Raw genomic sequence first — 141170 nt, forward strand, 5'->3', positions numbered from 1 at the left:
CTTAAGATTTTAGATATTTTTTAGACACATGTCTAAGAATTTAAAATCAACAGTAATGAAAACCAACAACCACTTTAGAATCTTTTAAAAATTTCTAGGTGGGTAATTTTGAGGGAAATGTCAGAAAACCATAACCGGCTAGCTCAGCTTTTAATTTTTGTTTTAATACATGGTGCTTCGGATGGTTTTTTTTTTATTTAAAAACAATTGTTAATGTTTATTTATTTCTGAGAGAGAAAGAATGAGCAGGGGAGGGGCAGAGAGAGAGGGAGACACAGAATCCGATGCAGGCTCCAGCCTCTGAGCTGTCAGCACAGAGCCCAACGCGGGGTTCGAACCCACGAAATGTGAGATCATGACCTGAGCCAGTTAGACACTTAACCGACTGAGTCACCCAGGTGCCCCTCTGATGGTTTTAATACGGTGATGATGGTGGATGTTAAAAACCCAAATCACTTTAAAGGCCTTCATGGCTTGTCAGGTACTTGGCTGAAGTCATACCAGTTGGGACCGGTTTGAAGTGAATGAAGTCCTTGGGAGAGGAAGGATTGCCCTTCCACTATCCACCCCTTCCCCCTCCCCCCGCCCCCACCTGGCACGTGTGCAGTGAGTTTATGGCAGCAGGATTTTGTTCATTTTTTTGCAAACCTTGTGCAACACAGCCAGAAGTCTGTCTTCAAATACTGCCTAGAAATAAAAAATTTTAAACAAATAAAATAATATGTAATTGAATAATATTTAAGTTAATTGAAATTTAAAATGTATTCCCCCAACTGCTCAAATTGTTTTTAGTTGGAGTGAGTGTTTGGAGCCCTTCACTTGAGCTCCTACAGTTGTTCCTGACCTCATGTGGCTCTGAGGTGGCCGCCAGGGCTCTTGCACTGAGAAATGGAGATTTGGGGTCCAGGGATTCAATTTTGGAAAGATGAATTAAAAAATGTTTTCTCTAACCAATAAGAATTTGTAAGAAATCAAGATGTTTGGAACTATGTTTGAAGCCATTGTTTTGCCATGCATTTTTATGAAGTATATTTTACGCACAATAAAATGTCCCCAGTTTCAGTATAGAGTTCAATGAGTTTTAACAAATGCGTACTGAATAGTCCAGTCACCTCCCAAAGTTCCTTCATGCCCTTCCCAGTTATTCTCCCCCATACAACTAGCCTGAATTCCCTCATTATAGATTAGTTTCACCTTAGAATTTCTTACAAATGGAGTAACAAACAGTATTTCTCCTTCGAGTCTGGATTCTTTCGCTCAACCCTATGTCTATGAGATTCCCTTTCATTGCTGAGTAGTATTCCACGATCCCATTGTTGTGTTTCTTGTCAATTCTTCTGTTATGGGACACCTGGGCTGTTTCCATTTTTTTGGTTATTATGAATAAAACTAATGTGAACATCTGAGTGCAAGTTTTTGTGTGGACATATTTCAATAGCATGCTGTGGACGGCTCACTAGAGCCGATTTTGTAAATCTCTTCTCAACTCTTGTTCCGTGAGGCCATATTAGTAGCTTGAAATAAACCATGGTGGGATTATTTACACCATAGTTGGCAATGCTACAAATTAGAGATTTTTTTTTCTTTTCCTGGAAAGCTGGTTGTTAAACATTTACCAGCACATCACTGGACATATGTTTTTATTTCTTTGGAGTAAATACCTAGGAGTGAGATTGCTAGACTGCATGGTATGTCTATGTTTGACGTTATAGGAAGCTTCGAATAAACATTAAAGCAGGCTGCGATGCGCAGTTCCAGCGATGCGCTAAAGAGCTTGCGAAGACAGAAAGTAACCTCATCCTTTTATACAGCCAGGCAGATATAACCCGTTACATACATGTTCCCCAAAACGACAATAACTTGTCCTCAAGTAAGAGAACTGACAGCACCATTTGCTACACATAGTTCATCTCAAATTCATGTGGAATTTGGGGTAGCCATCTGCCTTCACCCAAAGGAAAAATAAAACACAGATCTCTTTGACAAGCAGGTAACAAGTTTGAGCCAGGAGCCTAGGTCAAATTCCTATGGAGACGTGGAGATAAGGGTGCTAGACTCATTGATGTTTACATTTCAAAGAGATGGCTCCAAGGCCCTCAAGAACAACATTCATGGGTAGTAAAGTTGGCAAGAGGCCTAAGTGGCTTTTTTTAAAAATTTTTTTTTTCAAAGTTTATTTTATTTTTTGGGACAGAGAGAGACAGAGCATGAATGGGGGAGGGGCAGAGAGAGAGGGAGACACAGAATCGGAAACAGGCTCCAGGCTCTGAGCCATCAGCCCAGAGCCCGACGCGGGGCTCGAACTCACGGACCGCGAGATCGTGACCTGGCTGAAGTCGGACGCTTAACCCACTGCGCCACCCAGGCGCCCCCTAAGTGGCTTTTTAAAAGATTTACATACATTTGGAAGAGACGGAGAAACAATTTTACAACCTTTCTAAAGGAAATGCTCTAAGAAAGGGAAAATTCAACTCTGAAACATTTTTTTACCCTACAATACCTTCACGTGTCTCTGCTCTGTACCCCATTCCAGGTCCACACTTCCTTCGCCTCTACACCTGGCTATCTATGACTAATCTCTCAAAATCCTTACCAACTCCATTTCTACAGTAAGCCGCCCAAAACAGCAGGCCGCTCCTCCTAGGGCCAGACCCTGCAGCCCCGGCCACACTAGAGCCCCGCCGTTATCAAAAGGTGTGACTACAAGTGTCAGAATTGGAAAAAGTTGCAGTTAAGTGGTCTGATTCCAACTCATTTCAAAGACGGCAACACTGAGACACAGGAAAATCCCAAATGGGTACCAAGGACTCCAGTCACTGGCTAAAAAAAGGCACTTAAGGATTGCCCGGCCAGATTCAGGAACCCTCAAAGCAGAAAAAAAAGTTCCTGCTTTATTCCACCACGGCACTACTGGGGTTAAAGTACACAGCACGCAGGTCTCCACCCGACTGCGCCTGCGCGAGCCCAGACCTGCGAATTTGCCCCAGACCCTGACGTTTCAGGCAGCCCCTCCTAATCCGGAACAGGACCCACATTCCGCCGGTCCTGCCTTGACAGGCGTGATCCAATAAGAGTTGAGGGCTGAATCCTGTGGAGCCAATGGCCAAAGTCTGAGGGGCCGTGGAGGCGGACTCTTCGAGGAAACAAGAAGACAGGCCCAAGATGGAGGCGGCGGTGGCCGTAGCAGCGTGACAGGTGAGGGCGGGCCCGGTGGGGTTAGGTTTCTGGAGCGACCGCCGGGCACGGGCAGGGAGCCGGGACCGAAGGCTCAGCTCCAGGATGGCTTCGCCTGGGCCCCGGCGCCCCACGCCCGGAACCGGAGGAGTGGTTTGACCCGGGGCGAGACCATCGTCGACAGCGGGGGGGGGGGTGGGGTAGACAGGAATAGGGGTGTGTGGCTGCGGGGGATGGTTTCGCCCGTCGCGTGTGGCAGCGCGCCTGCGCAGAGCTGGAAAGCCCTTGGTAGGCGGGGCCGGGCTGAATGGGCCCTGGGTTGTGGCGTGGTGTCCGGACTCCCTCTAAACCTCCTTGAGGTCTCTTGGTGACCCTTCCTTGCAGACAACGGGGTGTACTTGGAGATGTCGTTCACTAGTCGCTCCCCTTATTCCGGATCAATGTCTGACCCACTGGAAGAATGTTTGAGGATTCCCCCTTTACTCTTGAAACCCACCGCAGCCTTCTTCCATTATCACCAGTAATATGTCTGCGACCCCTTCATTAATTAGGGGGGATTTTAGAGCCCCCACCCCTGTTTTACCCCTGTTTATCTCACCTTAACCGTGTTTAGTAACGCACCATTACCCTCCATTCACCCCATGACAATGTCCGGTGACCTCCATTTCCGTTCTTCTCCCCCTTACCGTCCCTGCAGCATAGTGTCTGCTGAGCCCCTATGAACTCCCCATCACAGTCTGGTGACTTCCATTAGCCACATAATACAGTGTTTGAGAGCCTACCTTCCGTTACAGCCCGGGGCTTAGGGATTCCTGCAGTGCCCTTACGAACACTCTTTTGGTGCAGTTCCCATTGCCCCTAAGCTAAGGGCAGTATCTGATCTTCTGTTTGTTTCCTTTGTCACCACAGTATCTGGTAACCACCCTTTGTCCATTAAAAAGCCAGGACAGCCTGTTCAAGTCCTTTATGTACCTGACACGCCCCATTGCTGTGTGGTTTGACTTGATTGTTGGCCCCCAGCAGAGACTGGGTACTCCTGTGCCCTCCAGGACTGAGTGTGCTGCCTCTCATTGTGTCCTTACTGTCCCCTCCTCTCCACCCTCGGCCCTTAATTGTGAGACAAACAACAGGAGAGGCTGAGCAGAGGAGGGACTGGATGAGTTCAGGGTGTTTAATAGGATCCCTTGGGCTGTTGTGTGATTAGGCGACAGGGGGTGATGTGGAGCCTGGAGATTGAATTTTTTTTTCCTCCCCTGCCACTTTGCTTCCAGACTGTCATTACTGGACCTCTGAATCCCTCCTGTGTTCTAGGAGCCCCATGGCACCTGCCCAGCCCCGCCTCAGTCCGTCTTGACAAAGTCTTAGGCTCCATGGAGCCACCACGGGGCCCCCCTGCCAACGGGGCCGAGCCGTCCCGGGCAGTGGGCACTGTCAAAGTGTACCTGCCCAACAAGCAACGCACGGTGGTGAGTGTGGCAGGGGCAAAGCTGGCAGGGGGTGGGGATGGACCCCGTTGTAAGTCTTGGTTCAGAAGGGTGACTCGGGATGGGAGGAGGCTTTAACAGAGGCGTGGGGGAAAGTTGGCTGGGGCCGGTGTTGGGCACTGACCCGCCCATCTGCACACACAAACACACACACAGGTGACTGTCCGGGATGGCATGAGTGTCTACGACTCTCTAGACAAGGCCCTCAAGGTACGGGGTCTTAATCAGGATTGCTGTGTGGTCTACCGGCTGATTGAGGGGTAAGTGTGCCACCCCCACTTCACCTCCCTCTGCTGGGCGCCCAGCCTCCCATTTCTGAGAGCCGCCTGACTCCTTCCCTCGGTCCTGCAGTTCCCATTAGTCTTCCCTTAGCTCAGTGAGTCCACTAAGAGTGCCTCCAGCTTCAGTTTCATACCTTCATTAGTTCATTGGCCTTTAAGGTCAGAGCAGCTCCTCTCGACTTAGCCTCCAAGTCCTCACCCTGCTCCCATGCCTCCTCCCAGAATTCATCTGTTTTGTTCTTTCACCATTTCATCCATTTGTCAGCTCTCTGCTGCCTCCGTTTCCCTGTTCTCTGTCTGCCGCGAGGGGCCGTGCTGGCCTTCTGTTTATCCCTGTGTCCTGGGGTGCCTTAATTTTTTTTTTTATTTGACTCACACATGGCTTTTCATTTGTTGTTTCAGTGCCTCATCAGTCACTTTTTCAGGGGCTTGCTGAGCACTTCTGAGATTTGCTGTTTATTCACTGTCTTATTTGCTCCTCACCTTGTGGTTAAGAGCATGGACTCTTCTGGGGCACCTGGGTGGCTCAGTCAGTTGAGCGTCCCGACTCTTGATTTTGGCTCGGGTCGTGATTTCAGGGCTGTGGGATCGAGCCCCGCGTTGGGCTCCATGCTGAGCATGGAGACTGCTTAAGATCCTCTCTCTCTTCCTCTGCCCCTCTCCCCCACTCATGCACACACTCTCTCTAAAAAAAAAATCTTTAAAGAGCATGGACTCTTCACACTGTCCTGCCACTCACAATCCTTTGTGGCCTGGGGCAAGTCACTTTTTCCTCTCAGTCTCAGTTTCCTCATATGTAAAATGGGGACTAGGAGAGTAACTACTTCCTAGAGTTGCCACGATGAAATTTAAACATGTCATCTATTACTCTAGGATGGTAGGCTTGGAGGGACTTTTGGGGGTTCCCTGCCTTCCACCATCCCTGTCCACCCTCTCACTCCCTTCCATGCCCCCTGCAGGCGAAAGACAGTCACTGCCTGGGACACAGCCATTGCCCCCCTGGATGGAGAGGAGCTCATCGTAGAGGTCCTTGAAGATGTGCCACTGACCATGCACAATTTTGTGAGTGTGGAGTGGATGGTGGGGGAAGACTGTGGGCATGGGGCAGGGAGAGTCCTTGACCAGGCCTCAACCTTCCCTGCTCTGTGGCAGCAGGTACGGAAGACGTTCTTCAGCCTGGCATTCTGTGACTTCTGCCTTAAGTTTCTGTTCCATGGCTTCCGCTGCCAAACCTGTGGCTACAAGTTCCACCAGCACTGTTCCTCCAAGGTCCCCACAGTCTGTGTTGACATGAGTACCAACCGCCGACAGTGAGCCTGGCCTGGGTTGGGCTGGGGAATGGGGAGGACAGAGGCCACAAGCTCTTATAGACATTTGACCCTTGTCCTCTTGCTGTACACCCTTAATGCCCTCAAGGGTCTACCACAGTGTCCAGGATTTGTCCGGAGGCTCCAGACAGCACGAGGCTCCCTCGAACCGCCCCCTGAATGAGCCGCTAACCCCTCAGGGTCCCAGGTAGGGATGCCTATAGCTGAACGCCTGTTGTCAGGAGAAAAAGATCTGGAGGCCTTTGTAGACCACAAGCCATGCTTCCTTCATTTGTTTATTTGACAAACATTTATTGAATACCTACAACTGTGAGTAAGGGCATGGACCTTGGGCAAGTTACCCAATCTCTCTGGGCCTTAGTTTTCTCATCTACAAAGAGGAGATAATAATACTTTTTACCACATAGGGTTCTGGTGAGGATTTAAATGTGTTAAGACACATCCACTGCTTAGGACAAGATCTGCTACAGAATAAGGAGTCCTTATTAATTATAAATACATATATGAAGCATCTAACTATTTTGTTAATTCTTGGAGTATAACCATTCTCAAGCCTTTCCATTTTGAAATACATATTATTTTACCATAAATTCCATTTTATTTCTCCTTTATGTTAAGTATTATAATACTGTAGTATTTCTATATTAAAGTATATTATTATTCTAAGATAGTGTAAGTTTATAAAACATGCATTTTATCTGTTTGATTATGTATTTTAGAATGTCTATATTTGTACGGTATGCTATAAATACATCATCATGTGTTCTACTTACACTACCTTCATATAATGTAAAATACACATTTTTACATAATATAAAATAGTAAAGTTAGGGCATTGTGTTATTTTTAATTATGGGTATATGTGGATTAATTGCCTATAAATTTCATTTCAGGATAGTGAAAGGAGCATTTTAAAATGTGTTTGTAATGTTTCAATATATATATATATAACATACATCTTTATGTATTGACACACATGTATGTATAACATATACAGCTGACCCTTGAACAACATGGGTTTGAACTGTGTGGGTCCACTTGTGGATTTTTTACATACAGTACTATAAATGCATTTCTCTTTCTTGTGATTTTTTCTTTTCTTTTTCTTTTTTTTAAAGAGAGAGAGGGGTACAAGTGAGTGAGGGGCAGAGAGAGAGAGAATCCCAGAAGGGGCAGAGTGAGAGAAAGAGAGAAGCGGGGCTCACCCGAAGTGGGGCTCAAGCTCACCCGACATGGGGCTCGAACTCACAAACCGTGAGATCATGACCTGAGTCGAAGTCAGATGCTTAATGAATGACTGAGCCACCCAGGCACCCTTCTTATGATTTTCTTAAAAACGTTTTCTTTCTCTCCTTTTTTTAAAAAATGTTGATTTACTTATTTTGAGAGAGAGAGTGCAGGAGGGGCAGAGAGAGAACCCTCAGCAGGCTCTGCGCTGTCAGTGCAGAGCCTGATGCAGGGCTCCATCTCACAAATCGTGAGACTGTGACCCGAGCCCGAGTCAGGCACTTAACCCGCTGAGCCACCCAGGTGCCCCCAAAACACTTTGTTTTCTTTAGCTTACTTTGCTCTGTAAATCTATTGTAAGACTACAGGATATACTATATAGAACATACACACTTTGTGTTAATTGACTGTTTATGTTATCGGTAAGGCTTCTGGTCAAAGGTAGGCTCTCAGTAATTAAGTTTTGGGGGAGTCAGAAGTTATACGTGGGTGTTCACCTGGGCAGGGATCTGGTGCCTCTAACCTCTGCATTGTCCAAGGGTCAACTGTATGACGTTATTATAATATATATATTTGGAAACATTGGCATTTTGAATACAGCTAATGTGTTGTGCATTATGTAATGATATATTTGAATAGTACGCATGGTTATAAAATATTATATATTGCTCTTTCCCCCACTGTCTGTGTGGCTTGCTGTCTCTCCTTAGGTCTTTACTCAGATGTTACGTCAGAGAAGCCTTTCCAGACCCTACTAGGGCCACTTTCTGTCTCCTCATGTTGCTTTATTTTTCTCTTTTTTGCCCCTGTCAGCAGTGGGCATATTAAATATTCTTGGGTTGTTACGGCGCTCTGTCCGTACTGGAACATCAGTCTCACGAGGGCAAGAACTTTTACGTGCTGTGCCCACAGTTTTCCTTCCACCAGCTCTAATGGTATCTGGCACAGGGCAGGCATTCAACAAGTGTTTCTTGAAGTGAAACGTGATCACGTTGACTTACTCTGAGCTAGACCTACCTTTACCGGGGTGGGGGGCGGCTTTACTTGTTCCCTTGTTGGGCCGACAGTGATTTCACAGGCTTTCCCCTGCCAGCTCCCGCACCCAGCACCGCGACCCTGAGCACTTTCCCTTCCCCGCCCCTGCCAACGCCCCACTCCAGCGCATCCGCTCCACATCCACTCCCAACGTGCACATGGTCAGCACCACGGCCCCCATGGACTCCAGCCTCCTCCAGGTTGGTGGTGCGAGTGTCAGTCACGGAGGGCACCGGGCGGAGGGGAGAGCCGTTCCGGTTGGCTCCCCTGTCCCCTCACTGAGTCCCGTCCCTCTTCTTCCAGCTCACTGCCCAGAGTTTCAGCACCGATGGTGAGTCTGCCCCCCCACAGCCCTTCCGCCTGTGCCCCCCCCAACCACACTCCACGTGCCTCCACTCACGTCCCTTCCACAACCGCAGCTGCTGGTAGTAGAGGCGGTGGCGGCGACGGAGCCCCCCGGGGGAGCCCCAGCCCCAGCGTGCCCTCGGGGAGGAAGTCCCCACATTCCAAATCCCCGTCGGAGCAGCGGGAGCAGCGGGAGCAGCGGGAGCAGCGGGAGCGGAAGTCCTTGGCTGATGACAAGAAGAAAGTGGTAAGCTCCCGGGAACCTTTGGTGGGGGCGCCACAGGCTGAGTGATGAGGGAAGCGGGCAGGCCCCTGAGATGCCGCCGTGTGGCCCACAGAAGAATCTGGGGTACCGGGACTCGGGCTATTACTGGGAGGTGCCGCCCAGCGAGGTGCAGCTGCTGAAGAGGATCGGGACGGGCTCGTTTGGCACCGTGTTTCGCGGGCGGTGGCATGGCGACGTGGCCGTGAAGGTGCTCAAGGTGGCTCAACCCACAGCGGAGCAGGCGCAGGCCTTCAAGAACGAGATGCAGGTGCTCAGGTGAGATTGCACTCGTGTGGGGGTGGCGGGGCAGCTCTGGCCCCTCCCTGGGGAAAGGCCGGGCTCGGGGCACTTCCCGCACAGCACCCGTGTTTGTGTTGTGTTATAACCATAATCGGAAGTTGTTTCTCAGCCGGGCCGTCCCTTTCCCCTCTGGGAAGTGGGTATGGGTAGAGCACAGCTGACGATAGTATTGTTTGTGTTGGGGTTGATACTGATATTAATTAACGTCTCTGCCTGCAAACCGTGGGTCTTGTCATTCGCCTGCTGTGAAATGGGTGTGGCGGCAGGCCAGGACCTCAGCCTTACTGTGTGCCCTTCCATTAATAGCATAGTGTCAACCACATTGCCAGGAAGGCTTGCGTCCCTCCTTCCCCTCTGTGTCTGCTGTATCATTTGTGGGACGCTTACCGTGTTGCGTTCCTGTTATTAATTACAGCAATGCCGTAATTGAAAGAGCAGTATTATTTAACTGTAATGGTGACCGTAATTTAATCGTGGTGTAATTAACGATTGTAGTTGCTCTCCTTAATCTGTCTTTAATGTGATATTAATTAATTGGCACTGAGAAACCCCGGGGTTCCTTTTCTGCCTCTCTAGTTGCTACCCCTCCTGGGGTTGCTGGCGTGGACTTTCCCTCTGACAAATGGGCACAACTGTGTCACAGTTGATGTTATCAGAATTTCTTGTGCTATCTTAATAGTTATCCTCATTACGGATGCCGCAGTAAGAAAACTTTTATTCTCTGTTCCTCCCTGTGAAATTACTTGAGCACGCTCTAAATTTGCATTATATCAATATTTTAACCATAATCCGCCCACTGTGAGGAATGCTCACGTCCTCTATCGTCCACTGTGACGTGAGCAAAATGGCAGAGCATCGTTGATGTTGTGTGCGTTTGTGTTACTGTTACTACTGTGGTTACTACTTACTTCTATAAGGAGTGATGGTTTTTCTTCTAAATCAGAGGGGATCTGTTCATCTGTGACAGAGCTTCTGTGAGGTAGACTCAGGTACCCAGTAGCAATAACAACAAGGACAGTGACATTTTCAGGGTGCTTACGCGTTAGGTGCTCTTCTAAGTGCCTTACAGATTATTTACTAATTACTCTTCCCAGCTTCCCTATAAGGCAGCTAATCTAATTATCACAGTTTGGAAGTTGAGGAAAATGAGGCACAGAGAGGTTAAGTGTCCTCCCTGAGGTTGCACAGTGAGTACCTGGGGGAGCCTGGATTGGAACACAGACTCTGATCTGAGTCCTAACCCAAAGCTCTTTACCTCGAAGCCTCTCGTGGTGATTAACAGGACATAGTCACACGTCACTGGTATTTTTACCGGCATTTATCGGTATTACAACGATACATCGATGAAGAAGGTTGGCATTCCCCTTTCTTGTCTGTAGAGTGGTCACAGGCCCAGGTCATGGTCAAGGTCAGAGGTTGGCAGGTGTTGGTGATGGAGAGCCACTGGTCGGCAGAGGGGCGGAGTCAGTAATTGCTCCCTCCTGCTTTTGTTGGGAGACTCGGATGAGGAAGCTTGGGATGTAAGCCTCCGGGGTGGGATCATAGCCCATGAAACATATGTCACAAAGGCACTGAAGCTGGCCACAGCCTGGCCCTGAGCCTCCCGAAAGACAGGGTGGAAATGATGACAGAAGGCAGCAGTGAACAGCACCACTCCTGATGCTCAGAAAGTGAGTGACAGTTGCTCTTTTTTCCTTCCTGTCCTGGTACCACCTTCCCTGCCTGCAGGAAGACACGCCATGTCAACATCTTGCTATTCATGGGCTTCATGACCCGGCCGGGATTTGCCATCATCACACAGTGGTGTGAGGGCTCCAGCCTGTACCACCACCTACATGTGGCCGACACACGCTTCGACATGGTCCAGCTCATCGACGTGGCCCGGCAGACTGCCCAGGGCATGGAGTGAGCCTCTTGGCCTGGGGACAAAGGGAGGGGGCTGGCAGGCTTGGGGTGGGGAGATGAGGTCACCCCCAGTAAATTTGCCGCCTGCTTCCATCCCTACAGCTACCTCCATGCCAAGAACATCATCCACCGAGATCTCAAGTCTAACAGTATCTGCCTGTCCCTGTCGAAGGGCTTGGGTGGAGTGGGGGCTTAGAGGGATGGCTCTTGTTGGGGAGCCTTCTGGAGATGCATAGGGAGGGGCATGTGTCATGTGGCTTAATAGGGGCTTTAATAGGGCTCTCTTGGTCAGGGTTCAAAGTTGCGACTGGTTCGGGTGCTGTTCCTGGGGACTTTGGTCAGGGTCTAAAGTATGGCAGCTGTGGAGGACATTACAGGGAGTTCTGATCAGGGTCATGGGAGTGGCAGTTATGGGTGCCACTCGAGGGGCTTCCTGGCCGGGAGTCACAGGGGGGCCAAGGTAGGGAGCACTAATTGGAGTTCCCAGCCCGAGTCAAGATTGTGGCTAGTTTGTGTGATATTGGGGGGCTTCTGGTCAGGGTCAGAGGCATGAGTGTGGAGGCATCAGTGGGAACCTCCCAGTCAGGATGAGAGATATGGCTATTGGTAGCTCCTGTAGTGGCCCTTGACCCTGGTGGACATCTTCCTACACGAGGGGCTCACAGTGAAGATCGGTGACTTTGGCCTGGCCACGGTGAAGACACGGTGGAGCGGGGCCCAGCCCTTGGAACAGCCCTCGGGCTCTGTGCTATGGATGGTGAGTTGGGCCAGGCTGGACTGGGGCCATATAGGGACATGGGGTGCTGGGCCACGATGTGAGGAGCTGAGTGGGAACGGAGATACTTGTGCTAGATGTGGTGTCTAGACTGCTCATGTTTTTACCTTGTGAGGGTGTTCCCAGTTGTACCCAGTGTGGCTAGTGGGATTTGGGACTCTGGCCAGCCATTTTCTGGCCTCCATGATCCCCCTGCCTGGTCTGGTCTGCCCTATCGAAGGCGGCTGAGGTGATCCGTATGCAGGACCCGAACCCCTACAGCTTCCAGTCGGATGTCTACGCCTACGGGGTTGTGCTCTATGAGCTCATGACCGGCTCGCTGCCTTACAGCCACATTGGCAGCCGTGACCAGGTAAGCCCCACACCTTACCCATAATCTCTCAGGGAAGGGAGTCCCCTCAGCCTCCAAACCTTAGACTTCCTCCTTGTAAAGACCAAGAACGCCACACTTCCCCCAGAAACCCAAAGTCTTCTGGGCTGAGAACTCCCAGAATTCTCTGGTCTTCCCTAGTCAGAATCCTCTCCTCCCCTATACATCTATCAGCCTCTGGGTCCTTGAAGTCCAGAATCTCTTGAATCCCCTATATCCAGGATCCCACAGGGCCCCCGAGTACCCAGAAGCCCTCTGGAACTCTAGATACCTACAGTCCTCTGGCCTCAGTGCTCAAAATACCCCAAGTCCCAAAAAGCCCAGAATTCGGTTTCTGCCCATCACAGAAGCCATCTGTGCTTCTGGAATACTCACAGATACCCACAGTCATTCAGGCCTTAGGCATCTAGCAGGCCTTTGGGGCCCTGGAACCCATGATGTTTTAGGCCTGGACTGTCACAGTTTTCCCAGGTCTAAAGTGTGGAATCTTCCAGGACCTCTGAAATTGGGGATCCTCTAGGCTCCAAGCCCTGAGCACTCACAGTCCTACAGGATGCATGGACCCATAGTCCTCTAGCACCCAGACACCTAGAGAAATACGAACTCCTGAGATTTAGAGTCACTTAGCTCCCTCCAGACCCAGAACTTTATGTTTCCCCTGACTCAGTACTTTCTGGGCTTCTAAGCCCCCTAGAAACCTGTGAGCCAAGGGATACCTATAATTCTTGACTTCTCCTGAGCTGAAATTCTGTTCTGCAAGCAGAGAATCCTTGTCTTCAGAGACCCAGTCCCAAGTCCTCAGAGACCCAGAATCCTTGCATCTACAAGATACCCACAGTCCTCAGACCCGAATACCCAGAGCACCCTAGTTTCCCAAAAAGGAGCCTCCAAAGCCCCTTGAGACCCAGAATTCCCTCAGCCTCTCAGCTCAGACCCCCAGATCACCGCATTCCTGCCCCCCCCCCCCCAGATTATCTTCATGGTGGGCCGTGGCTATCTGTCCCCGGACCTCAGCAAAATCTCCAGCAACTGCCCCAAGGCCATGCGGCGCCTGCTGTCTGACTGCCTCAAGTTCCAGCGAGAGGAACGTCCCCTCTTCCCCCAGGTGGGCCGGGTAGGCGGGCCGGACACACTGGGGAGGGCAAGTCTGAGGAGGAGGAAGACTCCGAGGTGTCAGTGGGAACAGTGCACCTTCAAGGGTCAGGAGTGTATGATGTGTGTACTTCCCATTAGGCCGGGGTTTGCGGGTGTCGGGGTGCCCGTGTGGCTCTGGACACCTCCTCTAACCTGCCCCTGCCCCCAGATCCTGGCCACGATTGAGCTGCTGCAGCGGTCACTCCCCAAGATTGAGCGGAGTGCCTCCGAACCCTCCTTGCACCGCACCCAGGCTGATGAGTTGCCTGCCTGCCTCCTCAGCGCGGCCCGCCTTGTGCCTTAGGCCCTGCCCCCAGCCGCCAGGGAACCAATCTCAGCCTGCCACACCAAGGAGCTCTGCCCACCAGCCAATCAATGTTTCTGCCCTGATACTGCCTCAGGATCCCCCATCCCCGTCCTGGGAGAGGAGAGGGTCCCATGTGCTTTTCCAGTTCCTCTGGAATTGGGCCCCCCCCAAAGACCGAGACCCCTGCTTCCTCCATAATTTGGTTTCCTCTTGGCTTTGGGGATACTTCTAAATTTGGGAGCTCTTCTGTATCCAATGGCTGGGATTTGTGGCAGGGATTCCGCTCAGAACCTCTGGAATTTGTGCCTGATGTGCCTTCCACTGGATTTTGGGGTCCCCAGCACCCCATGTGGATTTGGGGGGGTCCCCTCTGTGTCTTCCCCACCATTCAAGGACTCCCCTATTCACCAAGAAGCACAGAATTCTGCTGGGCCTTTGCTTGTTTATTTTGCTTCCCGACTCTTCTCATGGGGTTCAGAGCCGCTGAAGGGTGGGGGTGAGTCCAGGCAAGGAGTGGTTGGGGGAATTGCGGACCACACAAACAGCGCCACTGCACGCATCACCACAGGCGGCACGATGAACGAGGACCACATATGCCAAGCACGGCACAAGAGGAGGCCACGTCAGTCACAGACACAGACATCACGGCAAAGGTGGGGAAGCAGAGGACCACTGGCCCTCCATGTGCAAAGGATTCTGGGAAGATGGGTGGAGTTTGCATATTTAGAGATAGCTGTCAGAGGCAGGAAAGTGGGAGTGTGGGTCCCTGGGGAACAGAAGGGTCCTAGCAGTGGGAGGACCTCCCGATGTGATCAGTGGGGTTGAGGGGTGGTTAAGAGATATCCTTGCAGGGCTGGAGAATGGCATCTGAAGAGGTGGAACTCCAGAGATGTGAGATCCCTGAAAAGGGGCTCCAAGGTAGGGGTTTCTTTGGGATCTAGGAAATCTTGATGGGGAACAAGGTGTCCTTGAGAGATCTGGGACCAGGAGTATGGTTTCCCAGGAATTTCAGGGTTCCAGGAGGGGACTCAGTAGCGTTAGGGCCAGAACGTGTTCCCTGGTGTTTGGGAGCTTCTGGGAAGGAAAGTGCACTCGGGGGGGGGGGGGGGGAGGTCAGGAGTAGAGGTTTTCAGGAATTTGGAGGTTCTAAAACTGAAAAAAAAGTCTTGAGGTGGCCGAGAGTGGCCTTTTATAGGGACTCAGGAATTCCAAAGTGAGAATTGGATGTAGGACCAGGAGTGCGGTCTCCCCAGGGACTTGGGCATTCTGCAGAGTGAGAAGAGGGGTCTGGGCAGACCAGGAGAGGACTTCTCAAGGGATCTGGAGATTCCAAAAGTGAGAAATGGATTCAGGGCCCAGAGAGGGGTTGCCCAGGAGGAATTAAGGGTTCTCAGGGTGGGGTGTCAGTCGGAGAAGAGGCTGGCGAAAGACTTCCTCAGGCTGCGGATGGTCTCAGCTTTCACCTCGTCCTGGCTAAGGCTGGGCCTGGGCGGGGCTGGCTCTGGAAGGTTGAAGGCATTGGTCAGAGACTGGGATTTGCTAGAGAGAGACAAGGTGGAGGCATGGGAGGAAGGGGGTGGGGAGGAAGGGAGGAAGGGGAGAGAAACACAATGTTACCCCAGGCCCGGCCCAGCCCTGCCCCTCTAGTCCTGGGGCTGTGCCTGTGACCCTCCCACCCACCAGCACAGGCCTGGACCCTGATGGATTCTCAGGTGGAGTGGGGGAGCCCTGGGCCAGACTGGGAGGACTTGGATCCAAGGTGAAGTCTGGGATTAGCGGGAGGAGTCTTGGGCTGCACCTTCTCCAAATTGTAGACTAGACTGGGGGGATGTAAAGCTGAAGATTGGCAGGGAGCCTCCCAGTCTGCGTGAGGAGGCGGGGAGGGAGTGCGGTGGGGTTTGCACCGAGGACAGGCTAGTGTGGGTGGAGGGCAATCTAAGGGGGAGCATTTGGATGTGGTGGGGAGGACTTCTGAGCTCAGGCTGGGGTGGGGGGAGTCTGGAGTGGGCCAGAAGAGGCAGAGAGCACCATGTGATGATTTGGGAGGAGACTGAAATGGCCCAGAAGGGAGGCTAGACCGTAGGAAAAGCATGAGGACAAGCTGGAAAGAGCGGGAAGTGATAGAGCGGGGCTGTGAGTTGGCCAGGAAGAGTCTGGGGGTTCGGCTGGGAGGAGTCCAGTTGGGTAGGCGAAGGGTGCGTTTTGCTGCGAAGGCTCCAGTGGAGTGCAGGCTCCAGTGGAGTGCGGCTGGGTGGAGGATTTGATGGGCAGGGTCAGTCAGCAAGGTGCCTGGGGGGCTGGGGGAGGGGGCTTTCCCAGGGGCCTAGTGGGAAGACTGAGCTGAAAAGGGGTTTTTCTGGGGTTCTGCCACAAATGTCTAGGATGGAGGGCAGGAGCCTCCGTGAAGTGGGGCGGCGGGGTGTGTGTGTGTGTATAGGTTGGATGAGGGTTCTGTGCAGACTGAAGATCGAACTCTTGGGACTCCTGTATAGGACCTGGGTCCGAGGAGCCTGGGAGCTGGGGCCACTCTTCTGGTGCAGGAGCCTGTTTTGTGAGCAGCAAGGCGAGGGCTGCCGTGGGGTCCTCTTACTTGAGCTGGGGGTGCGGAGGTCCCCCGGCAGTGGCGGTGGCGGGTGGCGGCACGTCCTGGCTGGGTTTCTGGGCCAGCTGTGGCTTGGTGGGTCGTCCAGCAGGGCCCGGGCCACTGGGCCGCGGCTGCTGCGTGGTGGGTGGCCCGGTGCGGGGCATGGGACCCGCCTGGCTGGCCTGGCGTGTGGGGCCGGCAGGGCCTGGGGGTTTCTGGGGTGGGCCCTGGCGCTGCTGACCACTCGGTGGGGCCCCCGAGGCCTTTGGTGGAGCCTGACCGGAGACAGATGTCTGACGCGTAGCCTGTGGGGGGCCCGCCTGGCGCTGGGGAGATGGGGAGGCGGGTGGGCGGGCTGCTGGAGGCGCCCCGGGTCCTCCTGCCACTGGCCGGGATTGGCGGCCTTGACCCTGGGTCAGTGGTGGGGCCTGGGACACAGGCTGCTGGGGTGCTGATGTGGGACTTGGTAGGCGCTGGGGCAGGGGACTGCCAGCTGGGGGTCCGAGGCCCGAAAGGTGCTGCTGGCCCTGCGGGGGCGGGCGCTGCTGCAACGGGGGTCCCTGGCGTTGGGGGCCCGGGCCGGGCTGTGGAGGGCCACCTGCGGGACAGAAAGAGTGCACATGTGAGAGGTGGGGGGTGGGGGTTGCCAGTACAGTCAGAGCCCAGGAAGCCGGCCCCTCACTTACCCTGTGGTGGGGGTCGTTGCTGAGCTGGAGGTCCTGAGGGCTGCTGGGAGGTCTGGCGGCCCAAGGGCGGGGCCCCTGGGGACGGAGTCTGCGGCAGAGGAGTGGAGCAGGAGAGGTTAAAAATAGTTACCGGCCAGCCAGAGCATCAGCCAATCAAAATGACACGGGCTCCCAGTGTGCTGGGTGTTGACGTGTCTGTGGCTGAGCTGAGGGGATATCAAGCTGGGGAGGGGGGAGCTCGTTGCGGGGGAGGGTTGGGAGGCACTCGGGGAAGTCAGGGTAGCAGCCATTTTATCAATTTTTACGAGCAATTGGTAATTGCCGCCGCACATGCGCACTGGCAGTGCCCTTTGCCTGCTGATTATCAGCTCTGCGGCAGCATGACCGAGGGTTGGCCTGGCAGCCACTAGCCCCCCTCTGGCCAGCTCCGCCCTCGCTCAGCACCAGGGGCCTGACCTGGCCGTGGGAGCCCCTGCCGGGGGAGGCATCCCGCTGCCGCTGCCTGGGCAGGGCCTGGGCCATCTTGTTGACCACAAGCTCTACGATGAGCTGCTTGTCTTCATCTTGGTGGTCCCCGATGAGTGGCATGGAGGAGCCCACCACCTGGGGGAGGGAAACGGATCCGGTGAGGAGAGCGGCAGGAAGTGCATGGGAGGGTGACAGCCACCGAGCACCCTTAAGCTGGGGAAAGGCGCGGGCTGGTGCCAAGGAAAGATTCAGTTTGAGAAGCACCAGCTTTGCAGTGCCACGAAAGCTTGTCTTTTACAAGGTACCGGACAGCTCCTGAAGGGAGCCTACAGCTTAGAGCACAGCTCCACAAATTAGGGCCCGCGGGCCAAATCCAGCCCAGACGCCTGTCTTTGTATGGCCCCTAGAGCCAAGGATGGGTTTTACGTTTTTTGATGGTAGGTAAGAGAACAAAAGAAGATTTTGTGATATGTGAAAATATACATTTCAATTTTTATATCCCGACAGTTTTAGGGGAACGTTTGTTTTGTATGTATTGTCTTCGGCTGCTTTTGCAGAGAAGCTGCAACAGAGACTGTATGGCCCACACAGCCTAAAATGTGCACTGTCTGGACCTTGACCGAAAACATTTGCCAATCCCTGCTTTACAGTTTGCTAGGTGTTCTGTCATTTACAAAGAACTTCATGGTGGCTATAGTACTTTATAGTTTACAAAGCTCCTTGTCCTTTTCAAGGGACTAGGGGATATATGGTATGTTTAGACTTTAGAAAAGTGCTTTGCATGGGCGCCACTGTTTACAAAATGCCTCACCGTGTAGAAAGCGCTCCAATTTTCAAGGCATTTTATGGTTTCCAAATTGCCTTACCGTTTGCCAGGGGCACTGCTGTGTACAAACAGATTTAGAATTTTGCGAGTGCTTTGCTTTAGTAACGAGGACCTCCCAGTTTACAGAGCTCCTTTCTTATAGTTTTATTTTTTTTTTAACGTTTATTCTTGTTTTTGAGAGACAGAGCAGGAGGAAGGGAGGGGCAGAGAGAGAGGGATACAGAATCGGAAGCACGCTCCAGGCTCTTAGCTGTCAGCACAGAGTCCGACGCGGGGTTCGAACTCAACAGACTGCAAGATCATGACCCAAGCCGAAGTTGGACACTTAACCGACTGAGTCACGTGGGCGCCCCAATATAGTTTTGTAAAGCACTCGGCTGTTCCTCAAGCACCTCCTAATTTATGAGGTACTTTACAGTTCACAGAGTGCCTTTATAGCAACCTGGGCCATGGAGAGCTTCATGGCTTATGGAACGATGCTGCCATGCACCTGCCCCACCCCGTACCCCTACCAGTTCCTGGGTGCTCCCACCTCAATGATGTGATCCCTTCCATCCTTGCCATGCAGTGCTTCCACTGCGCAGATGTCCAGTCCCCCAAAAATCTCGGAGCACGTATCCACCCACAGCTTGTACCTGCCGAGATGTGGGGCAAGGAAGCCTGTCAGTGCCCGGCCGGCCTGCGTAGCCATGCTTCCCCCCTGGCGTCCCCTCCCTCTGAGTCCAGGCCACCCCCACCTGTCAGACATGGCGATCTGCTCGAGCATGGCAGAGCCGGTGTTGGTCTTCCAGTTTCCTGACACTGACGTCCTCCTGGGGGGACAAGTCGAGAGAGGACAGAAGCTCAGGGGAGCCCAGGTTGCACAGGGCAGGGGACCCCTACCCAGGCCTCGGCCTCTCCACTCACATGTAGGCTTTGTAGTTCTGCCCAATTTTCTGGACGCGCACGTCATATTTGGCGTCAATAAAGGGCTCGGCAGTGGCATATGTCTTGGTCAGTGCCACGACGCTCGCGATGTCCTGGAAGTCGTGCTGGTTGTCCACTTTGACCTGTAGGAGTGGGGCGGGGATCAGGACCTGATTAGGACAAGGTGGCAGCGGGCGGCGGGGGGGGGGGGTGTCCCGGGGCGGGGGCATGCATGTAAATGACACGGGTGAGCCAAGTACGTACAAATTCAGTGGATACGCCAAGACACTCGGGCGTGCATAATTCTGGAGGTCCTAGTTTTTACACGTACACAGCAGACACACAGGTGGGGATATGCAACTTTGAGCATACTAAAAACAATTGAGTTGTCCACTTTAAATGGGTAAGTTGTATGGTAGGTGGGTTATATCCCAGTAAATCTGTGGAAAAACTGTGTGTATATATGGTCTATGTGTACGGGTACCGCGACATCGGTTGTATACACGATATACAAGCATACACATTACAAGTCTGCTTTCTACGCACACAGAGACAAAATCAGGTGGACGGAATGCACGCAGGACCCCAAGACGCTTGAACATAAAAGATTATATAGCGTGTGTTCAACACAGGGGCATGTGTATACACAAACACAATGCTGGCTACACGAACAAAGTAACAGGACGCATACACCTGGTTGAATGTATGACAAACTCTAAGAATGTGAGGGAAAAAAATCCAAAGAGACAAAGACACCCCAGGACACACAATCACACAGAATTACCAGAGTGCTTTGAATACGCAATATACGTATGCACCATGCCAGGAGCATGCACCATTTCCAAACACACACACCTACACACCCCATCTGGGGACTCACCTTGCCCATCCCGGAGTGTGCGTGCCCCATCTTCACAACCACAGGGTACGTCGTGCTGCTGAGCTGGTAGGGCGGAAAGGCAGAGCAGGGTCAGGGCAGGAGGGCCATCACAGGGGTGGTGGTGGGGGGCTGAGGGAAGCCCGTTCTGTGGGAGCCACATTAGAAGCCATTTCCCAGAAGAGGCAAGTCAGGGACAGTCAGCAGCGGGGGTCACACACACACACACATACACACACACACGTTTCTGTGCCCAGAATCGAACTCAGAGCCCTGCCTGCCTGTCCCTCCCTCCACTACCCTCAAGTCCCAGACATCCCGCCTCTGCTTTCCCGGGCAGAGGCATGGGATAGGGGTGGGGGTGGGGGACTTTTCCGGAAAAGGGAAAGTTTGTTTTTATAATGAGTGGATGATAGAGAAGTGAGTGTGTGCATGTGCATGCACGGGGGTGTGGTGGCAAGCATGCAGTAACCGGATCCCTCAGCCAGGCCTCGTGTGTAAGCATCGTCCATGCACAGACGCGACCCAGAGGCACGCACACAAACCCTCAGAACTCAGATCTACACAACCAAGCCCAGAGATTGCCAAGTAGGTTGAGAGCCACGAGATGGAAAGACGCACAACCAACGCAGGCTCACACCTTGCTCTCCGGCTGCAGAGGTCCACACATTCAGCCAGCCAGGCGCTTCTGGCCGGCCTCTGCCCAGCAGCACACGCTTTGGGGCACACACACACAGCCCCTTTCCTGTGGCCCAAAGCCACGTCAGGGACCCACATAGCATGAAGGATTGCCCATGAAGTACAGAGACCACCCTCAGAGGCACGGCCACGGAGCGCACAGGCACACACAACCCCGACAAGCACACACGACAGAACTGGGCACGTACTCACACCCAACACTCACAGACACACCCGCGACACTCCCGGGCACACGCACGAGGAAGACCCATGCCACATATAGAGGTACACACTCCTAGGTCGTCACATAACCACCAAGACTCAGCACAGAGAACCGCACCAGACGGGGAGGGGGGGGCACACCCAAAGTACATCTAGGGACGCGCACACACAACGCGCCTTGCCACCCATACAAACGGAGAGGCGCACACACAGCCAGGTTCCTAAGTGTAGGCACTTCCGGGTGTGTGCGTGCACACGCACACTCACACGTCCAGGTGTGGGGATGCCTCAGGCCTCCCGCGACCCCGGGGGCGGGCAGAGGGGCTCGGGTTGGGCGAGCTGCGCGCGCACGGCCGCGCCGCCCCCTCCGCTGTCCCGCGGGGTAGAGAGAAGGCATTCCCGGAGGGGCTGCCGGGGCGGCGGCGGTTCCCGGTTCCCGACAGGCACAGGAAGCCCGCAGGCTCAGGGTGACCGATTGACCTTCAGGCCTCACCCTCTCTCCGCACCCCCACCTTCCTCATTTCCCAAATGACTGGCGTCATCACGGGTCCCCCGAGAGGCACCGCGTTGGGAAGGGGACTGCGGGGATCCTCTCGTTAGCGTTCCGGGGCAGCAGCGCAGAGGCAGCGCTTGACGTTAACACTCGGGCACACACACAACTCAGGAACACCGCCTCCACAATTACATGCGCAACTTAGACCCGCTCTGCAGAAGCAGAGGTACAACTCCCAGGAGCGACACAAAACACACAGGTGCGCAACACTAGGGGCGCACACACAGTTCTCAGAGGCAGACACAGAGCAGAGCTGCGTGCAAGTGCACACGCGCGCACAGGCCCCCACCTCGAGGTCTCTAGGCCCCTCTTTTCTTGTTTTTAAATTTTATTAAATTTTTTAATGTTTATTTTTCAGAGAGTGTGTGTGAGCAAAGGAGGGGCAGAGAGAGAGGGAGACACAGAATCCAAAGCAGACTCCAGGCTCCGAGCTGTCAGCACAGAGCCCCACACGGGGCTCGAACTCACGAACCCAGGGATCATGACCTGAGTGGAAGTCGAATGCTTCATCGACTGAGCCACCCAGGCCAGGCCCCTCTTTTCACAAACCCTCCTTGTTTCCTCTGGACTTGAGTCTGAACGCAACCCCATGTGTAGGTATGTGCGCGACTATGCCCGCACACGTGTGCATGCTGGGAGTTTTGCACTCCAGGATCCCCTGGAGAGCCCTAGGTTTGCATCTTGGTCTCGCCTCTTTCTAAAGCCATGTGGAAGCCCGGGTCAGGTCGCCTAACCTTCTCTGGGCCTCAGTTTCCTGATCTGCACAAAGGGCACCACGAGGCCCAAGTGCTTGGCATGTGGTGGAGACGGCCGGGCATCCTCACTGCACACCCAGCCGGCCCCACGGCCCCCACACCCATGCAATGTCCCTCAGGGGCTGCACATCCGTATACATCTCCGCGAAACCCCACTGGTTTCAAAACCCGCACTATGACCCGGATGCACAGAACCCCTCACGTGTAGACAGTTGGCCACACTCGCTGCTGACTCAGGCTTGAGAGAGCTGGCATCCGAAGCAGGGTCAGTGAGGGGCTGCAGCAGGGTTTTCCCTTCCTGCGCGGCTCCCACTGGCCGAGCTCTGACTTAGCCCCTGCCTCGTTCACTCTCTCTCCCCACTTTCACAACCGGAGGCTCCAAATTCCTGATTTACTCCCCCTCCCCCCTCTGCCCCCGCCCCTGCCGGACGGGCCGTTTCTTCATTCTCATTCCTGGGTAGGTCACTCGACCCCTCAGCGTGTCTGGGTTTCCTCATCGGCATCAGGAGATACGCCAAGTCCCTAAGTCACAGGCAAATTGTGAGGAACAGATTACTTCAGGAAAAGCGCTGAGCGGGTTTTCTGGCACACAGGAAGCCGCCCTCCTCAAAAAGTGTTGGCTACTGCTATTGGTACTGGGTCAGCATCCCTTGGTCAGCCGACATGAATTACCAAGGTGGCAATCGGGCCTGACTGAGAGATGAAGTGCTCACAAAGGTTCCAGAACGCTGTTCGATACCCACAGTACTGGGGGGGGGGTGTCGTTTTTGTGGGGGTGGTGCTGGTGACTGGGCTAACCTCCCTGAGTTAAGCAAGCTTCATTACCAAGGGGGACATGAGGACTGAAAGAATTTACACAAGGAATATAGGACACAGCGCACAGCACCATCACTGTTATCATTGGTCTGCCTTCCCCAACCAACAAAGGATGTTAATTAGCCCTTAGAGCCCTTTCCCAGGACCCCAGGGAAGATTCAGGCAGCATCTGGAAGCTGGTGGGCAGGGATTGCCTCACCATCAACACCGCCCCCCCCCTCCCCGCCCCAGAGGTGTGGGAGGGCTGGTGGGGAAGGGGCAGGGCAGGATGGGAGGGGATCCGTTTTCTACTGACTCACAGCCCTCTTTCACCACCAGTGAACCGCCCCCCCCACCACCGTAATGCTAATTCACTGGCACTTTCCCCACAGGTCAGGGCCGTGCCACGGCTGGGGTGAGATCCTGGCACCAGTTAACCTAGGTTCAAATCCCAGCCATGCCCGGTGATCCTCGGAAGGTTCTTCAATCCCTCTATGCCTCATAGTTCCTCATCTGTAAAATGGGACTAATATCGGTACCCATCTCGGAGGTTTACTGTGAGCTCTAAGTGAGAAAAAATATGCTGAGTGCCTGGGACACAGTTGGTGCTGTATAAATGCTATTTATTTACCTATGTGTTTATTTTTTTCAAGGATTTTATTTTTAAGCAATCTCTACACCCAACGTGGGGCTTGAACTCACAACCCCGACCGAGATTAAGAGTTGCAGGCTCCACCAACTGAGCCAGCCAGGCGCCCCAAGTCTGTGTTTTTTGCGAGGGGTTAACATCCAGGCTCTGGCTCCAGGCCACCTGAGTTCAAATGCCAGTTCTGCTGCTTATTAACTGTGATCTTGGATACGTCACTTAACCTCTCAGTGCCTCAGTTGCCCCCCTTGTATTCCTCCTCCTCCTCCTCTCACTTGCCTTACTCTCTCCACTGCTTCTACCTAATTTGTTTCCTCTCTGCCTCCCTCACCCTTCACCAGACTGTCAGAACTACCAAGGAGAGGGATTTGTGTGTGTGCCTGGCACACAGTAGGTGCACAAGACATGCTTACTAAAAGGATGGACTAACTCAGGCTTCGGCCACGGGGATTTTGGGGGACGTGGGTGATGGGGTAGACCTTGGAGAGAGTTTGGAGACTTCAGGGAATTGCCCTGAGTGCTGGGGGGGGGGGTAGGGGGTAGTCCTGCCTCTAAGCCCTCCCCAGAGGCTGCCTGGAAGGACTAGTGTCGGAGGATGGATGGATTGACAGACGGACAAACGTGGAGATGGGGGCGGGTGGCCAGGGTGAGGCCCAGAGGGAGGGAGAGGAGGAGGGCGCATCTCCTTTTCGGCAGCCCTTGCTTGGCCCGCCCCTTGGCCTCCACGGAGGGTGGGCGGATGAGTAATGCATCCAGGAAGCCTGGAGGCCTGTGGTTTCCGCACCACTGCCACCCCCGCCCCTCGCGTGGACATTTATCCTCCGCTGCTCAGGCCCTGCCACTGTCGCCTCAGACCCAGCGCCTGGAGAGATCCACCAGAGGTAGGCAGGGGTCTGGGAGGCCTGCGGGGCCTGAAGCTTGGCCGGAGCTTTCCTGCCAGACGTCTGGCCGCTCAGCCTGGCCGGCGGGTACCAGGACTCTGGGCTGGTTCAGGGGAGGAGGGCGGGAGTGGGGGGGGTGGTGGTGGTGCTGGAACTTCTCCCCCAATTCCCACACTCCAGACTCCTTGGAACCCCGATCTCTATCCCCGACTCCTCCAAACCCATGAGCCCCCTAATATCACAGCTGCCTCCAAGGCTGCCAACTCCCCTAAATTCCCTCACTGCCCCTCCAACCCTCCCAAATCCCCAACTCCACGACTTTCCCTGCTCCCAAATCCCTCAGGCACCCCGACCCCTGAAGCTTCCAAACTCTCTGAACCCCCAACCTCCTCTGGACTCCTCAGCTTCTCTCCACTCCCCCCATCTCACTATGCACAACCCTGAAACCCCAAACTCCCCTGGCTCCCTGAACCCCAAATTCTTCACCCCCAGCTTCTCGACCTTCTGACTTCCCAACGTCCCTAAATCCTGCAAACCCTCTGCCCCCTTATTCTGCAAACACCACAGCCTTGTAGCCCGCACCCCCGCCCTCTCCCCCCCCCCACCCCCAACCCTCTGCCCTCTCGGCTCCTCTGGGCTCCAAGATCCCCACCCCCCTTAAAATCTCCACTGCCCCCCCAACCCCTCAAGCCCAGAGTGCGGAGGCTTAATCCCGTTCCAGGCTGGGGAGGGCACTGCCCACCTCGCAGAGGACCGCTGACCCCTCCTCCCCACCCCGCAGAACCCACCATGGCACCCTTGGCGCCCCTGGCCTCCTGCATCCTGTTGTTGCTGTGGCTGGCAGCCCCCAGCCGGGCCTGTACCTGTGCCCCACTCCACCCGCAGACCGCCTTCTGCAGCTCGGACTTCAGTAAGTGTGCCCCACTCTGCCCGCACACTCTGTGCATTTGCTTTTGGGGGGTTCACAGTGGTGCCAACCCCTGGAACAAGTCCACTCAGCCCTGCACTGACTCTGCTTTAGCCGCACCGGCATCCTTGTGCTTCCTTGATTACTCTGAGCCCAATCCCACCTCCGGGGGCCTTTGTACTGGCAGCTTCCTCTGCCTGGTACACCCTCCCCCCCCCCCCCCCCCCAGGTATGTACACTGGTGGCGGCCTCCGATGTCAGGATGGCCTTCCCTGTTCAAAATTTATATATATATGTATGTGTGTGTATATATATATATATATATACACACACACACACACATATATAAAGTTTATTTATTTATTTTGAGAGAGAGAGAGAAGGAGCAGGGGGAGGGCCAGAGAAAGAGGGAGAGAGAGAATCCCAGCACGGAGGCTGACTAGGGTTCGAACTCACCAATGGTGAGATCATGACCTTTGCAGAAACCAAGAGCCAGTCACGTAACCAACGGAGCCACCCGGGTGTCCCCCTCCCTGTTCAGGATTTTAACCCTTGTCCCCTAGTACTCCCTGATCGCCATGTCTGAAATTCCTCATCGCACTAAATACTTTGTAACATTCCATGTACATATTATTTCACTTGTGTTTAGCCTCCTTCTGGCTGGAATGTGAGCTCCACAAGGTGGGGGGGGTTCTGTGTTTTGTTCACTGTTGTGTTCCTAACACTCAGAACAGTGCCTGGCGCACAGCAGGCTCTGGAATATTTGTTGAGTGAATGAACACATGATGAATATATGAAAAAGGCTTAATTTTAAGCAGCGCCTGGCAAAGAGTAGTCGCTCGATATACCAATCAAATCAATTAACCGGTGTGTAAATAGCTTAGTGAGCTGACATCTAGCGATCCCTATTTAAGTATGTGCTTCGCCGGTATTAGTATTGTGATTATTTTATTTCATTGGCTCCTGCAGTCCATTTGACTCGTCTCTCCCCCCTCCTCTCCTGCAGTCATCAGGGCCAAGTTCGTGGGGACCGTAGAAGTCAACCAGACTGCCTTAAGCCAGCGTTATGAGATCAAGATGACCAAGGTATCCCTCCTGCCCTTTTCCCAGCAGTTCCTAACATCTTCCTTCCCGTCAAAGTAAAAGCCAAGGGCCACCGGTTTGTCGAGGAAGTTGGCTGTGATGTCAGGATGCTCTACGACTTCAGGGAAGAACGTGGAGGGGGAGGATTATAGCAGTAAAAGAGATTCTTCCCCTCACCTATCGACAGATGTTCAAAGGGTTCAGCGCCTTGGGGGATGCCTCTGACATCCGGTTCGTCTACACCCCCACCGCGGAGAGCGTCTGCGGATACTTCCACAGGTCCCAGAACCGCAGCGAGGAGTTTCTCATCGCCGGTGAGGCCCCGCCCCCTCGTCCTGTGCCACGCCGGCCCGTCCCTCTGACGCCGCCTGGCGCCGCGAGGGGGCGAGGCTCCGAGGGACTGGTCCCAGTTGAAATGGGAACCGCCCCAATTTCAGCCTATCGGAAGGCGGGGGGGGGGGGGGGCTTTTGCCCAGCGGGGGTCTGTGCGCCCGGGACGCCAATCAGGCGCCGCCCTACCCTCTCCCCCACCCCCACCCCCCCGACGCCGGCCCAGCTGATCAGCTGCTGCCTCTTGCCCCCTGCCCCCCAGGAAAACTGCGGAACGGACACCTGCACATCAATACCTGCAGTTACGTGGTTCCCTGGAACAGTCTGAGTTCCTCTCAGCGCCGGGGCTTCACCAAGACCTATGCTGCTGGCTGCGAAGAATGCACCGTGAGTACCTGGGCCCTGCCCGCCACCTGGAGAGGGGTCCTTGGGTTCTTACCCAAACCCTGGCTTCTTTCTTGCTCCTCCTGACCATTCCTTGTCCGTATGGCTGCTCCCCAAACCCTAGTGCTGTCCCTGATCTCTCTTGCTGGTCCCCCGAAACCTGAGACTGGAAATTCTGGTTCTTTGCTCTGTGTCTTGTACCTGGGGATTCGCTGTTCCCTGGACTTTCTGGCTGCTTCCTGTCCCTCTAAATCCCCCTTGGGACTATTTTCTAGTCCCTCTGTCTATTCTTGACCCCCCAGGGATTGTTTCTTGGTTCCCTAGAATGTTCTCCAGGAACCCAAAGCGCCGATCCCCCAACCCACTGACTCCTCCCCAGCACATCTGATTATTTCTCTGTAGCTCTGACTGCTCCATACACAAGGGTGTGTTACATTGCCCTTCCAGCCATTCCAAGACTATTTTCTGGTGGCCCTGAATGTCCTCTGATCCCAGTGACTGTGTGTCTGAGCCCCATGGCTCTATCCTATGCCTGTGCCCCACTGGCCAGCTGTTCCCCGCTACTACTGCCGCTTGTTCCCTATCCTATGGAATAGTTTCCCTGGAAAACTGTCTGACCGCCCCCCCCCCATGACTGTTCTCCAGCCGCCATTCCAGGAAACCGATCAGTTCCCTGGATTACCATCACCTTGCCAAGCCCAATGCCTGTTCCTCCAATGGGAGGGGCTGTTCTCAAGTCTCTCCCCAAGTGGGGCAACACCAGGTCTCCCTAGGCAGCTGAGTGTTGAAAACTGAGTAGGGGCGGGAGGCGAAGCCCTCAGAGATGTGCCTCCCTCCCCTTCTCTAGGTATTTTCCTGTTCATCCATCCCCTGCAAACTGCAGAATGACACTCACTGCTTGTGGACAGACCAGTTCCTCACAGGCACTGACAAGGGTTTCCAGAGCCGCCACCTTGCCTGCCTGCCAAGAGAGCCAGGGATATGCACCTGGCAGTCCCTGAGGACCCGGATGGCCTGAATCCGGCCCCCAGCGGAAGCTGAAGCCTGCACAGTGTTCACCCCATTTCCCACTCCTGTCTTTCTTTATCCCAAACAATGAAATAAACAACTACCATCCAGCAGGCAGTGTCCCCGTGTAATGTGTGGGAACAAAGCCATGTCACTGATGACCCGGTGGGAGCACCCTGGGACCAATGCTGAGGGAGTGGGGGATGCGAAATCGGCTTTGCATATTTGTACATAAAATTTGAAGTACTGATGGGGCGCCTGGGTGGCTCACTTAGTTTGGCATCCGGCTTCGATTCAGGTCACGATCGCACGGTTCGTGGGTTCGAGCCCTGTGTTGGGCTCTGTGCTGACAGCTCAGAGCCTGGAACCTGCTTCGGATTCTGGGTCTTCCTCTCTCTCTGCCCCTCCCCCACTCAGGCTCTGTCTCTCTCTCTCTCTCTCTCTCTCTCTTTCTCGAGAATAAAAAAACATTTAAAAAAATTGAGGTACTGGTAATAATCGTCTACCTTGGCATTAACATTGGCAATCTTTAACATCAGTACTGGCCATTCAACCTGCATCATCAACCACAATTCACTGGACAATCTCTCTGCTCGGTACTTTGGAACATTTTACTAGACTAATTTATACTTCCTATTTGCACAGGGCTCTCTAGAAAATTATCCCACTACTGACAGATCACCATCTCACTGGCAAATTCCTCTATTCACAAATCCCTTCCAGTTGACAAGCTCATTGACAAATGTCTTATCAATTGGCCAACGGAACGGCTCTCGTCCCTTGGGCACTGTCCTGATGTCATCGAGGAGGATGTCCTGTCCCATCCAGATCTGTAGGTGTTACTGTCCACACCTTTGGCTTTTTACTGTGAGTCTGACTTGAGTGAAAGAGGAAACCTCCAGGGGGGCTCAGGGCCCCCACAATACCCCTCCCAGCCAGGGACTCTGGAAGAAGGGGTAGCTCTGGCTTCCCCCGGCCACCCCATGGCCTGTGGGAGATTCCTTGGAAGTGGCTGTTTGCGGAATAGGAGGGATGAGGAGAAGGTGCGATCTGGAGATCCCCAAGCTCTGTCCTTCTCCCCCTTCCCCTACCTCTCCTCCCCTCACTCTGACCACCTCTGAAGGAAATACCGACCGCAGTGAAGTGCAGGTGGGGTTCAAAATGGGGACCAACCACATGTGTCAGCCCATCCCTCACCCCCCACGTACCTCCTCCTACACAGCTGTTCCCTCACCAAAGCTGGGGGCTCTAGACCCAAACCTCACCTTTCTGGTTCATCCTCCCCCATAAAAGCTGAGTGATGACTCTTCCCCAGCACATCTGATTATTGTTCTGCAGCTCTGCCCCCCACATGAGGCTGTGTTACGTTGCCCTTCTGACTATTCCAAGTCTTAGGCCTTCCTGTTCCATGCCTCCCTGGGGCCTTCCCCATCCCTGGCTCCTGTCCCCTCCACTCCAAAGATCCTCACTCGAGTGAGGCCCCTGGGAACCACAATTTCAGACTGGTGCAAACATTTAACAGAACACTCAAGTGTCCTGTCGGCCTCGATCTGCTTGAAAAAGATCCCAATGCATCTTTGGTGAAGGAGAGGACCCCCAAATTCCCTCCTGTCAGACTACACTCCGCTCCTAACGAGAAGAAGCCAGGTCTCCTCCAGGGAATTCTGGGTCAGCAAACTGGCCCCCCGGATCCTCTGGCCCTCCTGGGAGATTCCCCCAGGGCCCAAGTATGTCCTAGATCGGGATGGGTAGACTTTGGGGTGCCTGGGTGACTCAGTTGGTTAAGTGTCCGACTTCAGGTCAGGTCACAATCTCGTGGTTCGTGGGTTTGAGCCCCGCGTCAGGCTCTGTGCTGACAACTCGGAGCCTGGAACTTGTTTCAGATTCTGTGTCTCCCCTTCTCTCTGCCCCTCCCCCACTCACGCTCTGTCTCTCTCACTCTCAAATATGGAGAAATGTTTAAAAATTTTTTACAAAGGATGGGTAGATTTTGAGCACTCAGGGCCTATCTGCCTGTGCAGGGGACACCCACTGCAGTGACAATTTCTACCTGAACATCTACATCTTGGGTATGCCCTGGGAGGATCTAAACCCTGTCCGCTAAAAGGGGCAAATGGCAGCCTTCGCGGTTGGGTTTGACTGTAAGGGCCCCGGTGGCCCTTGTCGCTATTGGCTCAGCAGCTCCTACCAGTTTACCAAATCCTAGTATCAGCTCCCTGCATTGCTAGGCTGTTGTTCCCTGACCCCAGGACCCATTTCCTGAGCCCTCAGCTATTTTAATCCCTGGGAGGAAGGTGAAGCAGAAGGAGGCAGTGGAAAAGGATGGAGCCCAGTGTGGAGGCCGTTCTCCTGCCGACCTGCCCACCTGCAGGTGGTGCCCTCCTGGATAGAGACGTCAATGCTTCATGGACAGGGTTGACCACCAGGCCCTACTGAGGCCAGAACAGCATATGAGGCCTCCTCCCCCCAGACCCTGGCAGGAGCTCCTGGCAGGATATCTGTAGTCCTGGGGTCACTACATCCCCCCTTCACTCTTCTAGAAAATCCACTATGGGGCGCCTGGGTGGCTCAGTCGGTTAAGCATCCGGCTTCAGCTCAGGCCATGATCCCACGGTTCACGAGTTCAAGCCCCATGTCGCTCTCTGTGCTGACAGCTCAGAGCCTGGAGCCTGCTTCTGATTCTGTGTCTCCCTCTCTCTCTGCCCTTCCCCCATTCATTCTCTCTCTCTCAAAAATAAACATTAAAAAATTAAAAAAAAAAAGGATTTTAAAAAAGTTCACTAAAGTGAGTTACACCCCTCCCCCACACTCCAGCATTCCATGTATCTGGGTGTGGATTTCTGCTTGGGAGAGACTGATGGCTGAGAGAAAGCACACGGGGCAGTGTGATAGCCTTGTGACACGTGCAGCATGGGGGGGGGGCGGTACAGCTCAGTGGGTAGCCTGGGGGCCAGCCCTTCCCTCACCTGAGGCTCAATACTTCTCCGTAAAAAATGGGCCTCACAGTCCCTACCCAGAATCCTTCTGAGGTCTGTGCTAGGTTTGGAGGATGATTAAAGGGTGTGTTTGCCCCTTGGGTACTTTTTCAGGTCAAAACACGAAACTCTCATAATAACTTCATGTGAAATCTTTCTAACAGTGACTTCATTTCTAGCCGGGCCGCGTACAGTGGTTAAGAACATGAATGCTGGAGCCAGGTCATTTGCAATTCAGATCCTGCCCCTTCCATGCACTGGGTCTGTGTCTTTGGGGGAATCACATTACCCCTTTGTGCCTCAGTTTCCACATCTGTAAAACAGGGATAAAAAGAATGCCTAACTCGCAGGGACAATGTGAACGTTAAATGAGGGAGTACATGTAAAATGTACTGGGCACGTAGCACTTACAAGTATTAGTTAGTAGTAGTATGATAAATGTCATTTAATGTAAAGCTTTAGTAGTGATAATTTGTATCAGTATTGATTACTTACAATATTGGAAATAATGTATAATACCAGTAATACTAATTTAATGCACTCTGGAAACCTTAGTTTAACTCGTGATCCTGATAATCCCCCCAGAGATGTTACAAATATTTAATATGCTCATTTGTAATGTTTTTCTTTTTTTTTTTTAATTTTTTTTTCAACGTTTATTTATTTTTGGGACAGAGAGAGACAGAGCATGAATGGGGGAGGGGCAGAGAGAGAGGGAGACTCAGAATTGGAAACAGGCTCCAGGCTCTGAGCCATCAGCCCAGAGCCTGACGCGGGGCTCGAACTCCCGGACCGCGAGATCGTGACCTGGCTGAAGTCGGACGCTTAACCGACTGCGCCACCCAGGCGCCCCTGTAATGTTTTTCTTATCACTCTGAAGCTTATATACTTCTTCCCGGTGCACAAGTCTCCCCAACTGAAAAATACCGATGCTTTAAAAGATTTCTAAGAAAACTCCTCCTCCCCGGTGATAATGTTCCCCACTATGAAGTCCTTACTGTGGATGACGAATCAGCATACTTACAAATCTCTTCTGTTCCCAAGAATGCAGGTGACAAATTTCTAAGGTCAACTCTTTCCTTGGAAGAGTTCCCTCTCCTCACTGTACAAGTCCCCTCTTTCACAAATACCCCATAACAAATACCCCTGTTGAGCTACCTACCACCTTATTCATAAATATCCCATTGACATATCCCCATGGATGATCTCCATTAACAAATCTCCCCATTCAAAAATACCTAGTGGCAATCTATCACCCACTGATGGATCCCACTGACAAATATCTCTCTTCATAATTACCCACCATTTGCATATCCCCTACTGACCACTCAGTTGACAAATCTATTTATAAATGTCTTTCTATGACATAATTCCCACTGACAATCTTTTTTTAAAAGATTTTATTTTAACTAATCTCTATGCTTAACGTGGGGCTTGAACTTACAACCCAGAGATCAAGAGTCACATGTTCCACTGATTGAGCCAGCCAGACACCCCCTCCCATTGACAATCTTTATTGACAAATCTCCCTATTCCTTTATCTAGACCCACTGACATATCTCCCCATTCAGACATGTGCATCGAAATTCCCCCATTGATAAACTCCCTTGTCCAATCTTCCCATTCAGAAATACCCACCATTGATATCTATCAATGATAAGCCCATTTAAAAATCTTTCCATTCATTGAAACACACCCCTCCTCGGGGAGCCTGGGTGGCTCGGTCGGTTAAGCGTCCGACTTCGGCTCAGGTCATGATCTCATGGTCCGTGAGTTCGAGCCCCGCGTCGGGCTCTGTGCTGACAGCTCAGAGCCTGGAGCCTGTTTCGGATTCTGTGTCTCCCTCTCTCTCTGCCCCTCCCCGTTCATGCTCTGTCTCTCTCTGTCTCAAAACTAAATAAACATTAAAAAAATTAAAAAAAAAAAGAAACACACCCCTCCATATAGCCCCTATTGGTCGACCCTCATTGAAATCTCCCCATTGAAATTTCGCTATCCTTAGATATGTCTAATTGGAAAATCCCCTTGCTGGAACAGCTCCCAATCTATTACTATATTATGGCATTACCATATATGATGACACATCTCTTCCCACCCCCCAGTGACAGATGAAGAGGTAGATTTCTTTTCCTTTTTTTTAAAGCTTTTTAAAAAATTTTTAAATAATCTCTACACTCAATGTGGGGCTTGAACTCACAACCCCGGGATTAAGAGTTGCATGCTCCACTGACTGAGCCAGCCAGGTGCCCCAAATGAAGAAGTAGATTTCTATAATAAGACCAGCCCTTTCTCTTCTCAATAGTGACTGACACCTATGTCTCACTGTCCAGCCCTGGACACTTCCTATACAGTACTGGTGAAATCTGAAGACCACCTCTTATCACACTGTAGAGCTCCCACCAAAGGAAACATTTAGGACACAAGTTGCCTTTCAGTGTGGGAATGAAGGCGGAGATTTTTTTAAAAAGGGAAGATAGGTTGAAAGTCTGTATAAGAAGCCATTGGAACCTCAGATACACTCCCGAACTCCTAATCCCCACTCCAATAGAAGGAACTGAAAGAATAAAATAGAAGGTTCATGTGGGCAGGAATGCCCAGACTGTACTACCTGTTGTTGACTACTTATCTACCACTGGGGGCCTCATGCTGAACCTTTGTGGAGAGCTACAGCTCTGATGGATGGAGGTGGGGCCATTGGCCAGCGGCCCAGACTCAGTGTCCTTTCCCCCCACAATGGGGGCCTCCCCATGACCCCAGGCCCCTGGAAAGCAGTAGTGTTAGGAGCTTCCCGAATCCTCTCCTGACTAGGGGGAGCTGGGCCAGAGAAAGATCATTCTTTCTTTTTAAAGTTTATTTTTTTTGAGGGGGAGCAGGGGCAGAGAGAGAGGGCGAGAGAGAGAGAATCCCAAGCAGGCTCTGTGCTGTCAGCGTGAAGCCTGATGTGGGGCTTGAACTCACGAACCATGAGGTCATGACCTGAGCCAGTCAGACACTCAATGGAGCCACCCAGGCATCCCAATATTTTTTCTTTTTCCTTTGTTTTTTGTAAGCGCTATGCCCAACATGGGGCTTTAACTCACAACCCTGAGATCAAGGGTCACACACTCCACTGGCTGAACCAGCCAGGTGCCCCTCATTCATTTTTTTTTAAAGATCACTCCTCAACTCTCCCCCCACGTATGCTTCTCAAGCTCCTGCCATGAATCCTGCCTTCCTGCTGGTCACTGCTTTGCTCCTGGCTGTCTGTGACCACCCTCGGGCAAGCCTTCAGACGCTACCATCCACACCCCCATGCTATTTATTGTAACTCAGACATGGATAAGTCTAGGCAGGCTTCCAACCAGGGGCTCAACAGTGAGGTTCCAGAAGGGTAGATAAAACCCCCTGAGGTGGTAGAACCTGCAGGGGAGTTGCTCTGCAAATTTTTTTTCAGAAGTCTTAGGGATGGGGGAAATCTTACTTGAACTCAAAAGGGCTTCCTGACACATTTCTCCCATCCCTAGTTCTTGTGGCTTAATTCTTGGGGCTCATCCTCCTCACTGAGACTAGGAGGCATCATGAGTTCAAATCATGTAGGTACTTTGCCCACATCTTCCTCATACCTGTCTCCCCACCAAAATACAAGCCCCTTGGGGCGCCTGGGTGGCTTGGTCGGTTAAGCGTCCGACTTCGGCTCAGGTCATGATCTCACGGTCCGTGAGTTCGAGCCCCGTGTCGGGTTCTGTGCTGACAGCTCAGAGCCTGGAGCCTGTTTCAGATTCTGTGTCTCCCTCTCTGCCCCTCCCCTGTTCATGCTCTGTCTCTCTCTGTCTCAAAAATAAATGTTAAAAAAAATTAAAAAAAACAAAAAACAAAAACAAAACAAAAAAAAAAACAAAATACAAGCCCCTTGACCCTGCTCTGGCTGAGGAAATGGGGTGGGTCTCTGAGACCCAAAAGCTACTGATGTGATACTAAGATCCCATCCCCTCACCCCATAAATGCTCCTCAGTTTCAGTGTCCCTCTCCCTTTCCTCACTTCACAGACAAGGTTCCTAAAGAGATTTTGAACCTCTGCTTCATAGAAGTACCAGAATATAAAGAACGATGTGGTTATATCTATCTACATGCCCACCAAGAACAGCTGTGGGGATATTCATGAGTAGAGTCTCTACCCTGCATGGACTCCTCATCCTCAAGCTTCTCCCCATATCAGCCCTGGAACAAGGTATCCCCTCCCCAGGGTATTTTCTCACAAGTGCTCCCCCCTCCCCAGGATACTGTGCTCCCCGTTTAGGCCAATCACAGCAAATTCTGTCCCCAACCCATACTGTCCTGAATCTTCAGGATTGACCACTTGTGGGTCACAGTTAGTCCTAGCCAAGGGACATCTGGTCACACTTTACTGACCCCCAAGAGTCAGGCATGACATCTGTCCCCTCCAGGCTCTTTGAGGGATGGGAACTTGCACTCCAAGAAATGAGTGGTGTATCCTTGGAAGGGGCTCAGAGGGGAGCATATCAGGGAGGCTTCCTGAATATCTGCAGGAAAGGGGGTCACTGGGCTCTGAGTGTGCCTCTCACGGATGCCTGCAGCCATAGCCCCACTCTTCCCTGTTCGGTGCTCTCCGTCCCCTCTGCCATCCCCTGCTCCTTTGCCAGGTTCCCCATTCCCTGCCCCCCTGGTCCTTCTCCATGTTCTCTATCCCTCTCTCCCTGTTCCTGCTCCCTCTCCTTGCTCTCTTCTTTCCACCCTGCTCCCTGCTCCTCCCGTTCCCTCACCATGAGCTATTCCCTTTCACTGTTCCCCAGCCCCTCCGCCCATTCTTAGTGCCTACTACTCTTCTCTCCCAGGACCGAAAGCCACGAGAAGAAGCATGGGGAGCAGTGTTCTGCCCAACCACATCTACATGCCTGCCTACCTAAATCCCCACCTTGTGCAGTGTCCATGGAGGGACACCTGTTGATTTGAACATGGGCAAGAACATGACGCCAGGAACTTGGCTGCCTTCCCTGGTGACCCAATATCTGCTGTTGAACCCTCAAGTACAGTAGCCTTGGACCTGGACTTCTACTCGGCCACAGTGAGTTGGGGACTCTCCACTTTGTAAGCCTCCTCAAGTCCCACCGGCTTCCCACAACTGTCCCCTCAAGCCTCCCCAAAAGACCGTCACCTTCCAACTGTGCCGGGGATCTATTTGGTCATGTAGTGTTTCTTTAAAAAAAGTTTTTATGTTTATTTATTTTTGAGAGAGAGGGAGAGGCAGAGTGTGAGCAGGGGAGGGGCAGAGAGAGAGGGAGACACAGAATCCGAAGCAGGCTCCAGGCTCCGAGCTGTCAGCACAGAGCCCGACGAGGGGCTTGAACTCACGGACCGTGAGGTCATGACCTGAGCCGAAGTCGGATGCTTCACCAACTGAGCCACCCAGGCGCCCCTGGTCATGTAGTGTTCCTTGATCTGGATGCAGGCGATGGGAACGTGTTTGCTTTGGGAAATTTTAAGGAGCTGCACACTTGTGATGTGTCTGCTTTTCTGGACTTGTTATATCTTGGTGAAATTGGCCCCTCAAAAGAAAACTCCCCACATTATTAACACATCTCCCGTGTCCCTCCCTTCACTTCCTCACTCCCTCATGCCCTCTCCCTTTCACACAACCCCCACATCCCTGACACTGTTGATTCTCACTCCCAAGCACCCTCTCTTTCCCCACTGCACAGGGACCATGAATCCTGGGCCCAGAGAAGGGACTGGATCCGGAGAGGCCTTGGGGTAGGACTTCATCTGTTCCATTGTGAGCCCTCTATAAATACTTGCCAAGCCCTGAGTCAGCTGGAGTGTAGGCAGCAAGGGAGGGGAAGTCCCTATTCCTGCAGCAGCCCCCACCGCTAGGTCCGCTTGACCAAAAATCAGATCACTCTGCTATAGGGAAGCTGGGGTTAAAAGAAGTCAGGGCTGTGCTTAACAGAGTCCTCCCGTGTGCCCCATCCCTGACAGGTGACTATTTAGAGATGCTGAGCTGAGCATCCCTGAGGATTCCTGGTGGCCTGCAGCCTGGATGGGAGGAGACAGGGTAGCAGAGCCAGAGTCTCAATATGTGCCTCCCACCACGTGATAGAGGATGGGTAACCTTCCAACCAGTGCCTCGAAGTACAGGGTGGGAGCAGACAGCTGCCACAAATCCAGGCGTGGCGTTTGCGGCTTCATGCCGCACAGTGGGGTGGGGGACAAACGAGGAAATGTGAGCGGCAAGCTGGCCTGCGGGAAGTCTAATGCCTGTGCCCCCACCCGCCACCGTCACCCACCATTAGCTCCGTCTTCTTCCTGGCCTCTTAAGTCATGTTCTTTCTGTCCCTGACAAAAATAGCCTCTACACGGCCACAGAACAGCCACGGGGTGTGACTGCCCTACTAGACATTGGTAGTTAATGAGAAAATATAGTTATTAAAATAGTACTGCATTGGTACAGGTATAGAGAAAGTGACCAGTGGACTGGAACGGTGTCCAGAACCTGCCCCAGAAATACATGAGATTTTAGTGTATGACAGAGAAATTTGAAACTGGATCTCAACCTACTTCATACTTTATACAAAAATCAGTTCCAGGAGCACCCGGGTGGCTCAGTCGGTAAAGCGGCCGACTTCGGCTCAGGTCACGATCTCAGGGTTCATGAGTTCGAGCCCCGCGTCGGGCTCTGTGGAGTCTGGAGCCTGCTTCGGATTCTGTGTCTCCCTCTGTCTCTCTGCCCCTCCCCTGGCTCACACTCTATCTCTGTCTCTCAAAAATAAATAAACATTAAAAAAAGAGAAAATTCCAAAGAGCACACAGAATAAAGATGTTTGTAAGAGTGCTAAAAAAGAGAAAAATCCATTTCACAACGAAGGAAAATTTGAATGTCAAAAACAAAGCTTGCCACTTTTCATCCACACATTTCCATATGTATATGGGTCTATATCCGGACTTTTAATTTTTTCTTCCTTTAGTCTGTCAGACTGTCTATTCATGTGTCAGCATCATACTGTTTAAATTAGAAAACCTTCATAAAATGTTTCCTGGCAGAGGCATTAGACTCCCTGTGGGCTGTGAGGTCTAATTCCACCCCCCACCCAACTCATAGCTTTTCTTTTTTTTTTTATGTGGATATTCTTGCATGTTTGTATTTCCATATGAACTTCACTATCAACTTTCATCAGTTGCAGATAAAAGCTTATAGGTATATTTTGGGGGATGACATTGAATTTATGAATTAACACCTGAGAAGGGAAACTGACATCTTTATGATACTAATTCATCCTATCCAAGAACAAGGAATGTCTTTGCATTTGTGTAAGTCTACCTTTGTGTCTTTCAGGAGTGTTTTAAGTTTTTCCTCAGGTAAGTTTGCATTACCCCTTGTTGACTTTATCCTGAAGTATTTTATCTTTCATTTGTTATCATAAATGGGGTTTCCTCTTCTATTATGCATTATATCTGGTTGTGTCTATGGAAACTAATTTCTGTTTTTAATGTTTTTATTTATTTTTGAGAGAGAGTGTGCGCGCACGTGTGCATATGAGTGGGGGAGGGGCAAAAAGAGGGAGATGGGGATCTGAAGCGGGCTCTGTGCTGACAGCAGAGAGCCCTACGTGGGGCTCGACTCATGAACCATGAGATCATGACCTGAGCTGAAGTTGGACGCTTAACCGACTGAGCCACCCAGGCGCCCCTGAAAACTAATTTCTATATGTTGATTTTATATTCTATTATATTACTGAATTCTTTATTGTTTAAATTAGTTTATTATTGGTTCTCTTGGGGATTTCCAGGGATACTATTGATATTGTCATAAATAGAGATATTTTTGTGCCCTTTTTAGCCATTCTTACATCTATAATTATTTTTTCTAGCCTAACTGCATTGGTCTAATACCTCCAAGTACAGTGTTGAAAAGGAGAGGAGACAGCAGGCATCTGCCTTGTTCCTGATCTTAGTGGAAATGCCTTCCATGTTGTCCCATTCAGTTGATGGTAACTTTAGGACTGACATATATAAATTTTATCATGTTAAGAAGTTGTCATGGCACCTAGGTGGCTCAGTCGGTTAAGTGTCCGACTCTTGCTTTGGGCTCATGTCTTGGTTTCACCATTCATGAGTTTGAATCCCGCATCAGGCTCTGTGCTGACAGCACAGGGCCTGCAGGGAATTCTCTGTCTCCCTCTCTCTCTGCCTTTCTCACACTCTCAAAAATAAATAAATAAACATTAAAAAAAAAGAGTTATCAGTTGATTTCTATTTTTGAATGATTTTATCATTTTGTCAAAGCCTTTTAAAATATCTATGGAAATGATTGTATGATTTTCTCATTAGATCTATTAATATGTTGCATTATATTAACAAATCACCTATAAAGAACCACCCTTGCATTGCCAGAAGGAAACTCGCTTGGTTATGCTACATAATTTTCTTAATGTAGTTTTGAATTCATTTGCTAATATTTCATTTAGGATTTTTGCATTGATATTCACGAGTGAATATGTGTGCATGATTTTTTGTGTGCAGTCAATGTTATAATTGGTTTAGAAAAACCAGGTAGAAGTTTCTTTTCCTCTTCTGTTCTCTGGAACAATTTATTTGTCTTTGGGATTGACTGCTCTTTAACAGTTTGGTAGAATTCTCCTGTGAAACCATCTGGGCCTGATGCTTTCTTATGAAGCAGTTCCTTACTTAGTTTCTCTATTTCTTTTATAGAAATTGGTCTGTTAAGCTCTAATGGGGTCAATTTTGGTAAACTGTGTATCCCTAGAAAATTATCCATTTCATTTAGGTTTTAAATTTTATCTGTTATATGCCTTTTTATATTTTGAGTTTTGGAATCATGCTAATGTCTTACATTTAAGCCACAGATAGGGAAAAAAAACCCTAAAATTTACTACAAGGAGAAACAAATTATATTTGAAATAAAATGAATAATGTAATCATGCTGAATGAACAAGAAAATGAGCTAAACCAAGAAACTTTTGAATACAGTATTTTGACTGTATGTCCTCATCTAAAGACCTAAAAAGGGCCAACAAATTTCAAGCTCTACCTTACTGTTTGTTTTTCATAGTGGTATGGATGTTGAAATTCTAAAAATACATCTCTATATTGTAGGATTGAACAAATGAGTAGACACATTGATGATATTGGAGGCTAGGGTTCATGCTGTTATAGAAGAAAAATATAGAATGAGGGAAAGCTAAAAGGAACCCTGTGATGTGTTGGATTAGAATTGGAGGTATCAGTATGAACACATGAAATTTTATATATATATATATATATATATATATTCATATATAATATATTCATATATATTTCCCAGCACTATCTAATGACAAGGCCTAGAAGTAAAGATATTCCGATATCAATGAGTACATCTAGCTCCCATATCCTGGCTTTGAAATACTATTATATTAGGGCTGGGAAAGAAAAAAGTATGTCTGGAGGTGATATCAGTGGCCTATAAAAATCCTCTCCTTCGTAAAAGCAATGAGAATAGTAGCAAAAATTGTCAAAATTATTTTTTTCAGAACTCTAGAAAGTGACCAAAGGTTTATAACAATTCAGGAGGCACCTAGTCAGGAAAAATGGCTGAAACTCAGGAATAACAGTAAGTTTTGTAGCATCTGAACTTTCCCTGTTCCCATCCTCTTCTCCACACCTCCACAACGGCCTTGAAAATCAACAGCCTTGCAATCCTGATGAAAACCAGCAGCCTAGCAGACACAGGAGGAGGCATAACAGGGTTGGAGCTTCCTCCCAAGTTCCATTCCTAGAGAACTATCTTCATTTAACCTGTCTTGGCACTTTCCTAGAAAACTCCATTCTTGGGGCTTGTCTACTCGATTTGACTCAGAGTGCACCTAGTGTGAACAGCTTTCCCTGGGGGTTCTTTTCAAAAACAATGAGTAGCAATTGTTTAACACAGCAATGCTTAAGGCGGAGATTACAGCTAGGACAAACAACAAGCTGACCAAAAAAACCTAACAGGAAAAGTTGGGTAATGAGATATCCATAAGAGGCTTTGAAAAGCTCTGACATTCCTAGGAGTCTAGAAAGCCACAAATATGACTAAGCTGTGTGCCGGCTCAGGATCTCTGACTGACCTTGAGGCTCTGCAAAATCAGGAAGTAAAGGCTAAGGCAAGGTTGTAAATAGCCTGCCAGAGCGTTGAAGGCCTGCTCTGACATGCACACAAGACCCATCGGCAAAAGCTCAGAGACTTAATGGTTCTAGGTGTTTTTTTTTTAACTTTTTGAACATTTTTTAGTTTTATTTTTTGGAAGACAGAGAGAGACAGAGTACGAGCAGGGAAGGGCAGAGAGAGAGAGGGAGACACAGAATCTGAAGCAGGCTTCAGGCTCTGAGATGTCAGCACAGAGCCTGATGTGGAGCTTGAAGCCAGGGACACGAGATCATGACCTGAGCTGAAGTTGGACCCTCAACTGACTGAGCCACCCAGGCGCCCTGATGGTTCTAGGTGTTTAAAGAAATATCTGCTATTAATTACCTGACCCCTAAGCTAATGGAGTAGAGACTTCAGCGGCCATTTAGGACAAAGAATACAACCTTTATGGAACCAGTTCAGGAATGTCACTAAAAAAACAAAGAGCAAGAAAAACAAATCCTGGAGTTGGGGAGAGAATCTGATTTTCAGAGCTGCCATACTATATTATTTATAATGTTAATTTTCAACAGAAACTCATGAGACTTGCAAAGAAACGATAAAGTATGACCCAAACAGAGAAAGATAAAATATCTAACAGACATTGTCCCTACGGAAACCCAGATATTGGAATTAATAGACAGACTATAAATCAACTAATTAAAATATTTTCAAAAGACTAAAAGGAATCATGCCTAAAGAACTAAATAAATGTATGAGAATGAAGTTCTAACAAATAGACTATCAGTAAAAAGATAGAATTTATCAAATAATAGAATTCCAGAAGTGAAAAACACAATAACTGAAATAAAAATTCACTACAGGGGCGCCTGGGTGGCTCAGTCGGTTGAGTGTCCAACTCTTGGTTTCGGCTCAGGTCATGATTTCACGGTTTGTGAGGTTGAGCCCTGCGTTGGGCTCTGGGCTTGGGTTTCTCTTTCTTTCCCTCTCTATCTGCCCCTCCCCCCGCAAATCTCTCTCTCAAAAATAAATAAACTTAAAAAAAATTCACTAGAGGGGCTCAACGGTAGATTCGAGCTGCCAGAGGGAAGAATCAATGAATCGGAAGGTAGGTCAACTGAGATAATCCAATCTGAGGAACTGAAAGAAAAAAATAAACAAAATGAACACTTCAGGGGCCTGGGGAACACCCTCAAACATATAAGCTCACACGTAACAGGAGTCCCAAAAGGAGACAGTAGAGAGAAAGGTGCAATAAAGAATATTAAAAGGAATAATGGCTGAAAACCTCCCACACTTAAGGGAAAATACTAACCTACATATCCAAGAAATTCACTGAACTTCAAGTAAGATAGAATCATAGAGATCTACATCTAGACACATCATAAACAAACTTACGAAAGCCAAAGACAAAGAGGGAATCTTGAAAGTAGTAAGAGGGAAGTGACCCATCCCATACAGGTGACCCTCAGTAAGATCAGCAGCTGATTTCTCATCAGAAACCTTGGAAACCAGAAGGTGGTGGGACAACATATGCAAAGCACCAAAAGAAAAAGACCATCATGTAAGAATTCTATGTTGTCCCAAACAATAGTTCAAAAATGAAGGAGAAATGAAGACATTTGCAGATAAACAAAAAGTGAGATCGTTCATTACTAGGACACTTCTATAGGAAATACTAAGAGGGTCCTTCAGGTTGCAGTGAAATGTCACTAAGCAGTAACTTGAATCCAAATGAAATAAAGAGCACCTGAAAAGGTAAGTACATAGGTAAATACAAAAGACAGTGTGAATGCATGCTTTGTTTGTAACACTTAACATCCATCTAATTTATTTTTTTTATTTTTTATTAAAAAAAATTTTTTTTAACGTTTATTTATTTTTGAGACAGAGAGAGACAGAGCATGAACAGGGGAGGGTCACAGAGAGAGGGAGACACAGAATCTGAAACAGGCTCCAGGCTCTGAGCTGTCAGCACAGAGCCCGACACGGGGCTCGAACCCACGGACCGCGAGATGGTGACCTGAGCCGAAGTCGGACGCTTAACCGACCAAGTCACCCAGGCGCCCCAACATCCATCTAATTTAAAAGACAACTGCGGCAAGCAATAATTGTAAGTCTGTATTTGTGGACACATGATGTGTAAAGATGTAATTTATGTTAGCACAATGGAAGAGTGAGAGACTAAACTTATTTAAAAAAATTTTTTTTAATGTTTATATATTTTTGAGAGAGACAGAGCGTGAGTGGGGGAGGGGCAGAGAGAGAGGGAGACACAGAAGGGAGAAGCAGGCTCCAGGCTCTGAGCTGTCAGCACAGAGCCTGACCCAGGGCTCGAACCCACCAACCGTGAGATCATGACCTGAGCCGAAGTCGGATGCTTAACCGACTGAGCCACCCAGGCACCCCGAGACTAAACCTATAAAGAGGAAACTTTTAAAATATTTTTTATGAAAAAAATTTTTAATGTTTATTTTTTAAAAAGAGTGTGAGTGGGGAAGGGGAGAGGGAGAGATAGAGAGAGACAGACAGACAGACAGACAGAATCCGAAGCAGGCTCCAGGCTCTGAGCTGTCAGCACAGAGCCTGACGCAGGGCTCAAACTCGTGAACCATGAGATCAGGACCTGAGCTGAAGGAGGACGTTTAACCAACTGAGCCATCCAGGTGCCCTTTCAATGCTTCACTTTAAATGATGGAGAAAACAACTAGACAGAGAATCAACAAAGAAAGAGAAGGTCCAACTAGACCTAATGGACATCTGAAGAACACTCCACCCTACAACAGCAGAATACACGTTCTTCTCAAGTGCACAAAACCAGAAAACAAGTCTCAATAAATGTAAAAGTACTGAATCATACAAAGTATGTTCTCTGACCACAACTGAATGAAATTAGAAACTACTAACAGGAAAAAAAATATTGGGGAATTCCACAAACAGGTGGAAAGTAAACATGTTCCTAAATAACCAATGGGTCAAGGAAGAAATCACTGGGGGAATTAGAAGAGACTTTGAGATGAATGAAAAAAACCCACAATGTATCAAAAGTTAAGGTATGCAGCCAAAGTGATGCTTATAGGGAATGTCATAGCTTTTTAAATGTTTGTTTATTTATTTATTTATTTATTTTGAGAGAGAGAGAGAGAGAGAGAGAGAGAGCAGGGGAGGGGTACAGAGAGAGGGAGAGAAAATGCCAAGCAGCCTCCACTCTGTCAGTGCAGAGCCCATCATGGGGCTCAAACCCCTGAAACATGAGATCATGACCTGAGCCAAAATCAAGAGTCAGACACTTAACCAACTGAGCCACCTAGGCCTCCCAAGGGAATTTCATAGTTCTAAATGTGTGTATTTAAAAAGAAGAGAGAGAGCAAATCAATAACCCATTCTTCTATCTTCAGAAATTAGATAAATTAAGCCCCGAGCAAGAAGAAGGAAACAAGTAATAAAGATTAATACTTATTCTTGTCAAGCTATTCTAAGAAATAGAAGAGGAGGGAAAGCTTCCAAATTCATTCTATGAGGCCAGCATTACCCTGATACCAAAACCAGGCAAAGACACAATAAACTACAGAACTATAGGCCAGTATCTCTGATGAACATAGTTGCAAAAATTCTCAACAAAATATTAGCAAACCGAATCTAGCAATACATTAAAAAACTCATTTACCACAATCAAGTGGGATTTATTCCAGGGACGCAAGGGTAATTCAATATTCACAAATCAATGTGATACATCACATCAACAAGAGAAAGGATAAAAACCATACGATCATCTCAATGGATGAAAAGCATTTGACCAAGTACAACATCCATTCGTGATAACAAGTCTCAGCAAAGTAGGTTTAGAGGGAACATGCCTCAACATAATAAAGGCCATCTATGAAAAACCTACACCTCACATCATACTCAATGGGGAAAAACTGAGAGTTTTTCCTCTAAGATCAGGAACAAGACAAGAATGTCCACTCTCACCACTTTTATTTAACATAGTACGGAAGTGCTAGCCACAGTAATCAGACAAAAAAAAAAAAAAAAGGTATCCAAATTGGTAAGGGAAGAAGTAAAAATTTCACTTTGCAGATGACATGATACTATATAGAAAAAAACCCTTCAAGACTCCACCAGTAAAACTACTAGAACTGATAGCTGAATCCAGTAAAGTCACAGGATACAAAATTAATACATAGAAATCTGTTGCATTTCTACACACTAACAATGAAGTAGCAGAAAGAGAAATTAAGAAATTAAGAGAGGTGCCCGGGTGGCTCAGGTGGTTAAGCATCTGACTTCGGCTCAGGTCATGATCTCCAGTTTGTGATTTGAACCACGTGTCAGGGCTCACTGCTATCAGAGCACTGTCAGTGCGGAGTCCACATCGGATCCTCTGTCTCCCTCTCTCTCTGCCCCTCCCCGTATGCTCTCTCTTCTCTTCTCTCCCTCTCTCTCTCAAAAATAAACATTAAAAAAAGAAATTAAGAGAAATTAATAATCCAATTTATAATTGCATCAAAAATAATAAAATACCCAGGAATAAATTTACCCAAGGAAGTGAAAGACCTACACTCTGAAAACTATAAAACACTGATGAAAGAAATTGAAAATGACACAAGCAAATGGAAAGATATTTTGTGCTCATAGGTTGGGAGAACCAATATTGTGAAAATGTCCATACTACCCAAAGCAATCTACAGATTTAATGTAATCCCTATCAAAATACCAACAGCATTCTCCACAGAATTAGAACAAATAATCCCAAATTTGTATGGAACCACAAAAGACCCCAAATAGCCAAAGCGGCTTTGAAAAAGAAGAACAAAACTGGAAATATCACAATCTCAGATTTAAAGATACACTACAAAGCTGTAGTAATGAAAACAGTATGGTCCTGGCACAAAAATAGACACATAGGTTAATGGAACAGAACAGAGGCCAGAAATAAACCCATGCTTACATGATGAATTAATCTGTGAGAAAGGAGGCAAGAATATACAACAGGGAAAAGACAATTTCTTCAACAAATGGTGCTGGCCAAACTGGACAGCTATATGCAAAAGAATGAAACTGGAGCACTTTTTTAGACCATGTACAAAAATAAACCCAGAATGGATTAAAGACCTAAATGTGAGACCTGAAACCATAAAATTCCTAGAGGCAAACATTGGCAATAATTCCTTTGACATCAGCCATAGAAAAAGTTTTCTAGATATGTCTCCTTGGGCAAGAGAAACAAAAGCAAAATTAAACTATTGGGACTACACCAAAATAAAAAGCTTTTGCAAAGCAAAAGGAACCACCAATTAAACAAATAAGCAACCTACTGAATGGGATAAGATATTTGCAAGTGAGTAGGGGTTAATCTGATAAGGGGTTTATGTCCAAAATATGTAAAGGACTTATACAACTCAACACCAAAAAGCCCACAAATAATCCAGTTAAAAGTCAGCAGAGGACCTGAATAGACATTTTTCCAAAGAAGACATCCAGATGGCCAACAGACACATGAAAAGATGCTCAACATTATTAATCATCAGGGAAATGCAAATTAAAACCAGAATGAGGTATCACCCTACACCTGTCAGATGCCTAAAATCAAAAACACAAGAAATAACAATTGTTGGCAAGGATACGGAGAGAAAGAAACCCTCAAGCACTGTCGGTGGGAATGCAAATTGATGCAGCCACTGTTGAAAACAGTATGGAGGCTCTTCAAAAAATTGGAAGTAGAATTATCATGTGATCCAGTAATTCCATTACTGGGTATTTACCCAAAGAAAATGAAAACGCTAATTCAAAAAGATATACGCATCCCTATGTTTATTGTACCATTATTTACACTACCAAGATATAGAAGCAACCCAAGTGCCCATCGACTGATGAATGGATAAAGATGTGGGATATATACACAATGGAATACTACTTGGCCATAGAAAATAATGAAATCTTGCCATTGGCAACAACATGGATGGAGCTAGAGAGTATCATGCCAAGTGAAATAAGTCAGAGAAAGACAAATAGCATATGATTTCACTCATATGTGGGATTTAAAAAACAACACAAAGAATAAAAGAGACAAAAAGACCTAGACTTTTTTTGATTTTTTTTAAGTTTATTTATTTTGAGAGAGAAAGCAGGGGAGGGCCAGAGAGAGAGGGTGAGAGAGAGAATCCCAAGCAGGCTCTGCGCTGCCAGCGTGGAGCCCCATGTGGGGCTTGAACCCACCAGCGGTGAGAGCATGACCTGAGCCAAAACCAAGAGTTGGGTGTTCGACCGACTGAGCCACCCAGGTGCTCCTAAAAAACTCCCTTAGACTTAAATATAGAGAACAAACTGGTAAGTTGCCAGAGGGGAGGTGGGTGGGGGAATGGGTAAAATGGATAAAGGGGATTAAGAGTACACTTATCTTGATGAGTACTGAGAAAGGTATAGAATTGTTGAATCATTATATTGTACACCTGAAACTAATATAACATTATGTTAATTATACTTCAATAAAAAATAAGTAATAAAGATTACAGTGGAAATAAATTGAAATAGAGAATAGAAAAACCATACAGAAACCAAAATCTGATTCTTTGAAAAGATCAACAAAATTGACAAACCTTTAGATTAAGAAGGACAAGAGAGAAAACTATTACATAAGGAATGAGGGGTGCCTCCTGGGTAGCTCAGCTGGTTAAGTATCCAACTCTGGATGTCGGCTCAGGGCATGATCTCATGGTTCGTGGGATTGAGCCCCACATCACGCTCTGTGCTGACAGTGTGGAGCCTGCTTGGGATTCTCTCTCTCCCTCTCTCTCTCTCTGCCCCTCCCCACTCCTAAAAATAACTAAATAAACTTAAAAAAATAAGGAATGAAAGAGGGACATAACTACTAACCTTAAAGAAATGAAAATAATTTGAAGAGAGTACTATGAATAATTATATGCCAACAAATTAGAAAATCTAGATGAAGAGGACAAATTCCTAGAAAGGCACAAACTACCAAAACTAAAGAGGAACTGAAAAATCTGAATAATGCTATAAGAAATGAAGAGATTGAATGAGTAATAAAGAAACTGCCTACAAAGAAATGCCCAGGACTAGATGTCTTCACCGGTGCATTCTACAAATATTTAAAAAGAATTAACACCAATCTTTCACAGCTCTTCCCCAAAATAGAAGAGAAGGGAACACTGTCCATCTCATTCTGTGAGGCTACTATTACCCTGATGCCCAAACCAGACAAAGATGTCATAAGAAAACTACGGATCAATATCCTTTATGATTACAGATATCATAATTCTCAATAACATACTAACAAACTGAATCCTAAAAAGGATTATACACCAAACCAAATGAGATTTGCTCCAGGTATGCAAATGTGGCTCAACTTGCATGGAACTCTAGTCATGTAATACACCATATTCATAGAATAAAGGGGAAAAAACCCCTACATGATCATATCAATAAATAGAGAAAAGACATTTGAGAAAGTTCAACATCCTTTCATGATAAAAACACTCAACAAACTAAGAATAGGAGGGAACTTTGTCAACACTTAGGTAGCAGTTAATATATACCAGATGCACTGTTCTTTTTAAAAAAAATTTTAATGTTTATTTATTTTTGAGAGAGAGAGGGAGAGGGATGGAGTGTAAGCAGGGGAAGGGCAGAGAGAGAGGGAGACACAGAATCCAAAGCAGGCTTCGGCAGGCAGTGGGGTTTGAACTCCTGGACCACAAGATCATGACCTGAGCCGAAGTCGAGTGCTTAACCGACTGAGCCACCCAAGTGCACCCAGATGCACTGTTCTAACGATTTTAATTCTCACGCCAACTCTGTGAGGCAGGAACTATTATTACCCACATTTTGCAGATGGGCAAACTGAGGCACAGAGCATTAAGTAATATTTCCTATGTTAGGAAGCTAGTAAGTTGTAGATCTAGGATTCCAATATAGAAATTCTGGCTAGACTCCATGCTCTCACCCACAGTCAGCTATCCTGTCTCTCAAAGAATGTGGAATAAGAATAATGACAAACAAATTGGGTTTCCTGACAACTAATGATTTGATTTTCATCTGTAAGTAAACTTAATTCATAACACTGTTAACTTATATCAGTAACCATAATTTGTAATACCAATAAGAATTTTAAATAGTAAATCCAATGTTTATTTAGCCAAGTTGGTTATTTAACCAATGTTGGGTCAATATTGATATTTAACTGTAAATTTAATTCACAAAAGTGGTGATAATTATTTGCATAAGCAAACATAATTTATAATGTTGCTAAAAGTTTGCAAAATTTGTTGTAAAATTTGATGGCATCAGTAATGGTGATTCAATTTCTATGTGTGATGAAAATCTGATCCATAACTGTGGCACTCACAATTTATATTAGTAATTGTTACTTTAATATCAGTAAATATTCCTAATATAAACTGGAGTGTTAACCATATTAATGATGATTTCCATTAGAAACTATCAGATAGTTACTTGTAATTTATATCAGTAATCTTAATGTGTAATATTGGCAATAATTTATAATAATATTTTACAACATACTAATGGTTTAATTTCTCACATGAAAATCTTAATTTGTAACACTGGTAATAAACTGTAATATTAGTTATAATATTTGATATTATTAATGATAATGTAATTTCTATGAAGTATAATATAATTCAAAACAGAGACTTATAATTTATATTAGAGCATAACTTCTAATATGACAATAATTTATAATAATAGTTATAATCTCTGATGACACTAGTAATGATTATTCAATTTCCATTAGGAACTATAATTTGATTCATAACACTGGTACTCAGAATTTACATCAATAACAATAATTTGTAGTGAGTTGTAATATTAATGATTATATTTTATGATAATAGTAACCAACAATTCAATTGCTATTTGTAAACAATTTAAGTAGTATTTTTTTAAATGTTTATTTATTTTTGAGAGAGAGAGACTGCAATGTGAGCAGGGGAGGGGCAGAGAGTGAGGGAGACACAGAATCCGAAGCAGGCTCCAGGCTCCGAGCTGTCAGCACAGGGCCCGACGTGGGGCTCGAACTCACGAACCACAAACCGTGAGATCATGACCTGAGCCCAAGTGGGACACTTAACCGGCTGTGCCAACCAAGCACCTGGGTCTTTGTAAACAATTTAATTTGTAACATTGCCACTGATAATTTGATTGCCGCTCCTAATCTGGAACATTGGTCACATTTCTATCAGGAAGCACATTTGACAATATTAGTAACAATGACTTGCTTTCTATACGTAGTATAATCTGATTCATTGCAGTAGATCTGTCCATTTACATTAGAAGTCAATGTTTAATACTGGCGATAAGAGATACTATAAGTAACAGGATCAATGATGTAGATAGCCCTTGTAAGCACAGAAGTAAATTCGTAGTATTAATAAACCCTGTTGCGAAGCAACTTCACTCTCCACATGCACACACTGGCCGAACTGGCTGCCAGCACGCCATTGGTAACATGACGCTTCTCCCTCCTGCCCATCCTACTCCCCCAGACTCACCATCTCCTTGTGATTGGGGTAGAAGGTCTGATCGATTAGAGGGAATTCCTCTGTCCCCAGTTTCTTGTGCAGTCGAACCATCTGGGCGAACTATGAGAGAGTCAGGAGAGATGGGTCAGCAAACCTTTCACCTGGACAGTCTCCAAGCTGGGATTCCAAGCTTCCCAACTTTCTCAGCCCCCCCCCCCCCCCAGCGCATGGTGGTTTTGAGCTCCTGCGTGCACGCATGCATGAGGCAGTCCCTCTGCCAGTAGCACCCTATCTGTCACTTACCACCCAGGGCTTGTCACAGAAGTTGTAGACAGAATGCAAAGAGTTAACGCTGGGGATTCCAGCGTACTGCAGCCCAATGACCAAACTGCGGTAGTCTCCGTTCCGAGCCATGCTGAAGGCGTGCTGGCGGATCAGCACAAAGTCCGGCTTCAGAGACCTGGGGTGGCGGGGGTAAAAGTGTCCAGGGTACCCCCAAAAGCTCCCCATCACCCTCAGAACAAAAACCAACTTTCTAAATCTCCACAGCTCCTAGAAATGGCAAGGAAAAGTGCCTTCTCACCCCAGCACACATGCACAAGCTGTTTTCTCTGGCACAGGCACCCTTTCTGCCCTTTCCCCATCTGGCGACCCCCCGTTAAGCCTTTCCTACCTGCTCCTCTCCTTGCCAAGGTCACCTAGCAGCCTACCCACTCAGCTCTGACAGCTCCCTGGTCACAATCTCTCAGACTATTAGCTGTCCTCAAAGGATGCTGCCCAGAATAAATTCCAGCCTCAGGGCCCCTATACTGGCTGTTCCTTCTGCCTGAAACATTTCCCCGCTAGATACGCCCACAGAGCTCTCCTTCACCTCCTTCGGGTCTTTCCTCAAATGTCTCTCACAATATTGGTCTGCCTTATCCAAATTGCAGACCCCCTCTGTCATCCAACAATCCCTATATCCCTTTGCTGCTATATATTTTTTCTTAGCACCTTTACATTTTCTTTTATTTTCATGTTTGTTTATTTTTAAGAGAGAGCATGCGCGTGCAAGCAGGGAAGGGGCAGAGAGAAGGGGACAGAGGATCCAAAGCCGTCAGCATAGATGCGGGCCTAGAGCTTGCGAACTGCAAGATTGTGAGCTGAGCTGGAGTTGGAAGCTCAACCTACTGAGCCACCCAGGTGCTCCCCACCTTTACGTTTTCTTATTTGTTTATTGTACGTATCCCACAGTCGAATATAAGCTTCCTGACGGCAGAGGGTTTCGGGGGGGGGCTTTTTTTGGGATCTGTACATGCTCAAGGAATATTTGCTGATTTAGGGGTGCCTGGGTGGCTCAGTTGGTTAAGTGTCCGACTTCAGCTCACGTCATGATCTCGCAGTTTGTGGGTCTGAGCCCCACCTCGGGCTCTCTGCCATCGGCACAGAACCTTCTTCTGATCCCCTCTCTCCCCAACTCGCACGCTCTCTCTCCCTCTCTCAAAACTAAATAAACCTCAAGAAAGAAAGAGAAATATTTGCTGATTTAATAACTAAAACGTTTGGCTTGTGGTCTGCTAGGATCCTTGGCTCTGCAGAAAAGAAGTTATCTTCCCACATTCTGTACCTAATTTTTTTAATTGACATATAACATTGTATAAGTTTAAGGCATAAAACAGGTTTCACACACACACACACACACACACTGTGTGTATATATATATACACACACATACATGTTTATTTATATATTTATGTTTATTTTTGAGAGACAGAGACAGAACACAAGCAGGGAAGGGCAGAAAGAGAGAGGTGGGAGACACAGAATCCGAAGCAGGCTCCATGCTCCAAGCTGTCAGCACAGAGCCTGATGCGGGGCTCGAACCCACCAGCTGTGAGATCATGACCTGAGCTGGAGTTGGACGTTCAACCAAATGAACCACCCAGGTGCCCCGACACGCTTATATATTGTCATATGATTGCCATTGTAGGGCTATTTAGCACTTCCATCATGTCACACAGTTATCATTTCCTTTTTGTGGTGGGAATAATTAAGATCTAGTTTCTTAGTAAGTTTGATAATTTTGATACAGTATTGTTATCTTTATTCACTGTACTGTGCATTATATCGCCAGGGTTTAATTATCTACCAGTTGTAAGTTTCTAGCCTTAAAAAGCTCTCCTATTCTACCCCCACTCAGCCTCTGGTAACCACTACTTTACTCCCTGTTTTTATGACTTTGGCTTTTTTAGATTCCACAGACAACAGGTAATCATACAGTATTTGTCTTTCTCTGTCTGATTAATCTCACTTCCCATAATGCCCCCGAGGTCCATTCATGTTGTTGAAAATGGCAAGATTTCCTTCTTTCTCATGGGTAAGTAATATTTCATAGTATATGCAGACCACATCTTCTTTATCCATTCATTCACTAATGGGCACTTAAGTTGTTTCCGTATCTTGGCTACTGTAATATAGCTAAGTTCTTGCTCACAGAAAAATGGGTGGGGAGGTGGGGGCTTCTCCCTCAGCTCTAAGGGAGTTCTTATTCTTCTCCCATAATTCCAAATTAACCTTTCTATACTTACCGCACGACCTTCACCCCATTCCGAAGAACTTCCATGTCCACAGAGAATCCACCATTGGCGTGAGCCACAAGGTTGAGATCAGAGAATTCAGCCTAGGCAAGAGAAAAAAAATGGTGATTCAGCCACGTCACATGAAAATGACCATCCAGTTTTCAATCTGGACAGCTGACCCCCAGCTCCATCCGCCCCAACTAACCTGTTCTACTTTAATGTCAATTTCTCCATGGATCTTTTTCCCTTTGAAGTATTTTGCCCTGGAGAGGAAAAGCAGAGCACATCCGTCAGTCTCAGGAAGACAAAACCCAGGCCAGTCCTTTGACCCTTTGACCCCTCCAGTGCTACTAGAAAAACCATAACGTGCTTTGCGATTGTTGAAACACTTTGAAAAGCTCAACAGCGCTTTATGAACGATAAAGTGTGTGGTAATCCTCACGGAGGTATGTCAGTGTCAAAGGACGAGGCGAACTGTAAAAATAAGTCCTTAAACTTCAAGTGGCAGGCAGGCCCTCCTCAGAGTATGGTCTGCTCATCTCATTGCTACCGTAAGTGTTTTTGAGAAAAGTTTTGCAAAACAAGGAGTGCTTTGTAAGCTGTAACACACTTGGAACTTGCACGGAGGTTCGTAAATGGCAAAAAAAAAAAAAAAAAAAAACCCTTAGAGAATGCATAATACATGAAGTGTGCCAGGCTATGTCTCAGCGCCTGTGTCTGCTCGTGTGGTCTGAAGCATCTCTCTGCTCTCTGGCCCTTTCCTGCGGAGGGGCACATTTGCCACGTGTGGCTGTGTGCTATGAGGGACGCAATGGTGGGGGGCAGCTATACAAAAAAGGAGGAGCAGATTGAGGGTGCAGGCTGGCGGTGGTTCTGAGAAGCCAGAGCCAGCAATGATGGGGGTGGGGAGGGATGCAGCTGAGGACAAGGGGAAGCCATAGGAGGGAAGAGGGGTAGGAGCAGCAGTAGAGGGATCATGAACTGCCATGTCGCTGTCCCTGGGCCCAACCTCAGCTGCGCTTGATTTCCAGTGGCGTCCTCGTCCAGGCCCAGGATTCCTGCTTGACAGGCTTCTCTGCCCATGGAAGCTCATCTCCAGTCATACAAGACGGATGAGGAAAGGAGCCACTCTCAGGGTTACCTATGTGCACACATTCAGGGTCTCTGACACACGCACAGCACAAGCAGGCCCTAGTGACTTCACTGACATACCCCAAAGACCCCAAGCACGGCCGTTTTCTCCTCTCCCTCTCCCTCCCTCCCAACCTCTCTCTCCCTCTGTCTCTCTCTCGCACGCACACGCACGCACACACACTCCATTACTGACACTGTCTCCTCACAAGTGTTGGAAGAGAATTTCTCTGAGACCTGCACATTTTTCGTTTATAAAATAATGATGGGCGTAGACTATATCACTGTCTTTCAAACTTTGTTTTGACCATAAGCATAGTGAATACTGTGGCACTCTGCTCAGATCTCCTCTTCAGGGCCAATGCACCCTGGATGTCAGCTGCTAACAGCTTATGGCTATGTCCCGCTGAGAACTGGCTTCTGTCATAGGGAACTTGGCCTTGGCCAAGGTTACACCTACTTCAGGCAGCCCATGTCTTATATCTGGTTTATGAGTGGGTACAAAGGCTGGCCTCTTTGCCTCAACAGAGGCTGACTCTGAAGGACCATCCCAGCCCCAGAGGTCCCCCTAGGATCAGCTGAGGCCTCTGACGCAGCTGTATTGTGGACCAGCTTCTCCTTCTGCCCAACCCTGCCTCTTCACAGGTGTTGCTTCCAAAGGCACTCCCCAGTAAGCCTCCTGCATATAAATACCTGCCTCGAAATCTCTTTCCAGAGAACCCAACCTAAGACTGTGGGCCAGAGATGTGAAACTACAGAAAGGACTCTGCAGCAGGTCTGGGCTGTGGTGCAAGCAGGATGCCACTTGAACCATATGATCGGGCGGATCCCATGATGCCAGAGGTGTCAGTAATGGGAAAAGATGCAGCGTGGGGTTTATTCTCATGAGTGTGGGCCCCTGGGCTTTGGGGGTAGCAGTGACTTTTACTGGTGGTGAACTGTAATGAGGTACTGGTGGAGGGGGATGTTACCAGTTGGCGAAATATCCCTGGTACTTGAGAGGTGCGAGGGAGATGGTAACCAGGCTTGGGTGACGATTTGCTAAACACCATTGATCGGCTGAAGAAAGATCTGACATGTTCAGGGTGAATAATCACTGATTCAAAGCACAATGTGAAAGCCCGAGGATCCCCTTGGCTACATTTAAAGGGACCCTAATCTTCTGCAACTAGGGGGCAGACAGAGGGGAAGACCAGGCTTCGGACATAATCATAAGTGTAGCAGAACTTCAGAGAAGGTTGAATTCTCAGGCCCAGGACATCTCCTATACCACGTTCAGGGTCCTAATGGGACAAGAGTGAAGCCCTGAAACTTGAGGTGGGGCTATCTGGGAAGACGCATTTAACACCTTGAACTTATTGATTCACCTGAACCCACTGGGCCTGCAGAAGTAGCCCATTCCTCCTTGTTAGAACATAAACCTTCCTTCCACTTGAAGATAATACAGAGACCTCAAATGAAGCAGGTCCCTTATAAAACAAAGCTTGCCCTTTTCAGAATCTACCCCCTTCCCCTCTTAGCAACCAGATCAATAAGCAGGGTCAAGTCCTAGCACATCCGAATGGAGAAGTTCTAAGCTTGCAAAGGAAGGAAAGAAATAATACTTAGAGGCTGAAAAATCTGGCCAATATATGTTGGCAGGAGCTGTAAAAGTGCATGACACTGGGTCCTAAGGACAGTGGACCAAAGAGGTGGAACATGAAGTTGGACAACTTAAAAGGACCACTGTGTCCTTAAAAGGACCGGCAAGGACTCTAGGAGATGCTGCTGATACACTGTTGGATGACTTGTGGAAGCCTGGAGAGAACAATGGTCCACACCAAGTGACGCAGAAATGCCAAATCTTCCATGGAGGATTGTGGAGGAAAGGATCAAAGGATTCAAAGAAGCAGACATGTTAGAGAAGATATACTACGTAAGTCTAGAAGACTCATCCACTGACTATGTTCTATCGGAGGGCCCAGAGGATATACCCAACTTAAAAAATCAATAAGGCATATGCTAGTGAGAGTGGCACGACCCATGCTGAGAAGCACGGTAGTGTTAAGGTAATAAATGAGGACCTGTCTCAGGTCCTGCTCACAGTGGGTCCGCTGGGTCCACAGGTCCATCCAGTGGTCACTTCTTCGCTTCACAAATGCATAATTAAAATGGACAGTCCTGGGGGCTCCTGGGTGGCTCAGGTGGTTAAGCATCCACCTCTTTTGATATTGGCTCAGGTCATGATCTCACGGTTTGTGAAATCGAGCCCCACATCGGGCTCTGCACTGGCAGTGCAGAGCCTGCTTGGGATTCTCTGTCTCTCTCCCTCTCTTTGCCTGTCCCCCACCCCCCTTTCTCACTCTCTCTTTCTCTCCCAAAATAAATAAACAAACATTTTAAAAAATAAAATAAAATGGACGTGTCTGTAGTTGTCAGAACCCCTTCATGGGTTCCTTGGCTTGTGGGGTAAGAGTTATTTTGGTGGGGAAGTCCAAATGGATGCCTCTGAAACTACACACCCCTCCGCTGATCAAATCAGCAAACCAAAGATAATATTATATCTATCCTAAGGGTGATGGTGCAAACTAGTCCTAGTGTGGCAGGTGGCCACTGACTTAGTGAATACACTCTTTTCGATTCTGATCACAAAAGAGGATCAGAAACATTTCGCGTTCACATGGGACTGACAGCAATATTTGTTTATGGCCTCGCCATAGGGCTCTGCTACCTTTCTCATCCTGTATCGTCATATAGTCCAGAGGGACTGGACCGTCTGGACATCCCACAGAATATCACACTGGACTACTCTATCAATTACATCATATTGATTTGGCAAGATGAGCAAGGCATGATTAGCACCCTGTCTTGCCAAGGCACAGGCATTCCAGAGGGTAGGGGATAAACCCTACAAAGACCCAGGGGCCTGCCACCTTAGTAAAACTTTTGGGGACACAGTGGTCCAAGGCCTGCCAGGACAGCCCCTCCAAATGATGGGGCGAACATTGCATCTTGCACCTCCCACCATAAGGAAAAAAAGCACAACACTTAGTAGGTCTCTTCAGGTTCTAGAGGCAGCACATCCCACACCTGTAAATACTGCTCTGATTCATTTTTCAGATGCAGCATAAGGTTGCCTCCCCTGAATGGGGGCCGGAGCCGAAAGGGCTGTGTGGCAGGTCCAGGCTGAGGTGCCAGCAGTCCTTCCACTTAGGCCACATGATCTGGCAGATCCTACCATACTGGAGGTGTCGGTGGTGGGAAGAGATGCAGTGTGGAGCTTCTGGGAAGTTTGAGTGGGAGGCCCCTGGGGTTCTGGAGCAAGGCCATGCCATCTGCAGCACAGAATTACGTGACTTTTGAGAAACGATTCCGGGTGCGGTACTGGGCCCTGGTAGAGACAGAATGCTTGGCTATGGGGTACCAGGTGATTATGCACCCAGGTGCTCATTAAGGGCTGGGTCTTGCCAGGCCCGCCAAGTAATTAAGTCAGGTGGACCCAGCAGCTGGGATCAAGCTCAGGCAGGACTGAGCAGGTAATCTAGCGCCTCCCTCAGCTCCCGAGGGAACCCCTTACGACCAGCTGATGAAGGAAGGAAGAAAAAGCCTAAGCTTGGTTCACGGGCGGACTGGCTTGGTATGTGGGGAGAAGCCCAAAACGGACAGCGGCTGTACTACAGCCCCACTCAAGAGTGGTCCTGAAAGACAGTGGCAGAGCTCCCAGTGGGCAGAGCTTTGGGCTGTGCGCCCGGTAGTCTACTTAACAGGGAAAGAGAAGTGGGCCAGGATTAGAATATATATTCGCTGATGGGCACTGGAGGATGGCTTGGCTGATCAGAGGCCTTGAAGGAAAAATATTAGAAGATCAGGACAAGGAGTATCAAGCCAAGTGAAATAAGTCCGTCAGAGAAAGACAAATATGTGATTTCACTCATACTGTGGAGTTTAGGGAACAAAACAAACGAGCAGAGGGAAGAAAGGGGTGGGGGGAGAGAGAGAGAGGGAGAGAGGCAAACCAAGAAACAGACTCTTAATTACAGAGAACAAACTGATGGTTATCAGAAGGGAGGTGGGTGGGGGGATGGGTGAAATAGGTAATGAGCACTGGGTGATGTATGGAAGTATTGAATCACTACGTTGTAGACCTGAAAGTAATTTAAATAAAAACTTAAAAAAAAAGATCAGGACAAAGAAGTCTGGGACACAGAAACGTGGGTGGACACATGGGGGTGGACATGGGAGGGGGCAAAAAGTGAGGAGTGAAGATCTTTGCATTGTGTGTTAACACCCACCAGACGGCATCCACAATGGAAGTGGCACTGAACCACCAGGTAGACAGAATGAGTCAGCCAGATGATGTCAGCCAGCCTCTCAAATCAGCCACCGCAGTGCTAGCAGATGGGCACATGAATGAAGTAGCAACATTAGCAGAGATAGAGGCTATAAGTGGGGCCTACCACGCTATTGCCGAGGGTCCAATCTTCCAGCAACAGAGACCACCACTGAGTTCCTGACATGGTGCCTTCCCTTAAGAAGACCAACTGGCCACATTGAGGCCAGCCGACTACATCGGGCACCTTCCACCCCGGAAAGACTAATGATTCATTTGTACTGGAATATTCTATATGTGGGTTTGCCTTTCCTAACGGCAGGACCATAGCCAGTATCCCTGTCCAAGGACTTACACAACGTTTGATTCACCAGTATGAGATCTCTCGTAACACTGCATCAAACCGAAGGACACACTTTACAGCAAAGGAGGTGCCAAATGGGCCCATGACCGTGGAATCAACTAATGACGTTATATACCACACCACCCGGAAGGTGCTGGCCTGAAACAACTTGTTGCGGCCACCGCTAAGATCCTAGCTTGGAAATGATACCACGAAAGAATGGGGCACCATCCTCTAAAACACCCGAAATCGACAACCCATCGTTTGTGCTGTGTTCCCAATGGGTAGAATACGCGGGTCCGGGAACTCAGAGGTGAAAGTAGGAGAGGCCCAGCTTACCATCAGTCCCAGTGATCCACTTTTGGAATGTGTGCTTCCTGTTCCCTCAAGGCTCTGCAAGGTTAGAGGTCCTGGTTCTCCAAGGGGTAACATGCTACCAGGGGACACGGCAAGAACTCTATTACATTCTAAGCTATGGATGCCACCTGGACACTTCAGGTTTCACATGCCAAACGGATATGAAGAGGAATGTATCGCTGTCTTCGCAGGGGTACATGACCTTGAACATCAGGAGGAGGTAGGGCTGCTATTGCACAGTGGGGGCAGGGAGGAATATGCATGGCACCCAGGTGATCCACTTAGGCATCTGTTGGTACTCCTCGTACGACTTTGGTGGCAAATGAACAAGTACAGCAGCCACAGCCTTGGAAGGGCATGGGGACCAAGGGCTCAGGGATCCCTCGAGGATGAAGGGATGAATCACTCATCGGGTAAGCCGCTGAGACCAAGAGAGGTGCTAGCTTGGGGTGAGGGGAACCTAGAATGTGTCGCAGAAGAAGGAGACCAATGCATATCATTTATTTATGCCACTTTTATCACGTGCAGCAGTGGGGGCTGTCGTTCATCCCACTAACCGTGTTCTTTCAAGCTTCCCCCAGGAAACAAGACCAATTACAGTCCTGTTCCCAGGCTGCAATGCTGCTCCCAGACAGGGTAAACTTACTCTAAGAAGCAAGTGAATCTGAGCAGTGCAAGGAGTAGACTCTGTGCTCCGCCCAGAACCTCACGCCTCCCACCTGCACCTTCAGGCCTACCCATCTCTCTCCGGGCTTCTGGGAATATGTGCTACTGATGGCCCCCAGTGCTGTCCCTCACTGGGAGTTGGCCTCTGCAGGAGGGATTTGCCTTCCCCACGATTATGCCTCCTTCCAGGGGGCAGCCTGTGGCTAATGGTTGACTGATGTAAGAATACAAAAGCCTGGATACCCCGCCCCAATTGGGGTAACTCTGAAGGGTCATTCTAGCTGCAGAGCTCCCCCAAAGGATTGGCTGAGGCTTCTGTTGTGGCTGCATCATCGCTCAACCTTTCCTTCTGCTAAATCCTGTTCCCTCACTCCTCCCCCGCAACAGGTGTTGTTCCCAAGAGCTCTCCCCAAGAAGACTGCACACAAACCTCAGAGTCTCAGGGCCTGCTTCCAGGGAAGTCTAAGAAAAGAAGCCACAGTAAGAGATATGGTTTATATAACCCACTATATACATAGATACATAATTACCTGCCCTATATATGTAATTTATATTATATGACATCTGTAATATGTTATACAGCAAATATAGTATGGCTTATATAATATATAACATATAATATATTTCATATCACATACTATGTGTATATGTACCTAGAAAGTATATAAATATACATATATAATTGGAAGAAAGCTTTAGTAAATTACCTTTACTGTGTGCAATGGAGTCTGATATTTCCTACTCTATTCTATTCCATTTCATGAAGAAAAACATACACATATATATGTATTATATACTATAAACCTATTATATAGCAAATGTATTATATAGTATATGTCACATATAATATATGGTATACATTACTGATTATATTTCTTGGAGTAACAGTTACACTAAATAATAATAATTGCACTTACAATGTGTAACATATTCTTCTTATGTTCTATTTTCATTTACACTGATTCATGAAGAAAATGAAATGCTGGTCACAAGCCAACAGGTGAGCCACAGTTTGAAAAAACACTGAACCAAATTATCTCTAAAAAGAGGAGATGAGTCTCAACTCAGAGTTCGCAACTTTAAGCCACAGAGGATTTGAGACCCAGGAGAGAACGAGAGGGGTGAGGTTTGGTGGGAAAGTTGTCAGACTCTATCTAAGTGTACAATCCATTACAGACTGTGCACAACTCCTCCTTTATTCCAGGCTGGAGTGCGGATGGTACTCGCTATGCCTGCAGGTTGGTGATGCAGAGGTCTCTGTTTGCCACGCGGAGCCTGATGTACACGGGATCTTTGTCCATCCCATCCCATCTATAGAAGACACTAAATAAACATTTGCTAGATTGACTGGAAGAAAAGACTAGCACAGCTGCTGGGGGTGTTCTGAGACACAGAAGGAGAAGGGAAGAACCTTTCACTGAATTCAGCAGGTGCTCAATGAATGCTTGTTGGAGTTGTGATTATGGAAAGGGGGAGGGTCTTGTCAGTATCTCGGAGACAATTGGTAAATGTTCAATTGGATGAAGGAAAACATGGCAAAGAACCTTCTTGGAGTATAGGAGTGGAGAAGGGAAGTCTAAAGGACGGTGGTTACCAATATACAGCAGGGGCCCCATTAAGGTTTGTTGACTTCAGTGGAGCAAAGTTAGCCAGGAAGATGGCTCCTGTGTGAGTGGGTGTTGGTGAAGGAATTAGAGCATGTGTTTAAGAACTGCTTTATGGATTGATGGAGCAAAGAGGATGTGGTTGTTTGAAAAGAATACAGTAAGAGATTAATAAATGCTTTTTGGATTAATTGGTTGGGGAAGAGCAGGTGGGAAGATGGCTACTAAGTGGGGGAAGGGACCTAGCCAGAATACAGTAGGTGCATATTATGAGCTTTCAGGATTGCCTAGTGTCAAAGGCAGGATGGAGATTGTTGAAGGGTGAATTGGGGCTACAAGGGGGGGAGGGAAAGAGGCACTGAATATAGGGTTCTTAGTATACAGTAAGTGCTCATTAAACAATTGTGGGCTTGAATGGACGAAAAGGCAAAAAGAATACAGCTGGTGGTTGGGGTTAGAAGGAAATGGCACTGAAGGAGAGTTCTTCCTGGTATATAGTAATGCTAAATGAATGCCTCCCACATTCTGACACATGGAAAGTATGCAATAAATATCTGTAGAATGAATAAATGGCTCTGAATAGAGAGAAAGGCTGCTGGGTAAAGGCTCCTGGGGTGGAGGGGTGATCTAACTAGTAAAAAGCTGGTAACTCAATAAATTTATATTGAAGTAGACCCCTGGAGAGAGAGCTCTTGAGTCGGGGCAGCAACTTCCAGACTTGGAAAGGGGATGTTGAGAACGGCCCTTATACAGTAGGAACTCAATAAGTGTTTACTGGCTTAAATAGAAGAAAGACCTTTTGGGGGCATGGACTTGAGATTGGGAGAGGGAATCCTAGGGACCCCGAGGGGAGTGGGAAAAGAGTAATCCTTATAAACTGGGCTCTAGATTTATCAAAAGAAAGAACCCTAGCTAGAGGCTTTATGACTGGCACAGGTTCTACTAGGGGTAAGGAAGGGGTATCTACTCCCTCCACAAAACAGTAACTGCACATATGCTCACCAGATCCACTAAAAGAAAAAGATTCTGGGAAGAAGGTGTGAACGTAGAGCACACAGATGGCACTCTATAAATGCTCACAGGAGCCATTGGAGGAAAAGGCACCTGGGGGAAGGTGATTAGAATCGAGCACCTAGCAAGGGATAAATAAATGCTCACTGGATCCATTAAAAGAAAAGGTCTTTGCGGGGGCGGGGGTTGGGATGGGCATACGATCATTGGATTCACTGGAGGAAAAGTCTTTTGTGGAAGGGAATGGGGATGCAGAAGATTGGTCCATGTAATGTTGATTATCCGTGATATAAAAGGCTTTTGGGGAGAGGGCACAGAATCAGGCACACAGTGGTGCTCCACAAATGCTCCAAGGAGTGATTAAAAAGAAAAGGTCTCTGGAAAGAGGATTGAAATGATGCATACAACAAGTGCTAGATACCTGATCACTGTATTAATGGGAGGTAAGCCTTTATGGAGAAGGTTGGGCCATGCAGAAGGTGTTCAACACATGCAGACTGAAGCCACTGGGGAAAGGGTTTGGGGATGGGGTCAACAGTAGGCACTCAATAAATGCTTGCTGAATATACTGGAGGAAAAAAGCTTTAGAGTAGGCTCACACAGCAGGCAGGTGATAAATGCTAGATGGGTTCACCAAAGGAAAGGTCTTTGAAGTAGCCTGAGAATGGAGGCTAAACGAGGCACTCAATCAATGCCTTCTAGATCCATCGTAGGAAAAGGATTTAGGGGAGAGTCTGAAGATGAGTCACACACAGAAGGTTAAAAATGCTTAGGGGACTCATTTGAGCAAAATACGTTCGAGAAAGGGGTTTGGAGATAGGGCATACATCAGGCACTTAATAAATGCGTCCTAGATCCTTGGGAGAAATAAGCCCTTGGAGAGGAGGCTTGGAGTTGGGACACACAGAAGGCATTCAATAAAGGCTCACAGGACCCATTAAAGGCAACACTTTTCGTGAGACCATGGGATGGGATACGCAGCAGGCAATCGATGTTCACTGAATAGCTTAAAAGGTCTTTGGGGAGAGGGCTGGGGTGGGGCACATACCACACTCTGGACACATGTTCGCAAGACCTATTAGAGAGAAGTCCTTCAGGCAAGGTTTGAGGGGGACAAGACACATAGCAAGCTCTCAATGTACGTTCACAAAATTCATGGAAGCCAAAGGCTTTGGGGAAGCGCTCCCGATAAGGCACACTGCAGGTACTTGATAAATGCTCACAGGGTCCATTAAAGGACAAGGCCTTTGGGGTGAGGGTTGGGGGGACAGGGAACATTTGGCTCTCGAATGCTCACAGGATATATTCAAGCCAAGGCTTTTGGGAAGGAGGTACACAGCAGGCGCCCGATAACTGCTCCCTGTATGGAGCGAGAAGGCCTGGGTGGGGGGGCAAGGATGGGGCACACAGGAAGCGCCCAGCATAATAATTTAAAGGAAGAAGGTTTGGGCAAGGGGGCCAGATGTCTGGCACACAAGCGGCGCTTGATTAAGTGCTCATCGTGGAACGATCTGGGGACCCAGGCCCGCGGGAAGACGTCCGCAGCAGTGGCTTACCAGTCGGTGTGGGGCTCGTCGATGACCAGCAGCACCCTGGCGGCAGCGCCCCCACGACCTGCGCCCCCAGAGCCGCCGCCCACCTGCTCGCTGAAGGTGGCAGCCGCGGCTGCCGTGGTCTGCTTGACCGCGTTGGACAACGACGAGAAGAAGCCACCACCCCCCGAAGACCCAGGGCTAGGGGCAGCCGGAGAGGCCACAGGGGCAGACACGGAGGCTCTCTCGGCAGTGGCAGTCGCGGAACCGGGTGTGGCTCCGGGGCTGGGGGCAGCAGGCGGCGGCGGGGGTGGCTGCGGGCGCTGCAGGTCTGTCATGTACCCATTTGGCAGATTGGCCATGAAGTTGCTGTCCGACAGGCGGCGCCGCAGGTAGTTCATGGCTGCGGCGCGGGGCAGGGGGTCCTAGGAGCAGTCTGGTCAGGAGCCGCGGGGGCGGACCGCGCGGGGCCCAGGAGCACAGCTGCGCTCTCAGGCACGACGCGACTCTTCGGTTGCCCGCTGCAGACTGAGGCAGCGCCGAGTCGCCGCCGCCGCAGCGCGGATGGTCGCGCCCGTACCCCCCTATCTCGCGCCCCGCATGGTGCTGTCCAGCTGGGCCAGCGGCGGCGCGGACGCGACCAAGGCGACCAGGAAGGGGAGTTTGCGAAGGAGCGGCGAGTGACGTCAGCGCGCCTTCAGTGCTGGGGCGGCGGTGGCGCGCGCCGGCAGGCGGGGGCGAAGGAGCTGTCCGTGGTGCTGAAGGCGGCAGTGCGCACGCGCCACGCCGCAACCTGTTTCCCCTCCCCCTCGTCCGAACGGGGATGCGCAATTTGGGGAGTGGGGGCGGGGTAGGTACTTGTTAGGAGGATTGGGGGTGAGTGGCCTGGCAAGACCCCCCACCCCGCCTCATTCTGGTCTTCGCACCCAGTCTCAGCCACACGCAGGATTCTCGGCAGATACTCAATTTCCAGTGTTGATGTTCACTACAGAAGTCATGTTGGGGGGGGGGGTGAGGTGGGAATGGAAGAACACGCAAAGACTCAAAAGTAGAGAAATAACCTCACCGCGACGGGTGGGGGCCACACGCAGTACCTTGGAGGTGGGGGGGAGATTAACTTCCCATATCCATACAGGCTCAGCTAGGCAGACAGAGGATGCGGGGGCGGCATCGACAGCATCAGATAGGCAGACTTGGACACTTGGGTGGGGTACATACCCTTTCAGGGGCCTGGAGGCACACAAGAATGACACAAACGTGGGGAAACATATGGACACACACAGAAGTAAAGAAACACACGGAGGCACGTACAGATAACCCACCGATCTAGGTCTGTAGGCATACACAAGCCCAGGGTAACACACATGTGCATGCATGCACACATGCACGCATATCAGCCTATACACACACAGTCACCACACTGACACACAGAGACCCAGAGAAACGCACACGAACATGCACACCCAAATTACATACCCATAGACGATCGTGATAAACCTAGATCTGCCACACAGACACATCACCTGAAGCTCTAGCTCCCCACCCCGTGGCCCTACACACACACGTGCACACACACACACACACACACACACACACACACACTCAGTCTATATGTCCCCATCCCTCTGCCCTGGACAAGCCAAAAACCACCATAACCACCTGGTATCATCGGTGCCCATCGTTGTCTCCCCTGGACCAGAGAACTTTCCACAGACTTTTCCTAGGGTATGCACACAGTAGGTGTCAAATAATGTTTGCCACACGAGCAAATGACCTGTATAGTCCAGGCAGAGGTGGGCTGTGGAAGCCATCCTGACAGCTCCTGTAGGATCCTGACTACAGTGAAAGCACAAATCCATTTAAAAGCAATCATTTGTTGACAGCACCCAATGCTTAACTAAGGTATTGTCTCATCCAACCCTCACAACAATCCTGTGGGGTGGGCAACATTGCTACTTTACAGATGAAGGAATCCAAAACTCCAGTTCATTCCCAAAGGGCCATGTTGACTTTGTGATCCATGCATTTCTTAAATAGAATGTGCTAGAAAGAGGTGCCAGTGTGGCTGGAACAAAGTGAGCAAGGGAGTTTGTGGCAGGAGATGGCGTCAGACTGCTTAGCAGGGACCAGACTGAGCAGGTTCTTGTGGGCCGCAGGGAGTGATGGGGGTGGACCAAGTGAGGTGGAAAAAGATATGGTAAGAAATAGGCAGATTTGGAGTCTCTTCTGCCTGCAGGATTTTCAGTTGAATCATCCACCCGTTCTTCATTTGTTCATTCTTTATTCATTAGATCCTTGGCCTGTTTAAACAAGGTAGTGATGGGGTGGAGCCCAGAGTCAGAGTGCTTGAAGTTCAAACTAGACCTCCACCATACCCTTGGGAAAGTGACTTAACCCCTCTGAGACTTGGTTTCCTCATCTGTCAAAATGATCAACTGACCCACCTGTAAGGGGGTGTGTGTGTGGGTTGGAGACGACCTCTATATTTTTGCATGTGCTGTGGCTTCTGCCAGGAATGTCCTTTACCTCTCTCTCTCAAGGATATCTTTGGCCAAGGTCTCCAGGAAGTCCCCTCGTCCAGGACTCAGATTCCATCTCTTCTTCCCCCAGCCTCCCACAGTCTTCAGGTCAAATTCTTCTTTTTCTACTCCCTCCTCCGTGCCAGGCAGCCTCAGTCTCACTCCTGGGTCTTTTATTTGGCTATTCCTTCCCTGTCTTTCCTGGATGCTCTCTCTGCATTCCATCTCCCAGTGTCCCCCAGATGGGGAACTCCCCATTAGTCAGGTAATTTCCCAACATGTAGAGGTATGTGTTTCCCAGTTTTTTGCTCAATAACTGAAGTAAACAGGCTGTGTGCGGGACCTGTGGTGGCCTCTCCGGGGGGACAGGAGCAGGTGCAGGTCTACAGATCTTTCTGGCTCCTCTCAGGGCCAGAAGTTGGGGAACTTAGGAATCTGTCTCCAGACTGCCTCTTCCCGGGGCCCCCATTCCTAGGTTTCTACTATTCACGGCCCCCAGCATCATTCCCTTTCTCTAGGTGGCTCGATCCCCAGAAATACATGTTTTCTAGATTGTTTTACAGAAGAATGAGGATTCCCCTCAAGAGTGTCTCAACTCCCTGAGGCAGAGGTAAGGCTCCACTGCACTGTCTCCATCTTCTCCAGCAGGAATGAATGAACCGAAGGGGTTCCAGGAATGATTTTCTTTGTTGTGCACTGGTGAGCAACGACCCTGAGACACACACACCTGACATATGTTCGTAATCAGTATCGTACCCGTGTTTATAATGCACACTCACACATATCCATGGCACATTAACGCACATGTACATGCGTGCATGTGCACACACACACACACACACACACATCTATAATTCAGATTGTTATGGCGCACACATGGCTGTAACTTTAAATGCATTCTGCATACACTCAATACATCCTTAATTCTTGCCCAGACCCATAGGTCTGCATATCACACATACACAAAGATATGTCTCATAATGCACAAACTTCCACTTTCTTGTAAACACAGACCTCTCATACCCTGTGGTAGCGACCAGAATCACTCACTTCAGCTCAGTCTTCCCAAGATGACCAAAAATTCATCAACTTTGTCTTTACTTCCACCCATCAACTGACCTATTTTACAGAGGGAAATCGACCCAGAGAAAGTAGCACCCTGACAGACTCCAGGTGTCATGAATCTTTCATCTGAACCCTTTCACAGAGGGGTCCCTCCACTCACAGCACACATGGGGCTTCAAATGTTCAGCCTACTCTCTTTCTGTGCTTCAGTTTACTCCTTTGTAAATGGGAATGATGATAATATCGACCCTCTTAGGTTTGTTGTGGATTAAATGAATTCATGATGCTATGCAGTCTTAAAACACTAACCAGGCACACTAGGTATTAGCTAATTCCACAGTTATGATGATTCTTAGGATTTATCTCATCACAAGGGGCTCAGAATTCAGTAAATGCGAATTGGTGCAAAATCGAATGAGCAAATGCTAACAGTATTAGTGTCTGGGTTTGTTCCCTTCATTGTGGAGACACGTGCCGTTCTGACTCCTCTTCTCTATTCTCCATGATGTCCAGCGCTATTGTTAGTATACAGTAGGCGTTGATAAGTGTTGAATACATGTTCAAACGAAAGGATCACATATTCTGACTTTGTTCCCTCGCTCAGATGTCCTCTCCTTCTACCAGCCCTCCTCCACCCCAGATGCCCAGACTTAGTTCTAGTATACAGTAGACGCTATCAAGTGTTGAATGAATGTACAAATACCAAAGGAATCTGTGTCTGGGTTTGTCCCGGGGGCTCCTTCTGGCAGATGCTGACTCTAGCTTCTGTTTGCTCCTGCCCCAGCTCAGAGCACCTCACAGGCACTTCCTCGGTCCACCCCCGGCCATCCCCCCACTTGCGGTCTCGCGGAGCTATTTCGTCTCTGCTAATTGTAGCATTGGAGCAGGGCTGTTGGGAGTGGGTGGGTGCAGGTGTTCGAGCGGCGGGGTGCCAACCACAGGCATGCCTCTGCCGCCTTTGCCGCGGTTCAATGCCGAATTAACGCGGAACCGCCAGCCGAGAGGCTCTGGCGGGTGGAAACCTGGGCACGTCGGCCAATCAGAAAGTGCCTGCCAGGGCGAGTAGCCAACCAGGAAACCCGTAACGCGGAGCTCTGCAGAGGAACGTGCTGTACTGGCCAAGGGCGCTGCAGAAGGCGGGAGGAGGGGGGGGCGCGCAGACGCTGGGATCAAGACGGCCACGAAGGGACCGATACTCGCTTTCGCTCCTGCCAAACTATGGCCAGAGCGGAAAATACTATTTTCCACAACAAGCCGCTGCTACTCTGCCCGTGCTGTGCCCTTTGGCTTAGAAGATGGTATTGCCCCCCTCCTGGGGAAGAGATCCATTTATTGAAGTTTGGGAGGTCCGGGGGTCAGAGTGGGAGAGAGAGGTGTTAGAGCTTCTCATCCTCAGGGTCTATGCATTCAGGCACGTGTAGACAGGGCCGTTTCTCCTCCACCACCGCCTTCTGCCCCTGCAGCATCTCGCACAGTGTTGATGGCTTCCCCCAGAAGGTCACGTTCTTCTCACCCTGACCTTCGACCACGGTAATGGTGGGCCTGGGGCATTAGAGGGGAATGGAGGGGAGAAGCTCAAGGAAGGCAAGAATGCATTCAACAAATTCTTATTGAGTGCCTACTGTGCCTACTGAGTGCCCAACACTATTTTCTGGCTATGAGATATCAGGCAATTTCTGTGTCTTCCCTCTGCTCATCTGAAACATGGGAATAATTGGCATAATGATAATACCCACCTTACTGGGCTGAGTGAGGATAACTGAGTTAATTTAGATAAAATGCTCAGAGTACTGTCTGGTACACAGTAAGTGCTCAATAAATGCTGGTAATTGTTACTTATTGACAAGAGTTACCCTCTCCTACTTTCCAAATCCTTTACATCTCTCTCTATTGCCCACTGGAAAAGACGCCAGATGCCTTGCCCTGATATTCGAGACCTTGTTTTTGGGCCCACATGCCTGCCCCAAGCCAACCTCTCTCTCTTCCATTTCATCTGGACTTAGTCCCACGTCCAGAATAGTCTTTGCCTGGCTTATTCCTCCCACAAGGCAAGCACTCCATTCATCTGCTCTCACTCCAGTCCCCTCATTCAAATCCATTCGTTTCCCCACTCTGTCAAGTGCTTTCTGCCTCCACTCAACACCTGTAACTCGTTTTCAAGATCCCCTAGAAACCCCAGAGCCAGAGACCAGTCCCCAGATGGCAGGCCTTCCATGAGTTGAGAACGGCCCACTCAATCTAGTGGCTTGGTGTATCTGGAAATACAGAAGGGATGAGTGGGCGTTTTAACCCTCTCCAACACCTGGGCCACCAGGAAACACTTTGGGCGGCTGGTCACCTATGTCCAGGACTCTGCTCACACAGTAATGAGACTGGGAATGCCCCTCCTGCCAGGAGAGACCCGATAAGCTTCCTGGGCCTGGGTCAAGATGGCAGCCCCTTATCCATGCCCCAACTGTTCCACATTTGCCTTCTGTCAGGGCTCTGCTGACCTGGATCCTTTGGGGGACCCAAGGGACCTGGGTTCTGTGGGCCTATGATTGTTGCCAAAAAGGCCTTCAAGTGCCTTGGGGCAGTGAGACGTTGAGTGAGATGTGGGTGGCTGAAGGAATGAATAAGTGAATGAAGGCTTGAGTGACAGAAGGAGCAAATGGAAGCATGGGTAACCGAGAGAGTGAGAGCACACGGTCGCAGGAAGGACTGGGGGGATGGGGGAATGGCTGAGTGACTGAATGAGAGGCTCAGAGGGCACAGAGGGCACAATTCTCCCCTCAGTATTCTCTTTCTCAGCTGCTTCCTTAGTTTCTTTCCTCTTCCTGCAGGTGAGAGGTGGCAATTGTCAGGGCAGGCACCTTAGACCCAGGAATGGACGCCCTGGTTGCAGGGAGCTGAGCAGACTCTCCCGCCCCCTCCTGGGCACACTGTATCCCCTCACTTACGGGAACTTGGGGAGCGGGGCCGTGCAGAGGCGCTGGCGGGTTTGTACAGGGTTGGGTTTACACGGGGGCATGCACAGCCCCCAGCTACTCCACTCCGACCATGAGCCTTTCCCTGCAAGGAGTCAGAATGAGAGGTCTCAGTGGGGTGGGGAATGAGAGAGAGAGAGAGAGAGGTGGCAGGGACATGGGGTCCATGGTAGAGTCAGAACCGCCCCCTTCACTGCATGGGCGGCCCCAGCCTCACAGGCTCATCTGCAGGGGCACTCACAGGGGCAGCGCTGGATGTTATAGCAGTGACGGATGTCTTGTTGTTCCCCGATGCACCGCTGCCCGTCAAACTTGCGGCCCTTGCAGCTCCGAGAGCGTGTCTGCTGGCCAGGGATCGCCTCACAGCTGATAGTTTTTATGTTCCGACGGGAGCAGGGGCTCCACTGCCCCCAGGGCCCCCACTCTCCGTTCACTGCAGAGACAGGGGCAACCAGAGAAGGGGCCAGTGAGGGGATCCAGAGGAAGGAATGAAGACTGGGGGAAGGAGCGGGGGGTGAGCAGATGTGTGGATGGGGGATCAGAGGTGGGACTGAGGCACCAGGGCCAGGAATGGGGGAGTCAGAGGCAGGAACAAGGCATTAGTAGCAGGAACTGGGCAGCAGAGATGGGTGAGGGCTAAGGCATGGCGACAATACATCTTGAGGTACTGACCTGGGCAGGGCTCGGCCGTGTTGCAGATTAAGGTCCGGACGTCATCACCAGCACAGAAGGGGCCCCCATGCTGGGGCTTAGGGTGATCACATGTCCGTCGTTCCAAGATCTGGCCCAGGCCACAGGTCACAGGGCAGGGGCTTATAGGGCTCCATGGTCCCCAGCCACCAGCCACTGTTGGGGTGGGGGATGAAGTGAGAAGAAAGTCCACCTCAATCTTCCCCTCAGCCCCTAGACCCTCGAGGCAGACGAACGAAGCCCCAGTGAAGAGCTCCATGGTCACGTGGCCTAGGATCTCTATCCCCTGAAATGGCAGAGCGTCTGTGCCCGAGTCAAGAACAGAGTGTCAGAGGCCTCATCCCTGTGTACCTGGGCAGGGTGGCAGGCCGGAGCAGGTGTGCTGTTCACTGTCTGGCCCCGGGCAGGGATTTCCAGGAGGCTCCTTGGACGGCTTAGGTGCAGAACACGTGCGGCTTCGTATCTCCACAGGTTTGCTGGGTCCACCGTGGCAGGAACCCGAGCAGGGGCCCCAGGGACCCCAGGCAGCCCAGGCCCCGTGTACTGTGGCGGGACAGGGCGGGGAGATGCTAAGTGTGGTCATGCATGCTGAAGTCCTCCGGCCCTGGCAGTTCCCTGCTGGAACCCCCAGACCCACCCCAGGTGCCTGCATCAGTGCCCTGTGGTTGCCTTCACTCACTGGGGCAGACCTTCTGGGTGTCGCAGGGTTCTGACTCCTGTGGCTTTCCTGGGCAGTGGCCCCCACACTTGGGGGTGGGGTGATCACATGTTCGCTGACGGGTCCGGGTCCCTTTGGAACAGGTGACAGAGCAAGCCGTCCAGGGACCCCAGTTGGACCAGCCACCCATCTCTGTGGGATAGAAGGGAGGGGGACAGGATGGAAATGGGGGCATCATGCGGGGGTCCTCGCTTCCTCACGTGCCCCACATCCTCTGCCACACTTGGTGCAACATCATTGCTCCTCCGGACTCTTGCAGTAGCCTTCACACCGGTCCCCTCTGCTTCAGCCCTCACCACATACAATCTGCCCTCCTCCTGACAGTGAGAGGGATGTCACAAGCCAAGTCCACTCACGTTCCCCGTCTGCCCACGACCACAGAATAAAAGCCAGCATCCTTTTCCTAGCCCACAAGGATCAGTTCCCCTTTGATGTCGCCTCCCACAACTCTCCTCCAGCCACACCGGCCTGTTCCTTAGTGCCTCACACACATCAGGCACAGTCCTGCCCTTAGGGCCTCTGCCCTGATTGTTCCCAGGGTCGCCTGCCTTGGGGATCCTCCTCACCAGGACAGCACGGGTGGTCCTCACAGGCCTGCAGCTCCCACTCGAGGGTCCCAGGCTCGACCTTCTCAGAGCACTGCCCATCCCAGCCTATGCAGCGCCGGTGCCGTAACTGGGATCCCTTAGTGCAGGTCACCGAGCAGGGGCCCCACGCAGACCACGGCGACCAACGTGGAGGCCTGCAGAGAGGAGCACATATGTCTCATCCTGGCTGGAGCTGGCAAGGATGATGTACTGGACTACAGAGTGTGGGCAGGCACAGGGCGGGGGCGCAGGCTGAGTGTATGTGGAATGGATTGGTCAGAGTACCTACCTCTTTAGGGATGTCAGGGATTAAATGGGAAGAGGAGGGCACGCAGTAAGCACTTAACGATATCATTGACGTTCACGATCGGGGACCTGGAACCCTTTGAGGTCCCCCAAGGATAGTGCCAGGCATGCAGTAAGCAAATATAAGGACTAGGGGCCCAGACCTGCTGTCAGAAACCTGCCAGGCCACCACCGTACATGGTAGCTGGTAAACAGGAAGTGCTTCATAAACAGGAGCTATCAACCCAGTGAGCTTAGAGACCTGGTCAGAAACACCCCAGATCTATCCCCAACTCCCTGCACAGCATAATACTAAACTGATGTGAACTGTTGACACGACTAGGGGCCCAGAGCTGCCTTCAAAACTTCCCAAGCTCCCCTTCCATAGGGTGTATCTAGGATATACAGTAAACTGTTAGAAAACATGTTTGGCATACAGTAAGGGTTAAATACATGTAGGCTGGCATCATGATTGGGAGACTAGAGACACCCTCAGAAATCCTCCAGCTACCCATGACCTCTGCAATGCATCCAGTGTGCTGGGAGTACTCAACGAACAACGTGAAGTGTCATCATAACTAGGGGCTACTCAGGAGCCTGGAGCTGCCCTCACAATTCCCCAAACTCTCCCACCCCCACGACACGTCTGTATACAGTAAGTACGCAGTATGAGCTGAAATCACAATTAGGGGATGTGAGCTACCTTCAGAATACCTGAGCTGTACTCCACCCACGATGCTTCCAGTATGCAGGAAGTTCTCAATACCCAAGCTTTGGCAGTGGTTCTCAACCCGGGGTGGTTTTGCCCCCCGGGTGGGGGGACAATTGGCAATGTCTGGAGATAGTTTGGTTGTCGCGATTGGCTGGGGGAGTTGCTACTGGCATCAAGTGGGAGGACAGGGAGGCTCCAGAGTACAGGTTTTGCAATGCACAGGTCAGCTCCCTACAACAAAGAATGTTCCAGCCCCAAATGTCAACAGAGGCTGAGAACCTCTGGGCTGTGGTCCTGATCAGGGCCTTGGAGTCGCCCTTGGAAATCCCAGAGGAGCAAAGGCCCCAGTTGTGGGTGGCCTCTCCTGCAACCCCCGTGCCCCCTCACCTGCATGCTTGGCACAGCTTGCTGCCAGGCTTCTGGAAGGCGTAGGCAGGGTTGAGGCAGCAATCATTCACACTGACACCTCCCCCCAGGAGGCCCATGCACTTGCCTGTGGCTTCCTCATACTGGGTGAAGCACAATACAGGGTCTGAGCCTGGAACAGGGTTGGGGGGGGGGCATGGTCAGGGCTGTCATGGGCCCCGGCACCCCAGGGCGCCCTCACGCACTCACTCACCTGTGGCTGGCAGCAGGGCGAGCAGCAGCGGCAGCGGCAGCAGTGGTAGCAACCGAGGGGCCTGTGCTCGGGCGGGCATGTTGAGCACTGCACCCCAGCAGCTCTGCCCTCCGCCAGAGAGGAGGCCTGGCTTTGTATGGGCTGACCCGGCTCTGGAATCAGTGGGAAAGAGGAACCGGGCCAGGAGGAACTGGGAGGGGGAGGGCAGTTGGGGGGGGAGGGGAGGGTGTCGTGCAGGGTCCCCGAAGCTTCAACCTCTTTCCTGTCACCTCTTCCCCTGGAGGCCTCCTGCTCTGCTCTCCCCTCCCTACTTCCTGCCTCACTCTTGGTCCGGTTTTGCTCCTCACTGTATCCCTGGCACCCGCACCCTGCCCAGCAACCCTTGAGTACTCAGTCAGTGCTCCCTGGTCACATCCTTACTGAGAGGAAATGGAGCATACACTTGCTATCTGGGTGACCTTGGGTAAGTCACTTGAACCTCTCTGAGCCTCAGTTTCTCCAACGGTAAAAAGCAGTCTGTACCACAACGATAGTGTCAACCTCAAGTGGGGGTTGGACGACGGGAAATGAGTGTAGGGTGCTCAGTGTGTCCCTCCTCATTGGATCGAGGTAATTGCTTCATCCTCCTCTTTCCTGAAAGTGAGGTTCTCTGTGGTCAGCATGGGGAAGGGCGGTCAGCACAGGGAAGTGAGAAGGGGAAGTGAAAGTATGGGAAAAGGGGTGTGGGAGTGAAGTGGGACTATCCACTGTCCCAGGTGGGGGCAGCTGGGGCCTGGGGAGGGGGTGGTTGGGAAGGACCGAGCTTGACCACGATCCATCGAGTAACTGGGGTGGGTAACAAGCCCCGCCCTGAGCCTGTATCACGGAGTTTGTTGCAAAGACTGGGACTTTCAGATTCTTAAAAGTCCTTAGAACAGTGCCTGGCATACAGTAGGTGCTGCTTGTTAAATACATTCACTCAACGTGTATTGAGCATCTATTGGGAGTCGGATGCTGTTCTTGGCACTCGATGGAGCAGAGCATAAGATGGCCCCAAATCCTGGCCCTCTAGGGGCTTACGCTCTAAAAGAGGAGACAAACAAAAAAGGTCATCTCCCTCACAGAGGCTTTCTCTAGCTACCCTTTTGTATGGCACTCCTGTCACTCTGTAGCCCAGGGGCTCTCAAACCTTAGTGTGCATCAGAATTATCTGGAAGATCTGTTGAATCACAGATTGCTGGGCCCCACCTGTTTCTGATTCTGTAGGTGTGGGGTAGGACTCAAGAATGTACATTTCTAGGGGTGCCTGGGTGGCTCAGTCAGTTAAGCATCCGACTTTGGCTCAGGTCATGATCTTGTGGTTCGTGAGCTCAAGCCCCACATTGGGCTCCACACTGATAGTGCAGAGCCTGCTTGGAATTCTCTCTCTCCTTCTGTCTCTCTCAAAATAAACAAATAAACTTAAAAAAGGTTAAAAAAAAGAATATAGATTTCTAGGGATGCCTGGGTGGCTCAAACATCCGATTCTTGATTTCAGCTCATGTCATGATCTCATGATTTGTGAGATTGAGCCCCGTGTTGGGCTTTGCACTGTCAGTGCAGAGTCTGCTTGGGATTCTCTTTCTCTTTCTTTGTCCCTCCCCTGCTCACACTCTCTCTCAAAATAAATAAACATTAAAACAAAAAGAATGTGCATTTCTACCAGGCTCCCAGGTGACACTGATGCTGCTGGTCTGGGGACTACACTTTAAGAACCATTCTAGTCACTGAAACCTCTTTCTTTGTAGGTCTCATCTATAAAAACAATTCTGCATGCTCCTTCTTTTACTGTTAATAATTAAGTCCTCTTCAGCCCCTTGTTGATGCAGGTAAAACTGAGCTCCACGGACCTGCTCTTTTCTTTTTTCTCATAAGCCCTGATGGGTGAAACTCCAGAGCCCACTTTAAGAACAGGAAGTTCTTTAATTAACAAAAAAGAGTCTGGGGTGCCTGGGTGGCTCAGTCAGTAAAGCATCTGACTTCGGCTCAGGTCATGATCTCCAGGGTTCGTGAATTTGAGCCCTGCGTTGGGCTCTGTGCTGACAGCTCAGAGCCTGGAGCCTGCTTTGGATTCTGTCTCCCTCTCTCTGCTCCTCCCCTACATGTGCTGTCTCTCTCTCTCAAAAATACATCAACATTAAAAAAAGTCTAAGAAAGTTAGGAAGGCCGGGTGTCATTTCCTCTGCATTCATGGAGGGAGAGGTACCGTTCTGCAAATTAAAACAAGGTAATAGAATTTGATCGGGTCAGGTGTTAAAAGAGAACTTTCGCAAGGATGTTGGTCTTGTGTTATGGGTGATATGTTGACATTTGTATCCGTTACAGATGTACTGTTTCCTGAGAACATAAGCCTGTCTTTGAAAGTATGCTTTGAACAAAGGGATCTTGTTAAGATTCCAAGATTCAAACATCAGCTCGGTGTTAATCCTGCAGAAACAAACTCCCCAAGAAACCTGTGATTCTGGTTGGCTGTTTTATCTAATCACCCGTTGCCCTGGTAATAATGATAGAATTGATAGTTCTTTTGTGCCTAAACTGTATACTCCTAGGACTCCCTGTGGAACAGGGGTGTTGGTGCTTCCATCTTCTTCCACGTTTGGCAATAAAATGACTCTGAAGATTTATTATTTCAACGGAGTGAGAGATTCTTGTCCCACGTAATTATTGCACTGCCGCCTGATATGATGTATTTATCTGTTTCTTTCTTGTCCATTACCATCACCCTCACTAAAATGCCTGCTCTCCAAAGGGCAGGGATTTGTGCCTGGCTTGGTAACTGCTGTGCCGCAGGGCTCAATAAACAGGCGCCGAATGAATAAATATGTGAAATCAACAAGACTCTAGAGATTCTGACAAGTGCGATGAAACAGAGTCTGGGCAGGTGGTAAAAACGTGGGCAACGCCGCTGAGGGGATAAGTAGAGTCTCAAGGGCCGGCACTGGACCGGACTTCCTGGAGACTTCACCTTGTGCCAGGTAAAACCCCGGGAACTCCAGCGTTTCAAGTTTTGGAGAACTGGGAGAAGCCAGCACAGGGGACAGAAGAGGCAGGACCCGTAGAGGAAGTGACTTTCTCCCAGGCCTGGCATATTTGCTCTGTGGTCTCTCATACAGTCTCATTTGGCCTTGGTCATTTTCTCTCTTTTTTTTTTTAAACACAGTTACACACAGTTCTGGATCTCTAGTCTCTACTAGAGCGTCTTAGGAGCAGGGCTCATTTACATATTTGGTCTCACAGCCTCTCAGACTTTCCTTCACACACTCAGGGAGTCATTTTCTCTGTCATGGATTCCTGGTCTCCTACAAACAGCCACACACACACACACACACACACACACACGTCTTACAGCCTCCCTCATCTGGCCAGTAACACCACCATGTCCTCTTACCAGTTTTTCACATGCACACAACACAGTCACACCTTTAGATGTTTCTACCACTTAGTCACATATCAGAATAGTCACTGATTTATAGCCCCTGCTGGTCTTTCATGGACTTTCTCGCACACAGACAAAATCGCCATCTCTCCCACCTCTTCTCACCCGAGCCCCCATCCATCTCACACAGCCACAGTCGCCGATGGTAGCTAAGGTGCACACGCATGCAGTCATACGGTATCTCAGACACTGTGTCAGTCACCTCGTGTCATGTTTCTTCTCCAGCGGCGTTCAATATACCCAGTCCTGATTTACAGCCTTTAACAGTCTCTTGCAAGGAGGTTCACATACTCAGACCATCTGTATCTCAGATGCTGTCTCGGTCACCTGTTCACTGTCACGGTCATGTTTCTTCAGTCAGCCTCTGCCATCTGTAGTCACCAATTCTCAACTGCTATGAGGCTCTCAGTGTCACACACACACACACACACACACACACATGGTCTCTCATGGCCTTGGTCCTTCACACCATCTTTCCTTAGCAGGGACACTTGAACACAGCTACAGCCTTGCCCACTTCTCCCACATACCAATCCCATGGCCTCCCAGGGCCTCATTTTCTGATTTTCACACACATTAAAACCTCTAACTAGGGGCACCTGGGTGGCTCAGTGGCTTAAGTGTCCGACTTCGGCTGAGGCCGCGATCTCACGGTTTGTGAGTTCAAGCCCCACACTGGGCTCTCTGCTGTCAGTGCAGAGCCCACTTCAGATCCTCTGTCCCCTTCTCTCTCTGCCCCTCCCCAGTTTGTTCTCTTTCTCTAAATAAATACACTTAAAAAATATAAAAAAAAAAACCCTCTGATTAAAGTCCCACATGAGATGTTTCACAGACTCGCTCACTGCTGGGCTGTTGATTCTCTCTCACACAGTGCCGTGTTCCTTCTCGGCTCTCACTCACAAACACTCATGTGGTCTCTCGTACTGTTTCAGTCACTCGGCCTCGCCATCATTTTCTCTCCTGCTGTCACAGTTCCCCCTGAGCCTCCGGGCTAGACTGGAGTAGAAACTGTAATCAATCTTCCACTCGTCTCAGGTATACACACACACACACACACACACACACAGAGGCACACAAAGCACACGTACACATGCACATGCACACTTTGCAGCCTCACGCTTCCCTGGCCAGAGCCATCTTTTCTCAGGTGCTCAGTCTTTGCTAGTCTCACACGAACAGTGTCGACACACACAATCACGCGTTCCTGGATCTTGTGTCTCAGGCACCCATCTGGCCTCACAGCCATTTTCTCCTCATACCATCGACTTTCCCCACAAGGCTGCCATGGCTTCAGTTGCTACCACAGCATTGCGTGAAGTTTCACACACAAACCATCTCCCGGTCATCTGCTTATTTACAGTGAAGTGTCTCTGACCATCTCCACTGCACCTTCGTGCCCGTACAGGCTCACACATCGTTTTGGTCACTCGGTCTGTCTCGCTCACCATCATCAGCCTGTCAGTGTCGGGGGTGTGGCCCCTGCTACCTTTGCCTAAACAGGACTTCACACGCACCTCCGGTCTCGTGCACAGTACCTTAATCAGTCATTCCGTCCCACAGTGATTTTCTGCCACACAGCCATAACTTCTCACATAGACACGATGTCGCTTGTGGTTACAGCCACCACTCTCTCATACACGGTTTCACACGCATGCATGCACGATCACAGCTCTCCACACTTGCTCTCTTCTTCACACATGTGGTCACCGATCTGCAGTCTCTCTGACACACACCGCCATGCTACCTCTCGTAGTCAATTTCACACCCTCACCGCCCTTCATACAAACTCCTGCCTGTCACAGTCAGTCCCAATGGTCTCAGGGAAAAACGGCTAGCAGACTCCAACATCACCTTTAAAAATATATATTTACAGGAACAATTCCCCATTCTCTGGGACTCTTAGAAAAAAAAAAAAGATCCATTTTTTTTGGAGAAGTAAAACAAACGGTGGAGACAGGTGTAGCACCGTCCCCCAAATCACCAACCCCCAGGTCCCCAGGCCCGGGCTGGACCAGTGCTTACAGGAGGTGAGCCCAGGAGTCTTTTGAACCCACCCTCCTCTCCAGCCTGGAATTAAGATAGGATAGGCTTTATGCCCCCCATTCCTCCCTCCCAACTCCAGGGACACTTAAAGGGTCCTTTGTACCCGCCCGCAGGAAATTGGGGGGCTGGGAGGGAGGGAGCTGAAAATACACGTTTGGTATCAAAAATAAACACTTGGGGGTGGCAGGAAGATTCCCCCCCAAATCCCTTCCTTCCCACCCACCCCATCTCAGATATAGGAAGAGATGCTCCCCTCTCCCCTATTGAAAAGCCCTGTTTAAAAATAGATTATACTATCAAAATGGCAAGGGGTGGGGGACAAGGAGACCTGGAGTACTGGCTGGAGGGGCCCCCCAGACGGGGACCACTCCCCCCAAAAAAACCCTCCATTGGGAGGTAACAGGCAGGACCCCAGGAGTTTGGCAGACACAGGAATGGCTTCTCAGGGGGAGAAGAACAAAAGGAGCATTTCTCCCTGGCCAAAAAGATGGTATCTGAGAGAGAGGCTGGGGAGGTGGAAAATCCTATTTCAAGGGTGTGAGACTTCCTCGGCCAAGACTCCCAAACCGTTAAACGGCACAAATTCTTCCTGGACCCTTGGGTATGGCCAGGAATAATAAACTACAATAAGCTACCTCTTCTACCCACACCCCCAAATGGAGACAGGGCTCCCTCAGCTTCCCAAGGGCCGGCTGAGAAATAAATAAAGAAAAGGTCCTTCTCAAGCCAGACCCCGATTATCTCATCTTAGGGGAAAAATGCAGAGATGGGGGAGATGTCCTCACCACCCCCCTAAAAGGGTTGGGCCAGACTCCTCCCAGTGGCCTTCAAAAAATAAATAAATAAACCGCCCCCACCATTGCAGTAGGAGGCGTGTAAGGGCGGCCACTGGGGAACTGACCAAGAAGAGAGAAGTTGTTGTGTTTCCTGTGGAAGGGTTATTGAGTGATCCTTCCTAAGAATCCCTACCCTACCACGACTAGAGCACAAGTCTGTCAGCTGAACTATGTTTCTCCTTGAGACGGCTGGCTGGAGAGAAGTTCAGGGCCATGGATGGAGTGACCCCAGAAGGGAGTGGTGGCGGTGGTGATGGTAGTCATGGCTTCTGGGGCCCTGGGGAGAGCACCACGGGGGTTGAGAGGCCATCCACGCTGATGGAAGGGATGTGCACCTGGGCGCTGCCACTGGACGGAAACTGGGGACAGAAATAGGGAAAGGTCAGGGATGGGGGCCATGCCAGGGTCTCTCACCCTCTCCGAGATGGGGGACGGGGATCCTACCTGGAAGGAGAGCTTGGCTGGGCTACGGGGTGCAATGGGACTCAGGGTGCTCCAGAAGTGAATGCTGGGGGGCAGCGAGCTTGGCGTCAGCAGCACCGGGGTCTGTGGGGGAAGGGGTGGGTGGAACTCAAGTGAACACAGAGCAGGTGTGGGAAAATGGAAAGAACTTGGCTCCAGCCCCACCAGATTTCCCACTCGGACTTCTGAGATTATCTTCCCAAACTGCACAGGCTTACACCCTAACTACTAAGGTCAAGCCCAGGACACCTCTCCAATGTTATACAGACCACCCCTCCCAACTCCTGAGAACCCACCTGCAGCTTCGCTGGGCAAGACCACCTACAAGACCCCATCCACATGCCGTTTTCAACCTCCTAAGTCACCAACCCATCAGCTTAGGATCAACCTCCAACTCTTACATCCCACTCAACCATATACCTCACAGGAAACCCGCTAAGGAAATCCCAGATCAAAAAGCCCCACGCAGGTTCCTCAACCCATGCCCCAACCCACCAAACAGTTCCCGCACAAAGCCTCTCGATCCCTTACCACAAAACTCCCCACACCAGCCCTTCATTCGGACAGCCCAACCCAAGGCACTGGAGACTAGTGGGCCCTGTGTTAATCAAGCCCCGTCCCTCCAGCCTGGGGTCTCAGTGCAGCCAATCCGGCTCGAAGGCCCCACCCTCCCGCTCATTCAGAGAAACCACACTGGCTCTCGCAGTCTAGCTCCTCCCTCGCTCGCCCCACCCCTGCACAGGCACTCACCAATGTGTGCGTAGGTAGCAGGGACGGGGTCAGCGCTGGCCCCGGCGCCTGCAGCCCAGAGCCAGTTCCCGATCCTGGAGTCCGCTCGGGTCCTGGCCCACCCAGCAGGCTCGGGCTGAGTGGAAGCTCCAGGTCCCGGGGCTTCCGGCCCTTCTGAGGCTGGGCGATCTCCGTGTTGGAAGCAGTGGAAGCCGCGAGACCGCCGACCTGCGCTGTTGTCTCCATGACGACCGCGGGCAGCCGGGCCGGCCCACCCTCCGCAGGAGGAACTTCCGGCCCGGCCTTAGCGGCTTCCTGCACAAACCCCGCCTCCCCACCGACAGCGGCTTCCACCTCTTCCTTGGGCCCGTCCACTTTCACTTCGGGGGGCAGTGGCCTGCCCAACCCGGGATCCACATTCATCTCTTCTGATTTAGGGTTCTGGGCCTCGGGTGGGGTCAGGATGACCTGAGAGAGGAGGGCGGGCGGGTAGAGGGGGTGCATAAGGATTGCTGGGCTAGCGAAGCCAAGGACTTCTCTTGGAAAGCAGGACTTTGTAGCAGGGGGCATGATCGCACATCAAGGCAGGTACATCGACAAGACGTGGGGCTTTGCCAAGGATGTGGGGCTTCTTCTGGGGCAGCGTCTCTCCAGGGACAGGGCTGCCCCTCAGGGTGGGCTTCCCGGGGACACTGCCCCCATTCATGAAAGCAGTGGTTCTCAAAAATTTGCTTTATGGATTAGCAGCATGTGCCTCACCTGGAAACTAGTTAAAAATACAAATTCTCGCGCTCAACCCCAGATCCACAGAACCAGAAACTCTGGGGAGTGGGCCCCAGCAATCGAGTTTAAAAAGCCCTCCAGGTGATTCTGATGAACGCTAAGGTGAGAGAGTCTATGCGTTAAGCAAATAAATTCGGGCACCTTGTGTAGCTTCATACTTGCATAGCTCTCCTCCCCAACCCCTTCTCCCAGGGAACTTCTGTGTCCCTCCTTCCACCATATCTAAGTAGGACGTTTATGCTCCTTCTCCCACCAGCCCACCTCCTCATTTGGGAACTGTATATCCTCCCTCTTACTGAATTTCTATGTTCCAGTTCTTACCTGCAGAGGCAGGCCAGCCTCCTCAGCCTCCAGGCAGGCCTCCAGGGGGCTTGGACTGGTGCTCCTGCTCCCGGAAGGGGGCACTGCAGCTCCTGCAGGGGCGGTGTTGGAGAGCACTGAGGCAGGCCGAGAATGAGGGGGCGGCTGTGGCTGTGGCTGCAGGGACTGGATGGTGAAGGTGGAATAGAGGCCTGAGCGCATGTACTCGTTCCGGCTGCTGCGCGCCAAGCCACCTGGGCCTGCCATGCCTGCACCCTTGGGTGTGCCTGGTTTCCCAGAGGCTGTGTCCCCGGGGACAGTGTGTACAGCGGTGGGGGCCACATTTGCCACAGTGGAGGTGATCGACACCTCAGGCTGGGGCGGGCAGTCCTCAGTGGAGCACCTCGCGACCTCGGGGTAGGACACAAACTTGTAGACGAACTTCTGGCCGCTCACTTTGCGGATGATGTTCTGGGAAGGGAGGAGACAGGATAGAGGGCCTTAGAGGAGAGGGCCAGAGTTGGGGGGGGGGTACGGATGGAGGGTGGAGGGGTGCATCTCCCAGGGTCTTTCTTGCCCCTCTCCTGTCTTTTTACATATATGCCATCCCACCTCTGTGTCTGCCCCTGCATGGGTCCCCCCTCCCAGCCTATCTTTCACCCACGTCTTTCCTGATTTGGGGGCTCCTCCCTTCTCCTTCAGTTTCTACCTCTCTTCCCCATCATGATTTCCTTCTCTGTATTCTCCCCAGTTTCTCCCCTCTCTCTCCTCTGCCTTCCACAACTCTTCCTTTAGTCTACTGCCATTCTCCCCCTTCCCCTGTCTCCCCTCCGGGTCTCCTTCCCATTAATCGCCCTCCGAGTCTCCCTGTCACTTCTTATCGCCATCCGTCTGCACCCCGCGCCCGCCCCCAACTCAGAGACACACACCCACACCCTGAGGCACCTTTCCACAAGGGGCCCACCTAGGGGAGTCGGTGCAGGAGTAGGCTCCAGGAACCAGGGGTGTCTGGGGGGCTAACAGGGCCAGGCCTTGCGGGGGTGGCTGCCAAGACAGTGTTGGGAGTGTAGCTGATGCAGTAAGGCAGGAAAACAAAGTAACTGATGTAAATATTGGAAGAGACTAAATTAATATAGAAGAATGTGGTGAGGAATTGCTGATATGGAGAATTATGTAAAGCTATTGATACAGAAGTACAACAGGGCAACGTCACTAGGGAGAAAAGGCTGAGGAGCCTCACTCTTTTTGTTTTGGGCTTTTTTTTTTTTTGCTTGTCACAGTTTCTTTTTTTAAAATGTTTATTTATTTGAGTGAGAGTGTGAGTGAGAGAGAGAGAGAGAGAGAGAGAGAGCGAGCGAGCGCTAGCAGGGAAGGGGCAGAGAGAGAGCTCGGAGACACAGAATCTAAAGCAGGCTCCAGGCTCTGAGCTGTCAGAGATGATGACCTAAGCCAAAATTGGATGCTTAACCGACTGAGCCACCCAGGTGCCCCTCACAGTTTATTTCTTGACTGAGCTGTAACTGAGGAGCCCCATTCTTAATACTGTGGTAGACTTTAAAGCTAAGGCCGTTAGAAAATGGAGTGACTGACAGCAAGTAGATAAGAGCATTAAAATACTGGTGTAAATATTGGGGGGAATCTCAAGGCTGGCTGGGTAGATCACAGACCACGTCTGAGATATTTCAGGATAGGTCAGGAGGATCTCAGGGATGTTGCAGTGGCCTCATTAATATTGTTTTGGAGGTTTCAGCTAAAGGAATAAAATATGAAAAATGGAATAAATGCTATAAATAATTAAGGGTGTGCAGCATAGGTCCAGGGCTGTCCTAGGGGACAAGAGGCATGTGGGGGGCACTCGGGCACCTTAGAGACCTCTTAATCCTGGTCAGGTATGTCACAGGGTGGGTCTGTGTTTCTCAGAAAAGGAATGAAGAGGGGTATTCATTAATATTGTTTTGGAAGTTTCAGATAAAGAAGAAAATGAAATAACTGGTAAATTTTGGGAGAGGGGAAACACAGCACCAGTGTGGGAGTCTGAAAGGGTAAGGAAAATGTAAAATTTTAGCTATAGGAATAAGATGATAAAATAATAAACACTGGGGTGGACCAGTGTTGCTCTGGGAATGCAAGAGAATGGGGTGTGCGGCTGGCATTATACATGTTGTTTTGGAGGTTCAGCTAAAGGAATGAGAGAAGAATCGATAAAAATGTTCAGTATCCCAGAGGATGAGGTACAGAAAGGTTGGTATAATACTGTCATGGAGATTTTGATGCTGGGAATAAGAATATTCTGGAATAAGAGTGGATTATGAAATAACTGAGGAAGCCCAGGACTGGTCCAGTTCCAGAAGACAGGATGAGGAAGAGTCATTTTTAATGGTGTTTTCAAACATTTTTAGCTGTAAGACAAGAAAACGAAATGTTGTGTGGGGGGTGGTGGGGTAGGGGTCAGTATTAACACTGCTGTGAAGGTTTCAGCCAAAGCGGTAGCCCAAAGGAAATACCTGAGCTAAACGTCTGGGGTGCCCAACACCGGTGTGAGAGTATCAGAGAACGGGGTAGGAAATAGTAAATTTTGTTTTCAAAGTTACAGCTCCGACAAGTAAAGCAAAAAAATGAAATGACTGACGCAAATGTCGGCAGTTCCCGGTCCTGGCCTCCGAGGCCTTACCTTGTCGTAGTAGTACCGCAGGGCCCGGCTGAGCTTGTCGTAATTCATGTTGGTCTTGTTCTTACGCAGCCCCCACAGCCGGGCCACCTCCTCGGCATCCACCAGCTTGAACTCACCGCCATCCCGGGAGGTCCAGGAGATGATGTGGCCGTTGCCTTGTTCTCTCAGCAGCTGCAGCAGAAACTGCCACAGCGTCACAGAGGGGTCCATCGCTGGGGGAGTGCTCACGCCATCCCAGGGGTACCTGGAGGGCAGATGGCTCAGAGCTGAGAGGCTGTGAACACAGAAGGAGGCAAGGGTCAGCAGGAGGAGGATTCCTTTTCTCGCCATCTTGGCTCCACCGCTGTCCCCGAAGCCCACCATCATTCCCTAAACCCCCTCAGACTAAATTCTAAGCTCCTCGGCCTGGCTTTGGATGACCCCTCATAATGGTAGGAGACTTTGGGGGACACGAGGATGGTGTGAATGAATTTTGCGTGTGGGGCAAATGTGAATCTTTGGGGGCCAGAGGGCAGACTGTGGTAGGCAAAATAATGCCCCTCTCAAAAAGTGTCCACATGCTGGGGTGCCTGGGGGACTCAGTCGGTTAAGGGTCCGACTCTTGATCTCGGCTCAGGTCACAATCTCATGGTTCGTGAGTTGGAGCCCCGCGTCGCATTCTATGCTGACAGCGCAAAGCCTGCTTGGGATTCTCTTTCCCTCTCTGCTCCTTCCCTGCTTGCTCTCTCTCTCTCTCTCTCTCTCAAAAATAAATAAAATAAACTTTAAAACAAAAAAAAGGGAAAAAAATGTCTACCTCCTACTCTCTGGAAACTAGGAGTATATTATGTTACACGGCAAAAGGAACTTTGCAGATGAACTTAAGGTTATAGGAATTCCCTCTTCTCTGCAGGGGATACGTTTCAAGACCCCCAGTGGATGCCTGAAACTGTGGACAGCACCAAACCCTATATATACTATGTTTGTTTCCTATACATATACACACAGGATAAAGTTTAATTTATAAATCGGGCACACTAGGAGATTAACAAAAATAACTGATAATAAAATAGAACAATTATGGCAATATACTATATAATAAAAGTTATGAGACTGTGCTCTCTCTTCTCAATATCTTATTGTTCTGAACTCACCCTTCTTGTGATGATGTGAGATGACAGAATACTTACACAATGAGATGAAGCGCGGTGAATGATATAGGTGTTGTGACATAGCGTTAGGCTACCACTGTAAGGAAACAAGAGCCCTTAACCCTACAACCTCAAGGAACTAAATTCTGCCAGCAACCTGAGTGAGCAGGAACCAGATGGTCCCCTGGAGCCTCCAGAAAGGAATGCAGCCATGCCCACACCTGGGTTTCGGCCTGGACTTCTGACCTCCGGAGTGCCGACATAATAATGTACATAGTTTTAAGCAGCTGGGTTTGTGATAGTTTGTTACAGCCAGGGTGGAAAACTAGTATAATGCCCCTCACCCGAACGTTTTCATTTGTATCCTCCACCACATCAAACATCAAGTTTTCCAGGAGGTTCCTTCCACTAGCCCCTCATAAAAGCTGTTCACTCTGTGTGGGGCTCCCTTCTGCCTACAAGTCTCTCCCATCATTCGAGTCCCAGCCACAGGAGCCTTGCCTTTCTGAAGCCTTCCTGAAACTCAATGTCTGCCCTCTCCTGTCTCTCTACTACACATTCCTTGGGCCTGTTACTGTCCCTGTATGTTCTCCTTCTTGAGAACAGCAATAGCCAACGTTTATTAGGTTCATAACACTTGGCTGGCACTGTTCCAATCAGGCAATATGGCCTAACAGACAACCGCTCAGGTTCAAGAGCCAGATTGCCAGGATCGGAATCCTGGTTCCGCTACTCATTAGCGGTGTGGCCCTGGGCATATTCTTTAACCTCCTTGTGCCTCAATTTTCCCATCTGTGAAATAGGGATAATAATAATGCCGAGTTCACAGAGTTACTGTACAGATTAAATATAATGTGCCTGGAGTACGATAAGCTTTTAATAGTTATTAAGTTCCTAATGTGTTCCTGATTCCTTACCTACTATTCCAAAATCCAAAAAGCTCTAACAACAGAAAACTTTATAAGCCTTTGGGTGGCAAAACCAGATTTGAAGTGAACAGGGCCCTTTCTGGTCTTTATTGATCCTCACTCAGTGTGACTGTTCGTACATTTTGCTACAGCGGTGTTATGTAACATCTTGTATGTGCACCTTGTTGCCTTTCTAAAATCTGAAAAATGTGCAATTCTGAAACACATCTGGCCCCCAAGGGTTTTGGATAAGGGCATGTAGACCTGTACTGCTATTTTTATAGGTACTGACTCATTTATCTCTCATCACAACTCTGGAAAGTAGGTGCTCTTTATTATCACTAATTTACAGGGGAGGAAGCTGAGGCACAAAATGTCCAAGTGACGTGTACAGGCCACAGAGCCTAAGTGGCACAGCCAGGATTCGGACCCACGCAGATTCCAGTTGTCTAAGCCTTTAAACCCTTAGGCTAAACTGCCCCCACACTGCTTCTTCAGCACATCCTGTGGAGAACAGGACCACCCCTGCCCACCACCCCAGAACTGCCCTCTTTGCTGAGGGTGAACTGGAAATAAACATGGAGCTTCCTATTTATTCTCAAGGAATGAGCTTTCATCAATCACCTGTTCACTGGCTGGGATTGTTGGGTTCAGAAGACCTTCCAAACCAGGTTTCAAAGAACCTTCCTCTATTATTTATAGCTTGATTCTTTAATCTGTAATGAAATATCCAGTACGAGCCTCTCAGGTCCGAGCTGTTTTGAAGCTCATTTGGCGGACATGATTTTAGGCTATTATACAAGTCACAGAGCCATGAAGTGTCCACATTTGAGAGTCCTGTCATCAGAGGCTTTACTGGGTTTATTTCAAAGACCTGCCTGTTTCAGAGGCACAAAGAGTTCAGTGTGACTCCTGGTGGTGGAGACAGGCAATTTTACCAGTTCCTCTTTCATTCGCGCTAGAACCTATCAATTAAGGTGAAATCCAACCTACCAATTAAAGTGAAATCCGACAGTTTGCTTCAAGCCTCAACAGCACACAGGGTTTTCTACTTTGTTTATCGTATTTCCCACTTGACCCCTAATGAGAGTCCTAGTAATTTGCCTACCTCAAATGTGTTTACTTCTCTTCACCTCATTCATTTAACAAGCATTTATTAAAAAAATTTTTTTTAAATGTTTATTTTTGAGAGGGAGAGAGGGAGAGAATGAGTGGGGGAGGGGCACAGAGGATCTGAAGCAGGCTCTGCACTGACAGCCTCATGCGGGGCTCAAACTCACGAACCATGACATCATGACCTGAGTCGAAGTCGGACTCTTAACCAACTGAGCCACCCAGGCGCCCCTAGCAAGCATTTATTGAGCGCCAGGTGCTGGGGATATGGCAGTGAACAGACAAAAATCCCTGCTCTAGTGGAATTCACACTGTAGTGGGGAAGACAGATAAGAAACAAGATAAATGAGTACAAAAATATGTCAGATGGTGAGAAGAGCTATGGGAAGAAAATGAAGCAGGGAAAGGAGTTGTTATTTTTGAAAGGGTAGCCAGGGGAGGGTAGGCACTGAGCAGCTGACATTTGAGCAAAGGCCTGAATGAGATGAGAGAGTCAGGTTTGTGATGACCCCGGGAGCAGGTCGATCCAGGCAGAGGACACGGGGACACAGCCAGGGTGAACGACCCGGAGGCTGGAGCAGTGCTGGGCAGGTCAGAGGAAGAGAAAGGAGTCTGGCAAGGTCAGAGAGGAGGGAGTAAGGGCACAAAAAGTGGTAGGAGGTGAGAACAGAGGGGCTAAGGAGGCCAGACTGAGTGAGGCTTTTTTGGGCCCTGCAAGGACTGAGTGAGAGGAGAGCCACGAGAGGGCTGTGAACAGAGGCGTAAGAGGCTGTGACTTGGATTTTAACAGGATCCTTCTGGCTGTTGTGAAGAGACCAACTGTAGGGATAGGAGAGGCTACTGCAATAGTCCAAGTGAGAGATGGTGGTGGTGGCAGTGGAACTGGGGAGGGGTGGCTGAGTTCTGGACAAAATGTGAAAACAGAGTGAACAGGATTTGCTGACAAAAAGGATGGGGGTGGGTGAGAGAGGCATCATCAAGGGTGATTCTAGGTTTGTGGCCTGATCGCCTGGAACGATGGAGCTAGGACCAACTGAGATGGGAGCGCTGCAGGAGAGCAGGTTTTGAGGCGAGACTGGGAGGTCAATTTTGGAGATCGTCTCAGAGGCCTTTTAGACACCTATATATATGCTATGAATAATAATATTGATTTTAAAAATAGTCCTACAGCGCTGGCTGTGTGCCGCATATCATTTAAATCACTTGACTCAATCATCAAAGCAACACTGTGGGGTGGGCATTATCATGATCCTCCCATTTTCCAGATGAGGAAATAGAGGTGGAGTTTGCCGGCTTGCCCCAAATCACGCAGCCAGAAGCTGGCAGAGCTGGGGTTCAAACCCAGGCAGTTTGGCTCCAGGCAGTGATCCCAGCACTTTACAACACCAGTTCTCTTTGATGAGAGACAGAAGGGGAAGACCCTAGAATGTGACAGGGATGGTATTTTTACACAGGGTGAGCAGGGAGGGTCCCCTCCTGAAGGGGGGGAGGGAGCAAGCCATGCTGACATCTGTGGGAAGGGTCTTTGTACACAGACTGCTGTACACAGACTCTAAGGTGGCCACAAGTTTGGCACACTACATCACGGGCACCGTGAGTTCATCCAGGTCCCACCTCTGAGGATATGAATGTGCCCTTCCCTCTTCTCACGCCTGATAAACCCTTTATTCTACAATCATCAAGTTCCAGTATCTCCCAGGCAGAATTAAAATTCTTCCTCTGTGTGAGCCAATGTGACGAACAACCTGTATGCTCTCGCAAATCTGTTCTTCTCTCTGGGTCTTCGGTCTCATACTCCTCTGCCCTGTTCTAGCTGTGTGACCTTGAGCAAATTCCTTAACCTCTCTGGGTCTGTTACTGCAACTGTAAAACATCCTCAAAAGATACTAGTCTCAAAGGCTTTTGTGAGGATTAAATGCCAATATATGTAAAGGACTTAGAAAACTATCTCTGGCATGTGGGAGACACCCAACAAATGTTAGCTCTTAGCTTGTGTATCAAGCTAAGATACACAACCACCCCTCTCCAGTTCTCCTCCTCCCCCCCGCCTTATATATCACCATGGCCTATACCATCTGGCTCTTATCACCACTCTGACCTTGCCTCCTGCCTTCTCCCTCCACTCTCCTCCAGCCACACTGGCCTCCTGCATGTTTCTTCTGTTTTTAATATTTATTTTTGAGAGAGAGTGAGTGGGGGTGGGGAGACAGAGAATCCCAAGCAGGCTCCGTGTGGTCAGTGCAAGCCCGATGTGGGGCTCGATCTCACGAACTGGGTTCGATGCTTTACCGACTGAGTTACTAGGTGCCCCATCCTCCTTCAGGTTTCTTTCTTCCTTTTTTTTTTTAATGTTTATTTGAGAGAGAGACAAGAGTGCAAGCAGGGGAGGGGCAGAGAGAGAGGGAGACACAGAATCTGAAGCTCAAGGCTCTGAGCAGTCAGGATGCGGGACTCGAACCCATGAACTGTGAGATCATGACCTGAGCCAGAGTCGGATGCTTAACTGACTGAGCCACCCAGGTGCCTCCTCCTTCATGTTTCTTGAACCCTCTAGGCACAATCTGACCTCAGGGCCTTTGCACGGGCTGTTCCTTCTGCCTGGTACACTCTTCCCCTGGACATTATGGCTCCCTCCCTGACCTCCTTCAGGCCTTAATTCAAGAGTCACCTTCTAAATGAGGCCTGCCCGGTGCCTAAGATTTCAACCACCCCCATACTCTATCCTTGTCTTCCCTACTTCATTTTTCCCCCTTGGTGCTTGTCTAACATACTAGATCTAATTTTACTTACTGTTTTATTTATATAGTCCATCTCACCCACTTTTAGCAAGCGTCTGCTCCACAAGGGCAGGAATTTCTGCCTGTTCTGTTCCCTCCCGTATCCCCAGCACCTAGAAGAGTGCCTGGTACTCAGTAGGTGCTAAGTGTTTGCTGAATGAACAATCCCAACTAGCTTCTTAATGAGCTCTCATATGCCCTCATCATCTCTATCTTCCTCCCCGCTACCCTGATTCGTCTGAAATTATATTTTTCACATTCATTCATGCAACACATTCTTATTGAGCACCTACTATATACTAGGTATATTTACCCAGCAGTAAATAAGCAGACAAAAATTGTAAGCCCTCATGGGACTCCCGTTCTAATGGGGAGAGACAATAAACACAATCAACTGGTAAAGTGCACAGTGTATCTGATAGTGATACGGGGCAAAAGGATCAATAAAGCAGAGAAGGGACTTGAGTCCTGCTAAGTATGCAGGTTAAGATGGTCAGGGACGGGCTGACATTTGAACAGAGCTCTGAAAGGAATCATGGCGAGATCAGGGCTACAGTGTTCCAGGCAGGAAATATAACGAACACAAAGGCCCTGAGGCTGGATCACATCTGATGTGTTTGAGGATGAGTGAGGAGCTCACTGTGGCTGGAACAGAGCTGAGAGGACAAGGTGCAGGAGGTGAGGCCAGACAGGTTACTTGTTTTATTGACTCCCGGGCATTCTTTACACTGGAGGGGAGTCTAGCTCTGATTTCTCCGTTTTACAAATAAGGAATCGGGTGCAGGGAGGAAGTGGTTAAATCACTCAGGTCACAGAGCTGCTGGGATTGGGGGTGGATGGGTGCTGACACAAGGTGTGGAATGGAGGCAGCTCTGCAGGCAGGGGGAACAGCAAAAACAAAAGCTTGGAGATGAGAAGTCATTCGGTTTTTAAGGAGCGGGGTCTCACGTGGGATGGGGTGAGGTGAGAGAGGGGAGCCTCAAAAATTATTTTGTGTTGAGGGGCAACCTAACTGGGGACTTACCTCTGAATAAGGTATTGAACCCCTATGCCAAACTTTCCTCACTACCTGTCTCATAGGGTGATGGTGAGGATTAAATGAGCTCATTAATATACAGCCCCTTGCCAGGTCCCTAGTGGGTGCTCAATAAATGTTGACTCCTAATGGCATTATCACTATCTTTAACGTATCCATTTATTGGAGTGAGACCGAATGTCTTAGTGGTTAATGATGTATATGAGGGGGTGTGTTCTAGAGTGAAAAACACCTGGGTTCAACAGGCACACAGGGTGATCCAATATTAAGAAAGAAGGATGGTAGGGGTCGGGGAGAAGGCCACGGACTGATCCACCACAAGGAAAGGGAGAAGATAGAAGCACCTCCCGCGGGAGGGATTACAAAGCTCTGGACTCAGGGGAGGGTATGGGGGTGTGTGCCTGAATGCAAGCACATGGGTGACAGGAAGGCCAATGAACAGATCCACTGCAAAGGTGGGGGTGGGGGGAGTGCAAAGGCTCATCTAATTTACTGGGGGCAAGGGAAGCAGAAAGGCACACAGACTGCACAACAGTAGAGGAGAAAAGCCATCACACAGACTGATTAAAAGAAGGGAACGAGGCCATGGACTGGGCTACTGAAAATGGGGCGATAAAAAGCACTAAACTGACCCACTATTAAAAGGAAGGGAGAAGCCCAAGGACCGGAGCTACAGTCTACAAAAAAAGGAGGACAGGGCAATGGGCTGATAACTAGGGGGATGTGAATACAAGCCTTTAGACTGATCCACAGTAAAAAAAAAAAAAAAGATGTGTGAGAGAGCCATGGACTGATGCGCTGGGGGACTGGAGGAGGCAGGAATACAACTTCACAGATTAACTCACTGTTAAAGGGGGTGGGGGGGGTGCACAACGCCACGGATTGATTCACTACAAGGAACAGGAGTGGTGGAACAAACAAGGCCACAGACGGGGTCCTTGAAAGTTGAGGACAGGCGAAATAAGAACACTCAGGTGCACCTACTGTCAAGGAGTCGGACAATGCCAGAGACTGCTCCCCTCTAAGTGGGGGTGGGGGCAAGACCGTGGGCGAGTCCACTGTAAGGTGGGGTGGGGAGAAATATAAGCACGCAGACCGATCCATTATCAAACAGGAAGGGGGGTCAGGCCACGGTCAGCTCCACTACAAGGGGCGAAGGGAGGGGACAATACCACAGGCAGGTCCACCAGCCGTGGAGGTGGCGGTGGGCAGTCGAACACAGGCAGGCCACGGGCCAAGCCACATCCCTTGTGCGGGGGCGGGAAGGATACGTGGGGTCAGGGACTGGTCCTCCACCCTCCAGGCCCCGGGCTCACCTGTGTGTAGCGCAGTGGCAGTGTTGGCAGCTCCGGGGGGCGGGGGCTCCATGCGCAGCCCCACCGCCCCCCAGGCCCGGGCTCCGAGGCGGCGGCGGCGGTGGCGGTGGTGGCGGCGGCGGCGGCGGCGGCAGCAGCTAGAAGCCGCCCCTGCGTTTCCTCACCGCTCACGTGGGACTACTGAGGAGGGGCCGAGCATTCTGCCGCTCGTTGATTGGACAGAACACCGAGGATCGACCGCGCGGCTTCCAAGGCTGGGGAGGCGGGCCCTGCCCCACAGAGCTACGCCGTGATTGGCCCAAGGGGAATTGATGGAACGCAGATGGCCGCCTGGGTTCCGAGGGGGCGTGCCGGGCCCCTCCGGTGCTTCACGCTAATTGGCTCAAGACTGACAGCCCGTGGGCGATTGACAAGATCCTGGGGGCGCCTGCCTCACATTGATTGGCCTATATGGAAGACAGCCTCCGAGGATAGGGGCCGATGGACCCTGCTTTCTGCTAATTGGTGGATGAGGGACTCCTAGACAGCTGCCAAAACACCAACGGGGCGGTGCTGCACGCCACGCTGCTCAGCGGAAGCTGGACTTGTATGGAAGTGGGCGTAGCAGCCGCCTGGAAGGGGGTCGGGCCAGGGCTGTGCGTAGGTGGGCACGGTAACTCTATAGTGATTGGCTAGAAAAGACGAGTTTAGAAGGGGACAGAGATAGGAGGGCTGGACAGCCGCCAGGCACGCAAAGGGACGTTGAGTGGTGGAAACTAAATGCCTACGAGGGTAGCGTCGAGCAGCAGCCAGTTATACACGGGCGGAACCTGGCTCTGCATTGATTGGCGGAAGCTGGACTCAACCTAGAATAGGGGCCGGACCAGGGAGGGAGGGATTCGGCTTTGTGCCCATTGGTGGAAGCTGGAACTATTTAGAAGCGGGGTGAGGCCAACGTTTAGCCGAGACGGGCGTGGGCGTAATCTAAGGTACCCCAGTAATGATTAGGGTGTGGGAGAGGGGCAAAACTTAGGGCCAGGAATGAGTGTCTTGGGAACAAACCTCCACCTTGAACGGGCCCATTCTCTATGATAATTCAAAGAGTTGTGTCCAGGAAAAGAAACAGAAAGAAGAGCCAGGTGGGGGGCCCAGGTTGCCAAGGCGACAGAAGGTAGGGCAGAGCAGAAAGTCAAGTGGCAAATGCTGCTAGGCAACAGGCTGGAGGCGGGACTTCAGGGGTGCTTTAAAGGTTTCACACGGAGACTGGATCTCTGGGCCTCCTGATAACTTTGTGCTTTAGAATCAGGGCACTTGAGCAAACAGCAGGGGTTGAGGTGGGGAAAGAAGGGCCATGTGACTCAAAGGCATTCAGGCTCTTTAATGTCTGGGGAGGCAGGGAAGAAGTCAATGGTGAGGTGTCTCCGGGAAATTCTGCAGGCCTTGCAGCTCTCTAAGCCCCTGAAAAAAGAGGACAGAAGAGATTGAACAGAGACTGGGTCCAGGCCCCATCCCAGGCTTGCTCTGACCTCCCCTCCCTCAGAGCCAGCCTGGCTCCAGCTTGGCTCCAGCTTAGAGAGAAAGATGGTCTTTCTCGTCCCTGGCTCTCTCCCTTCCTCAGGTCACCACCCTGAACACATTCGGAGACAGAGTCTGGGAGTGGGGTGAGCTGCTCTCACCTCTAGCAACATGTGGATATGGGCCTTGATATTCATGGAGTCCTTGGTGAGGCTGTCGCTGAGCCTGGAGAAAAGAAACAAGAAAAGGCGAAGTGGGCCCCACTTAGGCTCATGAGGATGCTGCTTCCTCATCACTTCAAGAACTACCTGTGTCCTGGATGACTTCCATGTGGCAGGTGGAACCTACTGCCTCACCTGCTCCTATGTGGAGATGCCCTGGCCACCACCTGGACTGCACTGATTCAGAGACATTTATTGAATCCCCTACTCTATGCCAGGCACTTTTAGGGACTGGGGAGAGAACAACAAACGCAATAAACACAAATCTCAGCCTTATGGAGCTCGAGTTCTCATTAAGAGGGACAAATGGTGGAATGACATACAGAGTGTGTCGGATGGCTATAAGTAAAATGAAAAAGTCAAATGATAAGAGACGATAAGGAGTGCGGGAGTGGGGCTACAATTCTAATTAGAGTACTTACAAATGACTGTACTGAGAAACATTTGACTAAAGACTTAAAGAAGTGGACCACGTGGATCTATGGAAGATGAATGTTCTGGACACAAGGGCTAGCACATGCAAAGGTGTGAGTGTACCTGGCATGTCTGAAGCACAGCAACGAGGCCAGTGTGGCTGGAGAAGAATAAGCGAAGGGGGACTGTAGGAGGGGAGGTCAGAGAGGTAAGCCGGGGAGGCAATCGTGTAAAACCCACCAGGCCATGGTAAGGACTCTGACTTTCACTCTAAGTGATGTGGGAGCCAAGGGAGGCTTGTGATCAGAGAAGGAATGTGAACCGACTAGGGTTTAAGAGGATCCACCTGGCCGCTTTGTGGAGGACTGGGGATAAGGAAAGCTAGTGTGGGAGCAGGAAGTCCAGTGAGAAGGGTAGTGTAATAGTCCAGGTGAGAGATGGAGACTCAGACCGCAGTGGCAGCAGCTGAGGTGATGAGAAGTGACTGGATTTGGAACATACTTGGAAGGTAGGGTCAACAGGATTTAGCAAAGGTTGGATGTCAGGTGTAAGAGGACTCAAAGAAGATGCCAAAGCCTAAGCCTGGAAGCTTAACTGGGCCTAACTGGGAAGCTGGAGTTGTCTGAAACCACTCTGGCTCTTGACTGCGGAGTTACATAAACCAGTCAATTCCTTATATCTTAATGTTTGTTTATTTTTGACAGAGAGACAGACAGACAGAGCATGAGCAGGGGAGGGGCAGAGAGAGAAGGAGACACAGAATCCAAAGCAGGCTCCAGGCTCCGAGCTGTCAGCACAGAGCCCGCCGCAGGGCTTGAACTCACAGCGAGATCATGACCTGAGCCGAAGTCTGACGCTCAACTGACTGAGCCACCCAGGTGCCCCTCAATTCCTTATATCTTAGAAGCCAACTGGGATCAGTCTCACTCAAAAGAATCCTAACTGATACCAAAGGTCAAGGAAGGCCCTTTTGAAGAATGAAGAGTGAGTAAGAGTTAAACAGTAAGAGGGTCTTTTCCCCCCAAAAGGCCAAGAGGCAGGAAAGAGCTTTTGCAAGAGCTGTTCAGGAAGTCAGAGGGTTAGGAATTAAGTGAATGGTGGACAGAAAGTCCAAGATAAGGTCCAAGAGGTAGGAAGGGGCTAGATCACGCAGGGTCTTGATACTGTGATAAGGAGAAATATGGATTTTATTGTGCTGAGCTATCACAGAAGTCAATTTTAGGCAAATTAAATACAGTAAGAAAAGTATAACAATATAGAATGTTGAATTGGAAAAAAAACAGTATTGTAAACTCATTTGTATATCAATGTCTCCCAAATTTATATTTTCAGTCCAGACCCCTCTCCTGAACTCCAGCCTTGGGGGTTTTAACCACATCTTCAAAAACTTCCAATGTTAAACAAGCACCCCATGCTTAACAGGTCCTAGACTGAACTCCTGATCTTCCCCATCCAAATCTTCCCCTTCTTTATCTTCTCCCTCTCAGATAATGGCAACTGCATCCTTCCAGTTATTCAGCCCAAAACTCTTATACCCCACATCCTATCAGGCATTCTATTTAAAATTACAATCGCTCCATCCTAGGCAATGTGTCTTTTCCTTTCACTATTAAAGTATAATTGGTACAGAACAGAGTTTCAGGGGTACAACAATGAGTCAATATTTATACACATTGTGAAATGATCACCACAATAATACTAGTTACCACCTGTTACCATACAAAGTTACAAAAAAAAGTTTTCCCAGTGTTTCTTCTCTCCATTCCATGCTTTTCTCTGTAGCATAGTCAACCTGTGTGACATACTGTATCATTTACTTATTTTTTATTATCTGGCTCCCCTGACTAGATAAGCTGTGTAAGGGCAGAGAACAGATCGGTCTGCTTTGTGCCCTGCTGTATCCCTAGGAACCAAACAGTGCATGGCACATAGTAGTCACCCAATGTACGCTGAATAAATAATTAAGTAACTACTCTGTTCAAAGGAACCTGAAGTCCTCAGAAGATGGTTGAGTCTATGTTTAAAGACAAGAAATAGGGGTGCTTGGGTAGTTCAGTCGGTTCAGTGTCTGACTCTTGATTTCTGCTCAGGTCATGATCCAAGGGTCGCAGGATCAGACCCTGCGTTGGGCTTTGTGCTCAGTGTGGAGCCTGCTTAAGATTCTCCCTCTCTCTCTCTCTCCCTCTGACCCTCTCCCTGACTCCTGGCACTATTTAAAAACAAAAACAAAAAAAGACAAGAAATAAATGAAGCCTGGTATTGTTGTCAGAGAGCAAGAATGCTTTCAAGAATATCTGGGGTAGGGGCCCCTGGGTGACTCAGTCAGTTAAGCATCCAGCTCTCGATTTTGGCTCAGGTCATGATCTCATGGTTTTGTGAGTTTGAGCCCTATGTTGGTCTTTGTGCTGACAGCCTGTTTGGGATTCTCCCTCTTTCTGTTCTTCCCCTGCTCATGCTCTCTGTCTCGGTCTCTCTAAATAAATAAATAAATAAATAAATAAAATTTAAAAAATAAAAAAAACTAAAATAAACTCACAAAAAACATATTAAAAAAAATATCTGGGGTGGTACTCAAAGAACAGAGCAGTGAACCTGATCAGATTCTAAGGGCAATTTGAACATCAATGAAAATAACAAAATTAGTTAATGGTACAAGCTTAGTCTATGAAAGGCTATGAGTTGCAACATTTTTTAAAAAGGAGAAAAATACAAAGTCTACCAAATGCTAGTTGTAACACAAATGGAAGATGTTTATTTTTTTGCTACTGATTTAAATATGTAAGGCAGTGTTAATGGTCAAATAGTTATTCTGTCTCTCCTTTTTATTTTTTTAATTTTTTTATTTTTTAATTTTTTTTTTCAACGTTTATTTATTTTTGGGACAGAGAGAGACAGAGCATGAACGGGGGAGGGGCAGAGAGAGAGGGAGACACAGAATCGGAAACAGGCTCCAGGCTCCGAGCCATCAGCCCAGAGCCCGACGCGGGGCTCGAACTCCCGGACCGCGAGATCGTGACCTGGCTGAAGTCCGACGCTTAACTGACTGCGCCACCCAGGCGCCCCTGTCTCTCCTTTTTAAATTAATTAATTATTTATTTATTTTTAAAGTTTGAGAGTGAGTGGGTAGAGGAGGGGCAGAGAGAGAGGGAGAAAGAGGGAATCCTGAGCAGGTTACACACTGTCAACGTGGAGCCCAACACAGGGCTTGAACCCATGAACTATGAATGAGATCATGACCTGAGTCGAAACCAAGAGTCAGACATTTAACCGACTGAGCCACCCAGGTGCCTGCCCCAAATTCTTTTTTTTTTTTTAAAGATTTTATTTATATTTATATTTTATTTTATTTAAAAAAAATTTTTTTAATGTTTATTTATTTTTGAGACAGAGAGAGACAGAGCATGAACGGGGGAGGGTCAGAGATAGGGAGACACAGAATCTGAAATAGGCTCCAGGCTCTGAGCTGTCAGCACAGAGCCCGACGCGGGGCTTGAACTCACTGACCGCGAGATCATGACCTGAGCCGAAGTCAGAAGCTCAACCAACTGAGCCACCCAGGTGCCCCAAAAGATTTTATTTTTAAGCAATCTCTATACCCAATGTGGTACAACCCTGAGATCAAGAGTTGCATGCCCCACTAACTGAGCCAGCCAGGCATCCCTATTCTCTGTCTCTTCTATAGTTACACGTCTCTTTATGGTGTGGATGTGTATTCTTTTCTATGTAATCAAGAAGAATATACACAAAGATAAGATCCTCCTGCTCCCCCCAAAATAATACTAAGAATAGGAAGGACTGACAGGCCATTTGGTTACATAAAAAAACAGAGGGGGAGTGGAGAGGGGAAGTTAGTTCAAAGTGAGTTGCAAGTAAAAAAGTCTTTTCAAAATGAGAGTGAACTACCCCACAAATTTTCATCTCCTAGAAAGATTAAACTTCTAGAAGCCTAATTACAATAAACTAATAAATGATTCAATCACATTTCTCATCACAATAACCAACCAGGCACTGACAATATATTTATTAAAAATTTTTAAAAAATGTTTATTTATTTTTGAGAGAGAAAAAGAGAGGGAGAAGAGCAGGGGATGGGCGGTAAGGGGGCGGGGGGAGTCCCAAGCAGGCTCTGCGCTGACAGTGGAGGGCTTGGTCCCACAAACCATGGGATCATGACCTGAGCCAAAATCAAGAGCTGGACTCAACGAAATGAGTCACCCAGGTGCCCCAGGTACATTTTGGGGGAAAGACAGCAAGTCTCAAAAAAATTAAAATCTACCTGAAGGCTCAGGATCCTGTGACATACAAAGGAAAGCTTTGTTATAAATAAAACAAATGGATGTGGTCTAAATGACCAGTAGTTCAGAACTGTGTTGGCCCATGAAAGCAGCCCCTTGACCCCTCCACCAATTGGTCTGATCACTAAGATTAAGAAATCTCAGCAGGTCTGAGGCTCTTTTGGGTCTACTAACACCAGAACCCTGGAAAGGTCTGAAAAGAGAAGAATCACTAAAACCACAAGAGAGGCGATGCTGGAAGAAATGAATGTAGGAATAAATATAACCCAGAAGGAATTTTAGATGAGTGGTATTCACTCTTGTGAGATGATATTAATCTAAATGCATTGCTCAGTGTCCCCTCTCTTGGCAATTTTGCTACATGGCAGTCACAGTGGTCCTCTTGCCAGGAAGGCTCTTCCCCAGATAGCCCCTGGGAGGCCTTCCTTAGCTACATTTCAAACCTCTCATCCACACTCCCAATTTCCCTTCCCTGTACAAAGCCTTAAACTCAATTGGAGCCCATACTTTCTCCCCACATTACCTCCCTGCTGCCATCACCAGAAATCTGCTTCAATCCCCACTTCAATCTGTTTCCAACGTACCCTTTTTAAAAAAAAAAAAAGTTTGTTTATTTTTGAGAGAGAGAAAGAGTGCGAGCTGGGGAAGGTCAGAGAAAGAGGGAGACACAGAATTTGAAGCAGGCTCCAGGCTCTGAGCTGTCAGCACAGAGCCCAATGCGGGGCTCGAACTCACCGCAAGATCAGGACCTGAGCTGAAGTCGGACACTCAACCGACTGAGCCACCCAGGCGCCCCTCCAACATTCGACAAACACAGAATGCCTACTTTATGCCATGTACTATTCTGGTCACTTGGGGGTATGGACAAAATATCTCCCTTTGTTAAGCTTACATCCTAATGGGCAAAGGCAATGAATTTTAGAAAGAAGTAAAATTACACAGTAAACATTGAGAGGTCATAAGTAGAACAAGGGAGGGGAATGAGGAGAGCCAGGGGTCGTGATTTGACAGTTAGGCTATGGAAGTCCTCATTGAGGAGGTGACATTTGAGAAAGACTTAAACTGAGTTAGGGGAAAGGAAGCCAGGCGTGTACCTGGGGAAAGAGTGTTACAGGCAGAGAGCACAGTCCCTGCAGTCAGGTGGGCTCGTTCTGAGGGTGTTTAAAGAAGCCTGGGAAGGTCAGTGTGGTGAGAGCACACTGGATGAGCAGACAACTTAGGAGGAGGTGAAGTCAGAGATAGTTTGTTTTACTGTTACTGATTTATAGGCCAAAACCTCCTGGATCTGGTCAAAATTAGGCCTTCAAGGGACCCTTCTGTCTGCCTCCCCGCCACCAAGTATGGAGCCTGGCATACAGCAGAGAGCCAACAAATGTTTGTGTGGATGGACAATACAAAGACCATTTATTGAGTGCTTACTATGTACTATACTTGGGGCTCAGCTTTGTATCTCCACTGTCCTCAGCCCTAGCCTTGAGGAGGAGGGGAGATGGGCCCTGAAGTATCATCCCAGGCAGCCATGGGGAAAGGGAGAAGGGTGTTGCAAATGGTGGTATTTTAGACACTATCCTCATAGAATGGACTTACTCTGTGAGGAGGTTGCTCTTACGATCAATGAACTTGAGGGCTTCTGCCAGAGTCAACTCCAGGAAAAAACCATATCCAAGGGCCACATAGATTCGTGAAGTGTCTGGGCTGAGGAAACAATGGTTAGAGGAAGAGCGGGATGTCCTTATCACTGCATACTATACAGTTTCTTAGAGATGGGTTTTTTTTTTTAATCCCCTCCTCCCCCTTCCCCAAATTGAAGCTCTGGGAGGGTAGGGATTTTGTCCTATTTGATTTACTGTCACATCCCCAGCACTTAGCACAGTGTCTGGTAAATAGCAAATAGTCAAAAAAATATCTGTTGAATGAAGAGGGGAGCTGAACCCTGTGGGCTCATAGGGGCAGATAGACACTCACACAACTGTGTCAACGAAGAAGTTACAGCCCAAATCCACCTGCATATATAACTCCGAGGGCTTAGCTTCCTGTGGGGCCAGGGAAAAAGAGGTAGGGGTCAGTGGTCAACTTTTAGGTCAGCTGACAGGTTTTGGTCTGGGGTCTCTCCTCCCATCCCCCTCCCTTGTCCACATACACCATAATGGTACCAAACCTTGGTGTCTTTACCTGAAGTCGCTCAATGACATTTCTCAGTTGAAGGTATTTGGCCAGCTGCTCATATACCTTGTCACGATGGTCCAGGACTTTTCTGATGGGACAAGAGGAGAATGGTGACCAACAGGAAGCCCTGGCCCTCTCAGAATACCTCACAGTATGACCCTCTGAGACCCTCATGTCACCATGCCCTAAAGAAGCATTTTAGTGCAGAAGTGAAGGTTTGGATTGTGAGTCAGACTGCTTGGATTTGAATCTAGGCTCTCTTTTTTGACTAGTCGTGTGACTTTGGCAAGTAAGTAACCTCTTTAGGACCCAATTTACCTACCTATAAAATAGGGATGACAATTATTACCTCAGAGTCATAAAGAGAATTACATGAGAGTTTACTATAAAGCACTTATAGGGGTGCCTGGGTGGCTCAGTGGGTTAAGCACCTGACTCTTGATTTGGGCTCAGGTCATGATCTCACAGTCGTGAGACTGAGCCCCAAGTTGGCTGCCCACTGAGCATGGAGCCTGTTGGGGATACTCTGCCCCTCTGCTGCTTGCACACTCTCTCAAAAATAACATAAAAAGAGCACTTAAAATAGTGCCTGCCAAATAGTAAGCTCTATGTATGTATTAGTTAATATTTATTAGTATTATTATTAAAATTTTTTTTAATGTTTACTTTAGTTTTGAGAGGGAGAGAGAGAGAGAGAGAGAGAGAACATGAGCAGGGGAGGGGCACAGAGAGAGAGAGAGAGAGAGAGAGAGAGAGAGAGAACTGTAGGTGGGATCCAGGCTCTGCGTTGTCAGCATAGAACCTGAGGTGGGCCTCGAACTCACAAACTGTGAGATCATGACCTGAGCCGAAGTCAGATGCTCAAGGACCGAGCCACCAAGGCGCCTCTATTTCTTAGTATTGTTATCACACTGCCAATGCCTCTTTCCAATCAGAATGTCCCATTCTCTAGAAAATTCCTCCCTCTCTTTTAGGATGTTCAAGGTCCTATTTCTGAGTACTCTATTTCCTACTCAGACTAGTAAGGATAGTAATAATTTTTCATGCTCATTGAGCCTGTAGTATCCATATTAAATTCTTTACAAGGAATGAACACAAAAACTCAAAACAACCCCCTGAGGAAGGTCCCATCAACTTTCCCATATCACAGATAAGAAAACTGAGGCACAAAAAGGCGAGACGGGGTACACCGTCTTCACAGGATGGAGAAACGGCCAAGCGAAGGATTCGAACCCAAGAACTACCGGTTTGGAGCCCAACTCGGCCCGAGATGGGAGGCTGCGCATGCGCGGACACACCCTCTGCTAAGACCGCCACATCCCAGTCCAGTCGCACCCCGGATGTCGTCGCCCCTCCTTCCCCGCTCGATGGGCGCACGGGGCCGACCTCCGAACGTCTTCCCCACCAATCAGAAGGCTAGGCCCTGACTTCAAACGCCCCGCCTCCCCACGTGGAACGTTCCAAACGCCCGGCCCTCCACACTGTCACTCACCGCAGGTCCCGCTGCAGCACGTCGCAGATGAAGGCCTCATAGCGCAGCACTTTCTCCCCTGTGGATTCCAGCGCCCGCCGTTTAGGGGGCGTCGCCATGATGGGCTCCTGAGGAATGTGAGGGGGGGGCAGACCACGTTGATCACTCAGTTTGGCCTCAAGCACGGTACATCTGCACCCCCCTCAACAGCCGAAGTGGGCTCGTCCGACTCCTGCCAGGGGTTCTGCCTTCTGCCCCTCCCAACTCTGGGACCTTGCCACCCAGGGACACCCAAACGCGGCCCTCACCTTAGAGCCGCCGGCAATAAGAACAGTTGCTATAAACCGCGGCTTCCGGGTGGCGCGGGTGAATGACGTACGCTAAGGGCTAGGGCCAACCAAATAGCCAGGTGGGGAGGGGCCGCTCTGAAGGGATGAAAACCGCCGAAGCAGAGGCGAGAAGGGCGGGGCTTTAGGGAATCCGGTGAGAGTACTAGACAGCAGCGTGTGGGAACAGGGATGCGCGCGGAGCCTGTGGGGACCGCGCGTGGCTCGCGGGGGCGGGCCTTAATGGGATTTGGCGGGTTCTGGGTGAGGCGGGGCGTGCAGGTGGAGGTAGAGAGAGAGTAAAGCGTTTGGTATTTAAAAGTCAGAGCTTCGGAAGCAGCCAGACAAGAATTGATTTTGGTTCTGGTTTGTAAAAAGGAGAGGGTACATCCCTGTGATCTATCGCCGTGGATTTGGATTCTTCACACGGGAGATTTGGGTTTGGCTCCCGGTAATGGGGATGGATGTGAGCATTAAAAATTTTTTTAATGGAGACAGAGGTCCTAAAATTCATCTTTGGTAACTCCGGCTTTGCAGCTCGCAATTCCATAACCAGGATCCGAGCAGATACTGACAGCACACTATGTCTATTACTTCATTTAGTAGAGGCGTCAAGTGACGGGTCGCTGAAGTCCTCTGCTCGAGATCAGCTACTCTGTAGTTAGAAATAGTTCCAATGTCTTTATTTAAATGTGTAAACTTTTTATTCATTCGTATGCGCTGAAGCTAATGAATTTATTTTTCTATGTTCGGTTTTCAAATAATAGCATCAAACCCAGCAAGTTCAGGCTGAGCCTGAAGGAGAACCCACATGCCAGATCCCTCAAATGCTACTCCCGCCTATAGGGCCTAGAGCACTCAGCCCTACCAGGGAAGACTTCTCAGATACTTTGTGGGTTTCATGTGTAAAAGCAAGTTTTTCTTTCAAATGCTCATAACCTAAGCAAGTTTTCTTTGTTCTTAGAACATGATTGTAAAAGAAATGTGATTTTAAAAAAATACGAAATTTTATAGAATGTCAATCACTCAATACATATAAAAGATAAATGAGCAGGACATTAAACAGAGTGCACTTAGTTATGGATACCCTACCCCCCCCCATCTCCCTGGACATAAATGAACTCATCCGCTGATTGGCAGATGAGCTACATTTGCTGACATCCTGGCCCACTACCCTAAAAGGGTTAGCTTTCTGCCACACCAGCAAAGACTCTCAGGACTCACGGTTCACACTCTGGGCTGGGAATCCATCCTGGGGAACAAGGTAAGCAGACGCTGACACAGCTGGGCCAGTATGGCCTTAGTCCCCTCCAGAGGTGTCCACCCTGAGCATCGCAGCATTTATAGAAGGTGGTCATTGGCTAGTCTGCAGAAGCTGCTTGAAATAGGCAAGAGGATGGTCGCATTTAGGACATGACTCTGCAGTGGAGTCAACATTCTCCCAGGCAGGTGCTCCACCAAGCACATCATCCACTTCTTTCAGCTTTGGATACTTTGTTTTGTTACCTTGCAGGTGATGTTGTGCAGGTAGGGGCAGGTGTTGCAGGCTAAGCGGTGGGAGCACTGTCCCTCCTCCACGATCAGCCCATTCCTCTAGTCCGGGGCAGAAGAGCCAAGGGAACGTGCTAAAAAAAAAATTGTTTTTTCTAAATCTTGTTACATATAGTTAAAGTTGCATTTGGTGTGATTGAAACAGACTCCAGGTAGTTAGACAACTATTACTGAGTTAATCTACAATATATTCCTGTGGGGTAAAAAAGGGTGTTATACTTATCATCTTTATTTAACACAAAAGAACACAGAGTTCTGATGAGCTGGAGATGGGTCTCTGCAAATCTATTAAGTTACATTTCACAGAAACGTTTTTTTACTTTTTAAAAACATGTTTCCAACTTTATTTTTACATTTCAAACCTACAGAAAAGCTGGCAGTGAACACCCATATAGCCTGCATTTAGACTCGCCAAATGTTAATATTTGACCGTATTTGCTTTCTCTGTTTCCAGACTCAGCAATAATTATTGACATGACTACATAGAATTCCACGTTTTAGACGACCTCAGATTTAAAAAAAAATTCTAACATTTATTTATTTTTGATAGAGCGAGCGAGCACGGGCGTGAGCGGGGGAGGGGCAGAGAGAGAGAGGGAGACACAGAATCCAAAGCAAGTTCCAGGCTCTGAGCTGTCAGCACAGAGCCCAACAGGATGGCCTCAGATTTTTGAGCCACTCCTATGTTATTGGATGTTTGGATGTGTCCAGTTTTTTCTGTGGTTAACACCCAGGATGGGATAACAGTCTTTGCTTTCCTATTTTTGTATAATACTATGATTATTTCCTCATGATAAATCTCTCAAAGTAAAAGTATTGATCTAAAGGATGTCACTGCATTGTAAACCAAGTATTGACAATTGTACACGTATTTCCAGTAACAAACTTCCTCATCTAAGCTCTACATCATTTGTTTGCTAACCTTTGATGTTTTTCTACAGCCTGCAGTCTAAGAACACTGGTTTCACTTTTTTAAATGCTTGAAGAAAGTAAAAAGAATATTTTGTGACATGTGAAAATTCTATAAAATTCAAGTTTCAGTGTCCAATAATAAAGTTTTATTGGAACACAGCTATACTCATGTCTGTGGATGCTTTCATGCTTCTAGTGGTAGAGTAGTTGCCAAAGAGACCATGTGGCCTGAAAACCCTAAAGTATTTACTATCTGGCCTTTTATTTTTTTTTAATGTTTATTTATTTATTTTGAGAGAGGGAGAGAGAGCCAGAGAGAGAGAGGAAGAGAAAGAATCCCAAGCAGGCTCTGCGCTGTTAGCGTATATAGTCTGACGTGAGGCTCGATCTCATGAACAGTGAGATCATGACCTGAGCCGAAATGAGGAGCTGGACGCTTAACCGACTGAGCCACCCAGGCGCCCCACTATCTGGCCTTTTATAGGAAAAGTTTGCCAACCTCAATCATGTCAGCTCTATACAACCATGTTAATCACCAATACGTATGTTGGAGCTCTAAGTATGTGGGCCTACCAAGCTTCAACTGGTGACCTCTCACCTGGCTTACGGATGCGGGTGTTTTCAGGCTGGTGCTTCTGGGAGGTATGAGGCCGATACTGTCTGTCATCTCCATTTGTATTTTCTCTCCCTCCCAGCCAACCTCCTGCCCACAAGCCTCCCCCGGCTTTGACTTAGAGATCTCTGTCTTGCCCTTACCTAAGAAGAGCAAGAAATGACTGAGGCCCAGATGAATTAGAGCTAAACTCTTGATTCACTGCCTCCCTTATTTTCCACTGGGTATTTGGAACCCGTTAAGAATACATCTCATAACATTGAAAAATAAAGGTAGGCTCACAAAAAGTATAAAGCAAGTAGAAAATTAATGTCAGGGGAAATTGGGATGTAGCTATGAAATTCTCTTCTGTGCTTAGCTGTGAATTTGCCTCTAAGCTTCCTACAGCAATAGCAAAAAGGGAATTGAGGTTAGTTATGTGACGGGTATTGCCCACGAGGAAAAAGCATACCAGTTCATCAGCAGAAGGATATATTTCATGCCATTCACCAGGAAACAATAAAATTAGAACTCTCCCTCACTTCCTACACTAAAATAAATTCCAGGTGGATTAAAGATTTAAATGTAAAAATGGAACCATCAGTGTGCTAGAAGGAAAAAATGGGAGAACATTTTTTATTCTTATCTTAGAGTGAAGTCCCTTCTAGTCATGACATAAAATTCGGAAGTCATGAGAGAATATATTGACACACTGTATTCATAAATTTTTTTGTTGCTTAGAAATATTTTATTTTACATATACTTATCAGACCATAGACTAATGTTAATAGCATCATTATTCTATGCAATTTTAAAAATACATATAAATATACTGTATATCTAAAGTGATTAATTTAACCAGTTCCCTGTGTAAACATTTAAATTATTTAGTTTTCCTGTATCAGAAACCATAAACATGCTTTTGGCTAATCTCTATGTATGAGTCTAATTTTTTTATTAATTTTTTAATGTTTATTTAATTTCAAGAGAAAGAGACAGAGCAGGAGTGGGGGAGGGGCAGAGAGAGAGGGAGACACAGAATCCAAATCAGGCTCCAAGCTCTGAGCTGTCAGCACAGAGCCCGATCTGGGGCTCGAACCCACGAACCGCGAGATCATGACGTGAGCCAAAGTTGGCTGCTTAACCATCTGAGCCACCCAGGGGCCCCTATGAGTCTAACTTTTAAAAAGTTTTTTATTATGGAATCTTTCAAACATATACAAAAGGGTAAGGAAAAGTGTAATAAATCCCCATGAATCCATCATTTAGCTTCAAGAATTATCAACATACAGCAATCTCATCTCATTTATACCATTCCATTGTCCTCTCTCACTTATTGAAGCAAATCTCAGATATGATACCGTTTTATCCTTAGATAATTCAGTGTGTACTTCTAAAAGATAAGCACTCTTTATAAAAACTGTGGTTGTCTCATGTTTAAACCATATGTGTGTTGTAGAAAAAATTGGGAATAGTAGATAACTGTGTTAGTTTTCCATTGCTGTGTAACAATTTACCCATCGTGTTCATAAAATTAATGTATGCAGGGTTAACCTTAAAAACCCTGAGGCCAAATGGCAGATTGCAAAAAAAAACAAAACAAAACACCAAACCATTTGCAACAGATGCAGTCAATGGCTGGTTAATTAATAGTTAAAGTACTACAAATCTATACAAAAGCCCAACAATTTAGAAGAAACAAGACAGACACAATTCACAGATATGCAAATCACTTTTGAATACATGAATATGTGTTCATGCTCGATCATAATAGAGAAATGCAAAATAAAACATGTGAAATGCTGTTTTTCATCTACAGGGTGGAGAAGACCAGAAGGGTTTGTAATACACTGTTGGTGTCACAGCTTAAGTTCTTCAGGAAGCAGGTACTGACATGGGGGTTAGAAGTCCAGGTCTATAGGGCATCCGTGAAAGAAAAAGGGGCAAAGCAGGATTGAGCCGAGGGACGTTCAGACCATGATGCCAACCTGACAAACATGGAGTTCAACGTGGATCTCCACATGGAGCTCCAGAGCAAAGATTGTCCGTTAAGGGAGTCCCACCTAGTCCTTTGAATCTCCTCATTGCTCGGTCATTGCCTAGAGACAGCCCTGACGATAGCTGGACCCTGGTGTGAGAGCTGAGGTGAAGCCCAGTGGAGCTAACTGGAGACTGAGTCTCAAGTAACCCCGCTTCTCACAGCTGGGCCCTGAGCCCTTCCCTGAAGAGGAATCTGAGAAGCTCCTCTCCACGTTGGCTGCGGTTGACAGGTATGCGGGGAGGCTAGTACTGTTACATACTTGGGGAGTAAATACAGAAGTACTTTTTAAAAATTTTACCATTCTTGGGGCCCCTGGGTGGCTCGGTCAGTTAGGCAGCCGACTTCGGCTCAGGTCATGATCTCACGGTCTGTGGGTTCGAGCCCTGCATCGGGCTCTGTGCTGGCAGCTCAGAGCCTGGAGCCTGCTTCCGATTCTGTGTCTCCCTCTCTCACTCTGCCCCTCCCCTTCTTGCTCTCTGTCTCTTTCTCAAATAATAAACATTAAAAAAAATTTTTTTAATTTTACTTTTCTTTATTGTGGTGAAACACACGTACTATAAAATTTACCATTTTAGCCATTTTTAAGTTTACTTCAGCGGCATTAAGTACGTTCACATTTTTGTGCACCCATCACCACCATCTGTCCCCAGAACTTTTTCATCTGGAATATCTTTTACCAGTTTAAAGTATACTTACTTTTTGATCTATGAATTCTGCTTCTGGGAATTCATCTTACAGGTATATTAACACCATTATGTATCAAAGTATTACCGGAGCACGCATGGCAGCGTTGTGTGTATAACAAAATACTGGAAACAAGCCAAGTGTCCATGAATAGTGGATGGGTCTAATTAATTAAGGTACATCTATACAAAAGAACATGAAAAATTTGCCAGAAAGTTGTGATCCGGTGCCTGGATGTGCCTAACAACATGACCTCAAAATAATACATTTTTAAAAATAAAATTCTAAAACGTCTTTTACTAGTTCTTGTCAGCCAGGTCACCTAGCAAAAACTTCTCTCTGTCCTTGTTTCTCTAGGAGCATATTTTTGTTTCATTAAAATTTTTTTTTCTTGTTTAAAAATAATTACAGCTTCACCAGGATTTGGAAAGATAGCACAGGAATTCCTGTATACACTTTTCCCGGTTTCCTATAGTGGTTAAATCGTATATAACTATAGTACAGTGTCAAACAAAGGAAGCTATCTGACGTCAGTCCAATGGGTGTGTGTAGCTCTGTGCTCTTTTATTATGGGTGCACATTCGATGAACCTCTACTACAATGCAGAAATATCCTCTCACTGTAATGATCTGCCTCATGCTACCCTTTTGTAGTCACCCCTACCCCTCTTCCCGCTATCCCTAACTCCTCACAGCCACTACTCTGTTTTCCATGTCATAATTTTCTATACTTTATAATTCCTATAAGTTTGTCATTTTGAGCATGTTTTATAAATAGAATTATACAGTATGTGTCCTTTTGAGATGCACTCTTTTTTTTTTTCTCATTCAGCACAACACTCTGGAGATCCATCTAAGTTGCAGGTATTAATAGTTTCTTCCTTTCATTGCTGAGTAGTATTCCATGGTGTGGATGTATCACAGTGTATTTAACCATTCACATAGTCCTCACTTGGACATTTAGGGTGTTTCAAATTTTTGGCTAGTACAAACAAGGCTGCTATGAATGATTGTGTACAGGTTTTGTGTGGACTTAAGTTTCCGTGTCTGTAGGATTAATGTCCAGGAGCTCAACTGTTGGGCTGCAGGAGAAGTGTATGTTGAATTTCTTTAAGAAAATGTCAAACTATTTCCTAGAGTGTCTGTACCATTTTACATTCCCATCAGCAATGCATGAGAGATCCGATATCTCCTCACCCTCACTAGCATTTGGCATTGTCACTATTTTTTTAATCTGTTCTAATAGATGTGTAGTGATATCTCATTGTGGTCTTAGTTTTTATTTCCCTAATGGCTAATGATATAGAACAAATTTTTATGGGCGCATTTTACCTATGTATATCATCTCCAAAAAATTATTTTGGGGGCGCCTGGGTGGCTCAGTCAGTTAAGTGTCAGGACTTCGGCTCAGGTCATGATCGCGCAGTTTGTGGGTTCGAGCCCCGCGTTGGGCTCTGCGCTGACAGCTCAGAGCCTGGAGCCTGCTTCGGATTCCGTGTCTGCTCTCTCTCTGCCCCTCCCCCGTTCATGCTCTGTCTCTCTCTGTCTCAAAAATAAATAAAAGTTTAAAAAAATAAATTTTTTTAATTTTTAGAGAGGGAGTGTGTGTGTGTGTAGGGGAGGGACAGGGAGAGAGAGAGAGAGAGAGAGAGAGAGAGAGAGAGAGAGAGAATCCCAAGCAGGCTCTGCACTGAGTGGGGCTCGATCCCACTACCATGGGATCATGACCTGAGCCAAAATCAAGAGTTGGATACTTAACCAACTGAGCCACCCAGGCAACCCTGTATGTCATCTTTAAATTTTTTTTAATGTTTATTTATTTTTGAGAGAGAGAGACAGAGCATGAGCAGGGGAGGAGCAGAGAGAGAGAGGGAGACACAGAATCCGAAGCAGGCTCCAGGCTCTGAGCTGTCAGCACAGAGCCCGACGTGGGGCTCGAACTCACAAATCGTGAGATCATGACCTGAGCTGAAGCCGGATGCTTAACCGACTGAGCCACCCAGGCACCCCCTGTATGTCATCTTTAATGAAATGTCTCTTCATGCCCTTTGCTTATTTATACATTATATCAATGGAATAATACAGTATGTAACCTTTTGGGATGGATTTTTTCACTCAGAAGTCCCTAGAGGTTCATCCAAGTTGTTGTATCAGTAGTTCAATCCTCTTTATTGCTGAGTAGTGTTCCATGGTGTGTATGACCATAGTTTAACCATTCACCTGTTGTAGAACATTTGGGTTGGTTACTATAAACATCAGGGGACAGGTTTTTATGTGGACATAAATTTTCATGTCTCTGGAATAAACACCCAAGAGTAAAATTGCTGGATCCATGTTTAATTTTATAAGAAACTGCCAAACTGTTTTCCAGAGTGGCTGTATCATTTTACAGTCCCACCAGCAATGTATAAGCGACCCAGTTTCTCTGCATCCTCCCTAGCATTTGGTGTTGTCACTATTTTTTAAAATTTAATCATTCAGCTAGGTGTGTGCTGATATCTCATCATGGCCTTAGTTTGCATTTCTCTGATAGCCAGTAATATGGAACATATTGTCACATGCTTGTTTGTTATCTGTATATCCTTTTTGGTGAAACGTCTTTTTACGTCCTTTGCTCATCCTTTTCTAATTGGATTGGTTTTTCCCCCCTTTCTTAAAAACCTTTACTTTGAGACATCAGGGAAAAATCTGACAGGTACACATGGAAAAGTAAGACATGATCACAGTTAAAAGTGAAGACAATCTAACCAGAAAGGTTTAATGACTGTCAGCTAACGTTGAAGCTAAAGTTCTGAGTGTGACATGCTTTGGGACTGAGAGGAATGGTAATTAGTATTCCTCTCCTTCCTCTTCACCCTCTCCTTCAGTAGGATCCACACCGACCTCCTCATAATCCTTCTCAAGGGCAGCCATGTCCTCACGGGCCTCAGAAAACTCTCCTTCCTCTATGCGCTTACCCACATACCAGTGAACAAAGGCATGCTTGGCATACATCAGGTCAAACTTGTAGTCCAGGTGAGCCCAGGCCTCAGTGATGGCTATGGTGTTGCTTAGCATGCACACAGCTCGCTGTACTTTGGCCAGGTCTCCACCAGGTACCACAGTGAGAGGCTGGTAATCAATGCCAACTTTGAAGCCAATGGGACACCAGTCTACAAACTGGATGCTGCACTTGGTCTTGATAGTGGCAATGGCAGCACTGACATCTTTGGGAACCATGTCGCCATGGTGCAACAGGCAGCAAGCCATATATTTACCATGGGGAGCGTCATATTTCACCACCTGATTGGCTGGCCCAAAGCATGCAGGTGTTCATGGTAGACTTCTCAGCAGAGATGACAGGGCCATATGTGGCCAGAGGGAAGTGGATGTGGGGATAGGGCACCCGGTTGGTTTGGAATTCTGTTAGATGAACATTCAGGCCTCCATCAAATCTAAGGGAAGCAGTGATGGAAGACATAATCTGGCTAATAAGGCAGTTAAGGTTAGTGTAGGTTGCACGTTCAGTACTGAGGTTTCTAAAACAGATGTCATAGATGGCCTCATTGTCTACCATAAAGGCACAATCAGAGGGCTCCAGGGTGGTATGGGTAGTGAGGATGGAGTTGTAGGGCTCAATCACAGGAGTGGAAACCTGGGGGGCTGGGTAAGTGGAGAACTCCAGCTTGGATTTCTTGCCATAATCGATGGAGAGATATTCCATGAGCAGGGATGTGAACCCGGAACCAGTTTCCCCTCCAAAGCTGTGGAAAAACCAAGAAGCCCTGAAGACCTGTGCACTGGTAGGCCAATTTCCAAATTTGGTCCAAGACAAGGTCAATGATCATTTACCTTGATCACTGATCCTTGCCAGTGGTGTAGTACCCTCAAGCATAGTTATTGGTGGCATCTCCCTTGCCTGTGGTGAGCTGCTCAGGGTGGAAGAGCTGGCGGTAGATGCCAGTGAGAACTTCATCAATGATTGTGGGTTCCAGGTCTACAAACACTGCCCTGGGCACATGCTTGCCAGCACCCGTCTCACTGAAGAAGGTGTTGAAGGAGTCATCTCCCCCAGGGGTCTTGTCACTTCGCATCTGGCCATCGGACTGGATGCAGTGTTCCCGGCAATAGAGCTTCCAGCAGGCATTGCCTTTCTGGACACCAGCCTGGTGAACGTGGATGGAAGTGCACTCACACATAGTGGCTATGGGTTAGCAGGCACAGGAGACAGGAGTAGACACTGGGTCCCAGATACTGTCCTTGACAGGCTGAGTCAAGGTAAGTAATGCACTGGTTTGTTTGTTTGTTTGTTTTTTAACTGTTGAGTTTTGAGAGTTCTTTGTATACGCTAGATACAGGCCTTCTCTCATATATTTGGTTTGCAAGGATTTTCTCCTAGTCTTTTTGTTCCTTTTTAAAAGGATATTTTGTCTTTAATTTAATTTTGATGGCTGAGCAGAGAGAGGGGGACAGAGCTGAAGCCAGCTCTACACTGACACCAGGGAGCCTGATGCGGGGCTCAAACTCACGAACCATGAGATCACCACCTGAGCCGAAGTCTGACGGTTAACTGACTGAGCCACCCAGGTGCCCCTCTTTTTGTTCTTTTAAACAAAGCAATAGGTTTTAATTTTGAAGTCCAATTTATTGATTGCTTTTTCTTTTTTGGATCATGGTTTTAGTGTCATGTCTTCACAAGACAAAACTCCCATGATTTTCCCCCATGTTTTCCTCTAAAAGTTTTGTAGATTTATGTTTAAATTTACAATGTTTTTTAATATTCTTTTTTTAAGTTTATTTATTTTGAGAGAGACAGAGCGCGAGCGGGAGAGGGACAGAGAGAGAGGGAGACACAGAACTCAAAGTGGGTTCCAGGCTCTGTGCACAGAGCCCGATGTGGGTCTCGAATTCACAAAACTGCGAGATCATGACCTGAGCTGAAGTTGGACACTCAACCAACTGAGCCACCCAGATGCCCCATGTGACTTCAGGTGTTCTGTCTTCCTTTCTGATGTTTTGCAATGTATATTATAAATTGTAGACAGTATTTCAATTTGTGGTTTTAAAAATGAATTGTAATTTCTTTCATTTTTGTATTTTGTCATCTGTAATGGTTATACACAAATACTTCTTTAAGTTATTTTTATTTCTGTTTTTGTTAGTTATGTTTGAAACTAAGCGCTACAAAAAAAAAATTAGCAATCCATCCAAAACTTGCTTTTAAAAAAAGTCTGCCAATATACTCCTTTGAAAATTTGACTTTGTTAAGTGATTTTTAAAAATCAGTTTTTGTGAGAACATAAAAATAGCAATCATTTGATTTTATAAAGTAAAATATTTCAGATTACCGCCAAACAACATTCGAAAGCAATTTTGTTTATGGATAATACAAAGGGGTTATTTAGAATCATGGACATATAGGGCAGTGACCACTGGGTATAATACATAGTAGAAAGATATGCTTACTGAACTATTAATTAGTCTGCTGAATTCATGCTAATCAAACTGAATTATCAATATATCTTTATAACTGGGTTCTAATAGATAATGGGCATAATTTAGTTAAGTACTATATAGAATGTTAATAATGAAGCTAAATATTTAATGTATGGATTTATATATTCTGAACAATTCTCTATGGCCCTTTCTCTGTAAAAGAATGAGAGAGTATACATTTTAGGCTTTGAGAACCATCAAAACACATAGAATGACTGAATGGATGAAAAAAGCAAGACCCATCTATGTGCAGCCTACAAGAGACTCATTTCAGACTGAAAGACATCTGCAGATTGAACGTGAGGGGACGGAGAAATATCTATCATGTAAATGGATGTTAAAAGAAAGCTGGGGTTGCAATACTTATCTCAGACAAAATAGACTTTAAAACAAAGACTTTACAAGAGACAAAGAAGGACACTATATAATAATAAAGGGGACAATCCAACAAGAAGATATAACACTTGTAAAGATTTATGCATCCAACATGGGAGGACCCAAATACATAAAACAGTTAATAACAAACATAAAAGAACTAACTTATAGTAATACAAAAATAATAGGAGACTTTAACACCCCACTTACGTCAATGGACAGATACTCCAAACAGAAAATGAAAAAGGAAACAGTGGCTTTGAATGACGCACTGGACCAGATGGATCTAATAGATATATTCAGAACATTCCATCCTAAAACAGCAGAAGACACATTGTTTTCAAGTGCACTTGGAACATTCTCCAGAATAGATAACATGTGAGGCCACAAAACAAGTCTCAACAAACTAAAAAAAATCAAAGTCATAATGGAGAAACATGTGGAAAAGACTTAGAAGCAATAGTCAGTGCAGTGGCATTGAGAATTCCTAGTGTCCGGAGGGGAGCCTATATATATATCATTGCCCACTAAAAGCAATCAGGGATCCTTTGCAAAATGAGTGATTTTAGGACTGTAGGAAGAAGTGTGTGAGATGATATCAGACCATCTTGTTATTCCAGCTAGCCAGCAAGTTTTCAAAAGCTACTATAGTCATGTCAAAAGAACTCAGAAACCAAATGAAGAAGCTTCCACTGGTGAAAGATGGGACAATTTGAACATCATTAGGGATAACTGCAATGGTTTGAAGCACATTGAATATGTTTAAATCCAAGAGTTCATATTGATACAAAAACAACTCTTAGGTCACATTTGGAGATGCTCATAAACCACTTCATTAATTTAAAACTTGCTTAAATAAAGGGGAAGGATCAAACATTTATTCTGCTGTTCTTGTATGATCTTTTTTTACCAAAGATAACAGAATAATTGATGAGAGAAGAGTTTTCTTAATGAAGGTGTTTTTCTAACAAGTGAAGAAGGGTGATAGAAAATCATTACTTTGCGAACCATTTTGAGTTAGTGTAACTAGGCAATAACCACCAGTTACCAATAAAATCACAAAAAATGACAATCTAACATCCCAACCTGATGAAAGCACATTGGTCACACCACCTCTGAAGCATTTGTGACAAAAAGTTGAATCAGAATCTTATCAATAGATCTAACCACCAATTTCAGAAATGTAGAAAACAGAGGAACATGTGAACTAACACCATGGGATGCATTTGGAAATTCATTCCAAGTACATTAATTTTGAACTTCTTCAAGACTATCTCTTTTCATCAACAAATACATGCAAGGAGGGATAAAAGAGGTGGATAAGTACTATAGATTAAGAAATTTAAGAAAGCTATCAACCAACCAGAATGTGAGAGCCTTATCTGTATCATGATTCAAACAATTCATTTAAAAATGTGTGCTACATGGAACACCTGGGTAGCTCAGTCAGTTAAGTGTCTAAGAGTTTGGCTCAAGTCAGAATCTCGCGGTTCATGAGTTTGAGCCCTGCATAGGGCTGTCTGCACAGAGCCCACTTCAGATTCTGTCTCCCTCTCTTTCTGCCCCTCCCCCGCTTGTGCATGCATGCACTCTCTCTTTCTGTCTCTCAAAAATGGATGAACATTTAAAAAAAACTATGATACACTTGGGGAGATTTGAACACTGGATATTTGCTGTTAAGCTGGAATTGTAAAATTTTTAGGTGTGATAATGATATTATAGTCATTATTTTCAAAGACATCCTTATTTGGGGGAGTAACATTAAATAAACATGGTGTCTGGAATTTGCTTTGAAATAATCCAGGGGAAAGCAAGCAGGGATATAGAAAAAAAGTCCACACCTTGTATCAGTTTCCAGTCATAACAGTTTCCTCCCTTTTTATTTATTTTATTTTATTTTATTTTATTTTATTTTATTTTATTTTTATTTATTTTTTTCCTCTCTTTTTAAAATGAAATTGATTTGGTGGAGAATTCTGGTCATTGGCTCTGTAGAATGTTCCCTGGATTCAATTGACTTTTTGTCATCATGGAGTCTTCTTTGTTTTTTAACATTTGTTTATTTTTTGAGAGACAGAGATAGAGCATGAATTAGGGAGGGGAAGAGAGAAAGGTAGATACAGAATCTGATGCAGGCTCCAGGCTCTGAGCTGACAGCACAGACCCTGACACAGGGGTCGAACCCATGAACCAGAAGATCATGACCTGAGCCGAAGTTGGACGTTTAACCGACTGAGCCACCCAGGCGCCCCCATCATGAAGTCGTCTAATTTGATTTCCCACTATTCGCATTTCATGTAAATGTGACCTATATCTGGATGCTGGATTAAATTTAGGTTCAATTTTTTTTTTGTGGTCATTCTTCATAGGTGGTGTTGTGTGCTTCCCATTGCCATGTATTCTTGTTGACAGACATAACATCTATCATCTGATCTTTAGTGATGCTAAGATTGATATGCAGATTCAGGTGATACCAACTAGGTCTTGAGTTAATGAGTAATTGTTTACAATATTCTATAAATGTTTTAAAGTAAATGTTATCTGTAGTTATTTCTCCCTTTTCATTCTATTTTCAGGATGCCTTTTCTCTTTTTTTTCCTAATTAGCTTTGGTACATGTTTACCTTATTAAATTTTTCAAAGAATCAGAATGAGTTCATTGTTCTTTAAAATATATTTTATGGTTGGAGCGCCTGGGTGGCTCAGTCGGTTGAGTGTCCGACTCTGGATATCTGCTCAGGTCGTGGTTTTGCAGTCGTGGGATTGAGCCCCGCATCGGGATCCATACTGAGCATAGAGCCTGCTTGGGATACTCTCTCTCTCTGTCTCCCCCCTCTCTGCCCCACCCTCAAAATAAATAAATAAACATTTAAAATATTTTTATGATCGTGGAGAAAATAGTACAAAGACTCCACCTTGTACTTATCATCCAGCTTCAATAGGTATCAACCTTTTGCCAGTATTTGAGCTGAATTGTTTTTTAAAAAAACAAACCTTTAATTTGGAATCATTTTATTTACAAAAAAGGTGCAAAGATAGTAGGAAGAGTTTCTGTATAACCCTTGCTCAATTTCCTCCATTATTCAAGATCTTACATTTCCATGGTATATTTTTTGAAAATGAAGAAATAGTGACACATTGCTATTAATGAAACTCTACACTTTATTTGGATCTCACCAGTTTTTCCCATTAATGTCCTTTTTCTGTTCTAGAATCCAGTCCAGGTACCATACTGCATTTAGTTGTCATGTCTCCTCAGTCTCCTCTGGTCTGTGACAGTCTCTCACTCCCTCCTTGTTTTTTGTGACCTTGGCAGTCTTGAGGAGTACTGGCCAGGTATCCTGTAGAATGTCCCCCAGTCTGGGTATGTCTGATGTTTTTCTCTTGATTATACTAGATTATGAGTATGAGGAGAGGGATAACAGTAGAAGCTATTTTGGGCATGATGACTCTTTAAACACATATTGTCCTGCCTCCCTCCATCTTGGAAGAAGATTCAAGTTCTGCCCTCTGCAGATGGAAAGGGCCAAGAACTATTTGGTTCCAGCACCTCCTGGTTAGGGTAAGTTGAAGTATATCAACATCAAAAATCTCTCCTGAGATTTTGTAAAACTATGATATTCTAATTCTTTCTAATGATTTGGGGATTCAGTAACAATTTTTTGAGCAAACCAGGTCTCAATTTATAGTGCTCTGTGAAATGGTTATGTACCTTTCTGCTCAGAGAAACATTTATTTATCTTAACTGTCTCAGAACCAGTCCTTCCTCTCAATACTAATACTCTTGGATGTGTGTTTGTCTTTGACACCTCACTCCTTCAGCCTGCTTTTTTTTCCAGCAGAATTTAATATCACCCAATATATAATTTATTATTAGTCTAATTTCTGCTCTTCACCAGTAGAATGTAACTTCTCTGTATGTGCTGTGGTTTGTAATCATTCACTGATGAATCCTCAGCGCCTCTATGTAGCAAGCTCTGAATAAATAGCTGAATGAACTTAATAAATGAGTGAGCCAGACATAAGCACCTAAATGCAGGCAGTGGGGCCTGAAACACAGGTATTTTGCCAGCAGGAGGAGCTGCATTTGAGTGGAATGGAACATTTCATTGACTAGTGCTTTATGGTGCACAGCAAAATTCTAGCCAACATTTCTCTGATTTGACCATGCACCTGAAATCCCTGAGGATCTTTCTTAGGATCATGGTCATTTTTTAAAATGTTTTTTAATTTATTCTTGAGAAAGAGAGAGAGAGAGAGACAGAGAGAGACAGAATCCCAAGCAGGCTCCAGGCTCTGAGCTGTCAGCACAGAGCCTGACACAGGGCTCGAACTCACAAATCGTGAGATCATGACCTGAGCTGAAGTCAGATGCTTAACTGACTGAGCCGCCCAGGTGCCCCAGGATCATGGTCATTTTTATTCAGGAGGTCTGTGTTAGGACTCAAGATTCTTTATTTCTAACATGTTCCCAGGTCATGTGCTTGGTTCACACACTACACATGAATTAGCAACATTGTATGACCATCTCCTAGGTATATTAAGGAATAACAACATCCCCGATAATTCCAAAACTTTAAGTTTCTTTCTATAGACGTAGTGCTTGGGAGAGTTTAGGCTTTGGAGACAGACAGACCTGCATTCAAATCCTGACTCAGACTATTTCCCACTGGGCATGTTAATAATCCTGTCTGTTTTAGGTTAATAATCGTCTGTGTCCATGTTTTCTCAGCCATTAAGTGGGGGAAAGAATATGTACTTGGCAGAATTATAAGAATTGAATGGACAAATGCAGGTAAAGTTCTCAGGATGATCTCTAGCACATAGTGAGTCTTCAGGAAATAGCACTTTAAAATAATCAATATGAATATAGTAGAGCACTTTACATTTTACAAGTCTTTCCCAAATAAGATAGAAACAGAGAGGGAGGAAAACCATAAAAAACTCTTAAATATAAAGAACAAACTGAGGGTTGCTGGAGGGGAGGTGGGTGGAGGGATGGGCTAAATGGGTGATGGGCATTAAGGAGGGCACTTGCTGGGATGAGCACTGGATGTTGTATGTAACTGATGAATCACCGAATTCTACTCCTGAAGCCAATACTGCATTATATGTTAACTCACTTGAATTTAAATAAAAAATAAAAATAAATAAAAGACTTTCCCATGTGTAGTCTGGTCCACTGCCGTGGTATAGCTAATGATTTAGGTTGCATTACTGCTGGCTGATGGTTGTTGATGAAGCAAGACTACAGATACCACTGGATCAAGGAGGAATGAGGTTGACCTGGCCAGCTACATTCTCAAACTTGGAACTGTTAATTTCTTCCTCATGGACAGCCAGATTGAGTCCTCTTTACTGATGCTGGGTGAGACACGACTACCCTGAATTCTTATGACAGCAGTGTGTGAATGTGTAGGGAGAGAGGAAGAGCTCAAAATTAGTGTGTGTGGAAGCATCCAGGCTTGTGACTGTGAAATGTGAGAAGCCTGGATCCTCTTGGCTCTACTGTCTCAGTAGCCTGCCTGTTTCCTGAAAAAGACTCAGGGGAGGAAATAATGACTTCTGGATTGATGACAAATTTGTCACAAGTGAGTAAGAATTTGATCTTTCTCCAAAAGGTAGGCACCAGGCAGACATTTCTCCTTTGCCTGGCAAGGAGTTTCTGGAAGCACATGGTAGCAACTGCTACCTGGATTCCTGATCATGTTTTGCCAGGTCTCTGGGCCACTTGTGGGTAGGGAGTGACTACACAGACATGCTCCCATTCAACTCCTCACCCAGGCTCTCTGCCCTCCCCTGTGGATCACGTTCTGCTGAGTGCTGTGGTGGACACTACAGGAGGAGATAAATATTCTTTGTCTCAAGAAATTCATGTTCTCACCGGGGATATCACTTTTCAGTTGTTGAGTGTTTTGCTCATGTGTACATTGTTTTGGGGATTGTGCTCAATTTTGGAGAAGGAGAGGAGTAAGTCTGGAAGAACTGAGTCCAGTATTGGAAATATAAGTGAAGGCATGTTTTAGAGGTGCTATTAGAGTTATGAGACTGGATACATTGCCTTGGGAGTGAGTGTGGACACTGAGACTTAGGGTAGAAGACCCATCTAAATTTCCTCTGAATCAGGTCTCCATGCCACAGGGCTTTCACCTCACTCATCTTCCTATGAACATTAGAGGAAACAGTATCTCACTGAGACAGAATCTGTGTGTTTTTTTTGGAATCAGTGGCCTTCAGGTATGTGGCTATGGACTTCCCCTGAGGAAGAGTGGGATTTGTTGGACCTCACTCAGAGGACCCCATACAGAGATGTGACATAGAAGAACTACAGCAATCTGATGATAGTATGCAAAAATGGCATCATTCCTTTACTTACTCATTTATGGGGCAAGTATTTCCTAAGCACCTATTGCATTCCTGGGTGTGGGCTGAGGATTGGGAAAACACCAGTACATGGGACAGAATGATCCTTGCTATCATGGGGCTTGTTGTCTAATGACTTCCCTATGAGATGAAGACCTGTACTTTTCACTGACTTTTCGTTTCCTCCATGGTTAAAAGGCTTGGGGTTCCTTAAATGTGTATCTAAGTTTGGGCATGAGTTTCAGGTATCAGAGACCCTCACAGTATATTGGGGGCACAGAATGGATATTTGAGTTTGGGATCCTTTTGAAAGACTTATATTGGGGGCGCCTGGGTGGCTCAGTCGGTTGAGCATCTGACTTCAGGTCATGATCTCATGGCTCATGAGTTCAAGCCCCACACTGGGCTCTCTGCTGTCAGTGCAGAGCCCACTTCAGATCCTCTGTCGCCCCCTCTCTCTGCCCCTCCCCCATGCTTCCTCTCTCAAAAGTAAACAAACATTAAAAAAAAAAGAAAAAAAGAAAGACATATTGGATTGGTGAGAAATTTGGTTTGCTCATTTGCCACATTTACAGGCATATTTGCTTGTCTTTAGAACCCCTGAGAGTGCAAAGGTTGGCGGTTTCATGGAAGCTCTTCTTATCCTCTGTGCAATTGTCCCACATCATGTACTCTTTCTCATGAGCAGGACATCAACCATACAAACCTAATTTCAGTGAGAGACCTACTTATGTTCTTTAAGTTTAACATTTTCATATGGGCTCTTAATCAACTTCTCCCCACTGGAGATTTCTTTTTTTTTTAACTTTATTTTTTATTTTTTAAAATTTACATCCAAATTAGTTAGTATATAGTGAAGCAATGATTTCAGGAGTAGATACCTTAATGCCCCTTACTCATTTAGCCCATCCCCCCTTCCACAATCCCTCCAGCAACCCTCAGTTTGTTCTCCATATTTATGAGTCTCTTTTGTTTTGTCCCCCTCCCTGTTTTTATATTATTTTTGTTTCCCTTCCCTTTCCCCACTGGGGATTTCTGATAACTTCTTTTTGTTAACATCCATCACAATTGTCATAGAATCATTGTTAGTAAATCACCTAAAACGTCTACACCTTATCCCTGTAATTGCCAATATGCCTATACAGCCCAGGCTCTAAAAATCTGTCTTTTCTCATAATTGCATGTTTCCCCATTTAGGGTCTGTATTTTGAATTTGGAAGAAATCTATATTGGCCATACTGACTTTTTTTTTGGGTATATTACATCCCCATGACTTATTTATTTTATAACTGGAAGTTTGTACCCCTTGACCCCACACTGACTTTTTAAATCTTCATTCTGGCATTTCTTTCTCCATATTTTAAATATTTGTCAAGTTTGTTTCAGACTGAGGTTCTACTTAAGCACCCAGGGTCAATCTCTTAGCAGGGCATATTTGGGCATCAACCATGCAATGACCCGAGCATTATACGAGTCACATGGGGTGATTCTTTGTCCTTTACATTAAGAGAATACTGGAAAGGCTCTGAATTAGAAAAATTCATGTGTGGTAGGCTTCCCCAAAGACATTCAAGTGCGAATCCCTGGAGCCTGTGAATGTTGCCTTATATGGCAAAAAAGGACTTTGCAGATGTGATTCAGTTAAGAATCTTGAGGTGGAGAGAGTATACTAAATTATTCAGGTGAGCCCTAAATGAAATAACCAATGTCTGTATATGAGGGAAGCTGAGGTGACTACAGAAGAGGCGAAGGTGATGTGATGACAGAAGCAGGGGTTGAAGATGGAGGAGGGGCCCACAAACCAAGAAATACAGGCAGCCACTACAAGCTGAAAAAGGTAAGAAAGCAGGTTCTTTCCTCAGAGCCTCCAGAAAGAACAAGCACTGCCAACACCTTGACTTTAGTCTAGCAAAATAGATTTCAGACTTCTGACCTCCACAACTGTAAGGTAATACATTTGTGTTGTTTTAAGCCACTAAGTTTGTGGTAATTTGTGGAAGAGGCAACAGGAAACTAATGCACCATCTAAAAACTGGGAAAGGCATCTAAGCAAGTGGAATTCACTCAGGAGAAAGCAGGAAAGGGCCTATGAATATTATAAACTTAGTTCAAAACACATTTCCACTGAAAATTCATGTATGTGTTTCCATTAACTTGACTCAGATATTGAGTGTTTATAAAATAATTAAGCCTTAAACCATTATAAAATCTGTGTATGAAAATAACAAGCATGCCTCATTGCAGAAGAATCACCCTTTCAACTTGGAAAAAAACTTAAGGAAGGAGCCATATACACGCACAGGAAATCATTCAAAAATATAATGTCCTTCATAGACATAATGGCAGGACAGAATTCCAGTGGGGATGGAATGAATGGGTTGAAAGCAATGAATAGAATTTCTGCAGTCATCACTCATCTCTTCATCAATAGGAGAGACTGTATTCTGAAGAGAAACCCAATGAATATACCATTTCTTTTGAAGTTTTCAACATAAGAGCTAACTCTTTACTCAGTACCAGAGAATACATACCAGGCTGAAGGTCTATGAATGCAATGAATTTGGGAAAACCATCAGGGATTTCCCTACACTCAGGAATCATATGAAAACTCACACTGGAGAGTATGAAAATTAATAAAAGGAAACCTTATTTAGAATGGACTTAGGGAGGCCAGCAGGGGAAGCTCTCATGCCCTGCCACTTGTCAATTGCAGACCCAGCAGGAAGAGAGTAACCTTGCAAGCTAATTCTATTTTACTATTCCAGCAGGAGGAAGTTTTCTTCCTCCCCCACCAATAGCCCAGTCAATGAAAGACAGTCATAGCTCAGCCAATGAGAAACCACTATACTTGGAATTCCCAGTTTACTCCAATAGGCTTTTTGTTTATAAAAGCCTTCCCAGGGATGCCTGGCTGGCTCAGTTGGTTAAGAGTCTGACTCTTGATTTCAGATCAGGTCATGATCTCATGGTTAATGGGATCAAGCCCCATGTCCGGCTCTGTGCTGACAGCAGAGAGCCTGCTTGGCATTCTCTATTCTGATCTCTCTGTTCCTCTCCCACTCATTCTCTTTCTCTCTTTCACTCTCTCTCCCTCCATCTCTCTTAAAATAAATAAATAAACTTTAAAAAATCCTTCCCTTGGGGCGCCTGGGTGGCGCAGTCGGTTAAGCGTCCGACTCCAGCCAGGTCACGATCTCGCGGTCCGTGAGTTCGAGCCCCACGTCGGGCTCTGGGCTGATGGCTCAGAGCCTGGAGCCTGTTTCCGATTCTGTGTCTCCCTCTCTCTCTGCCCCTCGCCCGTTCATGCTCTGTCTCTCTCTGTCCCAAAAATAAATAAACGTTGAAAAAAAAAATTAAAAAAAAAATCCTTCCCAACTTCCCCTTTTCCTCTGTAAAAGAGTATTCTTCTCCTTTGTACTCCAGACAAAGCCCATATTTTTGCTGCAGCTTGCTTGTCTCAGATTGCAAATGTTTGCTATTCCCAAATAAATTCCTCTTTTTCTGGTAAAACAACTGAAGTTTTGGTTTTAAGAAATCCTTTGGAAGTATTCAATGTGGGAAGACCTTTAGTGTAAGCATATCCATTAAGGCATACATGAGAATTCACAATAGAGCAAATCATTATGAATGAAATCAATGTGGAAAAGTGTCCAACACAAATGCTTACCTTAAAAAGCAAAAGAGACTCTGTAATGGAGAAACTGTATGGATGTTAGGCTGAAAATACCTCTGGTTGTCCCACATCGCTTAGGAGTCACCCAAAGATGCACACTGGATAAAAAATCTTATGAGTATAATCAACAGGAAAAAGATTTCAGTCTGAGGGCTCAGGATAATACACATTGGGGAAAAACCCTATGAGTGCAAAATTTGTGGAAAGACTTTGGTGATTCCTCTTCCCTTGGGAAACACGTGAGATTTTGTGCTGGAAGGAAACTAGGGATGTTTTCACTTACTGTACACGTGGGAACTTAAAATGGGAGTGAAACCTTATAAATGCTATAGATATGTAATTGCCTTTATCAGTATCTCACCTTCAGAATGGACCACTAGGTCATTAATTTTTGTTCTTTTGCAATGTAAACATTTAAGACTATAAATGTCCCTTTAACTAATTCTTTAGCTACATCACACAAGGCTTATTATTTACCATTGCCTTCGAATTTCATTCTAAATATTGTCACATTTCCATAATGACAACTTAAGTGATACATGGTTTATTTCAAATTTTATTTACTATTTAATATGTGTATATTTCAATTACATTTTTGTTTTGTAATATCAAATTGTGTACAAAGAACATTATCTTTATTAAATTGATTCTTTGATATTTGTTGGGGCTTATTTTCTGCTCTAGTATGGCAAATGCTTCTAGCTATTTATCTATTATCCATTCTTCCCTTCTGCCATGCTTAGGGAATACTGATTTTTCTCAGTTTAGTAATATGCACTATTATGAGTAAATTATCTCCCAGCTTTTAACAGTAATAAACAGATCCATCTCTGCCTGTCTGTTTCCTGTGTTTCTCGGTTCTGAACTTGAAAGTACATAAGATAGGTGTTATTTCTACATAGTTTGTGTGTCCTCTGTCCACTTATATATTCATATTGTCTCCTGAATGTCTATATGGGCCTATTTCTTAACAGTGCTGATTGACTAGGCATCTCTCTGTGTGCACACCTGTCTCCAAAGGAGACATCCAGATGGCTGACAGACACATGAAAACATGCTCAACATCACTCATCATCAGGGAAATGCAAATCAAAACCACAATGAGATATCATTTCACATGTGTCAGAATGACTAAAATAAAAAACTCAAGAAACACGTGTTGACGAGGGTGTGGAGAAAAAGGAACCCTCATGTACTGTTGGTGGGAATGCAAACTGGTGCAGCCACTCTGGAAAACAGTGTGGAGGTTCCTCAAAAAGTTATAAATAGAACTATCCTGTAATCCAGCAATTTCACTACTAGGTATTTACCCAAAGGAGACAAAAATACTGATTCAAAGGGGTACATGTATCCCAATGTTTATAGCAGCATTATCAACAGTAGCCAAACTATGGAAAGAGCCCAAGTGTTCATTGACTAATAATGGATAAAGAAGATGTGGTGTATATATATACAATGGAATATGACTCAGCTATCAAAAAGAATGAAATCTTGCCTTTTGGAAGACAAGAATGGAGCTAGACTGTATTATGCTAAGTGAAATAATACCATATGATTTCACTCACATGTGAAATTTAGGAAACAAAACAGATGAACATATGGGAAGGGGAAAAAAGAGAGAGAGGGAAACAAACCACAAGACACTCTTAACTATAGAAAACAAACTGAGGGTTGATGGAGGAAGGTGGGTAAGGGATGGGCTAAATGGGTGATGAGTATTAAGGAAGGCACTCGTTATGACGAACATTGGGTGTTATATGTAAGTGATGAATCACTGAATTCTACTCCTGAAACCAATATTACACTATATGTTGACTAACTAGAATTTAAATAAAAATTTTTAGATTTTTTTAATGTTTATTTTTTTGAGAGATAAATGTTTATTTACTTTTAAGAGAGAGAGACAGAGCATGGGTGAGGGAGGGGCAGAGACAGAGAGACAGAGAATCTGAAATAGACTCCAGGTTCTGAGCTGTCAGCATAGAGCCTGATGCGGGGCTCGACCTCAGGAATGGTGAGATCATGACCTAAGCTGAAGTCGGACGCTGAACCGACTAAGCCACCCAGGCGCCCTAAATAAAAATTAAAAAAAATAATAAAATGAAAAGAAATGATAGTCTTTAAATAAAAAGAAGAAATGTTGAAAGTCTAAGGATGGTGTAGTTATATTAACAGTAGACAATATAGACATTAAAGTCAAAATATTAAAGGAATAACTGCATAATGATAAAAAAGTTCAAATCACTTTAAAAAGGCTTAATTCTAAAACCATATGCACTTAATACACATATAATGCTCTCAAAACATACAAACCGAAACTTGATAGAAATACTAAGAAAAAATGGGAAATCTGTGATACCACACTTTACCTGTTTCAGCTATCACTTGCTGTCACTTGATCACAGCTATCATTTGCGAGGATGTTGGGGAACAACTCAGATTTGATGCCTCTAGTGAACATCTTCAGGTATCACTACCACACTTATAGATGTTATAGTAGGATCAAAGACAAGGTGTTGGGGCCAAAAAATCTGGATTGTAAACTTGGCTCAATCACAGAATTCATAAAGATTCAGGCATATAATCTAAACTCTCTATACCTGGATCAGTAAAATGGCAATAATAATCCATATATATATATATATATATATATATATATATATATTAGGATTTAGTGGGAGAATAAATTAAATAGTTCATGTGTTGGAAAGTTTTTTCTGCCTATCATTTCCCTAGCTTGTTCTGCCCATGTGAAATACCAACATTCAGGGGTATGTCTGTTCCGTTACCCTTCTAGGTGCTCAGCAGATCACAGTTCTTCTTTGGGGGACTTATGTGTTTCCTGGGCCATGGGAAACAGGGTTGTCACGTGAAGTTTTCACAATATGTACAACAGAGGTGACATATTTATCATAGCAGAATGTGGACATGATGCTCACTTGTGGCCAATTATGTAGGGTGAGGTACTCCAAGTGTTTTCTCTCCGCCTCATTGCCACCCCCATGAGCTATGCCTCATAAGCCCTGGGAAAGACTGGACACGGTCATTCCCTGATTGGGATCTGGAGTACTCATACCCACATCCTTGGCCTCTTTGCTATTTTCTAACACTTTCTATTCTCATCAGCTAAACAAGAAACTGGGCTTAAGATCTCCTCCTGTCCAGCCCATGCAATAACAAATCACAGAGAAGCCCTGCTCTGTGGGGGTAAAGAAATCCCTTCACTTTGGTACATTATTTAGGGAGCTTATTCTGGAAAGTCTCCACCCTGCTTTCCTGAAGTTGGTTAAAAAACACCCAAAATAACCAAACTGGTTAAACCTTGCTTATCTGTTTATTTTTTTTTTTGCTAGGTCCCCTGTATAAGCCACAAAGACCAAAGCTAGCTTCACAACCACACTCCTTTCCAAGTTGCACTTTCTTTCACTTTCAGTGACTTTAGGCTTCTTGTTTTCCTTCCTTGACCACAAGAAAGAAATCAAGGATGGAGTTATAGTGAATCTAGTAAATCTGATAATTCATTCACAATAGGGAAAAACAGGAAGCAGTCTAAATTTCCAATAACTTGTGAATGGGTAGACAAATTTTGATACATTCATAGGATGGAATATTACTCAGCAATGAAAAGAAAAAATACTAACTGATACAACATGGATGAATGTCAAAAGCATTATGCTGAGTGAAAGAAACCAGACACAAAATACTCCATATAACTACAGATGTATGGATTCCATATGACTCTGACTCCATATGCAATACTGTGTACTGTGTGATTACCTGAAAGTCTAGAACAGATGCATCTAGTCTACAGTGACAGAAAGAAGGTCAGCAGTTACCTTGGTGGGAGGCAGTGTGTGGACCAAAAGTGTCATGAGGGAGACTTCTGGGGAATATTCTATATCTTGGTTTGAGTGAGTTGTCAAAACTCATCAAACTGTACACTTAATACTTGAGCATATTATACACTTTACTGTGTATATTATACCTCAATAAAAGAAAAGTTAACAAGCAAAACAAAATGTAGAATACAGGATTTATCTCAGAACAATACCAACTCACACCTTTTTGAAGGAGCATAGGTCTGTTTCTCCTGAGCATATTGATGCTTTCACAGATTCTGCTTCTCTAACCTTTGCACCCATGGGGATCTTCCTGTTGTCCTCTCCCTGCCTGAAGTTTCACTTGAGGGTGTTGGGGACAGAGTAGTGACAACTGCAGGAGTAGAGAGGATGGATCAGTTTTTTCTCTCCTCAGGGCTACAACAATGCCTGGACCAGGATTAGTGCCATAAATATATGCTGAGTGAATGATGTCAGAAAGTCTCCCACAGTCACCAAGAGGTCATTTCACTTCATGGAATATTTAATTTTTTAATGTTTATTTATTTTTGAGAGAGAGAGAGAGAGAGAGAGAGAGAGAGAGAGAGAGAGAGAATGAGTGGGGGAGGGGCAAAGAGAGAGGGAGACACAGAATCTGAAGCAGGCTCCAGGCTCAGAGCTGTCAGCGCAGCGCCCAACGCGGGGCTCTGACCCATGAACTGAACCATGAGATCATGACTTGAGCCGAAGTTGGATACTTAACCGACTGAGCCACCCAGGCGCCCCACTTCATGGACTCTTTAAAGTGCACAGTTCCCCATGACTAATTTGGTTAGTATGCAAGAAAAATCTTTTTCACTCCAAGAAGGAGGGATGCGATAGTGTAGAGCAGTGAGGACGGTTTGCTAATCTTTTCCCATGATTCCATCTCCATTGGGTTACCAGCAGGTGTTTCCCAAGAGTCGGTACCCTACAGATTTTACATAGACATGCATACAGGTAACTATCTTGTTGGTACAAATTGACCCAAAATATATATTCCCACATATTTCTATTTTTTAAATTTGGAGTATAATTTACATACATTAAAATGTTCCCGTATTAGGTATGTAGTGTGTTGAGTTTTCATAAATGTATAGGCCCATGTACTTTCACCCTGACCAAGATATTTCCATCACTCCAGAAAGTTCAGTTATGGCCTCTTCTCAGCCAATCCTCCCCATTCAGTGGTAAGCATTATTCTGACTTCTATCACTATGGATTAGCTTTGTTCTAGAACTTCATTTAAATGGAATCATACAATATGTACTCTTTTCTTTCTGGCTTCTTTTACTCAGCATATTGATTTTGAGATTCCTCTATGATGTTGCGTGTATCAGGCTTTTGGTTCCATTTTATTGCGGAATAGTATTTCAATGTATGGGTATACCACAGGTTGTTTATATAGTCTGTTGTTGGTTAGTTTGGATCTATTATGAATAAAGTTTTTATGAACATTTATGAGGGACACTGGGTTGGTTTCTGGTTTCCAGATTTGCTGCCCCTGAGACAGCTCACCATTCTCCTGCTGAGAGTGAGCACTGTGTGGCTGATGTCCCACATCCAGAGCCTTGTGTGTTTCAGTGGAAAATGTGATGCAGCTGATGGAGGAAAGGTGGGATGGGAGGGTCAGTCCCACATCTGGGGAAGGCAGCTCCTACAGAGTGTCTGAAGGCAAGGTGCAGGTAGGGGTGGCCAATGGCCCTAGGCAGGGAGATGCTACCTCTGATCCCCAGCACAGGCCATGCACTATCCATTGGCTCTTTGCAGATGCTCAGCTGATCCACGACCTTCCTTTTCCCCTGGCACAACACTGTTAAACCGAATTCAAATTTCACCAATCTTTCCACTGAGATCTTTTTTTTTGTTTGTTTCAGGATCTCCTCCAATCTTTAACAGTTCCTATCTTTCCTTGTCTTTCATGACCTTGACATTTTGGAAGAGTACAATTCAGGCATTTTGTAGAATGCCTCTCAGTTTCTGTTTGTCTGATGTTTTCTCATGATTAGTTGAAGTTATGCATTTTAGCAAGAATACCACAGAAATGTCCATCTCAGTGTACCTTATTAGGAGGTACATGATGTCAATGTTAACCTTGAGGTTAAGGTAGTATCTGCCGGTTTCTCCATTGTGAAGTTTCTAATTTTCATGTTGTATTTAATAAATATCTTGAGGGAGATACTTTGAGACTATGCAAATATTCTGCTTCTATTCCAACTTTTGTCCACTAATTTTTTCATCCATCAGTGGATCTTTCCTACATACATATTACTGTGGTGTTTGCCCAATAGTTATTTTGTATTTTCCTCATTTCTTCTATAGTTATTAATTGGATTTCTTCTGTATGAAAGAGCTATTCCTTCTCTTTCATTTATTAAATGTTCTCTATATATCAGTCTGAACTCATGGATAGTTATTTAATTCTCTGGGTTATCCTCCAATGCTATCATTATTTATTGTGTGGTTCAAATTGTTTTAACTATGGACATTGGGAGTGCCTTCAGGATGGCTCCTGTGTCCTTTTCTTATTTTGAAATAAACTTTTTATCTAGAATAGCTTTAGACTTAGAGAAATGTTTCAAAGATAGTACAGAGAGTTCCCATGTACCCATCCCCCAGTTTTTCTATTGTTCGTATCTTACATTTCTATGGTACATTTGTCACAACTAAGTAACCAACATTATCACATTACCATGAACTAAACTATACACTTTGTTTGGATTTCACTAGTTTTATTTTTTTAATTTTTTTTCCTTTTTTCAACGTTTTTATTTTATTTTTGGGACAGAGAGAGACAGAGCATGAATGGGGGAGGGGCAGGGAGAGAGGGAGACACAGAATCGGAAACAGGCTCCAGGCTCCGAGCCATCAGCCCAGAGCCTGACGCGGGGCTCGAACTCACGGACCGCGAGATCGTGACCTGGCTGAAGTCGGATGCTTAACCGACTGCGCCACCCAGGCGCCCCGGATTTCACTAGTTTTAAACTACTCTCCTTTTTCTGTTCCAGGATTCCATCCAGGATGCCACTTTACATTTAGTCATCATGTCCCTTTGCCTCCTGTAGAGTGTAACAGTTCCTTAAAATTTCCTTGTTTGAGATGGCCTTGACAGTTTTGAGGAGCACTGGTCAGGTGATTGATAGAATGTCTTTCAGCTGGTTTTATCTGACATTTTCCTCATTACTAGATTAGGTTTTGGATTTGGGAAAGAATACCACAGAAGTAAAGTGCCAGGCTCATCACTTCATATCAGGTGTACATTATCACCAATAATGTCAGCCTTGATTACTTGACGGGTGTTTGCCAGATTTCCCCATTGTAAATTTACTCCCCTGTCATTTCATACTCTACTCTTGGCAAGCAAGTTACTAAGAATACCCCCACCCCCGGGGGTGGGGGGAGGATGTTAAACACTGCCTCCTGGAAGAGGGAGTATCTATACAAATTACATGGAATTCTCCAAGTTATTTGTCTCTCTTCCCACACTTATTAATTTATTCCATCATATATTTATGTCAATATGGACTTATGGATATTTATTTTATTCCATGGGTTATAATCCAAGAATATAATTTGGCCATTAGGATCTCCTCCAGGTTGGCTCCTGTATCTTTTTGACTTGCCCTGTCTTTTTTGGGGACATATTCTTACTTTTTGGCACCACAAGATGTTTCACACTCATCTCGCAGTCTCCCTGTTCTAGCCCTGGGCTCCACCATTTTTCTAAGAAGCAGATTCCTTTTATTGGAGAACAGTATTGAGAGACCAAAATCTGAGCACCAAGTGTGCTCATTGACTAGTCAAATACTATTTTCCAGTGTTACCTAACGCATTCTTAGACTCCAAACCAAGAGACAGAAACCACACAGTAATTTTAAGAGAGAAGGTTTAATATAAGTAATCATTAACTATGATTATTTATTTAAAAAATTTTTAGGGGCGCCTGGGTGGCGCAGTCGGTTAAGCGTCCGACTTCAGCCAGGTCACGATCTCGCGGTCCGTGAGTTCGAGCCCCGCGTCGGGCTCTGGGCTGATGGCTCAGAGCCTGGAGCCTGTTTCCGATTCTGTGTCTCCCTCTCTCTCTGCCCCTCCCCCGTTCATGCTCTGTCTCTCTCTGTCCCAAAAATAAACGTTGAAAAAAAAATTAAAAAAAATTTTTTTAAATGTTTATTTATTTTTGAGACAATGCGAGAGACAGAGTGCAAGCAGCGGAGGGGCAGACAGAGGGAGACACAATCTGAAGCAGGCTCTGGGCTCCGAGCTGTCAGCCCAGAGCCCAACGCGGGGCTCGAACTCACGAACCACCAGATCATGACCTGAGCCGAAGTCAGAGGCTTAACCGACTGAGTCATTCAGGCACCCCTAACTATGATTATTTAATAGTAACTAAAGTAATTAAAGTAATAGAAGATTGTCTAGTAAGAAGTAAAGAGAACTCTAAAGAATAGAAGAGTAGTAGCATATATGTGGAGTAACCATTGTCTCTAGTGCTGAGATAAAACGTCTGAAAGAGGACACTGCCCATCTCTCCACCCTGGCTTAGAACTGGATCTCACTGTCTGGTATGGCAGACACATTGGGTGGCAGAGAAGTTCGCTGATCTGCTGTGTTGATGGGGCTTGCCCTGTGGGATACAGAGGGAAGCTGTCCACAGGCAGGAGTCACACTTTGGAACTCACAGCAAAGCCACCCAGGGGATGCTGGGGGACGCTGTTCATGGGATGTGCCACATGCTGCTGGGTTCTGGGTGCTGCTGGCCACCTAGAGATGAGTTGCAGAAGCCATGGATGCTGTGGGAGCCCGGTGAGAGGAGCATACCAGAACTAGGAAGAGAAATCTTTTCCTCATTCTGTGTCTTTCTAGTGCCCTCTACTGATAATTGGAACACTTAGGCCAATTCTTTTCTTTCTCCTGGTCTTCAGTGTCCTTATAATATTAATTTTTAATATAGGTATACCAGGCACATTAATTTGTTAATTTTATGCAATTTATGGTTCCCTCCACATTGTAATTTTTTTGGAGTATGTGACACAGTGGGTTTCCATGAGTCAAAGCTATACCAAAAAGATATATTCAGAAAATTGTCTCTTACCTTCTTATTCCTACTACTCTGTCCTGTTTCCATTTATCCCCTCTAGGTAAATAAGCTCTTTAGTTTCTAGTTTATCTTCCTGTGTTTCTTTCATATAAATGGACAAGCACATGTATGTCTTCTTATATCGCCTTCTTTCTATGAAGTGTAGCATACTCTAGATACTCTTTAGAGCTTTGCTGTTTTTCACTTAACAGTATGTTCTCAACAATGCTTTATATCAGTTCGTAATATTCCTTTTGTTGTAGATAGGGTATATTTCTAGACATGGGACTGCTGATTTAAGAGGTAAGAGGAAATGTAATTTTGTCAGGTATTGCCCAATTCCCTGCCAGAAGGGTTGAACCAGTTTGCATTCCTATCAGAAATATACAGAGCCCCGTGTCGGGCTCTGTGCTGACAGCTCGGAGCCTGGAGCCTGTTTCGGATTCTGTGTCTCCCTCTCTCTGTGACCCTCCCCCGTTCATGCTCTGTCTCTCTCTGTCTCAAAAATAAATAAACGTTAAAAAAATTTAAAAAAAAGAAATATACAAGTGTTTGTTTACCCACAATCTCACCAGCACAATATATTGTTATACTTTTAATTTTTACCAATATGACAGATAAGAAATGGAACCTCAGTGTTATTTTGATGTACATTTCTCTAATCGCAAGTGAATTTAAACTTAAAAAATGTGTTTGGTGGCCATATTATATCTTTTTATGTGAATTGTCTGTTCATGCCTCCATTTTCATGAGGTTTTTGAGACCCTTGTCTCTCAATTTCTCAGAGTTCTTTAGGTCAGGGGTCAGCAAAGCATATCCCATAGGCCAAATCTAGTCGATAACCAGTTTTTATAAATGAAGTGTTGTAGGAACACAGCCAAACTCATTTGTTTACCTATTGTTTATGCTGCTTTTACACTACAACTGCAGAGTTGATTGGTTGTGACAGGGACCATCAAAGCCAAAAATATTTACTACTTTACATAAAAGGCTTGCTGGCCCCTGGTTTCCATATTACAGATTAGCCCTTGACTGTGCTAAAATATTGCAAATATTTTCTCCAAGTTTGCCATTTGTATTTTGACTTTGTTTCTAGTGTATTTTGCCATGCACATTAGTTGTTTGCAAATGACATATCTTAAAGGGTTAGTATCCAAAATACATAAAGAACTTACACAACTAAACACCCCAAAACAAATAATCCGATTTAAAAATGGGCAGAATCCATTAATAGACATTTTTCTAAAGAAGACAGAGATGGCCAACAGACACATGAAAAGATGCTCAATATCACTCATCATCAGGGAAATACAAATCAAAACTACATTAAGCTATCACCTCACACCTATCAGAATGGCTAAAATTAACAATACAGGAAATAGCAGGTGTTGGTGAGGATGCACTGAAAGGGGAACTCTTATGCACTGTTGATGGGAATGCACACTGATGCAGACACTGTGGAAGACAGTATGGAAGTTCCTCAAAAAGTTAAAAATAGAACTACCCTGCAATCCAGCAATTGCACTACTAGGTATTTACCCAAAGGATACAAAAGTACTGATTTGAGGTGATACATGCATTTTGATATTTATAGCAGCATTATCAACAATAGCCAAATTATGAAAAAGCCCAAATGTCCATCAACTGATGAAAAGATAAAGAAGATGTGATATATATACAATAGAATATTATTCACCCATAAAAAGGAATGGAATCTTGCCATTTTCGACAACACGGATGGAGCTAGAGAGTATAATTCTAAGCAAAATAAGCCAGTCAGAGAAAGACAAATACCATAGGATTTCACTCACATGTAGAATTTAAGAAACAAAACAGATGGACAGAGGGGAAAAAAAGAGAAGTAAACCAGAAAGCAGACTCTTAACTATAGAGAACAAACGAAGGGTTATCAGAGGAGAAGTGGATAGGAGATGGGTGGATTAAATGGGTGAAGGGTATTAAGGAGGGCACTTGTTGGGGTGAGCGCTGGGTATTGTATGTAAGTGATGAATCACTGGATTCTACACCTGAAGCTAATGCTACACTGTATGTTAACTAACTGGAATTTAATAAAAGCTTAAAACAAAAATAAATAAACATAAATAAATCAATCTTCTGTCTTTTTAAAAGTTTTTAAATTTTTATTTATTTTCTTAAAGTTTTTATTTTAATTCCAGTTAGTTAGCATACAGTGTTATATTAGTTTCAGGTATACAACATAGTGATTCAACAGTTCCGTACATCACGCAGTGCTCATCACAATAAGCGTACTCCTTAATCCCCATCACCTATTTAGCCCATCCCCCCCCCACCCCTCTCCCCTCTGGTAACCATCAGTTTGTTTTCTATAGTTTAAGAGTCTGTTTCTTGATTTCTCTCTTTCTCTCTCTCTCTCTCTCTCTGTCATTTTTCCCCTTGCTTGTTTTTTTTTGTTTGTTTGTTTCTTAAATTCCACATATGGGTGAAAGCATATCATGATTCTTTCTCTGATTTATTTTGCTTAGCATTATACTCTCTAGCTCCATCCATGCCGTTGCAAAAGGCAAGATTTCATTTTTTTATGGCTGAATAATATTCCATTGTACATTGTGGAGTTATTTCTAGAGAGTGTATTGTAAGTCCTGAATGGTGAATGGGGCAATAGCTGAAATATCAGCAATGTTCTAGTCTCAAGGCTGTCGAACGCGATAGCATTATGAGATACAGAACCCCATGATCCCCCAGAGGACAGTTAGATACAAACTCCACTGTAACTCCCCGGCACTCCTCGAAACTACATGTACTCCCTGCATGCCTTCACGTAGCCACCAGGTGCATGTCTGATTAACGTCTAAAGATCCTTTGTGTTCTCTTTCCATGCTTTGATATTTTTTGATACTCATATCTAAGAAAATACGAAATAAAGTCTGTGTGTAGTCTGCTGCTTCTGCTCTCCCGCAGAGCAGCCCTGGACATCCACTCAATCTAGTGTCCGAGAACTTTTTCTTCAGCGAGCGGCCACAGTATGTATATACTACTTCTTCTTTATCCATTCATCAATCGATGGATGCTTGGGCTACTTCTATATCTTGGCTATTGTAAATGATGCTGCTATAAACATTGGGGTGCACGTGTCCCTTTGAATGAGCGTTTTTGTATTCTTTGGGTAAATATCCAGTAGTAAGATTGCTGGGTCATAAGGTACTTCTATTTTTAACTTTTTGAGGAACCTCCATACTGTTTCCACAGTGCCTGCACCAGTTTGCATTTCCACCAACAGTGCAAGAAGGTTCTTTCTCCACATCCTCACCAACACTTGTTCCTTGTGTTGTTGATTTTAGCCATTCTGACAAGTGTGAAGTGATATTTCATTGTAGTTTTGATTTGCATTTACCTGATGATAAGTGATGTTGAGCACCTTTTCAGGTGTCTGTTAGCCATCTCTATGTCTTCTTTGGAAAAATGTTTATTCATGTCTTCTGACTATTTCTTAATGAATTAGATTATTTGTTTTTGGGTGATGTGTTTGATAAGTTCTTTATAGATTTTGGATACTAGCCCATTAGCATATATGTCATTTGCAAATATCTTCTCCCATTCTTTAGGTTGACTTTTAGTTTTGTTTTTTGTGTTCTTTATTGTACTGCATCCTTTAATTTTGATGAGGTCCCAATAGTTTATTTTTGCTTTTGTTTCCCTTGGCTCAGGAGACATACCTAGAATGAAGTTGCTATGGCTGATGTCAAAGAGGTTACTGTCTGTGGTCGCCTCTAGGATTTTTATGGTTTCAGGTCTCACATTTGTGTCTTAAATCCATTTGAATTTATTTTTGTGTACGGTGTAACAAAGTGGTCTAGTTTCATTCTTTTGCATATTATTGTCCAGTTTCCTCAACACCATTTGTTGCAGAGATTGTCTTTCTTCCATCGGATATTCTTTCCTGCTTTGTCGAAGATTAATTGACTGTATAGTTGTGGGTTCATTTCTGAGTTTTCTCTTCTGTTCCATTGACCTATGTGTCTATTTTTGTGCCAGTACCATACTGTCTTTATCACTACAGCTTTGTAATATAACTTCAAGTCCAGAATTGTGATGCCTTCAGCTTTGCTTTTCTTTTTCAAGGTTTCTTTGGCTACTTGTGGTCTTTTGTGATTTCATACTAATGTTAGGATTGTTTGTTCTAGCTTTGAGAAAAATTGCTGTTGGTATTTTGCTAGGGATTTCATTGAATGTATAGATCACTTTGGGTAGTAAGGACATTTTAACAATATTTTTTTTTCTAATTCATGAGCATGGAATGTTTTCCCATTTCTTTGTCTCATCTTCAATTTTTTTCATCTGTGTTTATAGTTGTCAGAGTACAGACCTTTTACCTCCTTGGATAGGTTAATTCCCAAATATCTTTTTGTTTTGGTGCACTTGTAAATGGGATCAATTCCTTAATTTCTCTTTCTGCTTCATTATTGGTATATAGAAATGCAATAGCTTTCTATATGTTGATTTTGTATCCTGCAACTTTACTAATTTCATGTGTCAGTTCTAATAGTTTTTTGTGGAGTCTTTCGGGTTTTCTACATATAGTATCATGTCATCTGCAAAGAGCGAAACTTTTACTTCTTCCTTGCTGATTTGAATGCCTTTTATTTTGTATTGCTGTCTGATTGCTGTGGCTAGGTCTTCCAGTACTATGTTAAATAACGGTGGTGAGAATGGACATCCCTGTTTTGTTCCTGACTGTAGAGAAGTTCTCAGTTTTTCCCAATTGAGGATGTTGTTAGCTGTGGGTTTTTCATAGATGGCCTTATTATGTTGAAGTATGTTCCCTCTAAACCTACTTTGTTGAGGGTTTGTATCATGAATAGATGTTGTACTTTGTCAAATGCTTTTTCTGTATCCATTGAAATTATTATATGGCTCTTATCCTTTCTTTCATTATGTGGCGTATCATGTTGATTGATTTGCAAATATTGAACCACCCTGGTAACCGAAGAATAAATCCCACTTGATCATGGTGATTTGTTTAATGTTTTTATTGGATTAAGTTTGCTAGTATTTTATTTAGAATTTTGCATCCATGTTCATCAGGAATAATGGCCTGTAGTTCTCTTTTTTAGTGGAGCCTTTATCTGGTTTTGGTATCAGCATAATGCTAACCTCATAGAATGAATTTGGAAGTTTTCTGTCTTTTTTCTATTTTTTTGGAAAAGTTTAAGAAGAGTAGTTATTATCTCTTCTTTAAATGTTTGGTAGAATTCATCTGTGAAGCCATATGGCCCTGGACTTTTGTTTGTTGGGAGTTTTCTGATTACTGATTCAATTCCTTTGCTCGTTATCAGTCTGTTCAAGTTTTCTATTTCTTACTGTTTCAGTTTTGGAAGTTTATATGATTCTAGAAATTTGACTGTTTCTTCCAGGTTGTCAAATTTGTTGGCATATAGTTTTTCATAACATTCTTGGCATGTAGTTTTTCATAATATTCTAACTGTTGTATTTCTGTGGTGTTGGTTGTTATTTTTCCTCTCTCATGTGTGATGTTATTTTTTTTTGGTCCTTTATCTTTTCTTTTTGATAAGTGTGACTAGAGGTTTATGAATTTTATTAATTTTTTCAGAGAACCAGCTTATTGTTGCATTGATCTGTTCTATTTTTTTAGTTTCTATATCATTTATTTCTGCTCTAATCTTTATTATTTCCTTCCTTCTGCTTGTTTTAGGTTTTGTTTGTTGTTCTTTTTTCTAGCTCCTTTAGGTGTAAGGTTAAGTTGTTTATTTGAGATTTTTCTTGCTTCTTGAGGCAGGCCTGTATTGCTATAGACTTCTGTTGATGTTGATGGGATTTCTCTGTGCCTCCTGAATCTGG

At 46.9% G+C, this 141170-nt stretch overlaps 6 protein-coding genes and 1 pseudogene across 10 annotated transcripts; 2 read left to right on the plus strand and 5 right to left on the minus strand.

Moving 5' to 3' along the window:
* The first annotated feature begins 3088 nt into the window (after nucleotides 1-3088).
* Nucleotides 3089-14361, plus strand: ARAF (A-Raf proto-oncogene, serine/threonine kinase). 2 transcript variants are annotated; one of them, XM_043571031.1, is made up of 16 exons: nucleotides 3089-3195; nucleotides 4446-4640; nucleotides 4815-4918; nucleotides 5899-6001; nucleotides 6095-6249; nucleotides 6356-6454; nucleotides 8588-8729; nucleotides 8833-8860; nucleotides 8949-9121; nucleotides 9213-9415; nucleotides 11168-11344; nucleotides 11447-11493; nucleotides 11983-12101; nucleotides 12340-12471; nucleotides 13460-13594; nucleotides 13793-14361. In XM_043571031.1, the coding sequence occupies exons 2-16, from the start codon at nucleotides 4545-4547 to the stop codon at nucleotides 13925-13927; spliced, it is 1848 nt and encodes a 615-aa protein (XP_043426966.1). In that variant the 5' UTR covers nucleotides 3089-3195; nucleotides 4446-4544; the 3' UTR covers nucleotides 13928-14361. The 2 variants fall into 2 exon arrangements, with proteins under 2 accessions (XP_043426966.1, XP_043426967.1); XM_043571032.1 differs by having other exon boundaries at nucleotides 3099-3195; nucleotides 4486-4640.
* Nucleotides 14353-65185, minus strand: SYN1 (synapsin I). Of its 2 annotated transcripts, none has more exons than XM_043571029.1 (13): nucleotides 64653-65185; nucleotides 53881-53938; nucleotides 53685-53776; nucleotides 51421-51577; nucleotides 51148-51237; nucleotides 20281-20343; nucleotides 19401-19543; nucleotides 19232-19306; nucleotides 19027-19129; nucleotides 17657-17803; nucleotides 17201-17288; nucleotides 16521-17112; nucleotides 14353-15469 (listed from the first exon to the last, which is right to left on the minus strand). In XM_043571029.1, exons 1-13 carry the CDS (start codon nucleotides 65027-65029, stop codon nucleotides 15334-15336), a joined length of 2121 nt encoding a protein of 706 aa, XP_043426964.1. In that variant the 5' UTR covers nucleotides 65030-65185; the 3' UTR covers nucleotides 14353-15333. The 2 variants fall into 2 exon arrangements, with proteins under 2 accessions (XP_043426964.1, XP_043426965.1); XM_043571030.1 differs by having other exon boundaries at nucleotides 14353-15431; nucleotides 64653-65184.
* TIMP1 (TIMP metallopeptidase inhibitor 1) lies at nucleotides 24673-28632 on the plus strand. Its single transcript, XM_043571033.1, has 6 exons — nucleotides 24673-24807; nucleotides 25589-25717; nucleotides 26721-26800; nucleotides 26985-27111; nucleotides 27390-27514; nucleotides 28359-28632. The coding sequence occupies exons 2-6, from the start codon at nucleotides 25597-25599 to the stop codon at nucleotides 28527-28529; spliced, it is 624 nt and encodes a 207-aa protein (XP_043426968.1). The 5' UTR covers nucleotides 24673-24807; nucleotides 25589-25596; the 3' UTR covers nucleotides 28530-28632.
* A 4337-nt stretch (nucleotides 65186-69522) lies between the features above and the next one.
* On the minus strand, nucleotides 69523-74937 carry LOC122477199 (complement factor properdin). Its single transcript, XM_043570056.1, has 9 exons — nucleotides 74790-74937; nucleotides 74558-74708; nucleotides 73153-73328; nucleotides 72548-72718; nucleotides 72220-72411; nucleotides 71851-72024; nucleotides 71420-71611; nucleotides 71152-71263; nucleotides 69523-69754 (listed from the first exon to the last, which is right to left on the minus strand). The coding sequence occupies exons 1-9, from the start codon at nucleotides 74866-74868 to the stop codon at nucleotides 69589-69591; spliced, it is 1413 nt and encodes a 470-aa protein (XP_043425991.1). The 5' UTR covers nucleotides 74869-74937; the 3' UTR covers nucleotides 69523-69588.
* Nucleotides 74938-80090: 5153 nt separating this feature from the next.
* On the minus strand, nucleotides 80091-94562 carry ELK1 (ETS transcription factor ELK1). 2 transcript variants are annotated; one of them, XM_043571564.1, is made up of 7 exons: nucleotides 94348-94501; nucleotides 87237-87294; nucleotides 86068-86341; nucleotides 83418-83867; nucleotides 82335-82781; nucleotides 81567-81668; nucleotides 80091-81481 (listed from the first exon to the last, which is right to left on the minus strand). In XM_043571564.1, the coding sequence occupies exons 3-7, from the start codon at nucleotides 86275-86277 to the stop codon at nucleotides 81383-81385; spliced, it is 1308 nt and encodes a 435-aa protein (XP_043427499.1). In that variant the 5' UTR covers nucleotides 86278-86341; nucleotides 87237-87294; nucleotides 94348-94501; the 3' UTR covers nucleotides 80091-81382. The 2 variants fall into 2 exon arrangements, with proteins under 2 accessions (XP_043427499.1, XP_043427498.1); XM_043571563.1 differs by lacking the exon at nucleotides 87237-87294 and having other exon boundaries at nucleotides 94348-94562.
* A 1121-nt stretch (nucleotides 94563-95683) lies between these two features.
* On the minus strand, nucleotides 95684-104844 carry UXT (ubiquitously expressed prefoldin like chaperone). Of its 2 annotated transcripts, XM_043570057.1 has the most exons (7): nucleotides 104717-104843; nucleotides 104430-104536; nucleotides 102944-103025; nucleotides 102737-102804; nucleotides 102359-102466; nucleotides 96003-96066; nucleotides 95685-95784 (listed from the first exon to the last, which is right to left on the minus strand). In XM_043570057.1, the coding sequence occupies exons 2-7, from the start codon at nucleotides 104525-104527 to the stop codon at nucleotides 95731-95733; spliced, it is 474 nt and encodes a 157-aa protein (XP_043425992.1). In that variant the 5' UTR covers nucleotides 104528-104536; nucleotides 104717-104843; the 3' UTR covers nucleotides 95685-95730. The 2 variants fall into 2 exon arrangements, with proteins under 2 accessions (XP_043425994.1, XP_043425992.1); XM_043570059.1 differs by lacking the exon at nucleotides 96003-96066 and having other exon boundaries at nucleotides 95684-95784; nucleotides 104717-104844.
* Nucleotides 104845-113342: 8498 nt separating this feature from the next.
* On the minus strand, nucleotides 113343-114691 carry LOC122476891 (annotated as a pseudogene).
* Between the last annotated feature and the right edge of the window lie 26479 nt (nucleotides 114692-141170).

The sequence above is a fragment of the Prionailurus bengalensis genome, chromosome X (genome assembly GCF_016509475.1).
Source record: "Prionailurus bengalensis isolate Pbe53 chromosome X, Fcat_Pben_1.1_paternal_pri, whole genome shotgun sequence".
NCBI lineage: Eukaryota > Metazoa > Chordata > Mammalia > Carnivora > Felidae > Prionailurus > Prionailurus bengalensis.

Excerpts from the sequence above, each read along its gene's own strand:
- ELK1 (XM_043571563.1), bottom strand. The coding sequence starts at position 86,277 with ATGGACCCCTCTGTGACGCTGTGGCAGTTTCTGCTGCAGCTGCTGAGA. Across the intron at positions 83,868-86,067 it reads TGCGGTACTACTACGACAAG|AACATCATCCGCAAAGTGAG; the intron begins GTAAGGCCTCGG and ends CTCCCTTCCCAG. Across the intron at positions 81,669-82,334 it reads TGCTACCTACGCACACATTG|ACCCCGGTGCTGCTGACGCC; the intron begins GTGAGTGCCTGT and ends CTTCCCCCACAG.
- UXT (XM_043570057.1), bottom strand. The coding sequence starts at position 104,527 with ATGGCGACGCCCCCTAAACGGCGGGCGCTGGAATCCACAGGGGAGAAA. Across the intron at positions 102,805-102,943 it reads ATGTCATTGAGCGACTTCAG|GAAGCTAAGCCCTCGGAGTT; the intron begins GTAAAGACACCA and ends CTGGCCCCACAG. Across the intron at positions 102,467-102,736 it reads TTCTTCGTTGACACAGTTGT|CCCAGACACTTCACGAATCT; the intron begins GTGAGTGTCTAT and ends TTGTTTCCTCAG.
- LOC122477199 (XM_043570056.1), bottom strand. The coding sequence starts at position 74,868 with ATGCCCGCCCGAGCACAGGCCCCTCGGTTGCTACCACTGCTGCCGCTG. Across the intron at positions 74,709-74,789 it reads CGCCCTGCTGCCAGCCACAG|GCTCAGACCCTGTATTGTGC; the intron begins GTGAGTGAGTGC and ends ACCCTGTTCCAG. Across the intron at positions 72,025-72,219 it reads CGGCCTGCCACCCTGCCCAG|TGGCTGGTGGCTGGGGACCA; the intron begins GTACACAGGGAT and ends CCACCCCAACAG.
- TIMP1 (XM_043571033.1), top strand. The coding sequence starts at position 25,597 with ATGGCACCCTTGGCGCCCCTGGCCTCCTGCATCCTGTTGTTGCTGTGG. Across the intron at positions 25,718-26,720 it reads CTTCTGCAGCTCGGACTTCA|TCATCAGGGCCAAGTTCGTG; the intron begins GTAAGTGTGCCC and ends CCTCTCCTGCAG. Across the intron at positions 27,112-27,389 it reads CGAGGAGTTTCTCATCGCCG|GAAAACTGCGGAACGGACAC; the intron begins GTGAGGCCCCGC and ends CCTGCCCCCCAG.
- SYN1 (XM_043571029.1), bottom strand. The coding sequence starts at position 65,029 with ATGAACTACCTGCGGCGCCGCCTGTCGGACAGCAACTTCATGGCCAAT. Across the intron at positions 17,804-19,026 it reads GAAGGGATCACATCATTGAG|GTGGTGGGCTCCTCCATGCC; the intron begins GTGGGAGCACCC and ends TCCCTCCCCCAG. Across the intron at positions 17,289-17,656 it reads GCAGGGGCTCCCACGGCCAG|ACTCCGTCCCCAGGGGCCCC; the intron begins GTCAGGCCCCTG and ends CCTCTGCCGCAG.
- ARAF (XM_043571031.1), top strand. The coding sequence starts at position 4,545 with ATGGAGCCACCACGGGGCCCCCCTGCCAACGGGGCCGAGCCGTCCCGG. Across the intron at positions 11,494-11,982 it reads CCGAGATCTCAAGTCTAACA|ACATCTTCCTACACGAGGGG; the intron begins GTATCTGCCTGT and ends TGACCCTGGTGG. Across the intron at positions 13,595-13,792 it reads AACGTCCCCTCTTCCCCCAG|ATCCTGGCCACGATTGAGCT; the intron begins GTGGGCCGGGTA and ends CCCTGCCCCCAG.